Source organism: Martes martes (assembly GCF_963455335.1).
Source record: "Martes martes genome assembly, chromosome: 2".
NCBI classification, from domain to species: domain Eukaryota; kingdom Metazoa; phylum Chordata; class Mammalia; order Carnivora; family Mustelidae; genus Martes; species Martes martes.
Window position 1 is genome coordinate 55,490,334 of NC_137889.1, and position 144,179 is coordinate 55,634,512.

Genomic DNA, 144,179 nt, shown 5'->3' on the forward strand with positions numbered 1-144,179 from the left:
AGAACTCCAAGTCTGTGTTCAACACAGCACCAAATTTGCAAACAAACCATTCCAACACATAAAATACACTGATGACCCTGACAGTGATGATTTTGACACAGCTGAAACAAGGACAGCTAAAGCTGTGTGCCCTTTCAAAGCAATCAAAACTGTTCAGCGTCAAGAGGGAAAAAAAAAAAAAACAGAAATTGTCACAATGCAAATATTTACTCAACTTAAGTATACTCTACTTTAACCAGGTACAAAAATAACTGATCTGAGTTGACTAATGTTGTGTGCATATAAAAGGGTAGGCTGTCTTCAGGAAACACAATGAATTGACAGTGATAACTTACTGCAGAACATCACAAAAAGTGAGATAAAGGGAAAAATAAATAAATAATAGTAAACCAGTTTCCTTAGCAACTAACCAATTGACACAAAAAAGAAAAGGATATGTTCTGTCTGCTTTGAACTGTATGCTGCCACATAATTTGCTTATTATAGATTCTATACAGAGGAGTATCTGATGTAGGCTTTTTTTCATTACCTCCATGTCCAAAAGTCCTAGGATTTTATCAACATGTAAAGGTCATTTAAATAACACTGTTTTTCTATCCTTTACTTAGAACAAAACTATAAGAAACATAAACAAAACCAGAGAATTTCACTGTGTTTTTAATACCATATTGAAATACCTAATCTACCTTTGTTGTCTTTATTATGTGGAATTGCATGAGTATGACAAATGTCACGGTGAAAATATCTAGATTTTCATTTATATGAGAAACATGATGGGAAGGTAATTTTGTGTTAGTGGTAAAAAAAAAAAATATATATATATCTTGGTGACACTGTGATGAGTCAGAATCTGTTTGTAGGTACAGAGTGAGAAGTCTTTCCCTGCTACATGGGGTTGAACAATAGACACTCAGAAGGACATTCAACCCCCAAAGCAGCAGCAAATGACACATATCTGTGGGAAATGCCACATGGAAAAGGACATAAGATCCAGTCAGAAGATCCAGTCAGAAGCAGAGAATGCACATACAGAATAACGTACAAGAAAAGAATTAAAAGATTGGTGCCTTTTGATACTTGGTGAAACACAGAATTCAGAGAAATGCCTTAATTTGTATTTGTTGTTTTGTTTCTCATTGTTGTATGCTTTTTCATTGGTATACTTACCTTTATGAAATAAATACAAATACCAAATACCAAATACGCATGATTTCATATTTCAACCACATTGCATTTAGGTGTCTATCAATAGTTTTTATAAGAAAAATACTTTTTGTTCAACTACTGTTGAAAAATAAAAACTTATTTTTGGCTCAATTAATGTGTATGTAATCTGACACACAATGGAGGTTAAAAGTGCTTCCCCAAACAATACTTTCAATCAAAACCTAGAATCCTCTGGGGCTATTGTTAAAAATGAAGGTTTCTAGAGCCCTCTAAAGCTCTGATTAGGTAAGCTCCTTGGAAACCACTATTTGACATCACCAACTGTTAACTCTAGCATCATACAGAATAGAATATACCAATGCACTTACTGTCAGTGTCCACACATGATTTGGAGTTATATTTTCATTTGTTACTTGTATAGGCCTTTCTGTATCTGTATATAATGCTTGACTATTTAAACCTTTATTTTAATTCAGTTGGTTAACATACAGTGTTATATTAGTTTCAGGTATATGTATAGTGATTCAACACTTCCAAAGGAAAGAAATTTTAATGGTTGTTTTCTGTAAAGCAAAGTCAATCCCAAGGAAAGTGGGTAAAGCAGACTAGTAAGGAAAGCACAGTTTACTAGGTGTAATCATTTATTAAGGTAAAAAATTCTTTCAGGATATAAAAATAAAAGGGATTAGTTTACACTGAATTACTGGATAAATGTCTCAAACTTTTGCCTTGATTTTAGGATTAGAAATTGATAGTTCTACACCTATACTCAATCTATTCCAGGATTCCATCATTATGGAAAGTCGTGGTGGCCTCCTTAACATTCATTTTAAAGATTAGATCTATTCTAATTATCAATATTTTTATTAATATTTATGTGTCTCTGGCATTTGAAAATTTATCGAGGCCAATTTGTGAAAAAAAAAAATTTCATACTCCCATCCTCAAATGCTAAGTTTTATAAATGTATTACGTGCTTTACAAATAATACTATGCTCAAATTTTCAGTGTTTCATTGATCCACGTTTTTCTTTAGCCATGTTTTTGTAATTCTGTCATTGTGCCATGTTAATTCTATACCTTGGTCTTTTTAGACAGAGGGGTCCCCATAAATGTGACTTCTCTATGAAAGCCCTTATAACAAACCCTAACTCATTGGAAAATGTAGTAACTCTACTCTTCACTGTCCTTAATTTGATCACAGGTCCTTTGCATGCCAATAGTTGAATTAAATACTATTATTTAGTTAAGTTGACATCAGTTTTGTGGAAAAAGTATTACCCCTGGAACACAAGACTGCCAATTTAGGCAGTCACCTACCTTTCTGTGTCTCCTTCATCTATAAAACTGGGGTAATTTGACCTCTTGCTTCCTTTGACAGTTTTAAGGGAAAAAGTGGGAAAATAGAAATAAAATTTCTTTTAAAAGATTATTTTGAATAGCACTCATAAATATAAGTATCAGTAAATCTAAGCTTGAATTTAATGCATAACTTGTGCCCTGCTAAACTGCTTACCAACAACTATGGATTTGCTCTTCAGGAAAACTATATCCAGATCTATGGGGGAAAAAAAACACTGGAAATGGGTTAAAGTCTAGTCCTGTTACTCACTGATAGGCCAGTTCCCTTCAGCTTCATTATCAAAGTGGAGGAATTATGGTGATCAGTACACGAAGGAAACTGCTGTGAGGCTCTGAAGCTGTGTTCAGAGATTGAACTTACAAAAAATTCTAAAATAATAGATGAAATCAGAAATTACTAGTCCTGGGGCACCTGGGTGGTTCAGTCTGTTGAGTGTCTGCCTTCAGCTCAGGTCATGATCTCAGGGTCCTGGGATTGAGCCCTGCGTCAGGTTCCCTGCTCAGTGGGGAATCTGCTTCTCCCTCTTTTTCTCCCTGTCGCTCCCCCTGCTTGTTCTCTCTCTCTCTCTCTCTCTCAAATAAATAAATAAAATCTTAAAAAAAAAAAATGACCAGTCCTAAGGAAGAATAAAATATATCATATAAGGTAAGAAAGGGTAAATCGAGAAGATGTAAAAGTAAGGTGTTTCTTCACATATATAAATACACGTACATCCCCCTCCCTCCTAGAGTGAGTGTCATGTAGGAAATTAGTCAAGAGAGCATGGTTATTTGAGCAGAGGGCTCAAGGATGACAGGAAACCTGCCAGAGAAAAACAAGGGGAAGGGGCATTCCTGAAAGAGGAAACAGCCAGTGGAAAACTGTGGGTAGAAAGTAAGTTGGCCTTGCTCCCATGAGACTCAAATTTAAAGGTAGGTGGAGGCCAGCTCACTTGGGACCTTGTGATGGGAAGCCATCGGAACAGTAAGCAGGAGACTGACATAGTTTAAGACTTGAAAGATTACTCAGCCAGTTCTGTGACAATGGACAGTACATAGGTGACAGCAAGGAAGTCCACTGAAGAGGCACCTGTGATGATTCAGGCTGACAATAATGGGGCCTGGGCCAGGGTGGCAGCTTGGAGGGAGTGTGAAGTGGCCGGTTGTGAGATACATTTCGAAGTTGAGCTAATAGGACCTATTTGATGGATTGGCTCAAATGCTCAGTAGACAGTGTGGACTTTGGTGAAAGGCTTTGGGTCCAAATACCCACAGTGCCCTTTGTTATGAGTGTGAATTTCCTAGTGTTCACTTTCCTCACTTGTAAGATAAACATGAGCTAATATCACTGATCTCAAAGGATTGTTGCAAGATAGAAAGAAATAATCCATAACAGCTTTCAGTCTAATAAACGTCCACTGTTCTTATCACCACTACTATAATTCCTACCACTTTCCACAGACAGTTGTATTAAACCTTGGGACTGATCTCCCAGCTACTGGTCTTCCTGTCCTCTGCTCTCTTCAAATTGTTCTTTCTCAGATACAAATTTCACAGCTCTGTCCTGCTGAAAACCTTCAGTAGCTCCCCATTCGGATAGAATCAACGACTGAGAATAGTATATTTGGTACTTGATAATCTGATCCCTTTCTTACCTCTGTCACCACTTCAACCCACTTCTCACCTAACCTTTGGTTCTAAGGAGACATTTACAGTTCTGTCAAGAGGTGACAGGTCTCATTTCCTTCCTGCCTGTGCCTTTTCTTGTGCTTTTCTCTCTTCCTGAAATGACCTTTGCTGAGGTTCTTTTCAGGACTCAACTTGAGTTGTAGCCTCCTTCAGGGAGATTTTCTTACTTGACAATCTGATTCAGAGTCCTCTCTTAAGAAACCCCATAACATCTGATCTAGATTATAAATTCTAAACAAGAAAAACTGCTGTCCGATCAAAGCTGGGTCCAGTGCGGAGCAAAAGTAGATGCTCAATAAATAAATGTTGAGAGAGTTGCACTTTTTATAAAAACCTTAAAACATAAAATGTGTTCTTCTTTCAACAGTCTTCTGAGCAGAGCAGGGAAGACCTCATATGGGACCCAGGATTGCTGAGATTCTCTGCTGTCATAAAAGAATGCTAACCCTACTCACACATCATATATTACATATGCTTGTAAATCAATGGAAAGCTACATGAAGTTAGTTTTCAGAGACTAGCCCACTGGACTGAATAGTATTATACCTACTCTATCAATCTAGATCAGTCAAGAGATGTGTATTTAAACCAGTTCATTTTTGCCCCATCCAATTTATTTTTACTAAAAGGAGCTCCAGTGTAGGGATACCTGGGTGGCTCAGGTCATGATTCTGGGGTCACAGAATCGAGCCCCTCATTGGGCTCCCTGCTCAGTGGAGAGCTTGTTTCTCGCCCTCCCTCTACTGTTTCCCCTACTTGCGCTCTCCAATGCACTGTCAAATAAATAAATAAAATCTTTAAAAAAAAAAAAAAGGAGCTTCAGTGTAATGACATCAACATATATTGTAGATCATTAAAACAGTCCTTAAAACACTATAAGAATACTGTCCCAAAGGTTGTGGAAACACATTTACATAATTGCTACTTTTGGTTGAATGGCAAGAGAAATCCTTACATTGTCATACTTTATCTTGTGAAATTGCTCGCATTTGTGTTCTTATATGGTAATTTGCCTATTAATCAGAATTCCTTAGTCTCCTTTGTCTTAGAGCCAAATCAGTATAGAGGTTATAATAGTATGGGGTTTGTTTTGTTTGCCGAATCCCTAATCTATTGTCCCCACCCTGTTCTATTTGTCTTACCTCAAATCAGGAATTCCAGTATTAACTGGTAACACTAGGGATGCCTGAGTGGCTCCTCTGCCATCAGCTCAGGTCATGATCTCTGCGTCCTGGCCAGGGATGGAGCCCCACCTAGGGCTTCCTGTTCATCAGGGAGTCTGTTTCTCCCTCTCTCCCCCTCCCCCTGCTCCTCTCCACTGCTTGTTTTCTCTCTCTCTCAAATAAATAAATAAACTCTTTTTTTAAAAAATTGGTAACACTAGTTATAATAAAGAGTAACAAATATGCTACAGAACCTCTCCCGCGCACAGAATCTATGGACGCGTGCAGTCCAGGAAAGTTCTCTCAAGCAGGCTGAGTCTACCTCTAGGTGGTCACTCCAGAACCCAGCTAACAGAGACTTTGCCATCTCCAGTACGTGGTTTTCAATGTAACAGACGTCATTTTTACCCCATTCAACAGGGAGAGAAAAAGAACATGGAGGAATATACACAGAACTGGCCAGGCCTGGAAGGGATACCTGCCACGTCCGTTCACACTCTCCGGCTAGAATTCAGGAGCATGGCCTCACTTACCTGCTCTGGAGTCTTGGATATATAATTTCATTATGAGCCCCAAGCAGAATCCAATGGTAACTTGTTAAACCGTTAACAGTATCTTCTATAAACATATTGGCAAGTCCAAACCCTTACTAGACAGAGTAAGATTAAATAGAAACATCCATATGGAAAAATGTTTTTAAGACATTTATAATATAAGCAGGGTATTAGGGAAAAAAAAATTCAAGTTAAATAATGTAGGATATAAAAGTAGTTAAAATTTCAATCTCCCTGAATCTCATATTTTTGTCACATTTAAAGAAAATTAAACACTTAAGAAAGTAAATATTGAGTGTTATTTATTTGGATTAAGTAAATGTAGCTTCATTTTGGAAGAGAAAACATAGCCAAAACTAAACTGCATTTAGTGTATAGTGTTTATATTTTGTGGAACATATATTTTTCAGATTAAGTTTCATTGCTGATTCATGTATACAGAATTTATTGGAGAATGAACATACTATTTTATTAGCTATTCCATCTTGTTATGCTGAATTATAGAACATTTTAGAGAATGAGTCAAATAAAGAAGAAAATGTTTTTCACACAGTGTCAACAGGGAGACAGGGATATCTTATATACCAACATTATATGAGTACCTAGAGTTCTCAAAATCATAAAGACAAAAAGTGGTGGTTGCCAGGGATAAAGAAGAGGGAGAAAAGGTACAGAGTTTGAGCTTTATTTCAACTTCACAAGATGAAAAGAGTTAGGGGCATGGATGGTGTGTGGTTGCACAACAGTGTGAATGTATTTTGTACCACTGAACTGTACACTTAAAAATGGTTAAGATGGTAAACTCGAGTTATGTACATTTTAGCCCAACTGAAAAGAAGAAGGGGAAAAAACCCAAAGGATAACACACAAAGAAGAAAGAAATGGTTAATCTGGCATTTCAAGTATGTGCAAAACTCCTAAATAAATCCTAGCAAAGTGAGCCATGCACCGTACTGAAAGCCTAATGTATTGTGACCAAGAAAGATTTTGCCCTAGAAATCCAAGAAGACTGCAATTTATTAGAAAAACTACTAAGGAATGAGTGTCAGCAGATGAAAGGAGAGCAACCTCTCATCATCTGAATAGATACTGAAATTGCAACTGACAGAATGCAACATTGCTGCTTTTAAAAAATCCTAATCAGGTAGAGAGGGAAAGAAACCTCTTTAAATTGCTGAAGGCATACGTGGCATAAGCCAGCTGGGGCAGCAGCCAGGGAGTCCCTGGCATTATCACCACCAAAGTGTCTCTCTACTGACCTGTCTGGTGCCTGGAGCTTGATCCCTGTGAGGAACCTTAATGTTTACTGTAGGTTCAGTTTAGTAATCGCGTTCTGTTTTAAGAAACAAAAGAGGAAACAATGGCTCCTGAAGATGATTCGGTCTTGTAGTTTCTAGAATTAAACACAATGGCATTTTAAAACTCTGATGGGAATCACATATAATTTCAAGGTCACTGCTTTGTTTGTGACATTCCTTGGGTATTTATTGCAACTAATTTTGAATTGGGAAAACTATGTGCCTTAATTTTACCTATCTTTTTTCCTTCTTCCCCAATAATTATTTAACTGGTCCCCATATTTATAAAAGTATGTGCATTTTCTTGTTCAGTGTACATTTTTCCCCCACACGTGTATGAAACGCAGATGTATAGGCAGGGTGGGTGCTCAGAAAACAGGACATGCATGGGAAAGCAAGAAGCCATACCCTTGAGCTCTACTACCACCTTCTGTACAAGAGAGGTTTCCGGTCGCCAACATGGTGAGCCGCAAGAACCAAAGAAAACATAAAAACTTAAGAATTCTGCCAAAGGGGAGAGCAAAAAGAGTGGAGCAGGTGTGCTGATACAAAGAGAAAGCCTCAGTTAATAATAACACTGTCAAACAGAATACCCTGTCCAAAGGTAACTAGCAAAGATTTCAGTAGGGGTCTGTTGCTTCAAATGTAAAGACAGCAACATAAAACTATAAGAAACATGAAAAATCAAGGAAACATGTCATCACAAAAGAAAATAATAATTTTTCAATAACTGAGCTTGTCTTCCCAGCTGTGCTGGTCATGGCCAGAGAAGTCTTGTTTCTCTCAGGCAGGACTGAGTTCTAAGGCATGACCTCCAAGTTTGAGGGGAGGGAGGTGGAAAAAATGGGAGCAAATAAGGATTTCAAAGGGACACAGCTCCTGCTGACTGCTTCAGAATCCTACATGGAAGCTTTTGGGAATAACCCACTGGAGGATCACTGCACAAGGGCACCCTCAACAACCCCCTCCCCAATGCTAAACCCAACTCCCCACCCCACTCCACCCACCCCCACCTCCCCTCCAGACACTCAGACTTGCTCCCAAGTGCTGTGGTAGACACCTCTGGTAAGGAGAATGCTCTCAGAAAAACAGATCAGGACCAGCAAGGGAAGAACTACAAACTGGTGCTTTAGTGCCACCCTCTGGAAAATAAAAGAAGTTTCCAGCAGCCAGCCTGGTGAGTTGTAATATAGGAAAACATAAAGAATTTAGAATTCTGCCACAAGATGGAGAGAGGAGTGGAGCAGGTGCACCGCACAAATCCTCAACAACCCCAGATAAAGCAACAACAATGAAAAGTGTCACCTCTGAATAAGACTAATAAGGAAATACGTCATCACCAAAAGGAAAATAATAATTCCCAACAACTGCGTTCAAATCATGGAATATTATGACCTAGGTGATGAAGAACTCAAAATAGCTGCTTTGAAAAAACACTAATTCAGAAAGATATCTGTATCCTCATGTTCATACCAACATTGTTTGCAATAGGCATAGACATGTAAACAACCCAGGTGTCCATCAACAGATGAATGGATAAAGAAATTGTGGTACAATGGAACATTATTTGAAAAAATGAAAAATACAATGGAGGCATTATTTAACTATAACACACACACACACATACACAAAGGGGGCACATGGGTGCCTCAGTTGGTTAGGCAGCCTGCTCTTGATTTTGGCTCAGGTCATGATCTCAGGATCCTGGGTCTGCTTGAGGATTTTGTCCCCCTCTCCCTCTGCCCCTCCTCCGGTGTGTGCTGTCTCTCTCTCACTCTCTCAAATAAATAAATCTTTAAAAAAGTAAAATTAAAATTTAAAAATGTGAGGAAATCCTGCCATTTGCAACAACATGGATGAACTTTGAGGGCATTATGCTAAATGAAGAAGAGAGACAGAGAAAGGCAAACACTGTATGATCTGACTTGTATGTGGAATCTAAAAAAACAAGCACACAAAAAACACACCAAACTCAGGCAAAGATATGATTTGTAGTAACCAGAAGCAGGAGGGTAGGAGGGGAGGGAATGGAGGAAGGAGGTCAAAAGATAAAAACTTCCAGTTAGGTAAATTAGTACAAAGGATATAAGATACAGCATGACTATAGTTAATGCTGCTATATTACATACAGGAAAGGTAAGAAAAAAAAATCCTGAGTTCTCATTAAAAGGAAAAAAAATTTTTTTATTTACTTTCTCTTTTTATTGTATCTATATGAGATGATGTATGCTAACTAAACTTGTTGTAATCATCTCACAATATATGTAAGTAAAGCCATTACTCTGTACCCCTTAAATTTATACAATGATGTATATAAATTATATCTCCTCAGGCAAGGGCAACAAAAACAAAAATAAACAAATGAGACTACATCAAACCAAAAAGATTTTGCACAATAAAAAATACCACCAACAAAATAAAAAGACAACCTGCTGAATGGGAGAAGATATTCACAAGTAATATACTAAATAAGGGGTTGACATCCAAAATATATCTTAAAAACATAAAATTCAATATCAAAAAAAAAAATCTTATTGAAAAATGGGAAGATGGCATTTTGTCCAAAGAAGACATACAGATGGCCAACAGACATATGAAAAAGATACTCAATATCACTAACCATCAAAGAAATGCAAACCAAAACCACAGTGAGCTATCACCTCATGCCTGTCAGGATGGTTATTAGCAAAAAGACAAGAAATAACCAGGGTTGACTAAAATGTGGAAAAAAAACTCTCATGCACTGCTGATGGGAATGTAAACTGGTATAGACACTATGAAAACCAAAATAGAGGTTCTTCAAAAAATTTTTAAAAGAACTATCAAACAATCTAGGAATTTCACTTCTGGGTATTTGTCCAAAGAAATGAAAACATGAATTCAAAAAAACATATGCATGCCTATGTTCACTGCAGTATTATTTACAATCACCAAGATGTGGAAGCAACTTAAATGTCCGTCAATAGACAAATGGATAAAGATGTGGTGTGTGTGTGTGTGTGTATGTGTGTGTAAGTAATGTTACTCAGCCATAACAAAGAATGAAATCTTGCTATTTGAGGCAACATAGATAGATCTAAAGGGTATTATGTTAAATGAAATAAGTCAGACAGAGAAAGACAAAATACTATGTGATTTCACCTGTATATGGAATCTAAAAACAAGAAACAAACAAACAAAACAAAACAAAAAAAGACTCATTGATACAGAGAACAAACTGATAGTTACCAGAGGGGAGGTAGTGGAAGAATGGACAAAATAGGTGAAGGGGGTTAAGAGGTATATTCTTCCAGTTATTAAATAAATAAGACAGGGAGATATAATATATAGCATAGAAAATATGGTCAATAATTATAACAACTTTGTATGATGACAGATAAGTTTGCAATATATAAATACCAAATCACTATGTTATGCATCTGAAACTAATACAATATTGTATGTCAGTTATACTTGATTTTTAAAAAAGGATTCAATGAATGAAATGAAGAATGCATAGAGAATGCCTGCAGTAGAGTAGAGCAGATGGAATAATAAATAAGTTAGAGGATAGGAATTTTGAAATAACACAGTTGGAAGAACCAAAACAAAAGAATTTTAAAAAGCAAAACAAGCCTGAAGGATCTATGGCATTCAAACAAAAAGATGTTAGAATAAACTGGATTCCAGAGGTGTCTGGGTAGTTCAGCCAGTTGGGCATCTGACTCTTGGTGTCAACTCAGGTCATGAACTTGGGGCCCTGGGATAGAGCCACCTGCCAGGCTCTGTGCTCAGCAGGGAGTCTGCCTGAGATTCTCTCTCTCCCTCTCTGCTACTCTCTCTCTCCAAAATAAATAAATCTTTAACAAAGAAAGGAAAAGAAAAGAAAAGAAAAGAAAAGTAAAGTATCTCGATCCCAGAAAGAGAAAGAGGAATTCTGGGACAGAAAGTTTATTTAAAAATGTAATAGTTGATTAATCTCCCAAACCAAGGGAGAGACTTGGACATTCAAGTTTGCAAAGCTAATAAATTATTATCTGTGCCTATTATCTCAATGTGAAAAGATGTTCTCCAAGAAACTTTATAACCAAACTATTGAAAATCAAAAATAAAGAAAGAATCATAAAGAAATTCAGAGGAAAAAAGTGCATAACTCACAAAGGAACCACTATTAGTCTGTCAGGGACTACCCCAGTGGAAACCCTACAGGCCAGGAGAGTGTAATAATATACCCAAAGTGCTGGAAGATTGTAACTGGCATCCAAGAATCGTCAATGGCAAATTCTGCTTCAGATATGAAGGAAAAGTAAAGACATTCCCAGATAAACAAAAATGAGGAAGCTGATCACCACTAGATCACCACTCATCACCACTTCACACAAATAAAATAAACTGAGTCCTTCAAGCTCAAATAAAAAGATGCTAGTCAACAACATGAAAACAGATGAAAGTATACAACAAACTGGTAAAAGAGAAAAATATATTGTCAAGTTCAGAAAACATTAGGTCTATAATAAGATAGTGAGTTAACCACTTAACTATAGTATAAAGGTTAAAGGGGAAAAGAAGTACTAAAAGTAACTCTAGTGACTTTAATTGGTTAACAAATGCACAATATAAAATGACGTAAATTGGGACATCATAAATGTAAAACGTAGGAGTAAAAGTAGAGAGCTTTTGTCAGCTATTGAAGGTAAGTTGCTATAAGCATAAAATGGTCACCCTGCTAAGCCACACCCAGATTCTTGACCCACAGAAACCATAAGGTAATAAATGTTATTTTAAGCCACTATATTTTGGGGTATTTTGTTATGCAATTAATACGTAATACATTGTCCTTGTGACATTTCTATATAGTCATTCTATTTCATAAAATGTTGATTAGCTATTTTATTCTATCATGTGAATTATTCTCATAAAATAGAAATTATCCAAAGAAGATGTAGTAGATAGATAGATAGATAGATAGATAGATATAGATATAGATATAGATATATGTACACAATGGAATACTATGCAGCCATCAAAAGAAATGAAATCTTGCCATTTGCAATGACATGAATGGAACTAAAGAGTATTATGCTGAACGAAATAAGTCAATCAGAGAAAGGCAATTATCATATGATCTCTCTGATATGAGGAATTTGAGAGGCAGGGCAGGGGGTTGTGGAGGTTAGGGAAGGAAAAAATGAAGCAAGATGGGATCAGGAGGGAGACAAACCATAAGAGACTTAATCTCACAAAACAAACAGGCGGGTGGGGGATAGGGAGGGGGTGATTGGGTTACAGACATTGGGGAGAGTATGTGCTACGGTGAGTGCTGTGAAATGTGTAAGCCTGATGATTCACAGACCTGTACCCCTGGGGCAAATAATACATTATATGTTAATAAAAATAATTTTTAAAAAACAGAAATTATCCATTCCTTGAAATTTGTACATAAATTCTAGCTTGAATGTGCAAAGACAGAACTTTGACTACTTGCAATTTTATTTTATTAGCCAACTTTGTTGACAACTGTATTTCTCTGAAAGTGTCCATTTAATTCAGATATTTGATATAGGAAGTTTGTAGTATCATGTTATAATCTTTACATTCTTCCCTACCTGTTATTTCAATGGAAAAGAAATAAACCAAACTTAAAGTAGTGAACTTTAAGTGGTAGAATAATGCATTATATTTATTATTATCTTAATATTTTTATGGGTTTTCCAATTTTTAAATAAAAAGACTATTGAGGAATCAAAATTTGAAAAGAATGAAAATATAACAGAGTTTATAAGCATCTATGGGTGTATATGTGAACATGTACTTGTTTATATAGAGAGAAAAGTTATTAGTGACTTAGCACAAGTATTTTCAGTAGAAAAATGAAGGAAAATGTCAGAAACCTCTAAAGTAGGAAGTGAATGGAAAGAATTGGGTTTAAACAGAGCATATACTACTATTTTCCTGAGAGGAAGGTGAAAAAGGTAGAGTCTTACACAAGAAGTAAACTAAAGATAAGAAAAGTAATTTTATATTTTGTTTTTAAAGTACAAGAACTTGAGGCTATTTATAGGCCAAAGATAAGGAAACATTTAATTTAGGAAGATTGCAAAAACAAGAAGAAAAGGAAATAATTGACGCATTAAGGACTGCGAAGCTTTCAATACTACTGAGTACAGGGAGGGAAGGTAGACAATAAACACTTGATTATAAATTATTTATTGAGTATTTTGTGCCTTTCTGGAGAGCTATGTCCAATAAAACCCAGTAATTTTCCTAGTCCTAATTTACTATCTCATGGTAAATTAACTCCTTTCTCCTTCTGCTGTGACAGTTTGTACTTTGATAACTTGATAGCTATCTGATTTTTCTTCTCCGTGTTCTTCTAAGGAAAGGCATTTCTCAATGTGCTTTTTCCCCCCACCCTGAGGCACTAAACAATGTGGTGGTAAGCTACCTTTCAACATTCACCTGATGCACACCAACCCACCCCCAGAACACAGTGAACTTCTTCCTATCCTTTCTTTGATGTCCCTGATTGCCGGCCCATGGATCACACAATGTTCTTGGGCCTCCTGGGCAGCCTTTCAAGCCCACCTTCTGGCTCCAGATTTACCTGGATGGGAAATAAATATTTATAGAAAATGTCAAAGTATCACTGAAAATTCTGCCCTCAGTGTCCCATAAGGGAACTTGATGATGTGTGTTCATAAATTTGATTTCTTTGCAATGTAAGCTATACTTCCAAAGCTTTTCCTCATGATCAAGAAGGCAAGAATTCCAAGACACATAAGAAAAATCAGTAACTTCTGAATTTATAATCAGAGATACTAAAGACTCCTGGTCAGAAAAGTTCAAGTAAATGGAACAGTCCTCAATAACCAGCACACACCCCCAACAACCCTAAAATCCCACTGTGAGTTTTTAGGGTTAGGGGAGATGCTTATTCCCAACTACTACTGTCCCAGCAATTTCAGAGGAGAAAAAACATGAACCCAGACTTAGGGAAAGTCATCCCCAGAGCTTTCAGCAACCCCACTGGCTTGGACTAAGACTTTGGAGGTTTATGTCTTTCAAAATCTACAGTAATAGCACCACGTGCCTCCACCAATCTCATATCTTGAGTCAGCTCAAGAAGTCATTTTCGAAGTCTCAATAGCTAGGGAGGACCTTCTCCAATAATGAAACTATGTGTCCCATTCTCCTCCTGTTAGTGAGGAAATAAATTGAATACTTTAACTCTGGAAATGCCTTAACCTTTACAGTTCTGCCAGGACCAATAAGACAATTATTTTTCACAGACTCTCTTCTTCCTTCACTATGGTTCTCCTCCTCTGTAAGTGCTGTGCATCCTATTGTCTTTGCCTACGCCCAATCAACCACTTGACAAATGTACTTTGAATGACTGATAGTCATCACTTCTCGGCCTTTTGGCTAAGATCAAGTGAATGACTGATAGTCATGTCCATTACATGCTATTTCCTGATATGAAGGCTCACTGGAACACAGAAATGTTCTTGTTACTCAAAGGGTCAATAATCATACAACAACTCATCTCCTGAGTCCTAAATACACAAAGACATTCTCTTTATCCAAGCTACTGATTCTCTCCAGTTATTCAACCATGTGGGTCTTGCATTCCATCCTTGGAGTCCTTGCTTTGCTGTCCATAGTTCCTCAAGGTAAGACAGAAATCTTTCATTCCAGAGATATGAAAATATAAATGAAAGAGAATACAAGGTCTTCCAAGAGTTTATAAATAGATTAGGTGCAGATTAATGAGGAATGTGAGAGGAGTGAGTTGTTCCTCAGAGTTCATGCTCAGGACAAATTCTTAAGGTGGTCCCCTTCAGTGATTTCACTTATTTTGAACTCTAACTTGAGGACCGTTGTTTGATCCAAAGATGGTGAGAGGATGTTCACAGAACACAGGAAACTTGGGCAATTGAAACAATGGGAAGTAAGTGGTGATTAGAATGGCCAAGGGTGAAAAGGAGGCTTCCCCATCATAATCTGTGATTCACAGAACTCTGATCACCAATTTCAGTAAGGACATCAGTGGAAATGACTTTGTGTATGATGGGAACTAAGATTTCATCTTAACACTATCCAAATGACCAATTTTATAGGCATATTATTGAATGATCAATCTAACCATCTCAAGTTAATTTTTAAATCCACCAATACTATATAATAAAAATATATTCATTATTGGATTTATGACAGGAATTTATATTATTATCTATTGATTTACCTCTCTTTTCTGATGCACCCATTACCTTAGAGTACATTTTAATAGCTGGCAATTTAAGATTCCCCTCTTTGTTCTTATTTTTTTATGTATTTTTTTTAAAGATTTTATTTATTTATTTGACAGACAGAGATCACAAGTAGGCAGAGAGGCAGGCAGAGAGAGAGGAGGAAGCAGGCTCCCCACTAAGCAGAGAGCCCGATGCGGGGCTCGATTCTAGGACCCTGGGATCATGACCTGAACCGAAGGCAGAGGCTTTATTTAACCCACTGAGCCACCCAGGCGCCCCTATTTTTTTATGTATTTTTGATGAGATAAAATTCACTCTTTTAAAGTATACCATTTCAGTGGTTTCCTATATATTCATAAAGTTGTGCAACCATCACTACTATCTAATTTCAGAACATTTCATCAACTCCATAAAGAAACTCTGTGTTCATTAGTAGTCATCCCCAATTCTCCCCTCCCTTCAGACCCTGGCAGTCTCTAATCTACTTTCTGTCTCTACCAATTTACCTATTCTGGTTATTTAATATAATCAAACAATATGTGACCCTTAGAGTCTGTTTTCTTTTACTTGGCATATTTTTCAAAGTTCATCCATGTTGTAGCATGCATCAGTGCTCAATTTCTTTCAACTGAGGAATGGTATTCTATTGAATGGATATACTACCTTTTACTCATCTATCCCTCAGTTAATGGACACTTAAATAGTTTCTACTTTGGAGCTATTATGGATGGTGTGCTATGAACATTTATATCCAGGTTTTTTTGTGGACATATTTTCAATTCTTTTGAGTATAAAACTTGGAATAGAATTGCTGTGTTATACAACAACTATGTTCAGGGGCACCTGCATGGCTCAGTTGATTAAGCATCTGACTATTGATTTTGGCACAGGTCATGATCTCGGGGTCCTGGGATCAAGCCACAAATCAGGCTCCTCACTCAGTGGAAAATCTCCTTGTCTTCCTTACCCTTTGCTCACTCTCTCAAATAAATAAATAAGTTTTTTTTTTTAAATGTACTTTTGGGGTGCCTGGGTGGCTCAGTGGGTTAAAGCCTCTGCCTTCAGCTCAGGTCCTGATCCCAGGCTCCTGGGATCGAGCCCTGCATGGGGCTCTCTGTTCAGCTGGGAGCCTGCTTCCCCCTCTCTCTCTCTGCCTGCCTCTCTGCCTACTTGTGATCTCTGTCTGTCAAATAAATAAATAAAATCTTTTTTAAAAAAGTACATTTAACTTTCTGAGTAAGTGTCAAACAATTTTCCACAGTTGTATGTTTCATCTTATAATCCTACCAGCTGTGCATGAAGGTCCAATTTCTCTACATCTTCACCAACATTTGCTATTGTCTGTCTTTGTTATTATCATTATCCTAGTTGCTGTAGCAATATCTCATTGTAGTTTTAATTTGCATTTAATTTGCAACTTAATGATGCTGATCATCTTTTCGTGTTTTATTGGCCATTTTTATATCTTCTTTGTAGAAATGTCTATTCAAATCCTTTATTCATTTTTTAATTAGGTTGTCTTTTATTATTCAGTTGCCATTTCTTTATTATTCTGGATGGGAAACCTTCATCAGACATAGGTTTGCAAATATTCTCTCCCGTTCTGTGAGGGTTCTTTTTTTTTTAATATTTTACTGTAAATGTTTGCTGTACCAGTGAGTATGTTTTCAGGTTCAAGCTACAAACAACTCAGATTCAACTGACTTAAACAATAAAAAATATACATATTATTGCACATATGAAGTCCAAAGGTCAGAGAGTTCTGAACTGGTTAATCCAACAGATCAACCATACCATCAAATGTTGGAAGAAAGTCAGATTTATTCTTGACTAGCTTTTCCTATGGTCACAAGATACCTGTCACTGCTTTGGACATCATATCCAGATCCACCAAATTACACCAGAATAAACAGAGTACATTTCTTCTTATATTGACAAGGAATATTTTCTCAGAAGTTCCCCAGAAATGAATTGCATATCCACCCTCGAACTAATCACTGGCAGAGAAATAGAGAACACTATCATTGGCTTAAGCTAATACAGATTTTTGCCTAAGATAACTAGAAGAATGGTAGACAACCAAACATTAGTATTCTGGCTACAAGAACACATATTAGGATTCTGGCTCCAAAGCACATATATCTATACACTGTTGTTTAGTTTTGTCACCTTGCTTTAAAATTCATGTAAGTGAAATGATATAGTATGTACATTTTGTATCTGGCTTACTATATGCCATACAACATGCATGAAATTCAACTATGTTATTGTATACAGCTGTAGTTCATTAGTTTTAATTCCTCTATAGTGTTCCATCATAGTAATATGCCACAGTACATTTATTCATTTTACCATTGAACATTTAGATTGTTTCTAAGATTTGGCTGCTATAAATACTGTTATTGCTGTAAATTTTTGCTAAATGATTCTTGTTGTATATGTGAACACATATTTATCATGTATATGCCCAGGCATTAAAGTTTTTTTATAGAACATGTATATCTTCAACTTTAGGAAATAATGCCAAAGTTTCCCAAGCTGTTGAATGAATTTACACTATCTTCAGTTGTGAAGAACTGCTCTTTTTGGTCCACATCCCCACTAACAGTTTAAATAATCAAGGTGTTAATTTATAGCCATTTCAGCAGATGTATGGTAGTAACCAAATGTACTTCACATTCAAATTCCTATATTAGTAGTAAGATTGAAGATATTTTCATTTGTTTTCTTGGCCACTTTAATATCAATTCCCAAATATCTTTTAATTATTTTGTCCATTATCCCATTGGGTTGTTATTTTCTCAGCAATCTGTAGGGTTTTAATATAAATTCTGCATGCAAATGCTTTGTTACATGTCTTAAAACCATCTTCTGCCCAATGGCTTGCCTTCTTACCTCCCTTATGATAGCATTTTATAAAAAGAAATTTTTAATGTCAACAGTCCAATTCATCAAACTTTGTTTTAATTTGGGCTTTTTGTGTTCCTTTCTCACCTAAAGGTCATAAAGATATTCTCTGAATATTTTCTTCAAAATGCTTTCTGTATCTTCCAAAAGTTTTATTATTTTGCCTGTCAAATTTAGATTGTAAATCTCTACCTGGTATTGATTTTCATGAAATTGGGGACAAATTTATCCTTAAATTTGTTTTTACCATATAATATGGCTAATTGACCCAACAACCTTTCTTGAAAAAAAAAAAAAACTTTTCTCAATGATTTACAGTGCTCTTTTGTCATAAATCTAGTGTATATCCTAGGCTAACTACTCTGTTCCGTTGTTCACTTTGTCTCTCTTGACACAAATAATATACTATTCTAATTAATGAGAATTTATGATGTCTTCATATATGGTAGAGAAGATGTCTACATTTTCTTTTTTTCAAGGACTATCTTGAATATTCTTGTCCCTTTGAACTTCCATATACATTTTAGAATAATCTATTCAAGTACACATACATGCATATTTAGTGAGAATTTTCATTAAGACTGTAGTGAATCTAGAGATCAATTTAGGGAGAGCTGACATATTTACAAAATTAAATCTTTCTACAACTTTGTAATATTTTGAAATCAGGAAATGGGATCTCTCCAGCTTTGTTTTTATTTCCCAAAGTTGTTTTGGCTGTTCAAAGTCTTTTGTGGTTCCATATAAGGAAAAATAATTGACACAGAGTTAAAAAAAAAAAAAAGAAAGAAAGAAAGAAAGAAAGAAAAGAAAAGAAAAAAAAATCAATGTAACGAAAAGCTGGTTCTTTGCAAATATAAACAAAATGGGTAACCCCTTAGCCAGACTCATCAAGAAAAAAAGAGAAAGGATACAAATAAATAAACTCAGAAATAAAAATGAGATTTAACAACTCTCATCATAGAAATACAAAGGATTATAAGGGAATACTATGAAAAAATACATGCCAACAAATTGGAGAACCTGGAAGAAACTGATAATAAATTCCTTAAAGAATATAATCTTTAATAAAGTAGCAGAAAGAGAAATTAAGAAAACAACCTCATTTGCAATTACATCAAGAAGAATAAAATATCTGGAAATAAACTTAACCAAGGAGGTGAAAGATCTGTGTTCTGAAAACTATAAAACATTGATGAAATAAATTAAAGACTACACAAACAAATGTAAAGATATCCCATGCTTATGGATTGGAAGAATTAATATTGTTAAAATGTCCATACTACCCAAGGCAATCTGCAGATTCAATGGAATCCCTATCAAAATACCAATAGCATTTCACAGAACTAATCCTAAAATGTATGGAACCACCAAAAAACCCAAATAGCCAAAACAATCTTGAGAAAGAAAAATAAAGCTAGAATTATCACAGTTCTGGATTTCAAGATATACTACAAAACTGTAGTAATCAAAACAGTATGGTACTGGCACAAAATAGACACATAGATCAATGGAACAGAATAGAGAGCCTGAAATAAACCCACACTTATGTGGTCCGTTAATTTATGACAAAAAAAGACATGAATACACAATAGGGAAGAGACAGTCTCTTCAATAAATGCTGCTAAGAAAACTAGACAACTACATACAAAAGAATGAAACTACCACTTGCTAACACCACACACAAAAATAAACTCAAAACAGATTAAGGACCTAACTGTGAGACCTAAAACCACAAAAATCCTACAAAGGAACACATGCAGTAATATCTTTTACATGAGTCATAGCAACATGTTTCTAGATTTGTTTCTTAAAGCAAAGGAAACAAAAGCAAAAATAAATTATTGGAACTACATCAAAATAAAAAGCTTTTGCAAAGTAAAGAAAGCTATCAATAAAATAAAAAGGCAACCTACTGAATAGGAGAAGATATTTGCAAATGATATATCCGATAAAGAATTAATTTGCAAAATATATAAAGAACCTATACAACTCAACACCAAAAAAATAAATAATCCAATCAAAAATGGGCAGAGGGCTTGAATAGACATTTTTCCAAAGAAGACATAAAAATGGCCAACAGACACATGAATAGATGCTCCATAGCACTAATCATCAGGGAAATGCAAATCAAGACCACAATGAAATATCACCTTATGATATCTGTCAGAATGATTAAAATCAAAAAGAGAAGAAATAACAAATATTGACAAGGATATGGAGAAAAAGAAACCCTCATACGTTATTGGTAGAAATGAAAATTGGTACAGCCACTGTGGAAAACAGTATGTAGGGTCCTCCAAAAATTAAAAATAGAATTACTAAATGATCTAATAATTCTACTACTGGGTATTTATCCAAAGAAAATGAAAACACTAATTTGAAAACATATATGCACCCCTTTGTGTATTGCAGCATTACTTACAACAGCCAAGATATGGAAGCAACCTAAGGGTCCATCAATAGATGAATGGACAGAGAAAATGTCATATACACACACATAAAACACACACACAGACACACACACATGGAATATTACATAGCTATAAAAAAAGGATGAGATCTTGCCATTTGCAACAACATGGATGGACCTAGAGGTTATTATGCCTAGTGGAATAAGTCAGCCTGAAAAAGATAAATATCATTATTTCATTCATATGTAGAATCTAAAAAATAAAACAAATGAATAAACAAACAAAAAGTAAAATCAGTTCTATAAATACAAAGAACAAACTGATGGTTGCCAGAGAGAAGCGGAACGGGAGGATAGACAAAAATGGGTGAAGAGAAGTGGGAGATACAGGTTTCAAGTTGTGGAAAGAATAAGCATGATAATAAAAGACACAGTGTAGGGAACAGTGAATGATATTGTAATAGCATTGGTAACAGATTGGTAACAGATGGTAGCTACACTGTGGTAAGCATTACGTAATGTATACAGATGCCGCATCACTATGCTGTACACCTGAAACATGTAGCATTGTGTGTCCACTATCCCCAAAACAATTAAAAAAAAAAAAGAAAACAGAAACACTTCAAGTAAACAAGCTCACTTTATAACCAAGGAACTAAAAAGAAAAACAAACTAAGGCCAAAGTCAGCCGAAGCAAGGAAATAACAAAGATTAAAGTGGAAATAAATGAAATAGATACCAGGAGAAAATAGAAAAGGTCAGTGAAATGAAGAGCTCTTTTTCTGAAAATGTAAAATATACAGTCCTTTACCTAGACTATCTAAAGGGGAAAAAGAGAGGGGTTTCAAATGAATAAAATAAAAAATGAAAAAGAAGACATTACAACTGATACCATAAAAATTCTTGGATCATAAGAGATTACCATGAACAATTATATGCCAATAAATTGGAGAACCAAGAAAAAAATGGATAAATATCTAGAAACATACAACCTACAAAGACTGAATCAGGAAGAAATAGAAAATCTGAACAGATCATTAATAAATAAAAGATTGAATCAATAATTAAAATCCTTCTTACACAAAGAACCCCAAGACCAAACAGTTTCACTGGTGAGTTCTACTAAATACTTTAAGAAAAATTAACACCAATTTTCCCCAAATGTCAAAAAAATTGAAGAGGAGGGAACACTCTGAAGCTCATTTTATCTGGCCAGAATTTATGCTGACATGAAAGCCAGACAACAAACACTACAAAAAATAGTAAAACCACGGACCAATATTTATGATAAATATAGATGAAAAATTGTCAACAAAATATTAGCAAACTGAATTAAACAACATATTAAAAGTATGATACACCATGATCAACTGGGATTTAACCCTAAAATGCAAATATAGTTCAGCATATCCAAGTGTAATACACTAAATTAATACAATAAAAGAAAAAATCATATGATAGTCTCAATAGATGAGGAAAAATCAATTGACAAAGTACAACGTATATTAATGATTTTTAAAAATCCTCAAAAAATTTGGTATCATAGGAACATACCTCAAAATAATATAGAATGCATATGACAAAACCACGACAAACCATATTCAACTATAAATGTTCGAAAACTTTTCCTCGAAGATCAGGAAAAAGAGTTTACACTCTCACCACGCTTATTCAACATAGTTTTGGAGGGATGCCTGGGTGGCTCAGTTGGTTAGGCAGCTGCCTTCGGCTCGGGTCATGATCCCAGGGTCCTGGGATTGAGTCCCACATCAGGCTCCTTGCTCGGCAGGGAGCCTGCTTCTCTCACTGCCTCTGCCTGCCTCTCTGCCTACTTGTGTGTACTCTCTCTCTCTCTCTGGCAAAAAAAAAAAAAAAAAAAAAAAAAACATAGTTTTGGAAATCCTAACTAAAGCAATTAGGAAAAACTAAGAAATAAAAGGCATCCAAATTAGAACAGATTAAGTGAAAATGTCTTTATTTGCAGATGATGTAATCATACAAAGCAAAACATTACTTAGCTAGAAAACTGTTGGAATTAATCAACAAATTCAGTAAAGATTCAAGATATAAAATCAACATGTAGAAATCAGTTTCATCTCTACATACTAACAACTAAATATCAGAAGAAATAAAGAAGATTAATTATCTCACTCACTATACCATTAAAAAAACAAGAAAATGTAAGTTGGTTTCAAAATGATGGCAGAGGAAGATCCTGAATTCACTCCATATCAAGGCTACAACAACCATATATAGACTAATTTCCTCTGAAAAAGACCAGGAAACTAGATGAACACAGCATCTACAGCAAAGGACAAAAAGGACAGCATGAGGATGAGTAGGAGAGGCAGAGACACCATCTTGCCAAGTAAGCCCCACATCAGGTGTGGTGATCCACATTTGAAGGAAATCTCAAAAATACGGAAATTTTCCCTGAGGAGTAAGGGATGTGTTCTCCACATCAGGCACCACAACCCTTAGATGCTTCACAAACCCTCTATATAATGGGATTTGAAAAACAATGGGGATTATTTTCAGGAAAACCACAGAACTGTAGGAAATAAGAACCCACTCGTAAAGGGCCTGATGACAGACTCACTCTGGGACGCAGTGCAAAAACACCAATTTGAAAAGAGCCTAGACCATATGTGAAGAAAACCTACTTGTTAATCTTGAAATACCTGCCAGAAAAGCAGGCAACCATTGGGACTTTTCCAGGGATGGAGACAATAGCCAATGCTATATTTGTGACCTCATTCTAACTTGCTAAGGATGGCACTGATAGGTGACATTTTGAAACTCTCTCTAACCTTTTAGAGACAATGGGCATGCCCAGCTGAGAATGCTATCAGTTCCTCAGAACAATTGTGCATCACTGTTGGGTCAGGCAACAGCTCAGCCAGTGCCTATGTCCCAGCAGAGCCTTGTGTCACAGTCAGGCCAACCCCCACATTGCATCCATGTGTATCAGCTGCACCCACCCTTCCACCACAAATACACCCCAGCATAGCAAACAGATGTGTACAGCACACATAGGAGACCCTCTTGAGCATGAAACTCCCACAGTCAGAGGGGATTGCATTCCAGGGCTCCAGGTGATATATCCTACAAAGACTCTTTCTTTAGGACTGAGAGAGGTACTTAATTTCCCTAATAAATAGAACCAACACAGAATCAGGCAATATGAGAAGACAGAGAAATAAATACATTCCAAATGATAGCACAAAACAGCAAAAAAAAGAACATTAATAAAACAGAGATAAGAAATCTACCTGGTAACATAGATCAATGGAACAGAATAGGGACTCCAGAAATGGACACTCAACTCTATGGTCAACTAATCTTTGACAAATCCAGAAAAAATGTCCAATGGGAAAAAGACAGTCTCTTCAATAAGTAGTGCTGGGAAAATTGGACAGAAGAATAAAACTGAACCATCCCCTTACACCATACACAAAGATAAACTCGAAATGGATGAAAGACCTCAGTGTCAGACAGGAATCCATCAAAATCCTAGAGGAGAACATAGGCAGTAACCTCTTTGATATTAGCCACAGCAACTTCTTTCAAGACATGTCTCCAAAGGCAAGGGAAACAAAAGAAAAAATTAATTTGGGGACTTCATCAAGATAAAAACTTCTGCACAGCAAAGGAAACAGTCAACAAAACTAAGAGGCAACCCACAGAATGGGAGAAGATATTGGCAAATGACATTACAGATGAAGAGCTAATATCCAAGATTTATAGAGAACTGCTCAAACTCAACATTCAAAGAATGTTGTCAATAATGCAGTCCAAAAATGGGCAGAAGACATGAACAAACACTTCTCCAAAGAAGACATCCAAATAGATAACAGACACATGAAAAAATATTCAACATCATTAGCCATCAGGGAAATACAAATCAAAACCACAATGAGATACCACCTTACACCAGTTAGAATGGCAAAAACTAACAAAACAGGAAACAACAAATGTTGGTGGGGATGTGGAGAAAGGAGAACCATCTTACAGTGTTGGTAGGAATGCGAGCTGGTACAGCCACTCTGGAAAACAGTATGGAGGTTCCTCAAGAAGTTAAAGATAGAGCTACCCTAGGACCCAGCAATTCCACTACTAGGAATATTTACCCCAAAGATACAAATGTAGTGAAAAGAAGGGGCACATGCATCCCAGTGTTCATAGCAGCAACGTCCACAATAGCCAAACTGTGGAAACAGCTGAGATGCCCTTCAACAGATGAATGGATAAAGAAAATGAGGTTCATATATACAATGGAATTTTATTCAACCATCAGAAAGGATGACTACCCACCGTTTGCATAGACATAGATGGAACTGGAGGGGATTATGCTAAGTGAAGTAAATAAAGAAGAGAAAGACAATTATCATATGGTTTCACTCATGTGGAACATAAGCAATAGCACAGAGGACCACAGGGGAAGGGAGGGAAATCTGAAAGGGGAGAAATTAGAGAGGAAGATGAACCATGAGAGACTATGGACCCCAGGAAATGAACTGAGAGTCTCAGAAGGGAGCATAACAGGGAGGTGGGTATTAAGGAGGGCACGTGTTGTGATGTGTACTGGGTGTTATACATAACTAATGAATCATTGAACACTACATCAAAAACAATTATGTACTATACAGTGGCTAACTGAACATAATAATAAATAATAAATAAGTAAATAAATAAATAAAAAGAAATCTACCTGGTAAAGATTTGAAAGTAATGGTAGTAATGATGCTCGATGAACTCAAGAAAGGAATGGATGGGGTGCCTGGGTGCCTCAGTGGGTTAAATCCTCTGCCTTTGGCTTAGGTCATGATCTTGGGGTCATGGGATCAAGACCCACATCGGGCTCTCTGCTCAGCAGGGAACCTGCTTCCCCCTCTCTCTCTCTCTGCCTGCTTCTCTGCTTACTTGTGATCTCTGTCAAATAAATAAATAAATAAAATCTTAAAAAAAAAAAAAGGAGAGGAATGGATAAACACAGTGAGATCCTCAACAAAGAGATAAAAAGTATAAGAAAGTTCCAAACAGAAGTTACAGAGATGAAGAATACAATAATTGAACTGAAAAATACACTAAGGTAATCAACAACAGACTGGGTGAAGCTCAAAATCAGATCAATGAGCTAGAAGACAGGTAATAGAACTCATCCAGACAGAGCATGAAAAAGAAAATAAATTAATGAAGAGAGCTTAAGGAACCTTTGGAACATCAAGTGTAATAACATTTGCATTATAAGCGACAAGACAGAGAAGAAAGGGCAAGAAAACTTATTTGAAGAAATAATGGCAGAAAACTTCCTTAATCTGAGGAAAGAAATGAACATACAGACTCCAGAAATTTCCAGATAAGATGAACCCAAAGAGATCCACACCAAGACCCATTATAATTAAAATAGTAAAAGTTGAAGTTAGAAAAAAAGAATCATAAAAACAGCAACAACTTATTATATACAAAGGAAACCTCATAAGGCTATTCCCAAACATTTCAGCAAAAATTTCGTAAACCAGGAGAGAGTGGCACAACTATTCAAAGTGCTGGAGGAAAAAAATTTCAACCAAGAATTCCCTACATGTTAAGATTATAATTGAGAACTGAAAGAAAAATAAAGAATTTCACAGACAAGCAAAAACAAAAAGGGTCCATCACCACTAAACCAGACTTACAAGAAATGTTAAAGGTTCTTCTTCAAGTGGAAAGAGAAAGGCCATAATGAGAAGAAAATTATGAATAGAAAAAATTTCACTGGTAAAAGTAAATATATAATAAAGGTAGTAAATCAATCATTTATAAAGCTAGTATGAATATTAAAAGACAAAAGTAGTAATCAGTAATATCTATAATAATTACTTAAGGGACATACAAAATGAAAAGACATAAAATGTGACATTATATACAAAAACATGGAGAGGAGAGTAAAAATGCAGTTCTTTTAGAATATACTTGAATTTAAGGAACCACCAACTTTAAATAGACTGCTATATACATAGAATGTTATATATGAACCTCATGGTAAACACAAACCAAAAATTTGTAATAGATACAAAAAATAAATGAATAAAGAAAAGGGAAATCAAACATAACACTAAAGAAGTCATTAAGTCACAAACAAAAAGAGCAACAGAAGAAGAAAGGAATGGAAAGCTACAAAACAACCAGAAAGCAATTAATAAAATGACAGTAAGTACATACCTATAATAATTGCTTAAAATGTAAATGGATTAAATGCTCCAATCGAAAGACATAGGATGTCTAAACAGATTTTTAAAAAAAGAAAAAAAAGATCCATCTTTATGCTGCCTAAAAGAGACTCCCTCCAGACTGAAAGATACATACAGACTAAAATGAAGGGTTCAAAAAACTTTCTACAGCAGTCATCCCTGGTCCAGCAAGTGAACAGAATTTTCATTCCAATATTCAAGCATATTTAAAGCTGATTATTGGAAGATTTATTGTCCTTCCTGTAAATATTTGTCAGAATCTGCAATTATTGAAAGAATTTAAACAGTTTGTTAACCTTCAAAGCAAATCATCATGTTAGAGTTGCATGCCTGGGATTTTCTCCTCCTACGTCTTTCATCGCTACCACCTTTCCAAGACAGTGAGAACTTTTTATTCACTCTAAACTTCAGTGTCCATAAACATGGCAAGCATATAATCTCTACTCTATTTGTGAAACAGGTGAATTAAGCATAACATACTTCATCATCAAATACTTGCTAAAAGCCTAAGCTTTTAATTCTTTTACATATAGTAAAGAGAAATAATACCTTAAAAATGTGTTCCATAAATTCACTGCAACAGCTCATATAAATTTCAGCAATTAGTCCACTGAAAAAGTACATATGTAAATTGCATCACGTGGGTTTCTGAAAAGCTCTTTTAAAACATTAGGCTCTTAATTATAATTCCAAATTCAATATAAACAATTCAAAATTGCTATGGAGACTTTCTTCTGGTTTCTGGTTTATCGTGTAAGGAGCTTAGAACCATCACTGCAATTTTCATAGCAAGAAAAAAGCTGAACAAACTGAAAACCAGCAACTCTTCTTAGATCCTCAAAGAAGTGAAGTCACAGGGCAAACCACAACCCCCAAAATTAGAGAGAGAGGTGGATACAGGGAGACTCAAAACTTCCCAGAACACAACCCCAGATGCAACATCCATAAGAATCAATACAAGGGTAACTGACAAATTGTAGGAAGCTCAATACAAATTTGAGAGTTAAAACTCCAGGGATTTAGAAAAAACAAAAACAAAAACACAGAGTTAGGGGTGCTTTCACACTACTGTGAATTTTACCTCTTGGAGCACTAAGAGGTTTTCATAATGATGACTGGGAAGAAAAATCCTTTCATATTTCCAGTGGAAGGAGACAAAAGTATCATTTTGAAATATACTGAGAGAAATCTGTTCTTCTTAATGAAACCCACCCTCAAAAGAAACTACTTCAGCAGAACCTAACCACTTGGGGTTTTACCAGGGTCTCAGTGACCAGGTGAAAGTGAAACACCCAACTCTAACCCGATCTACCCTTCCATGTTGGGGAAGGAAAATAGCCAACTAGTCTCTTCAAGACTTTTTTTGTCTCACCTAAGTGGGGGGAGGGGGGCTGAGAAACAATTTGTGAAGGTCATAGCCCTTTGAGGGGCATAGGCTCACTAAAAGACTGATATCTAACCATAGGACTATAAAATGATTTCTCTGCCCCCACACCAAAATATCACAATAGGGGACTACTACTAAAAGAACTGCATGCCTCAGATCTTATTCAAGAAGTTATCTCAAGGGAAATCCAAAGGCAACTGAGAAATGAAAAAGCAAAAAAATCTTGGGAAATTTTAAATTCTAAAAACATTTCATTGCAAATGGTTTTTCATTTTGTATATTTTTACACAAAACAATCACATCTCTGAGAACAACTTATTAAGAAACACAGCCAGGAACAGTTTTGTCTTTGTTTTTGTTTTATCTTCTGTGAGCACGAGTTTAATTTTATTTTTTCCAGCTTTATTGGGATATAATTGACATATAAGACTGTGTATGTTTAAGGTATACTATATGTCGATTTGGCACACTTATGTGTTACAAAATGATTACCACCATAATGTTAATTAATACCTCCATTACACCATGTAATTATCTTTTTTTTTTTTTTTTGTAATAAGAACATTTAAGAATTGCTCTTTTAGGGGCACCTGGGTGGCTCAGTGGGTTAAAGCCTCTGCCTTCGGCTCAGGTCATGATCCCAGGGTCCTGGGATCGAGCCCCACATTGGGCTCTCTGCTCAGCGGGGAGCCTGCTTCCTCCTCTCTCTCTGCCTGCCTTTCTGCCTACTTCTGATCTCTGTCTGCCAAATAAATAAAAATAAAAATCTTTAAAAAAATTGCTCTTTTAGCAAATTTCAAGTATATAATCCAGTATTATGAACTAGAATTACCACACTGTACATTAGATTACTAGAACTTGTTCATCTTATAACTGGAAGTTTCTTTCTTCATTTCCCTTACCCCCTCAGCCCCTAGTAATCAATATTCTACCTCTGTAAGATCAGCTTTTTCTACCTCTATAAGATCAGCTTTTTCTAGATTACACATATAAATGCTAATATATAGTATTTACCTTTCTCTGAATAATGAAATAAAAAATTTATAAGACAAATTTGAGGGAATGTGTCACTTGAAGAAATGCCTTACAAGACATGATAAAAGAAATTCTTCAGGCATCCCTGGGTTGCACAGTCGGTTGAGTGCCTGACTTACGATCTCAATTTACATCTTGATCTCATGGTCTAGCCCCTCATTGTGCTTTATGCTGGACATGGATCCCACTTAAAAAAACAAAACAACAAAAAAGAAATTCTTCAGTTATATTCAACAGTAAAAAACTGAAAGATTTTCCTGTAAGATCAGGAACAAGGCAAAGATGCCCACCTCTCCCATTTCTATTCCACATTCAACTAGTACTTAGGTAAGTAAAAAAGATAAAATCATCCAAATTTTTTTAAAAAAGATTTATCTTCATGCACAATGAAATGATTTTGTATGTAGAAAACCCTGAGACACCACCAAAAACTATTAGAAGTAATAAAAGAATTCAGTAAGCTATAGATCACAAAATCAGCATACAAAAACCAGTTGCATTTCTACACACTAACAATAAAGTATTCAAAAAAGAAACTTCGAAACCAATCCCATTTACAATAACATCAAAAGAACAAAATACTTAGGAATACAAAGTAACCAAGGAGATGAAGGATTTGAACACTGAAAACTACAAAATATTGATGAAAGAAATTAAGGAAGACACAAATAACTGGAAGGATAACCCAGGTTCATGGGTGGAAAGAATATTGTTAAAGTATGCATACCACTCAAAACAATCTACATGTTCAATAAAATATTTATGAAAATCCCAATGTCATTTTTTTAATTTTTTATTTTTTTTTATTTTAATAAACATATAATGTATTTTTATCCCCAGGAGTACAGGTCTGTGAATCGCTACCAATGTCATATTTTTTGCAGAAATAGAAAAAACAACACTAAAACATTGTTTGAGGAAATATTTAAAACAAAGATTAAAAATTTAAGAATAGAAAAAAGTGTAAGAATGGAAAGAATGAAAGAAGGAAAGAAAGAAGAAAACAAATCCTAAAATTTATATGAAACTACTAACGTCTCTGAATAGTTGAAGCAATTTTGAGGAAGAAGAACAAAGCTAGAGGTATCACTCTTCCTGATTTCAAAATATATTACAAAGCATCCATTCTTGATTTAAAAAAAAAAAAAAAAACTTGAAAGTAGGGATTGAGGGAACATAACTCAACATCATAAAGTCCATATCCAAAGACCCAAAACTAATATCATTCTCAGTGAGTAAAAACAGAGCTTTTCCTCTATGGTCAGGTACAAAACAGGGATGTTCACTCTCACCATTGCTATTTAACATAATATTGGAAATGCTAGCCTCAACAATGAGATAACAAAAAGAAGCAAAAGGCATGCAAATCAGCAAGGAATAAGTCAAACTTTCATATTCACAGATAACATAATACTCTAGAAACCTAAACATAGAAAACCTGACTAGGGGCTCCTGGGTGGCTCAGTGGGTTAAGCGGCCAATTCTTATTCCGGTTCAGGTCATGATCTCAGGGTTGTGAAATAAAGCCCCACTTTGAGCCATGCACTCAATACAGTCTGCTTGAGATTCTCTCTCCCTCTACCCCTCCCATGGTTCTCTCTAAATAAATAGATAGATGAAGATAGAGAGATGATAGATGATAGATGATAGGTTAGATAGATGATAGATTAGATAGATAGATAGATAGATGATAGATTGATTGATTGATTTAAAAAATTCTTTTAAAAAAAAGAAAAGAAAACCTGAATGACTCCACCAAAAAATTGTTAGAACTGATACACAAATTGAGCAAATTCTCATGATATAAAATCAATGTACAGAAATCTGTTGCATTTCTATGCACCAATAATGAAGCAGCAGAAAGGAAAATCAAGGAATTGATCCCATTTATAATTGCACCAGATGCCATAAGAAACCTAGGAATAAACCTAACCAAAGACATAAAAGATCTGTATTCTGAAAACTATAGGACACTAATGAAAGAAATTGAGGTTGACACAATAAAATGGAAAATTTCAGGCAGAAACCTCTTTGACCTCAGCTATAGCAACTTCTTATTAGATATGTATCCAGAGGCAAGGGAAACAAAAGCAAAAATGAACTACTGGGACTTCATCAAAATAAAAAACTTCTGCACAGTGAAGGAAACAATCAATAAAACTAAAACAACCTACAGAATGGAAGAAAATACTTGCAAATGACATATCTGATAAAGGGTTAGTATCCAAAGTCTATAAAAAAAAACTTATCAAACTCAACACCCAAAAAAATAAATAATCCAGTTAAGAAATGGGCAGAAGACATGAGCAGGCAGACACAGATACTGCATGATCTCACTAACATAGGGAATCTGAGAAAGCCAACCTCATTCATAGTAACAGAATAGAATGGTTGTTACCTGAGGCCGGTGCAAAAAAGAAGGAGTCAGTCAAATCGTACAAAGTTTCAGTTACTCAGTTATACAATATAAATGAGTTCTCAAGTTCCACTATACACATAGTACCTATAGTTAACAATACTGTATTGTTTACTTACAACTGGCTAAGAGGATAGATCTTACACTAAGTATTCTTACCATAACAACCACAACCATAATAGTAATAATGGAGGTGGGGGGAAATTTTGGTAGGTGATAATTAATTTATGACCTTAACGGTGGTGATGGTTTTATAGGTGTATACTTGCCCCCAAATGTATCAAGTTGTATATATTAAATATGCACAACTTTTACATTTAAGTTATATCATAATAAAGTAATTAAAAATCAATTAAAGTGTCTATTAAAGTATTATAACTAAACAATGAAAGACATCATACAGATGATGTATAGAACATCGCCAGTATACAACCCCCATTGTATCAATGACTGTAGCCATTGAGCATCAGTAGCTGTTATCATCTCCAAAAGAGAGACAACCAGACATTATGGGCCCTCCCGACAATATGCACACACACAAAACACCAACTATGCGACAGCTGGTTTTTGGAGTCAAACATGAGTCTAATCTTAGAGCCTCTCAATCCAGTTGTCAGTCTGCTGAAATACAGAGGACACAAGAACATGTTGAATTCTCCAAGAGTATGCAATCAGAAAAATATAAACTGGGAAACACTACAGCTTAAACATCTCAAGTTCTTCAACAGAAAAACTGTAAAGAAAGGATTAGGGAAGGACCTATAGATTTAAAGGGAATATTAAAAATTGTAATGAGAAGAAAACCAAACTGTAATGTCTAGGAATGAAACCCAGGTAATAAAACTATTTTTTAAAGAAATGATCACTATAAAACTTAGATTTCAGGGTGCCTGGGCAGCATAGTCAGTTAAGCCTCCAAATCTTGGTTTCTGCTCGGGTCTGGTCTCAGAGTTGTGAGATCGAGCCCCAGGTCAGGCAGCGAGTCTGCTTGAATTTTCTCTCCCTCTGCTCTTCCCCAACCTGTCCTCACTTGCTCTCTCCTTTTCTCACTCTCTCACTCTCTAAAATAAACAAGTAAAACTTAAAAAAAACAAAACTTAGATTTCTTTGGGAGCAAAAGATAGAAGGAAATGCCTATGTGACACAGAGAGAGAAACCAAAGTGAGACATTATGACTTATGGGAGTTTGTGCAATCTTAAAAATGTCCTCAGTGAGGGAGACATGGCTTCGAGCCTAAATGTTCTGGACAGTTAGAACAAGACCCAGCTTCCTCTGTTCCCTTTTCATTCTCAGTTGATGATTTCTTTTTATTTCACCAAGAAAGTAGAAGCACCAAGAGTTAACTTCCTCATTTTCCCATCACCATATGCCTTCACCTAATTTTATCTTACTGTCTTCTCTCCATTCTCCAATTTAAGGTTAACCCCTCCACTTTCAACTAGATTTTTATCCCCACTCACTTTTTAAAGACTTCACTCCTGAGGTCAAACATTGTTTCTTGCATCATGAATTCCCACCCCTAAACAAATTGTCCATTTAACACAGAAATATACCATAATAGGTCTCATCAGAAACTCTCCTCTTGAGCTCACTGCCACACTCATCTACCCTATGGAAAAGACCTTCATTTATCTTTCTTCAGTATCTCTGCTTTTCTCTTCTGCTTACTTTTTTCTGAGCAGGTTCTCTATTGATGTTGTTTTCATTTATTATAAAACACTTTAGACATTAAAAGATACAAATACAAAATATAACCTGATGAGTTTTTTTTTTCTCTTTTCAAAGCCAGGATCTTATTTTTTAAACACACGTGCTCTTTAGAAGTCTACAGCTGCAGAATGAAGTGCAATGCTGATGAACATGCAATTAGATACTGCTCTGACTGGACCATCTGCTGCAAAAGGAAGAAAAATCAACCTATGAAAAAAAAGGATTGGCAGGAAGGCCTGGGTGGCTCAGTCAGTTAAGCGGCTACCTTTGGCTCAGGGCATGGTCCCCAGGTCCCTCTGCCTGGTGCTCCCCCTCCTTGTGCTCACTTGCTCTCTCTCACTCTCTAACAAATAAATAAAATATTTTTTTAAAAAGAAAGAAAGAAAGAAAGAAAGAAAGAAAGAAAGAAAGAAAGAAAGAAAGAAAGGAAGGAAGGAAGAAAGAAAAGGTGAAAAGTCTAACTCCATCTTCTTCAGATTCCAGGAAAAGAAGCTGAAAGTGTTTAAAACTATCTTTTCTACATAAGGGTAATTAATATGATGGATAAATGAAATTCATGGTAATTATATGCTTAAATGGTAAGATTAAAGTAAACATGAATTTTATAAAGGCTTACACTTTTTTCACGTGTGTGCTTTTACATTAACTTCCTTCCTTTATCTCCACCACCATGTTGTTGTTCATCTATAATACTATATCCCAGTTCAATGAAGTACTGTCTGACCTTGGGCAAGTTCTATAGTCTCTCTCTATATCCGTTTCCTTGTCTACAAAATGAGATAACAATAGTACCTATATCATGGTGTTAGGAGAATTATACTAGGATATGTGAAGTTCTTAAGCAGTGCCTGACCCCAGTGTTAGCTCCAAGTTAACTGTAATTTCATGGGACCACAGAATGTGATCTGTTCTCTAGTTTTTTGGAATTTATTGAATCATTCCTTGTGACCTAAGTTAAAATTGATATTTGCTAAAATTCCATGTGGTCTTGAAAATAAGGTTTATTTTCTATTTGTGAGATATATAATCTTATATAAAGAATATGTTTATTCAACACTATTATATTTCAATAATCAAGGACTTCAACACTGGTAGTGAGGACTAAGAAGAAGGAAGAGATTCAGGATGCATTTCAGAAGTAGGGTTGACAGAATTTAGTGGTCATAGGACATAATGAGAAGAAGGTCTGAAAGATGATACTGTGATTTCAAAGCTTGCAAAGAGATGGTTAGCAATACAGCTCACTAAACTAGAGAGGCCAGAAGAGAAAGTAGGTTAGGAGAAGAGGGAAAGTCAATAAGGAGATGTATCAGCATAATGGAGTCAGGCAAGGGATATGGATATCAGATCACTGGGCACATTTGCAAAAGTGTAACTTTATTTTTTTTTATAAATGAACCTAATTCCTATTATGAACCTCATTCCACCTGGTCATAGAACTTTAAACTTGGTGTATACAGAATTGCTTCTTTTCTCTAAATTATTTGTAAGTTCAAGAAGATTAAAGCAGTGATGAGGCATCTGGGAGAGCATTGATTATGTTAACATTACAAAGACAATCATCATTCCTGCTTGGTCTTCAGTCACTAGCCAAAGTATAACTGCTAAGTTACTTCTTGTTCTTAATAGAATTCTTAAACTCTGGGTGAGTTTATGGGATAATTCTGCCACTGAAGCATCCTTCTAGTTTACCATAAATTCCAGTGGGAATATCTATTGCTCCACCACATCCATGGTGATCTCAATCACACAAGGATTCTACTATTACTCTCTTCCCATGCTGGGAGAACCTGTGTGAGGGAAGGGGAACCAATGCCATGAGATGACTCAGACCTATATACCAAAGAAAACCAGTCAATCAATGCTGTGCTATGTATGGTCTTGCCCCCGCCCTGAGCTCCATTCACAAGAGGAAACTCCAGTGCACCAAGCCATCAGACTCTAACCGGAGTTTCTAACCTCCATTACTTCCTCTCATTTCCCTTCCCTCCCACTATATGAAACCCAGGACTGGAGATAAAAATATAGTGATACCCCTCCCCCTACTATCTATACTGTTCATCTTCCTTTACTCCTATTCTATCCCTCTTCCTCTACCTTATTCAAGACTTGGTTTAGGGAAGGAATAAACTCTTAATTCATCTGCACTTTCCAAAATCTATTATAAAATCTGAATCCAATTCCTTCCAGTGCCCTAAAGAATGTACTTTTTTTTTAATTCAATTTAATTAACATGCAGTATATTATTAGGTCCAAGGGTAAAATTTAGTGATTTATCAGTTGCATATAACACCAGTGTTCATTACATCAAGTGTCCTCCTTAATATTAACCCATCATCCAGTTGCCCCATCCCCCTTTCTCCTCCCCCCTCCTCTCCAGCAAACCTTTGTTTGTTTCCACCCCATTTGGGACCATCCCCCTCCTGCTCTGTTCTCACAGGTCTGTGCCACATCTGTAATTTTTTCATGCTTCCAAAATGTACTGAACTGCTGTGCAGATTGCTCACAGCACAACCCTAGGAGGCACCATTCACAGAGGCAATGAGGTGCATTGCACATCAGTACATAACAGCTCAGTGGGCCCCTTCCATATTTCATACACTTTCTTTGTCATGTCAGAGTCCCTCAGAGACTTCCCTGAGTTTGCACCTCTTAGTTCCTTTCTCCGTTTGTGAGAGAGTCTTGCACAGAGATATATTTCTCAATTATAAGGAAAAAAGTTCATTACAACCAGTGTATGTCTCAGTATTTAGAGAGAAGCTTGGGGAATGGTGAGGAGAGGGGAGCCATGGAGTATACAGGCCTTATGTGAAAGGTAACTTCTACTCAGTTCTAGCAGATTCTTGCCATGCAAGGGGTGCCAAAGGAATGTTGCTGATTATACATCTATATAGCTATATATCGGATTTATATATAAGCATAGATATGAGATATATATCAGATTTTATTATATATAAGAAATATATATTTATATTTCATATATGAAATATATATTTATATTTCATATATGAAATATATATTTATATTTCATATATGAAATATAATGGGTATGTATGAAATATAATGGGAAATATATATTTATATTTCATAAATGATGTATGTATTATATATAAATATATATTCATATATGTTATATATATATATGTATGTATATATATATCAGATTTTCTTTACCCATTCATCCATCCACAAACATCCTGCCTCTTTCTATATTTTAGCTATTGTGAACATAGTCTTTTGACATGAGAAGTCTGCTCTTTGTTTCTCTCTTTTAGTGGGAAATGGTACACATTGTTCAGAATATGATAATGATGAATTGTTTTAGACTTTTGAAAACAGGAAAAAAAGAAGATGAAATATGTTTTTTAACATTCTTAAAATCAAAATCTAATAAATTAGTAAGAAATTCCCAAATAAAATCCAGGTGTAAGTAGGCAATTTCTAAGATAGTTTCTAATGATTCCTGGCTCCTGGTATCCATGCTTTTCTGTAATCCTTTCCTGTTGAGCCATTCATTTCTAATGGATCACATAGCATTGACTCTTGACAACATGGGTTTGAACTACATGGCTCCACTTAACACTCAGATTCTTTTTTCAATAAATATATTGGATGGACACCTGGGTGACATGGTCTGTTAAACATTTAACTCTTGGTTACAGTTCAGGTCGTAATCTCGGGGTGGTGAGATCTAGTCCTCATGGGGCTCTGTACTCAGTGGGGACTCTGCTTGGGATTCTCTCCCTCTCCCCTTCTTCATACCCCTCCCCATGCTCTCTCTCAAGTAAAAACAAATCTTAAAAAAATATATGTTGTATATATACAATGGAATATTATTCAGCCATAAAAAAGAAGGAAACCCTGCCATTTGTAACAACATGGGTAAACCTAGAAGATATTATGCTAAGTGAAAAAGCCATATATAGACAAATATTGTATGATCTCACTTATGTGTGATATCTCAAGGAAGTCAAACTCATAGAACTAGAAGACAAAGTGGTAACTGCCAGAATTTAGAAAGTAAAGGAAATGGGGAGATGTTAGCCAAATCAAACTTTCAGTTATAAGATGAATAAGTTCTGATGCTCTAATGTATGGTATGGTGACTCTAATTAATAATATACCATATATTTGAAATTTGCTATGAAAGTAAATCTTACATATTCTCACCACAAAAAAAAAATTAGAACTATTTGAGGTGATGGATGTGTTAATTAGTTTGATTGTGATAATCATTTCACAATGTATATGTACTTCAAATCATCACATCTGACTGCTTAAACATCAGCAATTTTTATTTGTTAATTATACCTAGGGGCACCTGGGTGGCTCAGTCATTAAGCACCTGCCTTCAGGTCAGGTCATGATCCCAGAGTCCTGGGATTGAGCCCCATATCGGGCTTCTTGCTCAGCAGGGAGCCTGCTTCTCCTTCTCCCACTCCCCCTGCTTGTGTTCCCTCTCTCACTGTCTCTCTGTCAAATAAATAAAATCTTTTTAAAATTTTTTAAAAATTATACCTCAATAAACCTGGGGAAGAAAAGTCATAAAGAATGGTTGGGGTAACAGATATGTTCGCTGTCTTGAATGTGATGATGGTTTCATAAAAGTATATGTGTAACAACTCATCTAATGCTTTAATGCTTTAATATTTAAATTTTTATGTCATTTATATCTCAATAGTTTTTTAATAGTGATAGTTATAAAAAATGACCTTGATGGGATATTATGCAGCTTTGAAAAATATCACTTATGAAGAGTCTTAATGAGACAAAAAGTACTTATGGTATACATCATGTTACAAAAGCAGGATATCTGAGTACAAGTGTATGGTTCAGAACTACTCATAGCAAAATATTAAATAACAAACTAGGTACACACAAAATTTTCTTAAGAAATATACTGGTTGCTTCTGAGAGATGGAGCTCAAGTGTTAACTCTTCCTTCTTTGTAATTTTTAATATTTTATAAATTGCCTGAAATTAGCATTTAATTTTTGTAGTAACATAAAAAAAAACAAAAAAGCTTTATTTACTTAACAAAAGAAAAAGTATAGTTCTCAGTTCTCATTAGTACCTTCGGAAAATCCAGGTCGGGGAGCAGTGCGTCTGTCAATAGGAAAAGCTGTCAAACAGGAAAGGGCTGTCAAGTTTTTTCCTCACATAAGCATTGCCAGCTCCTCTGCCTCAGGGAAGATCGGTGTAGCATATCTACCTGGAGCAGGGCATACCCCAGACCTGAAAGGTTTGCATGAGAGGGTGAGCTCAACCTTCCCTTGCTGCCCTCTGACAGCCAGAGTCAGACACTGCCACGAGCCTCCTCAGCCGAGGCTCCCAGCCATGAAGCTGCTCTTTGTCATGCTTGCCTTGTTCTTCTTTTGGGACCCAGTGCTGGCAGGTAAAATGGGAATTTGGGGGGTAGGGGAGTCATTTGTCTAGAAAAGCAATTCCACTAAGCAAACCTATAAATGTCTTAACACCGTGGACCCTTCTATTTTCAAAGTGGAAACAGCATCAACTGGTCTGACGTTAGCAAGACCTGAGCTTGAATTTTGGCTCTCCAATTTGTGTTAGCTGTGCAGCTTTAGGCAAAAGTCTAACCTTCCCTGAATCTTAGTTTCTTCATTCACAAAGTGGCAATAATACTAACCTCAGTCTTGCAAGGATTAAGTGTGATAATATATAGAATAGACTTGTACGCAACACATATGGTACCTGACTCATGAAAGCTATCATTATATCATCACTAGTAATACCCCAACCTCTTTTGGCGCTATTGTTTTGTCCCTAAGTGAGGAACATGTCCAGCCATAATAGTCAAAACCAGCAAATAGTGATAACTCAATTTGTTAAGCTTTCTAATCTGCTGAAATTGCTTATAGTTAATTTATTATTTGTAGATTCCTTAGATACATGGAGAAACATATTTGGAATGGCCTGTTCCAAGAGAATTAATAAGCTTTATGTGCTAAAAGAAATGTCTGATCAGATGAGATAGCAGGTAGAGAGACATGAGAGAGAGCACTGACTGGTCTCATAGTTTAGCTTGCCCATATTCATTAATGACTTTAAAAACTCCTTCTTGAATATTCTCTTCACTCAGGGCTATTAAATCAGCTCAAATTCAGATATTATAGGATCTCATTTAATTTCTCATCCTCCCTCAAGTAATCCGTAGGTAGATGAACCACATTTTGGAGTCATGTGACTCAGTAGGCTAGATTTAAGAATCCACACAATCCAGGCCTCTTGAAGCTATTGATGGGACCAACCCCGCTTTGGTTTATGGCAATGGTTTCATGGCCCCTAGATAGCCAACAAGATAGTCTACAATATGGCCTTTAGTGCCTTATACCTTCCCAAAGTTCATCATTCCATAGGAATTCCTTATCTTATTATGTAGACCACTACACTTCATCTTCTCAGGCTTTCATCTTTTTTTTTTTTTGCATGTTAGGAATGCCTTTCATATTTTCATACTGCCTTGCATTTTTTTAAATTATTAACATATAATGTATTATTTGTTTAAAGGGTATGGGTCTGTGATTCATCAGTCTTACAAAATACACAGTGCTCATCTCAATACATACCCTCCCCAATGTCCATCACCCAGCCACCCCATCCTTTTCACCCCCTCCACTGCAGCAACCCTCAGTTTATTTCCTGAGATTAAGAGTCTCTTACAGTTTGTCTCCTCTCTGGCTTCATCTTGTTTCATTTTTTCCTCTCTTCCCCTATAATCCTCAGCCTTATTTCTCAAATTCCACATATCAGTGAGATTATATGATAATTGTCTTTCTCTAATTGACTTATCTCACTTAGGGTAATACCTTCTAGTTTCATCCACATTGTTGCAAATGTCAAGATTTCATTTTTGATGGCTGCATAATATTCCATCATCGATATACACATCTTCTTTATCCATTCATCTACTGATGGACATCTGGGCTCTTTCCATAGTTTGGCTATTGTAGACATTGCTGCTATAAACATTGGGGTGCAGTTGCCCCTTCAGATCACTACATTTATATATTTGGTATAAATACCCAGTAGTGCAATTGCTGGTCATAGGGTAGCTCTATTTTCAACTTTTTGAGAAACCTCCATTTTCCAAAGTAGCTGCACAAGCTTGCATTACCACCAAGAGCATAGGAGGGCTCCCCCTTCTCCGCATCCTTGCTCAGCTTTCATCCTGCCAGCTAAGTAACCCTGATCCTTTTCTCTCCTTAAAGGATAATTATCTTCCAAAGAATGATAACTTGAACAGGATGTATTGGCTCAAAATTTCTACAGATGACCAAATATTTGACACTCTTTTCCTTTTAAGACCTTCTTACATATGTAAATTTAAAATATTCATATTTTGATAATTCTACAGAATAGCATGTCTATAAAAGTGTAAGTTCAAAATAACTTGGGCCCCAATAAGACATAGTAAATCTTCAGAATAGATTTCATCCTCCTCTAAACTCATAACACCATTCTATGCTGCAAATGCTTCACTGCACTTGTCATCTTTTCTCCTCTTTCACAGGTATCTTGTGTTTCTTCTCTTTTTTTGTCTAGACTGAAAATTCTTAAGGTCTATATCATACTCAAATCTGTACCCCAACGGCACCTAGATTTATGAAAACTGGTTTGGGAATGAATACAGAATTAAATAATGAGCAAATGACTACATGCATAGGTAATCTGATTGTTCCAAGTATATTAACTGACCAGTTTGGGCAAACTTCCAAGTTATTAATTGTCATAGCTCAGACTAACATAACAAAATACTGAAGATTGTGTGGTTTAAATAAAATGATTTCATCACAGTTCCGGAGGCTGGAGAGTCCAAGATCAACTGCAGGCTGATTCAGTCTCTGATGAGAGCTACCTTCCTGGCTTTTAGATAGTCAACCTCTCCACCAGTCCTACTGTATCAAGGCCCCACACTTACAACCTCAATTAACTATAATTACCTCTCAGAGTCCCTCTCCCCAAATAGAGTCACATTGGAGTTTAGAGTTTCAACCTATGAATGGAGGGGGAAAGGGAGGAAAGCTGTATTTATTTTTTTTCAATTACAGAACCAAACATTATAATCAAGTCTCCTTGGAATCCAGTTTGAGAAAAATGGAAGTACCAATTCTATAGTCCAAAAAGACCCATAATGAATAATTTATTCATTCATTTTCTTTCCAGGCTTGAATCCACTGGCAGCAGAAATACACAAAAAATGCTACAGGAATGGTATCTGCAGACTTGAGTGCTATACAAGTGAAATGTTAGTTGCCTACTGTGGGTTTCAGCTGGAATGCTGTGTCAAAGGAAACCCAGACCCCTGACAAGAGAAGTCAGAGAACACCAATGAACTTCAAAGTCTTTGACACCCTCTCCACTGTCTTTCACACAGCGAGGGAATTTGGATTACACTGTGACCCTGTCATGTGTCCACGGCTGTGGGTTCTTAGCATTTTTTAAAAAGCCATCAGAATCTTAGGATTTTGTATTTGAACAGCTGAGCTGCTGCCTTCCTAAAGACAGCTAAGCTTCTCATGAAAACTTAGGATGTATTTTATCACTTCAAAGTGGTATCCATGTTCTTCTCAGTGCTGATTTCTCTCTTTCCTCATATTTACGATGTCTTAAGTATTTATCAAGGCCTCAAGTTACAGAAACATCTTTTTACACTTGGGCTTTACCCTACCATCCCTTCAGCTCCCTGTTTACTGTCTCTTTGGACTGTGCATCTTAGAGAAACAGATCTGCCCTAGCCCCCTGATGACCCTGTATGCTTCTCACATAGACTGCACAGACAAGGCATAACTGCTGGCTGGCCCAAGTCTTGACTGAGTCTGGCCACACAGTTCTTGAAACACAGGGAAAATATCATGTTGTAATGGGCAGTCTTTAGCAGGTTCTCAGCCACCTCCTTTCAGGAAGTGAAAACATGGGACTTTCCATCTCAACCACCTTAGGTTCAGCTACAGTTATCAGACCACTTGGCTATCGTTTATAGCTGACTCCTCAGCAGCACAGTGGCCTAACATCTCTGCTACCCATCATATGGTCCTTTGGTTGGGTTCATCTGTAGTCCTAGGAGCTAACACCATGCTGATCTTGGCTTTGATGTGTATGTAAGTAATAAATTTTCTCAGTTCATTTAGACTCACCATTTTCTTTACTGGTCAACATTATGAAGGTGTGGTAGGCAAACCTACAACTTTTCTTGTGGTGCTTGTTATCCTACTGACTACAGCAATGCTGCTGCATGTCTGCCTAACTTCTAATACCATAAACCTAATACCTAATACCATCAACCCACATACAGATGCATGAGTGTGGAGTTCTGCACATGCAGTTCAGCATGAGGGTGAAGTAGCAAAGGGGGTAGATTCTGGGCGTGGAGCAATTCTCTTTAACCTGAGTGTTGAATCCAGCTTGGACTCTGGCAATTCTGAAAAGGTGGAGCTCAAATAGCTGATTGCTGACCTGGTACATGGCTGAGGAAACAATACCTAGGTCCTGGCTTAAAATGACAGTACCACCTTTGGAAGCAATGAGAAGAGAACAGTAAATGAGAAAGATGAGGGGTTGTGAGAGGTCCTACCCACTCAGATGCTCTTCAGCCTTTGATTAAACCCAGTGTTGTTATCTTTAGGAAGGAATATGTTAAAAACAGTAGAGTGTGTCCTCCCCTCAGAGACCCCAACTCTCCTGTGGAGTCAGTAGGAGATGGTTTAAATGGAATGGCATTAAAGATGGTCTGAAATGGCAGTCATGGTTATTAAGCATCCAAAGTAAGGAATACATCCACACAGGTCCCAGGAAAACTCTCAGACTCTGAAGGAGGCAGGAGAGTCCTCCCATGAATGGCACTGAATCTTACGGAGCTGTGACCTTATAGCATCCAGGGAAGCTTAGGCTTGCTTCTCATTTGACTCTTTCACTTCAGATGTACATTCTCTATACACACAGATAAAATAAAATCTGAAAGCAATTCTGTCTGCTGACTATCTGAAGAGCCTCTTTTTCCAAATGGGTAAAAGGACACTGTTCTCCCATCAGAGAAGTGATCTCCAAAACAACGGAAAAAATCTTGAGTTCTCTCTCCTGAAACAATATAAACTCTCTGGAATCTTGTTAAGTCTTGGACAAACAGAACTTCCCACTACCACAAAAAAATAAAGATGGATGTAGCCCAACACTACACTTTCCTTATCTTATTTTTCATAAACCCAAAACTCTACATCCATATACCATGTCAGGAAATGAATTCTGTTATTAACAATGGTAGCTGCAAACTGCTTTATTCTTTTGATGCAAAGTGTTTATGTAACCAAGCAACCTCTAGCTTTTCTGGGCTCCTGTAAATATGGAACCTGAAAGGAAATTGACTAACTATGGCTAGTCTCTGTACCTGGAGGCATCCAAAAGAATCTTAATCTAAGATCAAAAGCCTTCTTTAAAATAATGTACTTACCAAATATCTCAGTAAAGCAACAAAACGTGAAAGGGTATTTTCACAATTTAGAGCAAACTTCCTTCAGAATTCTTTTTGGATATCACTCCCTGACATCCCACTCATCCAGTGACAAAACTGCACTCTTTAAAAATAATACATGGCTTCCATCAGTAAATGAATGGATAAAGAAGATTTGGTGTGTGTGTATAAAAATGTATATATTATTATATATTATAAATAAGTAGTATATATAATATATATAATGTATATACCATTTCCTATATATAAATATAATAATTACACTATATATGTTATATATGCACTATATATATATGTATATACACACACAACAGACTATTAGTCATAAAAAAGAATAAAATCCTGCCATTTGCGACAACAAGGTTGGCCCTAAAGAGTATTATCCTAACTGAAATAAATCAGACAGAGAAAGAGAAATACCATATTATTTTACTTATATGTGGAATCTAAAAAACAAAACAAATGAACAAACAAACAAAACAGATTCTTAAGTATACAGAACAAACTGGTTGTCAGATGGGAGGTAGATTGGAGGATGGGTGAAATAGAGGAAAGTAATTAAGAGATACAACTTCCAGTTAGGGGCGCCTGGGTGGCTCAGTTGGTTAAGCACCTGCCTTTGGCTTAGGTCATGATCCCTGAAATCAAGTCCCACATTAGGCTTCCTGCTCAGCAGGAAGTCTGCTTCTCCCTCTCCCTCTGCCTGCTGCTCCCCCTGCTTGTGTGCTGTCTCTCTAGCTCTGTCAAATAAATAAATAAAATCTTTAAAAAAGAGAAATATTTCAGTGATAAAATACATAATTTCAGTTACAAAATTTCAGTTATAAAATACATAAGTCGCAGAGATGAAAAATACAATAGCTGTCTCAATAACATTGTAATAATGTTGCAAGATATCTGGTGACTACACTTACCGTGGTGAGCACTGCGCAATGTACAGAATTTTTGAATCAATATGTTGTGCACCTGAAGCTAATATAACATTGTGTGTCAATTACACTTCAATAATAAATAAGAGAAAATAAAATAAAGAAAGAATAAAAGTGACATTTTTATTCTAGAAGCTGGAATAGAGATTCTGAGAAGACTCGAGAGCAAGTAAAAGCTCTGTTTTTAAGGAAATTCATTTTTGCTTATAACTGACTTAAATAAGAAATAGAACTGACCTCTCTCAATTAGCCAAGGAGCTGATGAACTAGAACTGCCTTCAAAGATTCTGAGATCAGGGCAACTACCACAGAGATCAATTTTAATCTGTTCTTCTCCTTTTGCTCAGCTTTTCTGGAGTGACACAAGACAGCGTAGAGAAAGAAAATCTGTTGCTTTTCCTAGTGTTCCGAACGACTCTCTTCAGCAACTGCTCCCTGGGACCATGATCCAGGAAGACAGAGACATCCTCATCTCCTTCCTCTTCTCATATATCATAGGATGGTGGAACAGGCTCCACAGTTTGAATGTGTCCTAAAATCATTTAGAATATAAAAATGATCATGTATGCCTTGCTTAATTGGATCAGAATTCCATAAAGAACAGCATTTCTGATGCTTTCTATTTCAGAACATTTATCATTCAGGTTTGCATTTCAAATCCTATTAGCTTACTTAAATACTGGAAGTCCCCATTTATTTGTATATTTGCTTGAATGTGCAATCCATGCTCTTCTGAGTCAACAACTATGAATTATTTGCTTTACTCCAAAGACTTCATTCTCTTTTTGAGTTTTTTTAAACACCTATTTTGAATTGTCAGGTTTCCTTGTCTTTGGGTTTACTGGACCCAAAGTTACTGAAGAATTATTGTTACCTTTTGTGATGTCACATTTCCTTCATTCTTCATGTTCTTTGGAGTTTTGTGTTGCTGGTCTCACATCTCAAGTAGCAGTGTCCTCCTCCAATCATTATTAGCTTCATTCAGATTGCAGACACTTTTTGTTAGTCTTGCTTATATCTGGGGCTTTCTCTGACCTTGTATGGATAGACCTGCTCCACACTTCAAGTGCCCTGTTGTGGCAAAATTCTTAAGTTTTTATGTCTTCTCTCAAAATTCAACGCACCAGGGTGATTGTTAGAAAACTTGTTTTCCCAAAGGTAGAGCTATGGCCCAACATTGTGATTTCTCCCTTGTCATAGACTTCGGCTTCCCCACTGTGTGCACTCCCACCTGCCAGGGCTCATTCTTGCCACCCCCCTCAGAAGCACACACAATGAGACAGCCGCAGAGTGGGGAAATATGAGTTTGGCACTCAGAATTAGGGGAGTCTACAGGCCCTGTAACTACCACTGTATATGCATTAGAATGACCAAAACTCAGAACATTGACAACAACAATGCTGGCAAGGATGTCGAGTAACAGAACTTTAATTCTTGCTCTAATCAATGCAATTTCAGAATTGCAGAAATTCAGAAATTCAGCCATTTCAGAAGACTGTTTGTGAGCTTCTTTTTTTTTTTTTAAAGATTTTATTTATTTACTTGACGGACAGAGATCACAAGTAGGCAGAGAGGCAGGAAGAGAGAGGGGGAAGCAGGCTCCCTGCTGAGCAGAGAGCCAAATGCGGGGCTCAATCCCAGGACCCTGGGATCATGACCTGAGCCGAAGGCAGCGGCTTTAACCCACTGAGCCACCCAGGTGCCCCTGTTTGTGAGCTTCTTAAAAAGCTAAACATACTTTGATCATATGATCCAGCTATCATACTAATTGGTATTTATCCAAAGAAATTGATAAAACACAAAAACCTGCACAGTCATGTTATTAGCAGCTTTATTGATAATTGCCATAACTTTAAGGTAACTGTAACATCCTTCAGTAAGTGAATGGATAAATGAACTATAGTATCCACAATGGAATATTATTCAGCACTAAAAACAAATGAGCCATCAAGCCATAAAAAGATATGGAGACTTATATTCATATTGCTAAGCAACAAAAGACTGAGATTATTCCCTGCATATTCTCAGATCACAATGCGTTGAAACTGGAGCTCAATCACAAGGAAAAGTTCAGAAGGAACTAAACACCTGGAAGCTAAAGACCACCTTGCTTAAGAATGTTTGGATCAACCAGGAGATCAAAGAAGAACTTAATTCATGGAAACCAATGAGAATGAAGACACTTCAGTCCAAAACCTATGGGATACAGCAAAGGCAGTCCTAAGGGGGGAGATACATAGCCATCCAAGCCTCCCTTAAAAAAATTGAAAAATCCAGAATACACCAGCTGTCTCTACACCTTAAAGAACTGGAGAATCAACAACAAATCAAACCAACTCCACACATAAGAAGGGAAATAATCAAGATTAGAGCAGAGATCAATGAGGTAGAAACCAGAGATAAAGTAGAACGTATCAACGAAACTAGAAGCTGTTTTTTTGAAAGAATCAATAAGATCAATAAACCATTGGCCACACTAATCCAAAAGAAAAGAGAGAAAGCTCAAATTAATAAAATTATGAATGAAAAGGGAGAGATCACAACTAACACCAAGGAAGTAGAAACAATCATCAGAAGTTATTATCAACAGTTATATGCCAATAAGCTAAGCAACCTAGATGAAATGGATGCATTCCTGGAAAACGATAAACTCCCAAAATTGAACCAGGAAGAAACTGACAACCTGAATAGACCAATATCTAGTAACAAGATTGAAGCAGTGATCAAAAACCTCCCAAAAAACAAGAGCCCAGGACCTGATGGATTCCCTGGGGAATTCTACCAAACTTTCAAAGAAGAAATAACACCTATTCTCCTGAAGCTGTTTCAAAAAATTGAAGCAGAAGGAAAACTTCCAGACTCTTTTTAGGAAGCCAGCATTACCCTGATCCCCAAACCATATTGCTAAGTGAAAGAAGCCAATCTAAAAGGGCTACATACTATGTGATTCCACCTATATGATGTTCTGGAAAAAGCAAAACTATGGAGACAATAAAAAGATCAGTGGTTTACACTGGTTTAAAGGGGAGGAAAAGATGAATAGATGGAGCATAGAGGATTTTTAGGTCAATGAAAATACTCTGTATGATACATAATGATGGACACATGTCAATATGTCCAAACCCATGGTATGTACAACTTCCAGAGTAAAGCTTAGGGGCAGCCTGGCTGGCTCAGTCAGTAGAGTGTGCAACCTTGATCTCAGGGTTGTGAATTCAAGGCCTATGTTGAGCATAAAACTTACTTTAAAAAGGGGGGGGCCCTGGGTGGCTCAGTGGGTTAAAGCCTTTGCCTTCGGCTCAGGTCATGATCCCAGGGTCCTGGGATCAAGCCCCGCATCGGGCTCTCTGCTCAGCAGGGAGCCTGCTTCTCCTCCTTCTCTCTCTGCCTGCCTCTCTGCCTGCTTGTGATCTCTGTCAAATAAATAAATAAAATCTTTAAAAAAAAAAAAAAAAAGAATGAAGCTTAATGTAAACCGCAAACTTTGGACAAAATGATGTGTCCATATAGATTAATCGGTTGTAACAAATGTATCTCTCTCGTGCAGGATGTTGATAGTGGGCAGTGAGTAAATGGAAATCTCTGTACTTTCCACTCAATTTTCTGGTGAACCTAAAACTGCTCTAAACAATTACAACCTATTAATATTTCTAAAAAAGAAGGAATGATGCTGATGTATCAGCTGCTAATATATGCTACAACATGGATAAATCTCAAATGCATTATGTTTTGGGGGTTTTTTTAAGATTTTATTTATTTATTTGACAGAGAAAGAGAGACAGCAAGCAAAGGAACACAAGCAGGGGGAGCAGCAGAGGAAGAGAGAGAAGCAGGCTCCCCAAAGAGCAAGGAGCCCAACACTGGGTTTGATCCCAGGACCCCAGGATCATGATCTGAGCCAAAGCAAATGCTTAACCCACTGAGCCACCCAGGCACCCCGTAAAGTGCATTATGTTAAATTTTAAAAGCCATGGGACAAGATAGCGGAGAAGTAGGAGGAGGCACCATTTCAACCTGTCCGCTAAAGTGAGCTGATTACCTACCAAAGAACTCTGATCACCCATGAAATCAGCCTGAGATTAGAATTACACACGTCTGGATCTCTACGGGGGCAGAAGACACCAGTGGGCAGGTAAAGTGGAGTGGGAACGTCAGACTGATATTGGAAGATAAACAAAAGGGGGAGGGAGTCACCAGAAGAGACTCATTGGAAAGTAATACCCCAATACAAGAGTTCCCTGCGCCTGGGGATGAAAATTAACTTGGAGTCTGGTTGAAAGCACTCAAAATGAGCAAAGGATCATAGGGGCAAATTGTGGGGATCGGGGCAGTTAGGGACAGGGGCTTAAGTCCCCGGACCCAGGGCAGCCACCACTGGCGCTGAGCCAGAGAGAGTGCAGCGAAGAAGCCAGGTCTTTGTCCCTGAGCCACCAGTGCCTGAGAGCATCTGGGTGCCTGAGGGTGAGGGAGCCTTACCAGCCAGCAGAACCACAGCCTTTTGCATCTCCACAAGCAAGATGCGGAACAGGAGTCTGAGTTGCGCCCTACACCCTCCCCTGAGAGAGGTGCTTGCAGGCACTATCCAGCATTCTCTCAGACCTGAGCACTCCCAGCCCGGGCCAACAGGAAAATCTCAGTGTGCTATCCCTGCTTGAGACTTCTCTGGTGGTCTGGAGCTGTCCAGACAGCCACAGCTATCGGCTATCAGCTATCGTGGTTTTGGGTACAAGAGGGAATTCCTGTGACCCCAGGGACTGTGACTGGAATGTGCTCTGCCAGGGCAGAGGGGAAATTTCTGTGCTCTGGAGCACACAGGGGACAAGAAACTGAGGTTTCTCTCTGACAGGGAGGTCTGGGTGCAGTTTGCTTTACTCTAAACCTCCAAAAACCATCAAAAGCCGCCAAGGGGAGAGAAAACAAACAAACAAACAAACAAACAAAAAAACCTCCAGAGAACAAAAGCCTGAAAAACCGGTTTACTCAGAGCCCACCCCCTTGATGGGGGCAGGAGGACTTAACTCTAGGAACGTCATTGCCTGAAAACCCACATGACAGGCCCTTCCCCCAGAAAGCCAACCAAAAAAAGAGACAGAAGGACAGTCACCACTACTTCATAGATACAACTTTTATTTTTAAATCATTCCCACTATTCTGGTTCTTTTCATTTTTTTTTTATATATAACGTTCTAACCTATTTACCATCACAATGAGATGTTCAGTACATCAAATTCCATAATAACCTTTTAACCTGACCTTTTTGATACATATACCTGTGTTTTTCTTTTGCTTTTCTATTTTTTAATTCTTATTTTATTTAATTTTTTTTAATATTCAAATAGAGATAAGCTTCAAGGTAATCCCCTTTCCCCAAGTCAATGCTACCCCTATAGGTAAACCAGTTTTAATCCCTCTTTATCTTAGGAAAGTTGAGTCCTTTAACAAACATATCAAGATACATCCAGGAAGAATCAAAATAATCTTCCTCACCCACACTGAGAATTTATAACCATTCTCCCATCTTTTTCTTCAGTCAGTGTCTTTGTGTATTTTTTTTTTTGTCCTGGTAGTATATAAATCTTATACTTGTGGTTCTTTTTGACGAGGTTCTTTTTTTTTTTTTTTTAATTTTCTCTTGTCATCTACTTTTGTCGGTCTTTTTGTTTGTCTGTTTTTGTTTGTATACTTCATAAATCTTACCTTGGGGCCCATTTGGGCTGGGCCTTCTCTTTTATTTTATCTCTCTTTTTTTTCCTGTCTCTCTCTCTCTCTCTTTTTTTTTTTCTTTTTTCTTTTTTCTTTCTTTTTGGTGGGGACTCTTGATTGCTCAGAAGCGTTCCAGGGTGCACCTTGCCTGCACCATGGTCGGTACATTCAGCTACACATCCGTTCAGCCATCTCTCACCAAAATGACTAGGAGGAGGAACGACCAACAGAAGAAAAATTCTGAGACTGGGCCTTCTGCATCAGAGCTATTGGATATGGACATAGACAGTATGTTGGAAAGGGAATTCAGGCTAACAATTATCCAGGCATTAGCTAGATTAGAGAAAGCCATTGATGACAAAATGGAATTGATTAGGGCAGAAGTTAAAGCCACCAGGGATGATGTTCACAATGTTCCCAATGAGTTCCAAACTAATCTAAATTCTCTAAAAGCTAGGGTAACTGAGGCAGAAGAGAATTAGTGATCTGGAGGACAAACAGATAGAGAAAAAGGATCAGGAGAAAGCCTGGAACAGGTGCTGGTGCTACTCTCTGCTACTGCACGTGGCCACCGAAGAAGAATACAACTCTGAAATACCTAAGAATGACTGGAAACAAGATTGAAAATAAAGGTGGAATGTTTTTTGCTGCAATGCTACAAATTAATGCATCTTTAGAAAAATTAGATTTGGGTGACTGTGACCTGGGAATGCAAAGTGTGATAGCATTTGCTACAGTCCTAACCACAAAACCAAACAATTAAGGGAATAAACCTAAACCGACCTATACTGTATGGAGAACAGGAAGAATCCACAGTTCATCTAGGCCACATGTTGAAAGAAAATCACTGCCTTGTTGAACTACACGTGTGTAAGCATAATATAAAAAACTGTGGTATGAAACAGTGTGACGCACTGTATTTGAACAGAAGCCTACGCTACCTTGATGTCAGCTGCAATAAAATAACTTGTGACGGAATGGTGTGTTTGGCTGATATACTGAAAAGCAATACTACCCTGGAAGTACTAGATCTTTCTTTCAACAGAATAGAAAATGCAGGAGCAAAGCATCTCAGTGAAACTCTTGCTTCACACAACAGGAGCCTTAGAGCGTTGTCAGTAGTCAGCAACAACATACAGGGAGAAGGACTGGTTGCACTTTCACAGTCAATGAAAACAAATCCCACACTCTCGAATGTTTACATTTGGGGAAACCAATTTGATGAGGCTACATGTGTGGCTTATTCAGACTTAATTCAAATGGGCCGTCTAAAACCAGACAATACAGATGTGGAGCCATTTGTGGTGGATGGACATGTGTATCTTGCAGAAGTCTCCAATGGCCTTAAAAGGCATTATTACTGGAGACCAACTTATGGAGAAGCTTGCACGAACTCACCTAATGCAGGTTTTACTCTTGTACCAGTAGGTGGACATCTATGAAAAACAAGCTCTGAAATTTTCACATTATTTGTCTTATGTTAATATTTTATTGCCTATTAAATTCTTAAATTAGAACATCTTACCTTTTATACATTTGAAAAAAATGATTATATTAAAATGACTTTGTATAATTGTCAAAAAAAAAAAAAAAAAGAAAGCCTGGAACAAACAGCTTAGAAGCCACGAAAACAGAATTAGGGAAATAAATGACACCATGAAATGTTCCAACGTCAGAATTATTGAGGGGAAGGAGAAAGAAAGAAGACTAGAAGATATAGTTGAACAAATTCTCCATGAAAATTTTCCCAATCTCACGAATGGAACCAGTGTTCATGTACTAGAGGCAGAAAGGTCTTCCCCCAAGATCATAGAATCTAGAGAGACCTTGAGACACCTGATAGTGAAAATGATGAATCATAATTGTAAACAGGAGCTCTTGAAAGCAGCTAGGAGGAAGAGATTCCTTATGTACAGAGGAAAGCCCATCAGAATAACGTCAGACCTGTCCACAGAAACCTGGCAAGCCAGTAAGGGCTGGAAAGACATATTCAGAGCACTAAATGAGAAGAACATGCAGCCAAGAATACTTTATCCAGCAAGACTGACATTCAAAATAGATTGAGAGATAAAGAGCTTCCAAGACCAGCAAGGTTTAAAAGAGTATGCAACCACCAAGCCGACATGGCAAGTAATATTAAGGGGGGTTCTATAAAAGAGGAAAAAAACTAAGAATATCATTGAACAGAAATATATGGAGACAATCTATAGAAACAGGACTTCCCAGGTAACACGATGTCAATAAAAACATATCTCTCAATAATCACTCTCAACGTGAATGGCCTAAATGCGCCTATAAAATGGCACAGTGTTGCAGATTGGATAAAATGACAGGACCCATCAATATGTTGTCTACAAGAGGCCCATTTTGAACCTAAGGATACATCCAGACTGAAAGTGAAGGGATGGAGAAGCATCTTTCACACCAATGGGCCTCAAAAGAAGACTGGGGTAGCAATTCTTATATTGGATAAATTAGATTTTAAACTAAAGATTATAGTCAGAAATAAAGAAGGACACTACATCATTCTTAAAGGGTCTATGCACAATTATAAATATTTATGCCCCCAATAGGGGAGCAGCCATCTACATTAAACAACTGTTAATCAAGATAAAGAGTCATATTGATAGGAATACATTAATAGTAGGGAATCTTAACACACCACTCTCAGTAATAGACACATCATCCAAGCAGAAAATCAATAAAGAAACAAGAGCATTGAATGACACATTGGACCAGATGGACCTCATAGATATATACAGAACATTCCACCCTAAAACAACAGAATATTCATCCTTCTCAAGTGCACGTGGAACTTTCTCCAAAATAGACCACATATTGGGTCACAAATCAGGGCTCAACCAATACCAAAAGACTGAAATTATTCCCTGCATAGTCTCAGACCACATGCTTTGAAACTGGAACTCAACCACAAGAAAAAGTTTGGAAGGAATTCAAACACCTGGTAGCTAAAGACCACCTTGCTTAAGAATGTTTGGATCAACCAGGAAATCAAAGAAGAACTTAATCAACTCATGGAAACCAATGAGAATGAATACACATCAACCCAAAACCTATGAGATATGACAAAGGCAGTCCTAAGGGGGAAATACATAGCCATCCAAGCCTCCCTCAAAAAAATGGAAAAATCCAAAATACACCAGCTGTCTCTACACCTTAAAGAACTAGAGAATCAACAACAAATTAAGCCAACCCCACACACAAAAAGGGAAATAATCAAGATTAGAGAAGAGATCAATGAGATACAAACTAGAGATACAGTAGAACACATCAACAAAACTAGAAGCTGGTTTTTTGAAAGAATCAATAAGACTGATAAACCATGGGCCAAACTAATCTAAAAGAAAAGAGAGAGAACCCGAATTCAAAAAATTATGAATGAAGACGGAGAGATCATGCCTAACACCAAGGAAATAGAAACAATCATCAGAAATTATTATCAACAGTTATATACCAATAAGATAAGCAACCTAGATGAAATGGATGCATTCCTAGAAAACTATAAACTTCCAAAAATGAATCAGGAAGAAATTGACAACCTGAATAGATCAATATCTAGTAATGAGATTGAAGCAGTGATCAAAAACCTCCAAAAAACAAGAGCCCAGGACCTGATGGATTCCCTGGGGAATTCTACCAAACATTCAAAGAAGAAAAAATACCTATTCTCCTGAAGCTATTTCAAAAAAGAAACAGAAGGAAAACTTCCAGACTCTTTTTATGAAGCCAGCATTACCCTGAACCCCAAACCAGGCAAAGACCCCACCAAAAAGGAAAATTTCAGACCAATATCCCTGATGAATATGGATGCTAAGATTCTCAACAAGTTTCTAGCTAATAGGATCCAACAATGCATTAAAAAGATTATCCACCATGACCAGGTGGGATTTATCCATGGGATACAAGGGTGGTTCAACATTTGCAAATCAATCAATGTGATAGAACAAATCAATAAGAGAAGAGAGAAGAACCACATGGTCCTCTCAATTGATGCAGAAAAAGCATTTGACAAGATACAGCATTGTTCCTGATTAAAATGCTTCAAAGTATACTGATAGAGGGAACATTCCTGAACTTCATAAAACCTATCTATGAAAAACCCACAGCGAATATCATCCTCCATGGGAAAAAGCTGACAGCCTTCCCTTTGAGATCAGGAACATGACAAGGATGCCCACTCTCACCACTCTTGTTCAACATGGTACTAAAAGTCCTAGCAACTGCAATCAGACAACAAAGAGAAATAAAATGTATCCAAATTGGCAATGAAGAAGTCAAACTCTCTCTCCTCACAGATGACATGATACTTTGTATGGAAAACCCAAAAGACTCCACCCCCAAACTACCAGAACTCATACAGCAATTCAGTAATGTGGCAGAATACAAAATCAATGTACAGAAATCAGTTGCTTTCTCATACACTAACAGTGAAAATATAGAATGGGAAATTAGATAATCGATTCCATTTACTATAGCACCAAGAACCATAAAATACCTGGGAATAAACCTAACCAAAGAGGTAAAGGATCTGTATTTGAGGAACTACAGAACACTTATGAAAGAAATTGGAGAAAACACAAAAAGATGGAAAACAATTTCATGTTCATGGATCAGAAAAATAAACATTGTTAAAAGGTCTATACTTCCTAGAGCAATCTATACTTTCAATGCCATCACGATCAAAATTCGACCAGTATTTTTCAAAGAGATGGAACAAACAATCCTAAAATTTGTATGAAACCAGAAGAGACCCCGAATTGCTAAGGGAATGTGAAAAAAAAAAAAAAAACTAGGGCCATCATGTTGCCTGATAAGCTTTACTACAAAGCTATGATCACCAAGACAGCATGGTACTGACACAAAAACAGACACATAGACCAGTGGAACAGAGTAAAGAGCCCGGATATGGACCCTCAACTCTATGGTCAAATAATCTTCGACAAAGCAGGAAAAAATATACAGTGGAAAAAAGACAGTCTCTTCAATAAATATTGCTGGGAAAATTGGACAGCTATGTGTAAAAGAATGAAATTCGACCATTCTCTTATACCATACACAAAGATAAACTCGAAATGGATAAAAGACCTCAACATGAGGCAGGAATCTATCAAAATCCTAGAGGAGAACATAGGCAATAACCTCTTCGACATCAGCCACAGCAACTTCTTTCAAGATATGTCTCCAAAGGCAAAGGAAACAAAAGTGAAAATGAACTTTTGAGACTTCATCAAGATCAAAGCTTCTGCACAGCAAAGGAAACAGTCAACAAAACAAAGAGGCAACCCACGGAATGGGAAAAGATATTCACAAATAACACTACAGACAAAGGGTTGATACCCAAGATCTATAGAGAACTTCTCAAACTGAACACACACAAAACAGAGAATCACATCAAAAAATGGGCAGAACACATAAACAGACACTTCTCCAAAGAAGACATACAAATGGCTAACAGACACATGAAAAAATGTTCATCATCATTAGCCATCAGGGAGATTCAAATCAAAACCACATTGAGATACCACCTTACACCAGTTAGAATGGCCAAAATTAACAAAACAGGAAACAACAAGTGTTGGATAGGATGCAGAAAAAGGGGAACCCTCTTACACTGTTGGTGGGAATGCAAGTTGGTGCAGCCACTTTGGAGAACAGTGTGGAGATTCCTTAAGAAATTAAAAATAGAGCTTCCCTATGACCCTGCAATTGCACTACTGGGTATTTACCCCAAAGATACAGATGTAGTGAAAAGAAGGGCCACCTCTACTCCAATGTTCATAGCAGCAATGGTCACAGTCACCAAACTGTGGAAAGAACCAAGATGCCCTTCAGCAGATGAATGGATAAAGATATGGTCCATATATACAATGGAGTATTATACCTCCATCAGAAAGGAGGAATACCCAATTTTTGTATCAACATGAACGGGACTGGAGGAGATTATGCTGAGGGAAATAAGTCAAGCAGAGATAGTCAATTATCATATGGTTTCACTTACTTGTGGAGCATAAGGAATAACATGGAGGAAATTGGGAGATGGAGAGAAGAAGTGAATTGGGGGAAACTGGAGGGGGAGACAAACCATGAGAGACTGTGGACTCTGAGAAACAAACTGAGGGTTTTGGAGGGGAGGAGGTGGAGGGTTGGGTGAGCCCGGTGGTGGGTATTAAGGAGGGCACGTATTGCATGGAGCACTGGGTGAGGTGCATAAACAAAGAATTTTGGAACACACATACAAAAAAAATTTGATTTAATTTAAAAAAATAAGTAACAAAAGAAGAAGAAGAAGAGTAATTATGAAGACCCTGAAGCAGGAATCAGTGTGGCATATGTAAGAAAACAAACCACTGTGGCCAAATTACAGAGTAAGGGGATGACAGAGAAGAGGGTCTCAGGGAGATGGGCAAGGGATACCACCAAGTTTGTGATTCTGTTTTACAGCAGCCCTGGGAAACCAATTCACCAACTTAAACTACCTCTAGAGGCCTCTTAGCATCTCTCTAAAGTTTGCTTGTCATTGTAACTGCCCCTAGAGAGTTGAGCAAGGACACTGGTATGGACCTGCTTGCCTTTGTCTTTGTGTTGAGATGAACCTTGAACTCCCCACTAAATTAAATATCATACTCACTGCTGGGTTAGGAAAATGGCAGTGACTTTTTCACTAGATACTGTGACTGATTAAAGAGATAAAAGATATTAAAGACTTTGTACAGTAAAAGGTCAGGTCACAGTCCTGAAAAAGGATGAGCTAAAGAGGAATCATAGTTGTCGTAAGGAAATAATAAAAGCAGGAGCTGATGCTAATGAGATGTTGTGTACTAACCACACTGAAGCGATGACTTGTTTGTGTGTGGTTTAACAGAATTTGTAGGAATAGGTTAGGCAGTGAGAATAGATATTATGAGAATAGCCCGTGCTGGTTGAGAGAAGTGAACAGACCTCATGAATGTGCAAATATCCCATTAAGTCTATAAGTCCTTGGCAGCAATATCTTTTAACTGTCCTCAAAGGTAAAATGCTACTGTGTCAGTGTGAGTAGTAGGTACGTAAGTAACAATAACTTGAAATGCATGAAATTATAGCCAAAAATGTTTAGGCAGATGAAGCCTTGAAAGAAAAAAAAAAAAAGCAATTTCTTTCATTTTGTTACCAAACATAGTAAATATTGCCCAAGAAGAGCTAAAAAGTACATTTTTATTGTTCACATAGAAATGAAAGGAATTTTTGGGGCACCTGGGTGGCTCAGAGGGTTAAGCCTCTGCCTTCAGTGCATGTCATGATCTCAGTGTCCTGGGATCGAGGCCAGGATAGGGCTCTGCTCAGCAGGGATCCTGCTTCCCCCTCTCTCTCTGCCTGCCTTTCTATCTACTTGTAATTTCTCTGTCAAATAAATAAATAAAATCTTTAAAAAAAAAGAAATTAAAGGAACTTTTTTAGAAACATCATTAGTATATAACTATGGGGTTTTGGCAAAAAGAAAAATAAATATAATTGAATACCAAACATTTCCTTGATACTATACAAATCAATTATATAACAATATGCACTGAGTCCAAATATTCATAAATTTCATATGCATTCATTTTCTGCTCTATGACTATGAAACACACTGAGCTATAAATACTTAAAATAATTAACCAACCGCTATAATTAAGAAACACTGAATATCATAAAACCAGAAGTCATAAGTGTAATAAAGAAAGCTCGACCCCTACCTATGTTGTAATGTTTAGTGCAGTATCATAAATCTTTCTCTTCTTTCAGCAGAAACTGGGGCAAAGTGAGTCCTTCAGCTACTTGTACAGGTGCCTCATCTTCCCATTCAAAAATGAGACCATTCATTGTGTACTCAACTAGGCAAAACATAATAAAAATATTTATAGCAAAAAGGGCATTCAAAGAAATCAATTTTTTTTAAAAGCTGGTATATTTCACATAGGGCAGGAGGACCAGCATCATCTTAACTCAAAAGATTGAGTTATGCATTGCACAATTCCATCTCACCAAAGTCTACTGAAGTCTATTCACATAGAATACTCATCAAATAATGTAAGAAAATGTAGTAGGTTAATAAAAAGCATAACATGGCATATAGAAACTTCAAAGGACAGGCATATACATTCTTTCCTCAGAATGGGCAGCTCCTGAATTAGTTCAACAATTCATTTTGGTTCTACTCCATTAGATATCCCCTCACCCTCTCTCAAATCATTCAGGGCTCTTTCAACAAAAAGTGAAATTGTCACTGGTTAGGAAAAGACCTAAACTACAATATCTGTGGGGGAAAACACCAAGGCTTTTATCTTTCTTGGTTTCATCATTAACTGTTTTAGTTTATGGCATCTGCTTTTATGTTCCATATCCTAAAATGAACAAAATGATATTTTAAATAGAAATGTCAGCTATTAAGAGGAAATCAGAGTACAAAGAAAAAACTATGTGGAACCATTTGTGGAGGAGGAAACTCTTACACATACTATCAGTGAATTCAGGATAGAACTAGCCAACATAATTTGTAATAAAAAGTCAGCATCTTTTAGTAAATGGAAAATTCATGTTTATACAGGAGAGGTATGTAAGAAAAGCAGGATTCCATCTTTTTTTTTTCCCTCCTCTGAATGAGAAGCTATTGAAATGTACACCCAAAGGCTGCTAGAGGGGAGACAAAAGTGAATGGTACTTGAGGGGGAAGACTATTGTTACAACGTACAACTACCCTGGAGGTAGAGAGAGAGGATATAGGACTGGCTTTTGACCTAAGTCAAATGGGCCAATTAAGGAAGCAGAAGCTCTAGACTCATGAAGAAACAAACAAAGGAAATTGTCCCAAACATGTTATCCTGGAGGCAACTTTGTGTACTAGGAAAGAGGCTGTTTAGTGTCTAGAAACAGCTGGTGTAGAGCAGATATGGCTGGACAGCGCTATGTGTAGGGAAGGCATGATATGTGAAATTTCGTCCCAATTTAGACAGACCAATAGAGAAACTTCATTTTGCTTTTATAGTCTAAGGTTTTCTTAGTGTCTTCTGTGAAATGAAATGAGCTCTCTGAGATTCCCTCAAAGACAAGCTTTAGTCTCTAATGCTAGTTATAGGCGGTATATTTAGGTCCTTGCACTAAATAATCATCCACAGTAAGTGATTTAGGTATGGGAAACTCTTAATCACACTAGGCTACTTCCTTACGGTCCCTAAAATAGTTGTTTGAAACCAGAAAGAAGGTAGTGAGTTGGCATGTGTAGGGGGTCATTCTTTTGTTCTGAGTAATTTACTTGAACAGTCAAAAAAATAACTAAAAAGAACTAAATAACTAAATAGAATATATTTAATTAATTAATAATTAGTAATTAGTAACTAATTATAATAATTTATTAATAAATAACTAAAAAGAGACTGTGGACTATAAGGGCCTATTTAGCCAGAGTGATGCCATCTGGTTAAATAATGACTTTGTTGTTTATACAGTAAAACTTAAACTGTCCCTGCCCCCCCGCCCCCAGGGGACTTACTTAAAACTAATCCCAGAAACTAGTCCCAGGTAACAAAGCCCAAATACAAGGGTGGGTCCAGCCAAGTGGAGGCATTCAATGGGTGGGGGCGGGGGGTGGCATACTGTCTCCTAGCTACCAAGGAGTATGGGCCCCACCCTTTGGGTGTCTTTTGGGAGCCCATTCTGACCAAGATGATAGGCTAGTTCAAATATCTACTATAGGGTACACTGTAATTCAATTGGTCACTTATGTGTGACCTAGCAGGACTGTGCAGCTTTCCCTGTGTTACAATCTCATTGGCCACCTGTGCGTGGCCAGGCCCAACCACATGGCCTTTGCCCTTAAAATCTAGTCTATAAGGCAAAGGGTCATCACCTCTTTGCAAGAGACGTCCCTGGCCATTCAGTTTGATTCTTGATGCTTGGCGTGAAATAAAGCTTTGCTTGACCTTCGCTTTGTATCAGTCTTGCTCCTTTGACCATGGATCCATTATTGGGGGACCCAACATGGACTCTGAGAAACAAACTGAGGGTTTTGGAGGGGAGGGCGGTGGGGGATGAGATGAGCCTGGTGGTGGGTATTATGGAGGGCATGTATTGCATGGAGTACTGGATGTGGTGCATAAACAATGAATTCCGGAACACTGAAAAGAAATAAAATAAAAAAGAAGAAACAAAACAGATGAACATAGAGGAAGGGAAGGAAAAATAAAGTAAGATAAAAAAAGAAAAGGAGGCAAACCATAAGAGACTCTTAAGAGAACAAACAGGGTTTTGGAGGGGAGGTGGGTGAGGGGTGGGGTAAATAGCTGATGGGCATTAAGGAGAGCACTTGTGATGACCACCGGGTGTTATATGCAAATGATGAATCACTACATGCTACTCCTGAAACTAATAATACACTATATGTTAACTAAACTGAATTTAAAATAAAAATAAATAAGTGCCTTTATATATATGTAATAAATAAATAAATAAATAAATAAAATGGGGAAAAAAGGAATATTCAAATATTCCCCAATATAATATTATATAGCATTAAGAATGAATAAACTATAATTTCATCAACAGTATCAATTAATGTCATAAAATGATGTAAATTAGGAGAAGCCAAGGGCGCCTGAGTGGCTCAATGGGTTAAAGCCTCTGCCTTCGGCTCAGGTCATGATCCCAGAGTCCTGGAATCAAGCCCTGCATTGAGCTCCCTGCTCAAACGGGGAGTCTGCTTCCCCCTCTCTCTCTGCCTGCCTCTCTGCCTACTTGTGATCTCTGTCTGTCAAATAAATAAATTAAAAAATAAAAAATCTTTAGAAGAATCCAGACACAAAGGAGTACCTACTATATGATTCCACTTATATAAAGTTCAAAAATAGGTGCCAGGGTTTATGGTATTAGAAGCCAGGCTAGGGATTAACCTTTGTGGAACAGTGACCAGTAGTGACCAAGATGTTGTAATATTCTCTTTTCCATCTGGATGCAGATTACGTGGGTGCATTAAATTTGTGAAATTATTAATTGATGATCAGAGTATGATCAGTATACTTCTCTGGTTGTATCATACACTTGAAAAAAAGTTTTTAGGGCATGTTTAGTAAGGAATAAATTAATGAAAAGAAAAATCATGCAGACAAAGAATTTAACCATGAGATTATTTCCATAGAAGAGACACTAAATTGCTTCTAAATAAGAAGAAACAATGCAGACATAGAAACACAGGCTAAACCATCATTTTAATGGGTTAGTACAACTGAGAAAGATCTGGGTCCCCAGAGTAAATTATCAGGAGCCCCAGATACTCAGATACCTATTTTCCAATTTCTACAGGTAAATACTTTTTGTCAATGCAGCACAGATATGCACCACTACAAAAAATATTATATTCTTCTTTTTTTCCACATGATTTCCTGCAAACTCTTTTGGTTCACCAGCATGTAGAAAAGACTCTTCTTAAATACATATTTGTTCTATTTCTAACTGTCAACAGAAACAAGGGTCAATGCACAGTGTTCTGCAGGGTTGTGATACCATGGATAAATCATAATGAATCAGATTATATTTTATTACTTTTTAATGGTAAATTGGATGAGATCAAAACATCCCAGTCATGTTATGGCTGAGTGCCTGCTTTTCAGTGGCTCTTACTTTCCAAAGCACCTATTTATTATAAGTCATCGGTTCCCATGGTCCCCTCTTACGTGAATACTAATCAACTATATGCAGGTACCAGGGCCCAGCACATTCAGCTTGGGACTCTTTGTCATGGAAAGAACATTAGAGTAGTCCCAGGGATCTGCAGAGGCCCTATACCAGGGAGCATGCCAGAATCTGTTAAATAGTACCAAAGCAGTTTGAGATCATCAAAGTATCAGCTTGAAGAAGAAAAGATCACTGACCTGGAATTAGAAAAGCCCCTGCTTCTAGCCCTGCATCCTAAGAGCATTCTGTGTGATTTTTAGCCAAGTACCTTATTACCTGCCTTGGCTTTGCCACTGGGTACTTGAAAGCATGACATGAGATAATGAGTGTGAAATGGTGTGCAATACCTGAAACCCATTCCTAAATCTTTTGCTAGTGTTTTCTCCAACCCTAAGACCAGGGCACCTCTGGAAGCTAAGGTGTGGAAAGGGTTAGTAGGAAGGTCTCTCCACTCAGCAGGTTCATGGAACCATCTGTTGCGCCTTTGCAGTATGAGAATAATCCATGCAGTATGACCAAAGTCCACAGGCACGCAAACTTGCCTGCCATGTGCCCGTTAGTCCTGAGGCACCCTTCTGGGCACAGAGAAGTCCAGCAGCAATACAGTACACCATGTCCTCCCACCCAGGACAGCAGCAGTCTCAACACAATCCTTATCTGGGTATGTCTTTTGAGTACTTCACACTTGACCTTTAAGTGATACCTTTTGAATATGAAGGTCTGGGCAGCTTTCTGCAGACCCCAGCAAACTACGAGCAAAACAGTGTTTGAGAACCTCCACTTCAGTGATTTCAGTAGACCTTCTTCATATTACCAAGTTGCTAGTTTCTGTGCAGAGGGTGTAAATTCAGACCCCTCCCACGGATGTTCCCAAGGATCCCATCATGCTGTAAGTTAAAACTTCGGAGCAACCAGCTTGGTTTGTTAATTCTGCTCAGTATCAAATCTGCTTAGGTTTCTCAGTGTGAGAAAAGTATTTCAGGTAACGGACTTAAGAGTGCAAATTCTAAGAGTCCTGAAGGAATGGTCTCCCTCCCACTACCAAATCCTACCTGTCTTCTAAAGGTCTTGTGCTTTTTCTCTGCCCCACTTCTGCCAATATCATAGGTCCAACTTGCCCCTCAAACTTCACAGACTCCCCAGACCAAAATCCAGAACCATCTTCTTCACTGGAGAGAATGACCTTTGCTATGTGTCCTTTAAGAGTGTCTTCTCTCCATTTTCTGGAATAGCCCAAAGTGTCCATCTCTGTCCACATGCCTTCCTGTTTCAGCTTCCTTCATCCAAGTCCTGCTTTCCTCTCATTCCCTCTCCTTCCAGTGTTTGTAACTGCACAGGGAGACTATTTCATTTTACCTGGTGAAACACAGGAAAGCAAGACAAGGACCACAAGGACCATGAGTAAGCTCTTCATAGCTAAACCAATCAGGAAAGAGACAACTGGAAGGTAAGAGAGAGTCACTCTATATGTAGCTCTCTAGACATGGGGACCTGCATGGCTAGTGAACCTTTCAGGAACAAGAACATCTGCTTGCTCCACTGAGCAGTCCAAAAAACTAAAGGTCTAGCTTAGAACATAACATCTCACCATCTACTTCCTTAGTGCCTCTTACATGCTGGCAACGGAACTCATACTGTGTGAACAGTCCTAGTCTAGCCCTGGTAGGATGCTGTGTGAGTATCTTTGTATCTTCACTGTATCTTCACTTCATCCATTTAACAAGCACCTGTAATGTGTAGAGAACTGTAAGGCTGCAAAACAAAATGTTTTGCAAGACAAAATGTTTTGCAAAACAAAATGAAAACAAAATGTTTTCAGAGGTTGTTTTTAATCTCTCTCTCTTTCTCTCTCTCTCTCACACACACACAAGTAGCTATGATTTTCCCATTTTAAAAGCAAATACCATGTGTTTCAGGTAGAATAAATGACTTTCCCCAGTTGACACAGATTGCATATGGCAACAACATAATTTTTCCTGACTCCTGCCTACAGAAGAATTAAAGTATTGCCCAGCCCACTTCTAGTGTAACATAATCTATTTAGGGAATATAAGAGCTTCTCAGAGAGCATGGGCAAATCCCTCTAACACCACCAACATGAATCTAGAGAGTACACTGCATGCTACGGCTCCCAGTGAGCACACCCTTTGTCCTGGGCAACGTGAGATACGCAACGTGAGATTTTAATAGAATTCCTGCTTTAAGATACTGAAGGTCAAGGGTGCTTGACAGTTCACAAAGCATTTTAAGCTTTACAAAAGCTCTATCTGATATTATACAAAGAGTACAGAACCCAGAATCAGAAATTCGAGTTCTGGTCTTGACTCAGATTGATGAGCTTCTAATAAGGCACCTGCTTTACCTCTTCAAATGGCAGTTTTCTCACCTGTAAAATAGATCTTACACTATTGGTGCTACCTATCCCGAAAGCTTCTTAAAAGGTCGGACAAGGCAATTCTTGTGAAAAGTCCCTTATAAAATGTACATTTCTGGTACTGTTAGATCCATATAACAGAAGAAGACATTTGAAACTGGAGATAGTAGAGATAGTACTCCTCCAACTAGTGAGCAGAAGAGCCAGAACAAGAACCAAGTTTTCCATTACTCTCATGGTTTTTCACCATATTGTGTGTGTGTGTGTGTGTGTGTGTGTGTGTGTGTGTGTATCACTTCACTTCACTTCAAAAAGTTTGTGATGTGACTAAGATCATAGATCTGTGGAAGAGTCCTAAAAGAATTACAAAGCAAAAAATCAATAAGTACAGAAAGAGTAGAAAACAGGAGTTCAGAAACCCCACAGGGGAATGATCAAGCGAGCATAAGGCTACTAAAGGACACTCTCCCAAGGATCACCTTCTAACCTGGAGCATTAGCTACAGCTAGACCTACATTCTCTCATACCATCTTCCCGTTACCTCCTCTTATCCAACCAACCTACCCACCATCTAACTTCACTCTTTCCACAGTGCCCTCCAGAATCTCAGTTCCTTCTACTTTACATCTTTTCCCCCAACATACCTGTCCACCTTTGGGTCCCAGTGAAATGCTGGGCTCTCCTCTGAGGACACTACTTCCTAGTAGCCTTGGTGATGGGAGGCATTTCATCTGCTGAGGCTCCACATACCATGAGACAGGCAAGCAGCATTTCACAATCTCCTAAGATCCCCATGTTCTTTCCAGAACAATAACAGGCATGCCCCTGACACTTCCTTTCCCTCACCCCACCCACACCAAATCTTACCAATTCTATTCTGACACACAGCTCACACCCAACCATTTCACTCCATCTCCACTACCGCCATCAATTCAAGGCACCACCATGATTAAACTAATGAAACTAATTAAATCTTCCTAACTGGTCTCCCATATTATTTTTACATATTTACTATTCATCATTCCTGCAGTAGCCAGAATAACCTTTATAAAGGGTCATGAAATTGGGTCATGCATTTGCCATGCATAAAACCTTTTATTGGCTTCCAGTTGGGCTAAAATAGAAAGCGCTTACATGGAGGAAAAGGTCCACCCTGATCTGGACCCTAGTTGCCTCTCCCAGCCCAACTCCTTTCATTTATCCACTTCCTCACTATCTTCCAAGCTAAAGGAGTGCGCTTTTTTCAAATATGTCTACCTAATACTTTTCATGCATGTTATTCATACATCCTAGAAATATGCATCAGCTTCTCCTCCTACCAATCTTCACCCAGCATTTATTCATTTAAAGGGATGGCCTCAACCTCTTCCACAGCATGAACTTCCTTCTACTTGACTACAAGCTCAGTAAGAGCATGGACCATGTATATCACATATACATGACATTACATCCACCAAACCCAATTTTTTTTTCCTAGGGTGCTGTATTAGTTTCCCAGGACTGCCACAACAAATTATTGTGAACTGTGTGGCTTAAACAACAGAAATGTATTGTCTCACAGTTCTGGAGGCTAGATGTCTGAAATCAAGACGCATGCAGGATTGGTTCCTTCTGAGGACCCTGACAGAAGCATCTGTTCCAGGCTCCTCTCCTAACTTCAGGTAGCCTCAGACATTCCATGCTGTGTGAATGGATAGTATAGATAGTGTAGATAGTGTTCTCTGTGTCTTCACATTGTCTTCCCATTGTATGTGTCTATGCCTGTGTCCAGTTTTGCCCTTCTTCCTTCTTAGAAGGATATAGTCATACTGGATTAGGGTCCACCCCAATGACCTCATCTTGACTTGATCATCTGCTGAGACCCTACTTCCAAATAAGGTCATTCATAGGTAGAATAGAGGCTGGAATTTCAACGTCTTTTGGAGGAACAGTTCAATCCATAATAAGTCAACCTTCCATCTTTCTGGGTAATATCTATGACCCAAGTGATATCATATCAAATAATTTTTTTGAACACTAATTCTCATTTTTCTTCCAACACACTTCACAGATGAAAAGTCCTCCAGGGCACCTGGGTGGCTCAGTGGGTTAAGCCTCTGCCTTCAGCTCAGGTCATGATCTCAGGGTCCTGGGATCGAGTCCCACATCGGGCTCTCTGCTCAGCAGGGAGCCTGCTTCCTCCCCTCTCTCTCTCTGCCTGCCTCTCTGCCTACTTGTGATCTCTCTCTGTCAAATAAATAAATAAAATCTTAAAAAAAAAAAAAAGAAAGAAAAGTCCTCCATAAAACTGCTTCTACTCCTGGATTTCTGAAAGCCGTTGGAGAACATCACACAATCCTGCAGTCAGGTCGAGTTTAGAAATTAGGTCATTCCTTTTATGTATCCTAGTCAAACTTATATGTTAATTGCTCTCACCACCCACCACAGGCCATCCTACCCTCAGCAGATGATTTTTCTTTGTATTTCAGAAAAAAATAGATGTCAGAGGGTTTAAATCACCAAACTTTACACTCTTTTCCTACCCAACTCACCCAACAAGCGAGCATCTACCCATAAATGCATATGTACTTTTCCTCTTTTCTTTCCACTTCCAAGGAATAAGTATTGATTCTCTTCCCCAAATCTTATCCTCCCCTCCATGCTGTTAGCACACTCTCGCCCATCTCTTAATGTATATTGCTTTGTAATTAATACCCTCTTAAAAAAATAAATATGTTTATTGTAAAATATACAACACATTTACAAAAACACAAAACAAATTTGGTGTTTCACAAGTTATTTTAAATTAACCCCACAATAAACACCACCAAGATCATAAAACAGAACTTTGCAGCCACCCCAAAAACCACTTCCATACTCCCATCCCAATCATAATCCCCCCAAGTTACTATTTTTTAAAAGACTTTTATTTGTCAGAGCAAGCAAGCACAGTAGGAGAAGCATCAGGCAGAGGGAGGAGCAGGCTCCCTGCTAAGCAAGGAGCCTGATGAGAGACTTGATCCCAGGACCCAGGGATCATGACCTGAGCTCATGAGTTCTCATGACCTGAGCTGAAGGCAGATGCTTAACTGACTGAGCTACCTAGGCATCCCTCCCAAGTTACCATGACTCTGATTTCACCAAATTTTTTAATAGTTTTTTCAGCCAATTATGTCTCCATGCAAGCTAAAATTTCATATTGCCCATTTTTTTAAATTTAATTTGGGGGGAGTATCTTTTTATCTATATGTTCCCCCTCCTAATTTCTTAAAATTTATCAGTTGACAAGCTTTGGACATTTAACCTGCAGAGTCACCCACAACCTGGATTTTGCTGATTGTACACTCACTCATGGTACAGTTTTACTTGTATGTCTGCCCTAATATTTTCTGAAAATTGGCAGCTAGTTCCTGAGGTTTCATCAGATTCAGGTTTATTCAGTTTAGCAGGACTATAGGTTTTCTTGTGTGTTTTCATCAGAAGGCTCATAATACCTTGTCCCTCTTTTTGTGCTTTCAGTAACCATTGCTACCCAAAGCCTAGATCCATTCATTCATCAAGAGCTGCAAAAGGGTGGTATTCTTTTTTTTTCTTTAATTTATTTTCAGTGTTCCAGAATTCATTGAAAAGGGTGGTATTCTAATTCTCAATGGTATTTTTACAGAAATAGAAAAAACAATCCTAAAATGTGTATGAAACTGCAAAAGACATCCAATAGCCAAAGGAATGCTGAAAAAGCACAAAGCTAGAAGCATGTCACTTAGTGATTTCAAACTCTTACAAAGCTATAGTAATCAAAACAGCATGGTACTGGTATAAAAACAGACACATGGACCAATGGAACAGGTTCAAAAGCCCAGAAATAAACCCAGACATATATGTTCAACTAATATTTGACAAGGAAGTCAAAACATTAAATTGAGAAAGGACAGTCTCCATTATATGTTAATAAAAAATAAATAAATTTTAAAAAAGAGAGAGAAAGGACAGTCTCTTCATTAAATAGTAGTGGGGGAAAATGTACATTCACATGTAAAAGAATGAAACTAGACCCTTGTGCCAATGACACAAAATTAACAGGAAATGGATTAAAGACTTAAATATAAGACCTGGAACCATAAAACTCCTAGAAAAAAAAAATAATTAAAGAGCTTCTTCACACAGGTCTTGTCAATGATTTTTTGGCTATGACACCTAAATCACAAGCAAAAAAAAATAAATGAATAAAATTAAAAAACATGTGGAACTACTTCAAACTAAAAAGTTTCTGAAAACTAAATAATAAATATTTAGATCCTGGGTGCCTTCAACAGCAAGACGTGAGTTCCCTGGCCCACCAGCCCAGGTCCGGGTGCCCGCATCTCCACTGCCCATGGAGCAGAGCACCTGGCACCCACACGAAAGCAGTGGGGAGTCCCACTCAGCAGTCAGAGCTGACTCCACTTGAGACTCACCTGGTGGCTGTCCTGCCTCTTCCCCTGTCCTCCCCTGCTTTGGAGTTCTAGCTTCTCCCTGCACAATGCTTTACTCCCCAAAACCCATCTCCAGTTCCTGTGACCTCAGCACCCCCGCTTCATACTCATCTGCCACTACCATTTCTTGGGGCTTCTGGTCCCTTTGGGCCTCATTTGCCTCAAGGTCCCATCTCTTTGTGCCTCAGCACCCCATTCTCTCCAGACTTTGCAACTCAGGACTTGTGTGTCTCAGGGTTCCCCTCTGCTCACAGCATCCTTCACCCTGCTGCCTCTTTGCTTTCTCGTCTCTCCCTGGGTTTCCCACCTCCTCAGGGTCCATTTTCCACCTCTATCTCAGGTGGCTTTATCCCAATTCCTCCCTGCCTGGACACCTCCTGGCTACCCACGCCCCTGCTTCCTGCCACCTTTCTTAGTGGTCCATTGTTCCCCCATGGGAGGCAGTGCTGGTTACAGGCAGTCTGTGAGGGAGGGCTGGAGCCAGACCCAAAGGCTGGCCCTCTCAGGAAGCACAGTAGGTCTAGGGTGGGTCTCTGGCTGAGGGCAATGGGTGGGAGCACAAAGAACCCCTGAAGGGTTGCCCTGCCATCTCTGCAAGTGTGATTCTGTACATTTCGGTGTTAGCAATAAAACACAATGCACAAAACAAAAAAGAAATAAGAGCCACATTTCCTCAACTTCTGTATTAACTTCAACATGCCTGGAATTGAGACATCATGCCTCAATTTCCTCAACTTCTGTATTTACTTCAAATGCCTGGAATTGAGGCATCATGCCAGTTCTTCCCACATCCCCACTTTCTCCTCCTTTATAAATTAAAATCAGGGGCACCTGGGAGGCTTAGTGTGCGAAGCATCCGAGTCTTGATTTCAGTTCAGGTCATGATCTCAGGACCAAAAGATCGGCCCCAGATGGGGCTCCACACTCAGGCAAGAGTCTCTTTGTCCCTCTCCCTGTGCCAGCCACCCTCTTCCTCTCTCAAATAAATAAATAAAATCTGAAATAAATAAATAAATAAATAAATAAATAAATAAATTGAAAAGCATACCCAAAAGCACTTATCCTGAATCTTGCTCTGATGCAACAGCTTAAGATGTAAAATCTCCTAGGCAACAGAATGTCAATTGAAACTTGTTTTGGGAAAGTGTCTTCAGTTTAAGGCGAAATGGTTTGGGTCCCATTGATATGTTTCAAATTCAAATATATACACAAGGTTGCAAGATTAATGGCAATTTTCCACCCTGTCATCTAATAGTAAAACTTACAATTCTTAGTGACAAAGAGAAAATCCTGAAGGCAACTCAGGACAAGAAGTCTGTAACATACAATGGTAGAAATATTAGATTGGCAGCAGACCTATCCACAGAGGCCTGGCAGGCCAGAAAGGATTGGCATTGATATATTCAGAGCACTAAAAGAGAAAAATATGCAGCCAAGAATACTATATCCAGCTAGGCTGCCATTGAAAATAGGAGGAAAGATAAAAAGCTTACAGGACAAATAAAAATTAAAGGAATTTGCAAACACCAAACCAGCCCTAAAGGGAATATTGAAAGGGGTCCTCTAAGCAAAGAGAGAGCCTAAAAGTAGTAGACCAGAAAGGAACAGAAACAATATACAGTAACAGTCACCTTGCAGGCAATACAATGACACTAAATTCATATCTTTCAGTAGTTACCCTGAATGTAAATGTTCTAAATGTTCCAACCAAAAGACACAGGTTATCAGAATGGATAAAAAAACAAGACCCATTGAGGGTGGCTCAGTGAGTTAAAGTCTCTGCCTTTGGCTCAGGTCATGATCCAAGGTCCTAGGATCGAGCCCCACATTGCGCTCTCTGCTCAGCAGGGAGCCTGCTTCCCTTTCTCTCTCTGTCTGCCTCTCCATACTTGTGATCTCTGTCTGTCAAGTAAATAAATAAATAAATAATCTTTAAAAAAGAAAAAAACAAGACCCATCAATATGCTGTCTACAAGAAACTCATTTTAGACCCAAAGACACCTCCAGCTTTAAAGTGGAGGGGGGTGGAAAACAATTTACCATGCTAATGAACATCAAAAGAAAGTTAGGGTGGCAATCCTTATATCAGATAAATTAGATTTTAAGCCAAAGACTATAATAAGAGATGAGGAAGGACACTATATCATACTTAAAGGGCCTGTCCAACTAGAAGATCTAAAAATTTTAAATATCTATGCCCCTAACATGGGAGCAGCCAATTATATAAACCAATTAATAACAAAATCAAAGAAACACCTTGACAGTAATACAATAATAGTAGGGGACTTTAACACCCCCTCACTGAAATGGACAGATCATCCAAGCAAAGATCAACAAGGAAATAAAGGCTTTAAATGACACACTGGACCAGATGGACATCACAGATATATTCAGGACATTTCATCCCAAAGCAACAGAATACACATTCTTCTCTAGTGCACATGGAACATTCTCCAGAATAGATTACATCCCAGGTCACAAATCAGGTCTCAACCAGTACCAAAAGATTGGGATCATTCCCTGCATATTTTCAGACCACAATGCTCTGAAGCTAGAACTCAATCACGAGAGGAAATTTGGAAAGAACCCAAATGCATGGAGGCTAAAGAGCATACTTCTAAAGAATGAATGGGTCAACCAGGAAATTAAAGAAGAATTGAAAAAATTCATGGAAACGAATGAAAATGAAAACACAACTGTTCAAAATCTGTGGGACACAGCAAAGGCAGTCCTGAGAGGAACGTATATAGAGATACAAGACTTTCTCAAGAAACAACAAAGGTCTCAAATACACAAGCTAACCCTACACCTAAAGGAGTTTGAGAAAGAAGAGCAAATAAAGCCTAAACCCAGCAGAAGAAGAGAAATCATAAAGACCAGAGCAGAAATCAATGAAATAGAAACCAAAAGAACAGTAGAACAAATCAACAAAATTAGGAGATTGTTCTTTGAAAGAATTAGTAGGATTGATAAGCGCCTGACCAGACTTATCAAAAAGAAAAGAGAAAGGACCCAAATTAACAAAATCATGAATGAAAGGGAGAAATCACAACCAACACCAAAGAAATACAAACAATTATAGGAACATATAATGAGCAACGATACGCTAGCAAATTTGACAATCTGGAAGAAATGGATGCATTCTTAGAGATGTATAAACTACCAAAATTGAACCAGGAAGAAATAAAAAACCTAAGCAGACCCATAACCAGTAAGGAGATTGAAGTAGTCATCAAAAATCTCCCAAGAAACAAGAGCCCAGGGTCAAACATCTTCCCAGGGGAATTCTACCAAACATTTAAAGCAGAATTAATACCTATTCTCCTGAAACTGTTCCAAAAAATAGAAATGGAAGGAAAACTTCCAAACTCATTCTATGAGGCCAGCATTAACTTGATCCCAAAACCAGACAAAGACACCATCAAAAAGGAGAATTACAGACCTATACCCTTGATGAACACGGATGCAAAAATTCTCACCACAGTACTAGCCAATAGGATCCAACAGTACATTAAAAGGATTATTCACCACAACCAAGTGGGATTTATTGCTGGGCTGCAAGGTTGGTTCAACATCAGCAAATCCATCAATGTGATACAATACATTAATAAAAGAAAGAACGAGAACCATATGATACTCTCAATAGATGCTGAAAAAGCATTTGACAAAGTACAGCATCCCTTCCTGATCAAAACTCTTCAAAGTGTAGGGATAGAGGGTACATACCTCAATATCAACAAAGCCATCTATGAAAAATCCACAGTGAATATCATTCTCAATAGGGAAAAACTGAGAGCTTTTCCGCTAAGGTCAGGAACATGGCAGAGATGTCCACTATCACCACTGCTATTCAACATAGTACTAGAAGTCCTAGCCTCAGCAATCAGACAACAAAAAGAAATATAAGGCATCTGAACTTGCAAAGAAGCAGCCTAACTCTCACTCTTTGCAGATGATATGATACTTTGTGTGGAAAACCCAAAATACTCCACTCCAAAACTGCTAGAACTTATACAGGAATTCAGTAAAGTGTCAGGATATAAAGTCAATGCTCAGAAATCAGTCGCATTTCTACACACCAACAAGAAGACAGAAGAAAGAGAAATTAAGGAGACAATCCCATTTACAATTGCACCCAAAACCATGAGATACCTAGGAATAAACTAACCAAAGAGATAAAGAATCTGTACTTTGAAAACTATAAAGTACTCATGAAAGAAATCGAGGAAGACACAAAGAAATGGAAAAACGTTCCATGCTCATGGATTGGAAGAAAAAAATATTGTGAAAATGTCTATGCTACCTGAAGCAATCTGCACATTTAATGCAATCCCTATCAAAATCCCATTCATTTTTTTCCAAAGAAATGGAACAAATAATCCTAAAATTTATATGGAACCAGAAAAGACCCCGAATAGCCAAAGGAATGTTGAAAAAGAAAGCCAAAGTTGGTGGCATCACAATTCCACACTTCAAGCTCTATTACAAAGCTGTAATCATCAAGACAGCATGGTACTGGCACAAAAACAGACATGTAGATCAATGCAACACAATAGAGAACCCAGAAATGGACCCTCAACTCTATGGTCAACTAATCTTTGACAAAGGAGGAAGGAATGTCTAATGGGAAAAAGACAGTCTCTTCAACAAATGGTGCTGGTAGGGTGCCTGGGTGGCTCAGTGGGTTAAACCTCTGCCTTTGGCTCAGGTCACAATCCCGGGGTCCTGGGATCAAGCCCCACATCAGGCTCTCTACTCAGATGGAGCCTGCTTCCTCCTCTCTCTCTCTCTGCCTGCCTCTCTGCCTGCTTGTGATCTCTGTCTGCTAAATAAATAAAATCTTTTAAAAAATCATAAGAAAAATACATTTATTTAAAAAAATGATGTTGGTAAAATTGGAGAGCCACATGTGAAAAAATGAAACTGGACCATTTCCTTACACCACACACAAAAATAGACTCAAAGTGGATGAAAGACCTCAGTGTGAGACAGGAATCCATCAAAATCCTTGAGGAAAACACAGGCAGCAACCTCTTCGACCTCAGCCACAGCAACTTTTTCCTAGAAACATTGCCAAAGACAAGGGAAGCAAGGGCAGAAATGAATTACTGGGACTTCATCAAGATCAAAAGCTTTTGCACAGCAAAGGAAACAGTCAACAAAACCAAAAGACAACTAAAAGAATGGGAGAAGATATTTGCAAACGACATATCAGATAAAGGGCTAGTATCCAAGATCTATAAAGAATTTATCAAACTGAACACCCAAATAACAAATAATCCAATCAAGAAATGGGCAGAGGACATGAACAGACATTTCTAAAAAGAAGACATTCAGATGGCCAACAGACACATGAAAGAGTGCTCCACATCACTCGGCATCAGAGAAATACAAATCAAAACCACCAGTCAGGGGGTACATGGGTGCCTCAGTGGGTAAGCTTCTGCCTTCGGCTCTGGTTATGATCTCAGGGTCCTGGGATCGAGCCCCGCATCGGGCTCTCTGCTCAGCGGGGAGCCTGCTTCCCCCCAACCCTGGCTGCCTCTCTGCCTACTTCTGATTTCTCTCTCTCTGTGTCAAATAAATAAACAAAATCTTAAAAAAAAAAAAATACCCACCTGTCAGAATGGCTAAAAATTAACAAATCAGGAAATGACAGATGTTGATGAGGATGTGGAGAAAGGGGAACCCTCCTACACTGTTGGTGGTAATACAAGACGATGCAGCCACTCTGGAAAACAGGATGGATGTTCCTCAAAAAGTGGAAAATAGAGCTACCCTACGACCCAGCAATTGCACTACTGGGTATTTACCCTAAAGATACAAATGTAGAGATCCGAAGGGGCATGCGCACCCAAATGTTAATAGCATTTATAGCCAATGTTTATATAATGTTTATAGCCAAACTTTGGAAAGAACCCTTGATTTCCATCAACAGATGAATGGATAAAGAAGAGTATATATATAAAGAGAATATACATATATACACACACACAAATGTGTATATATATATATACACACATATATGTATGTGTGTATATATACATATGTATATGTGTATGTATATATGTATATATACATACATGTATACATATATGTATATGTGTGTATATATACATACACACACACATACACACACACAATGGAATACTATGCAGCCATCAAAAGAAATGAAATCTTCCCATTTACAACAATGTAGATGGAACTGGAGGGTATTATGCTGAGCAAAATAAATTAATCAGAGAAAGACAATTATCATATAAGCTCTCTGATATGAGGAATTTGAGAGGCAAGGTGGGGGCTTGTGGGGGTAGGGAAGGGAAAAATGAAACAAGATGGGATTGGGAGGGAGACAAACCATAAGAGACTGTTAATTTCACATAACAAACTGAGGGTTGCTGGGGGGCGAGGGGGAGGGATAGGATGGCTGGGTTATGGACATTGGGGAGGGTATGGGCTATGGTGAGTGCGGTGAAATGTGTAAGCCTGATGATTCACAGACCTGTACCCCTGGTGCAAATAATACATTGTATGTTAATAAAAATAATTTTTTTAAAAAAGAAGTAACAACTGTGACAGAGGTCACAAATTAACTTGCTCATTTGAGTGAAAAAATAAAATCAGATCTTTTTTCTGAAGGAAAGTAAGGCTAATTAAACTGATTCATTTGATTACTTTCTTTTTTTAATTTAAATTCAATTGCCAACATATAGTACATTATTAGTTCCAGATATTGTGTTCAATGATTTGATTAGTCTCTATGGTGGATATTCTCCATGGATTAAATGAGCTAAAGCTGAAGTTCTGAGTTTCAATGAAATGCATTTAAATCACATGATAAGCTAAAAGCAGCTATCAAAAAATCATATTGTCAAACATATATAGAAGTTAACAGTATTTTAATTTCCCAACTCTTTATGAAAACAGAGGGTTAAATGGGATGACTCTAAGTAATTCAAAGCCTTTTTGGTAAACTTAGAAATTAAGAAAGCAATGACTCTATGGCCTGAGTAACAAATTTGTTCATAAGTCAGTTGTTTATAATTCTTTCATTCCAGCAAAATTGAGTAGAGACATAATTACTTGTCAACTGATACAGCATTTTTAAAAATTTTAGATCACTAATAATTTTTTGGCACATAACTCAGAATTCAAAGAATTGGAAGACAGTGCTATCACAAGACTCCTATATCCATTCATTCATTTTTTCAAGCAAGTTTTTTTAATGAACTTCATCTAAAAACAGGAATGGAACTCATTGTAAAATCTTACTCTAGTAATAAGAAATATTTATCTAAAGATATGTGAACCAATTGAAAAAAAATTCATCCATCTTATTGGATATATATTTCCAATCAAGTTTTACTTTTAAATTTAATTACCTGTCAAAATCAATTTTATATTTATATTATTTTCAGTCGAATACAAACAATAATGATAATGACTACTTGGTCCAGAAAACATTTCTAACACTAGAGCCAGACACGAGAAAGATAAAACATTTCTGCTTTAGCTCACCTTTCCTTTTCATAGGCCAGTTTCTGAAAAGAACTGTGTCCATTTCCTCTTTATTTTTTCACTTCCCACTTACTACCATCTGTTCTTTGCCATCATCACAAAACAAAACAAAACAAAACAAAAGTCACCAATATCCTCTTTCTACCAACTTCAATAAATATTTTCCCTAACCTCATAGCCGTATTTACCAATATTAATTATCCTTTCTACCTACTTTATCTTGATCTTTGATTACTGAACCCACACTTATTGTTTTTCTCCTGCCTCTCAACAGTCTTCCTTAGATCCCACTGCAGACCCCTCTGCTGCTGCTTGTCCTTTAACTGTTAGAATTCCTCAAAGTTGTCTTCAAGGCCTTGATTCTAATTTCACTCAAGAGAATTTCCACCCTCATCTTTTGGCCCACAACTTCCAAAGTCATACCACATAGCCCAGTGTCTTTCCTGATCGTCAGCCGGGCCCATCCGCTCCCTGCCTTTTGTGCATGGTGAAGAGTCTGGGCATTAAACAGGTTATGCTGAGTGTAAGACTTGCCCCAAAATAATGTTTGTGTCCCAAATAAAACCACTTTATCCTTCTGTACTTTCAGGTATTTTTATTTTATTATTTAGAGAGATATTATTTTTTAATTAACATATAATGTATTATTTGCCCCAGGGGTACAGGTCTGTGAATCATCAGGCTTACACATTTCACAGCACTCACCACAGCACATACCCTCCCCAATGTCCATAACCCAGCCAAACTATCCCTCCCTCTCACCCCCTAGCAACCCTCAGTTTGTTTCGTGAGATTAAGAGTTTGGGGAAGGATTATTAAAGGATTACATAAGATGATGTTGTTGAGGCAAAACTGCTGGCCCCATGGTCAGTGTCCTTAACATTAGCTATTATGATAACCATGGTTTGTATGAAGTCCAAAACAGAACTAACTTCTCCCTGTTGAAAACTGTTGCTTCCCCTGCCTCCAATCAATGAATGAACCATTATTCATCCACTCAATTACCCATGCTGGAAACTTGAGCACTGTTCCCAAGTTTGCCCCTTTTAAGTCAAAACCCAAGCCCTTAAATGTCTCTGGACATTGTCCACTTGGGTTTTTTTATTTCCACTGTGCCCTACCCTAGCCCAAGCCATGATATCTGCTTCCTGGATTACTGCAGCAGATTCTAACAAGTTTTCTTAGCTCCGCCCTTGACCTCCACAGCACATTCTCCAGCCACAGTGATCCCTTTAATACATCCGAATACTTTGCTTCTTGGTCCAAAGCCTTCAGTTGTGTCCTACTGTCTATGTGACAGAGCAAAATTCCTTCTTTAGAATGATGAGCAAGAGCTCTACCTGACCTCCCTTCACCTTCTCTTACCCAAATACTCCATACCTTCTTCCTTCTCTGAGTTTACACATACAATGCCTCTGGGTGCAAGTGGTTTTCTCCCTACCCTTACAATCATCATTTTGCTTGTCCAAAGTTTACCTTAAAACTCAAATTTGAGTAGCAGGTTGGTGATGCTTTTTTAAAACTCTCCTGCCCCTTCCAGACTCTATCACTCATATGGTTAGACAATGATCCTTTATATTCCTGAAGCAGTCATATAAACCTCAAACAATGTACTTACCCATCATATTTTAATTTATTCTGTCCCTATCAGCCTGATAGCTCTGAACCATTCCTTACCCATGATAAAAAGCTCAAGAAATAGTTGAAAAATGAATAGGTAGAAACTTTTTGTGCATTTTTTCAACTTCCTTATATATCTAAAATATTCTAAAGATTGATACTGGTAAAAAAAATTAATTAAAAAAAAAACTTTTTTCTTGGACTGCTTGGCTGCCTCAGTCCCTAGAGCATGTGACTCTTGACCTCAGGGTTGTAAGTTTGAGCTCCATGCTGGGCATGGAACCTACTTTAAAAAAAATTGTTGGATCTTTACATATTACATTACATGCATTTAGAAAGAGACAGAGCAATACTGATTCCATGACTATAATGAACTTATTATCTAGTAAGGGAGATAAAATAAATAGAAATCATTCCTCCAGGGTTATATGAAGTCATAGACTTTAGGAGGTGTAATGTGGTAGTCTGTATGGGACCTGGAATGACAAAGAGGCCAACAGGAAGGGAAGACAGAAGGCAGTAAGGTGAAAATTTTCCATACTGTTAGCTAGATTGTTGAGGTAACTAAGAATTGAAATACAAACCAGACTCGGGGAGGAGTCAAGATGGCGGAGCAGTAGCAGGCTGAGACGACATCGGGTAGCAGGAGATCAGCTAGACAGCTTATCTAACCATTGTGAACACCTACAAATCCAACGGGAAATCAAAGAGAAGAAGAGCAACAATTCTAGAAACAGAAAATTGATCACTTTCTGAAAGGTAGGACCTGCGGAGAAGTGAATCCAAAGCGACAGGAAGATAGACCCCAGGGGGAGGGGCCGGCTCCTGGGAAGCAGCGGAGCAATGGAGCACAAAATCGGGACTTTTAAAAGTCGGCTCCACTGGGAGACATCGCTCCAGAGGCTAAACCGGGGGGAAACCCAGGCGGGGTCAGCATAACCCCAGGTCCCACGGGGTCACAGAAGGACTGAGGGTGTCTGAGTGCCGCAGAGCTTGCAGGTATTAGAGCGGGGAAGCCGGCTACAGCGACAAAGCCGAGGAGTGAGCTCTCAGCCCGGGGTTACCTTGTGCCAGTCGCAGGCTGGGTCGGCTCGGAGTGCGGCCGGAGGCCGCAGAGACAAAAGCAACCCGGCGCTTTTCTCCAGCTCCAGCAATTGACTGCTTTCCTCAAGGTGCGACCGCAGGCCAGGGAGGCGGGGCGGTTGGGCGCTTTGCTCTGAGAGCGCACTGAGGAGCGGAACCCCAAGCTCTCGGCTCCTCTGGGCCGAGAGATTGGGAGGCCGCCATCTTCATTCCCGTCCTCCGGAACTCTACGGAAAGCGCTCAGGGAACCAAAGCTCCCGAAAGCAAACCCGAGAGGATTACTTAGCCCGGCCCCTGGCAAGGGCGGTGCAATTCCACCTGCGGCAAAGACACTTGAGAATCACTACAACAGGCCCCTCCTCCAGAAGATCAACAAGAAACCCAGCCAAAACCAACTTCACTCACCAAGAACAGCAGAATTCCACAGCAGGAGAAAGCAAATCTTACCTGGACAAAATGACAAGGTGGAAAAACTCACCTCAAAAAAAAGAACAAGAGGCCGTACCGAAGGCTGGAGACCTAACCAATACGGACATTGGTAACATGACAGATCTAGAGTTCAGAATGACGATTCTTAAGGTTCTAGCCAGGCTCGAAAAAGGCATAGAAGATATTAGAGAAACCCTCTCCGGAGAGATAAAAGCCCTTTCTGGAGAAATAAAAGAACTAAAATCTAACCAAGTTGAAATCAAAAAAGCTATTCATGAGGTGCAATCAAAAATGGAAGCTCTCACTGCTAGGATAAATGAGGCAGAAGAAAGAATTAGTGACATAGAAGACCAAATGACAGAGAATAAAGAAGCTGAGCAAAAGAGAGACAAACAAATACTGGACCACGAGGAGAGAATTCGAGAGATAAGCGACACCATAAGACGACACAACATTAGAATAATTGGGATTCCAGAAGAAGAAGAAAGAGAGAGGGGAGCAGAAGGTATATTGGAGACAATTATTGGAGAGAATTTCCCTAATATGGCAAAGGGAACAAACATCAAAATCCAGGAGATGCTAAGAACGCCCCTCAAAATCAATAAAAATAGGTCCACACCTCGTCACCTGATAGTAAAATTTACAAGTCTTAGCGACAAAGAGAAAATCCTGAAAGCAGCCCGGGAAAAGAAGTCTGTAACATACAAGGGTAAAAACATTAGATTGGCAGCAGACCTATCCACAGAGACCTGGCAGGCCAGAAAGAACTGGCATGATATATTCAGAGCACTAAATGAGAAGAACATGCAGCCAAGAATACTATATCCGGCTAGGCTATCATTGAAAATAGAAGGAGAGATAAGGAGCTTCCAGGACAAACAAAAGCTGAAAGAATTTGCAAACACCAAACCAGCTCTACAGGAAATATTGAAAGGGGTCCTCTAAGCAAAGAGAGACCCTAAAAGTAGTAGATCAGAAAGAAACAGAGACAATATACAGTAACAGTCACCTTACAGGCAATACAATGGCACTAAATTCATATCTCTCAATAGTTACCCTGAATGTTAATGGGCTCAATGCCCCAATCAAAAGACACAGGGTATCAGAATGGGTAAAAAAAACAAAACCCATCAATATGCTGCCTACAAGAAACTCATTTTAGACCCGAAGACACCTCCAGATTTAAAGTGAGGGGGTGGAAAACAATGTACCATGCTAATGGACATCAGAAGAAAGCTGGGGTGGCAATCCTTATATCAGATAAATTAGATTTTAAGCCAAAGACTATAATAAGAGATGAGGAAGGACACTATATCATACTTAAAGGGCCTGTCCAACTAGAAGATCTAAAAATTTTAAATATCTATGCCCCTAACATGGGAGCAGCCAATTATATAAACCAATTAATAACAAAATCAAAGAAACACCTTGACAGTAATACAATAATAGTAGGGGACTTTAACACCCCCTCACTGAAATGGACAGATCATCTAAGCAAAAGATCAATAAGGAAATAAAGGCCTTAAATGACACACTGGACCAGATGGACATCACAGATATATTCAGAACATTCCATCCCAAAGCAACAGAATATACATTCTTCTCTAGTGCACATGGAACATTCTCCAGAATAGACCACATCCTGGGTCATAAATCAGGTCTCAATCGGTACCAAAAGATTGAGATCATTCCCTGCATATTTTCAGACCACAATGCTCTGAAGCTAGAACTCAATCACAAGAGGAAATTTGGAAAGAACGCAAATACATGGAGACTAAACAGCATCCTTCTAAAAAATGAATGGGTCAACCAGGAAATTAAAGAAGAATTGAAAAAATTCATGGAAACAAATGATAATGAAAACACAACGGTTCAAAATCTGTGGGACACAACAAAGGCAGTCCTGAGAGGAAAATACATAGTGGTGCAAGCCTTTCTCAAGAAACAAGAAAGGTCTCAAATACACAACCTAACCCTACACCTAAAGGAGCTGGAGAGAGAACAACAAAGAAAGCCTAAACCCAGCAGGAGAAGAGAAATCATAAAGATCAGAGCAGAAATCAATGAAATAGAAACTAAAAAAACAATAGAACAAATCAACAAAACTAGGAGCTGGTTCTTTGAAAGAATTAATAAGATTGATAAGCCCCTGGCCAGACTTATCAAAAAGAAAAGAGAAAGGACGCAAATAAATAAAATCATGAATGAAAGAGGAGAGATCACAACCAACACCAAAGAAATACAAACAATTATAAGAACATACTACGAGCAACTGTATGCCAACAAATTTGACAATCTGGAAGAAATGGATACATTTCTAGAGACGTATAAACTACCACAACTGAACCAGGAAGAAATAGATAACCTGAACAGACCCATAACCAGTAAGGAGATTGAAACAGTCATCAAAAATCTCCAAACAAACAAAAGTCCAGGACCAGACGGTTTCCCAGGGGAATTCTACCAAACATTTAAAGAAGAATTAATTCCTGTTCTCCTGAAACTGTTCCAAAAAATAGAAATGGAAGGAAAACTTCCAAACTCATTCTATGAGGCCAGCATCACCTTGATCCCCAAACCAGACAAGGATCCCACCAAAAAAGAGAATTACAGACCAATATCTTTGATGAACACAGATGCGAAAATTCTCACCAAAATACTGGCCAATAGGATCCAACAGTACATTAAAAGGATTATTCACCACGACCAAGTGGGATTTATTCCAGGGCTGCAAGGTTGGTTCAACATCTGCAAATCCATCAATGTGATACAATACATTAATAAAAAAAAGAGTAAGAACCATATGATACTCTCAATAGATGCTGAAAAAGCATTTGACAAAGTGCAGCATCCCTTCCTGATTAAAACTCTTCAAAGTGTAGGGATAGAAGGCACATACCTCAATATTATCAAAGCCATCTATGAAAAACCCACCGCAAATATCATTCTCAATGGAGAAAAACTGAAAGCTTTTCCGCTAAGGTCAGGAACACGGCAGGGATGTCTGTTATCACCACTGCTGTTCAACATAGTACTAGAAGTCCTAGCCTCAGCAATCAGACAACAAAAAGAAATTAAAGGCATCCAAATTGGCAAAGAAGAAGTCAAACTATCACTCTTTGCAAATGATATGATACTATATGTGGAAAACCCAAAAGGCTCCACTCCAAAACTGCTAGAACTTATACAGGAATTCAGTAAAGTGTCAGGATATAAAGTCAATGCACAGAAATCAGTCGCATTTCTTTACACTAACAACAGGACAGAAGAAAGAGAAATTGAGGAGTCAGTCCCATTTACAATCGCACCCAAAACCATTAGATACCTAGGAATAAATCTAACCAAAGAGGCAAAGAATCTATACTCAGAAAACTATAAAGTACTCATGAAAGAAATTGAGGAAGACACAAAGAAATGGAAAAATATTCCATGCTCATGGATTGGAAGAACAAATATTGTGAAAATGTCTATTCTACCTAAAGCAATCTACACATTTAATGCAATCCCTATCAAAATCCCATCCATTTTTTTTAAAGAAATAGAACAAATAATCCTAAAATTCATATGGAACCAGAAAAGACCTTGAATAGCCAAAGGAATATTGAAAAAGAAAGCCAGAGTTGGTGGCATCACAATTCCAGACTTCAAGCTCTATTACAAAGCTGTCATCATCAAGACAGTATGGTACTGGCACAAAAACAGACATATAGACCAATGGAACAGAATAGAGAGCCCAGAAATAGACCCTCCACTCTATGGTCAACTAATCTTCGACAAAGCAGGAAAGAATATCCAATAGAAAAAAGACAGCCTCTTCAACAAATGGTGCTGGGAAAATTGGACAGCCACATGCAGAAAAATGAAATTGGACCATTTCCTTACACCACACATGAAAATAGACTCAAAATGGATGAAGGACCTCAATGTGAGAAAGGAATCTATCAAAATCCTTGAGGAGAATGCAGGCAGCAACCTCTTGGACCTCAACCGCAGCAACGTCTTCCTAGGAACATCGCCAAAGGCAACAGAAGCAAGGGCAAAAATGAACTATTGGGATTTCATCAAGATCAAAAGCTTTTGCACAGCAAAGGAAACAGTGAACAAAACCAAAAGACAACTGACAGAATGGGAGAAGATATTTGCAAACGACATATCAGATAAAGGGCTAGTATCCAAAATCTATAAAGAGCTTATCAAACTCAATACCCAAAGAACAAATAATCCAGTCAAGAAATGGGCAGAGGACATGAACAGACATTTCTGCAAAGAAGACATCCAGATGGCCAACAGACACATGAAAAAATGCTCCACATCACTCGGCATCAGGGAAATACAAATCAAAACCACAATGAGATACCACTTCACACCAGTCAGAATGGCTAAAATTAACAAGTCAAGAAATGACAGATGCTGGTGAGGATGTGGAGAGAGGGGAACCCTCATATCCCTTGCATATCCCACTGCTGGTGGGAATGCAAGCTGGTGCAACCACTCTGGAAAACAGTGTGGAGGTTCCTCAAAAAACTGAAAATAGAGCTACCCTACGACCCAGCAATTGCACTACTGGGTATATATCCTAAAGATACAAACGTGGTGCTCCGAAGGGGCATGTGCACCCGAATGTTTATAGCAGCAATGTCCACAATAGCCAAACTGTGGAAAGAGCCTAGATGTCCATCAACAGATGAATGGATAAAGAAGATGTGGTATATATACACAATGGAATACTATGCAGCCATCAAAAGACATGAAATCTTGCCATTTGCGACAACGTGGATGGAACTAGAGGGTATCATGCTTAGCGAAATAAGTCAATCGGAGAAAGACAACTATCATATGATCTCTTTGATATGAGGACGTGGAGATGCAAGGCAGGGGGGGTTGGGGGGAGGTAGGAAAAGAAAAAATGAAAAGATGGGATTGGGAGGGAGACAAACCATAAAAGACTCAATCTCAAGAAACAGACTGAGGGTTGCGGAGGGGGTGGGGGGACGGGAGAGGGTGGTGGGGAAATGGACATTGGGGAGGGTATGGGCTATGATGAGTGCTGTGAAATGTGTAAACCTGGTGATTCACAGACCTGTACCCCTGGGGATAAAAATACATTATATGTTTATTAAAATTAATAAATTTTAAAAAAGCAAAAAAAAAAAAAAAGAAATACAAACCAGACTGACAAAACATACCCTGACTCACAAAGCACATAAGTGAGAGTGAACTCAACAAGATGGGAGAATTGGAGCTCCCCTGCCGCAATCATCCCACAGCAACAATTTGGCAGGCAGCCAGTCACAGAGAAAAGTACCTTTGTGGGAGCTCTGGGATCCAAGTGGTAGACTGTGAAACCCCAGTAGAGCCCTAGACTAGGGAGGGCTATATTTGTGAAAACAGGCCCATGTCTCACTGACTGCAGTCCCAACTACAGACCTGGAAATGACCCCGTACTCCTGGGATCTCAGCTACAGCTCCATCTGACTTTGGTCCTGCCACCAAAACCATTACCAAGGGGCCCTGCAGGCATCATGCATACCCATGCCCCAAGTTACCAGTCCACTGACCTCAATCCCAACTGTGAAACCTGAAGTGACTCATGACTCACCACCAGTCCCTCTTGGCCACAAGTCCCACCTTCACAGGCACCCATCCATGTCCCAAGGTGAGCTTCCCAATGTCAATCCAACTATAGATCCTGAAACAAGTTATGGCACTGTAACTCAGCTCCAGCCTCCCACAGAAGTGGGCTGGGAACCCTTCTGCTAGCCCACTAGGAACCCACCAGGGGACACATTCATCTGTGCCCTGGGAGATAGGCTCATGAATCACTCTGACTGTGGATTTTAAAGGGGCCCTATAAGCCAGATCCAGTCACTCTCAGACATTGTCCAAAAGTGATCCTGCCTACACAGGGACCCAGAGGGAGACACACCCATATGTGTCCCAAGTAGCCAGGCCTAACAACATCAGTCTGACTGCAGATCCAGAAGCAGCCATGTGACCAGGTTCCAGAACCATTTGTCCACAACAAATTCTTCCCATGCAGTGACCCACTCAGTGACCTACCAGGAGCTCCCCTCAGGAACCATAAGGGAGCCACACCATCTGTATACTTGATAACATCCCACCACCTGTGGACCTTGAAGTTGACCCTTGGATCAGCACAAGCCCACTGATTAAATTTCTGCAGGCAGACCTGTCCATCCAGGGACCAGACATAATCCATGTCCATCTAAGCACCAGGTAACAGGCCTGCCAACTATGCATCTCACTTTATACCCAAAAGCAACCATGTAAACTGGTTCCAACTCTGCTTGGTGCTCAACTTTGACCCTGAAGACAATACCACCACCATGAGGCTCCAAATGAGAAAATCTTTATCCACCAAAAACGGTCTATAAAGACTTGAAGAGATATTTGCTCCTTCAAAGGCACAAATACAAATGCAAGTCTACATGGATCACAAAGAATCAGGTCACCACCAAAGATAGTAACACAGCTTTAGTAACCATCCCCAAGGAAATGGAGGTATACAAATTGCCTTACAAAAAATTCAAAGTAATCATCTTGAAAAAGCTCAATGAGATGAAAAAAAAAAAAAAAAAACCCTCATACAACTAAATGAAAACAGAAAAAACAATGCATGAACAAATTCAGAAGTTTAATACAGAAATAGAAACCATAAAAGAGCACCATTAAGTGGTCATAAGTTGCTCTTCTGCAAAGACAAACAAAATGAAAATAAGGTTGATGGGAAGTAAACAGTTTCTAAGAAGAAAAAGAAAGAAATAGAAATCATAAAAAGAACCAAACAGAACTCTTGGACCTGAAATGCAAAATTCAATAAAGAGATTCAAAAGGAGACTCAACCATGCAAAAGAAAGAATGAGTGAACTCGAACACAGGTCATTTGAAATTAGTTAGAGAAATAAAAAGAAAGAAATGAAAAACAATGAATAAACATATGGGACATATGAAGCACTATTAAGGGAACAAATATATGAATTATGAAGGTCTCAGAAGAAGAGAAAGAGAAAGGGGTAAAAAGTTTATCTAAAGAAATAAAGGCTAAAAATTTCACAAATCTTGAAAGGGATATGAAAATTCAGCTGGTTGAGGCTTATAATGCTCAAAAAAAAATCAATCTAAAGAAAATTACCCCAACATCTGTAATCAAATTTTCAAAAGTCAAAGACAAGGAGAGAATTTTTTAAGCAGCAAGAGAAAAATGACTTGTGACTTACAAGGGAATTCCCATAAGACTTTCACCAGATTCACACCAAAAACCTTCTAGGCCAAGAGGTAGTGGAATAACATATTCAAAGGGCAGAAAGAAAACAAAAACATCTAACCAATATTATAATCAGCAAAGCTTCCTTTTAGAAATGAAGAAGACATCACCAAACAAAGTCTGAGGGAGTCTATCACCACTAGATCTGCCTTCCAAAATATGCTAAAAGGTTTTTTTAAGTAAGCAAAAGATCTTTAAGTAATAATATGATCAAACAACCCAACTTTACACCTCAAGGGGTTAGAAAAAGAATAACAAAGTAAACCCAAAGCCAGCAGAAGGAAGGACATTATAAATATTAAAATAGTAGTAGAGACTATAAAAACAAAGAAAAAATAACAAAACTAAGAGTTGGTCTTTTGAAAAGATAAACAAAATTGACCATTACCTAGAATAATCAAGAAAAAAGCAAAGAACTCAAGTAAAATTATAAGTGACGGGCGCCTAGGTGGCTCAGTGGGTTAAAGCCTCTGCCTTCGGCTCAGGTCATGATCTCAGGGTCCTGGGATCGAGCCCCACATCAGGCTCTCTGCTCAGCATGGGACCTGTTTCCTCCTCTCTGTCTCTCTCTGCCTGCCTCTCTGCCTACTTGTGATCTCTGTCTGTCAAATAAATAAATAAAGCCTTTAAAAATAAATAAATAAAATTATAAGTGAAAGAGGAAACATCACAACTGATGCCACAGAAATACAAAGAATAATAAAAGACTGCTATGAAATCACAAAGCATGCTCAGCTCAGCCTGGGAAGAGATCATCCACATCCCACAGCACCCTACAATAAAGACATTTTGGGTATCATGAGGAGCTTTCCTGACTTTAAGGGTGATAAGATATATCACCAGGGAAGTGCACTCCATCCACCAGATAAGTCTCAACATTAATATTATTTCAACTTTGGTAAACACATATTAGGACATAAACCAAGGGAAATCAATGTAAGATGTGTGGACCTCAAGCTCATATTAATTGGAAACACTATTCTCTGGATGAACCCTCACCAGTGTAATTCTCAGCACAATACTCCAGCTGTGTATACACTCCAGCAGGGCATGAGAGGCTCCCACCGAATCACCCTTGCTGCAACCAAGCTGACACAGAATATTCCAAACCCGGAGGAGGAGTTAAGATGGTGGAAAAGTAGGGGGACCTTAAGTTTGTCTCATCCCTTGAATACAGCTAGATAGTGGTCAGATCGTTCTGAACACCTGCGAAATCAATCAGAGATTTGAGCAAACAAATGCTGCAAGTCTACAAGTAGAAAAGTGACCACAGTTTGGAAGGTAGGAGTTTCAGAAGCTTGAATCTGGTGTGGTAGAACTTAGGGTGTGGCAGAGAGAAGATAGCCTGCTTTAGGAGGCTACTGCAAAGCATTATAAGCAGCAGAGCGTAGAATTGGAACTTTTAGAAGTCTGCTGCAGTGGGGGTCATGCCTGGCTTAAAGGTGCTTAGGTGGTAAAGTGGGTGGAATCCCAGTTGCACATCTGGGGTCTTTCAGGAGGCACGAAGAACGGGTGGTGCCTGAGTGCAGCAGAGCTCTCGGGCATTGGAGCAAGGAAGCCAGATGAGAATCAGCGAGTCTAGGTGCCTGCTTTCTGCTTGGTGTTACCATAAACTGTGAACCACTGCATGTTTGTGAGACAGCTTTCCTGTGATGGGTCCAGCAAAGGCAGAAGCTTGGGGAGATTTCCCCAACCCCACCCACAATAACAATGCCAGTCCACACTGCTCCAAAAATTTGGAGTTTTGAAACTAAGTCACGTGTCCAAGATTAGGGGGAAAAAAAAAAAGTTCTGTCAGAGGCTGGGTGAACACAGAGTTCTGAGAGAAACCAGGGACACAAGAGTGATTGATTACTTTTCTGTGAGGGCTCAACGAGGAACTGGAGGGTGCAAATTTTTAGCTCTGGGGCTAGAGATCTGGGTTCTGCCATATTCCTCCCGCCCACCAGTCCTGAAAGCCCTCAGGGAGCAAAACAGCGCCACCTAGTGAAGTCCAGAGCTGCTTACACCAAGCCCGGCTTCCTTGTACCCTGGAGAAGCATTGCCATTAGGCAAGTCTACCTGAGAATCAGTTTAACAGACCCCTCCCCCAGAAGACCAGCACAAACAACTCCTTCACATCAAGTTTACTGATCATAGAGGGCTGCAAAGCTTCACCTCTAGGGGGAAACAGTATGTAGCATTCTTTGTATTTTTATTCTTTACTCTTTCTGTATTATTTTTTTCAATTATTTTATTTTTTCAAATTTTTTGTTATTTTTATTTTGTATTTTTATATATACTTTACATTTTTTTCTTTCCTTTCATTTTATTTTACATACATTTTTTTTTTCTTATTTGGGTTTCTGGTTTCTTTTAACAAGCAAACCAAAACATATCCAGGATCTAGTCTTTTTTTAGTTTTGTTGTTGTTGTTATTGTTTTTGTTGCTTTTCTTTTTCTATTCTGGACAAAATAACAAGATGGAGAAATTCACCCCAAAAGAGAGAATGGGAGGTAGTACTCCCAGCCAGGGATTTAATCAATACAAATGTAAGTTAACATGTCTGAACTAGAATTTAAACAATGATTATACAGATACTAGCTGAGCTTGGAAAAAGCATAGAAGACACTAAAGAATCCCTTTACTGCAGAGACAAAAGAACTAAAATCTAGCCAGGCACAAATTGCAAGTGCTATTACTGAGATGCAGTCCTAAGTGGAGGCCATTAAAATGAGGAGATATCAAACAGAAAAGCAAATCAGTAGTATAGAAGATAAAATGGTAGAAAATAAGAAAGCTGAAAAGAAGAGGGAAAGAAAACTATTAGATCATAATGGTAAACTTAGGGAACTCAGCAAAGCAAAATAATATCCATATTATAGGGGTCCCAGAAGATGAAGAACAAGGAAAAAGAGGCAAAAGGTTTATTCGAGCAAATTATAGCTGAAGTTCCCTAATCTGGGGAAGGAAATAGACATTTGAGTCCAAGAGGCACAGAGAACTTACCTCAAAATCAACAAAAACATGTCAACACTTAAACATATAATGAAACTTGAGAATTACAAAGCTAAAGAGAAAATCCTGAAAGCAGCTCAGAATAAGAGGTCTTAACCTATGAGGGTAGACACATAAGGCTGGCAGCAGACCTGTCCACAGAGACCTGGCAGGTCAGAAAGGACTGGAATGATATATTTGACATGCTAACTGGGAAAAATATGCAGCCAAGAATACGTTATCCAGTAAGGCTGTCATTCAGAATAGGAGAGATAGTTTCCTAGACAAACACACACTAAAGGAATTTAGTTTACTAAGCCATGCAAGAAATTTTAAAGGGGACCCTCTGAGTGGAGAGAGAGACAAAAAGTAACAAAGACCAGAAAGGAATGAGACAATCTACAGGAACAGGGCCTTTATAGGTAACACAATGTCACTAAATTCATACCTTTCAATAATTATTCCAAAAGTAAATGGACTAAATGTTCCAATCAAAAGACATAAGGTATCAGAATGGATTTAAAAAACAAGACCCATCAATATGCTGCTTACTAGAGACTCATTTTAGACCCAAAGACACCTCCAGATTGAAAGTGAGGGGATAGAGAACAATTTATCATGCTAATGGACATCAAAAGAAAGTTAGAGTAGCCATTCTAACATCGGTCAAACTAGATTTTAAACCAAAGAACATACATAGGAGATGAGGAAGGACACTATACTATAATAAAGATTAAAAAATAAAAAAAAAATTTTTAAAAGCTGTAATCATCAAGACAGTTTGGTACTGGCACAAAAACAGACACATAGACCCATGGAACACAGTAGAGAGCCCAGATATGGACCCAGATATATGACCCTCTACAGTCAACTAATCTTCATCAAAGCAGAAAAAGAATATCCAATGGAAAAAAGACAGTCTCTTCAACAAATGGTTTTGGGAAAACTGGACCACCACATGCAGAAGAATGAAGCCATTTTCTTACACTATACACAAAATAAACTCAAAATGAATGAAAGACCTAAGTGTGAGACAGGAATCCATCAAAATCTTAGAAGAGAACACAGGCAGCAACCTGTTTGACCTCGGCCACAACTTCTTGCTAAACATATCTCCAAGTGCAAGGGAAACAAAAACAAAAGCAAGTTATTGGGACTTTATCAAGATCAAAAGCTTTTGCATAGCAAAGGAAACAGTCAACAAAACCAAAATACAACTGACAGAATGGGAGAAGATATTTGCAAATGACATATCAGATAAAGGGCTAGTATACAAAATCTATAAAGAACTTATGTAACTGAACACCCAAAGAAAAATAATCCAATCAAGAAATGGGTAGAAGACATGAGCAAACATTTCTCCAAAGAAAACATACAAATGGCCAACAGACACATGAACAAATGCTCAACATCACTCAGGGAAATACAAATCAGAACCACAATGACATACCACCTAAAACCAGTCATATTGGCTAAAATTAACAAGTCAGGAAACAACAAATGTTGGTAAGGATGCAGAGAAAGGGAACCCTTTTACCCTGCTGGTAGGAATGCAAGCTGGTGCAGCCACTCTGGAAAACAGTGTGGAGGCTTCTCAAAAAGTTAAAAATAAAGCTACCTTATGACACAGGAATTGCACTACTAGGTTTTTACCCCAAAGATACAAATGTAGTGATCAGAAGGGGCACATGCAACCCAATGTTTATAACAGCAATGTCCTTGATAGCCAAACTATAGAAAGAGCCCAGATGTCCATCAACCAATGAATGGATAAAGAAGAGGTGGTATGTGTATGTACATTATTCAGCCATCAAAAAATGAAATCTTACAATGATGTGGATAGAAGTGAAGGGTATTATGCTAAGCAAAATAAGTCAGTCAGAGAAAGATAATTATATGATTTCACTCGTATGTGGAATTTAAGAAACAAATCAGAGGAGCATAGAGGAGGGGAGGGAAAAATAAAACAAGATGAAATCAGAGTGGGAGATAAACCATAAGAGACTCTTAACTATAGGAAACAAACTGGGGATTGCTGGAGGGGAGGTGGATGGGTGAATGGGATAACTGGGTGATGGGCATTAAAGTAATATGATGTGATGGGCATGATATAATGAGCACTGGGTGTTATATACAACTGATGAATCACTGAACTCTATCTCTGAAACTAATAATTTACTCTATATTAATTAATTGAATTAAAATTAAATTTTTTAAAAAATGAAATCTTGCCATGTACAATAATGTGAGTGGAAGTAGAGGGTATTATGCTAAATGAAATAAGTCAGTCAGAGAAAGGTGAATACCATATGATTTCAACTCATACGTGGAATTTAAGAAACAAAACAGATGAACATGGGGAAGACAAGGAAAAATGAAATAAGATGAAAACAGAGAGGGAGGCAAACCATGAAAGACTCTTAACTATAGGAAACAAACTGAGGGTTGCTGGAGAGGAGGAGGGTGGGGAGACAGGGTAATTGGGTTATTGGCATTAAGGAGGGCACATGATGTAATGAGCACTGTGTGTTATATGCCACTGATGAATCACTAAATTCTACCTCTAAAACTAATAATACACTGTATGTTGACTAAATTGAATTTAAATTTTAAAAAATTTTTAAAGAGTATTTCAAACCCATGGTGACCTTTTCACTGCAAATTAACATATTGTGATAGTTGTTTCATAGATAAATCTTATGAGCCTGTTTTATGTGAATCTGACCCTGGGGGATGGATATACTTTTGGAAACTGGAAAACCAAGAAATCGACATTAGATTATGGTAAATCCACTGGATTAATGACAACCCCAGAGTTAGACCACTCTTCTTCAGATAGTAACATTACCTCTTCCTTCAACCTCTACATAACTTTGCTTGTGTATCATTTTCTTATTAATAATTCTATACAGAGCACTACCTGCTTGAGTGATGTTTCGGTGTAAGAGGTAAGCCGAAAGAGGTGTTACCTAAAGAGCGGACTGTCCCAGGTTAAAGCCTTCTAACTTCCTTACCTCTAACCTTGCCCCTTAAATCCCCTGCACAGGGCTGCTGGATGATCTATCCAAAAGGCATATCAAACCATATCATTTCCTTGCACTCCCTTCAGTAGTGCTTCTATAACATATTGAGTCTACACTGATTAAAATTTCATTCATGGTCTTTCATAACTTGGCTCTTCCTCCCTCTCCAGCTCCATGTTAACCACACCCACATTTTTGCAATATTTAAATATGTGTTTATATCTGCACACACCATATTCTTCTATACCTTTGTGCCCCGATCCTGTGAATCTGCTGAGTTTTCCTGGAGCCCACTTTCTTGCAGTTCCTGGTTAAATCCCACTTATCCTTAAAGATTCTACTCCAAAAAAGAAAAAAAAAAAAATTCTGCTCCAAGGTATCATCTCCTCCAGGAATCCTCTGTTTCCCCCAAAGTTCAAATTTTTCCTTGTTTCCATAACATCCTGTACATCAAACTACTGTAGCTTTTATCTCATTATATTAAAATTATAGTCTTATGACCTGTATAACTGTGAGGACAAAAATCCGACCTCTACTGGAAGTCCCTGGAATACCTCACTGGGTCTGGCATAAAGTAGTAGTGCCACAAATGTTGACCACGCTGAACTGAACCGAATTTCCCCTTTTCTGCTCTCTGGAGCCCTCTATTTCCATGCTGGAAATAGATGGACGAACTGGATTTCTCCTTCACACTCACAGTGATGGCCCTTGCTTGTTTCCCCATACTGGGTTTGTGCCTCGCTTCTTACAGATATGAGTGAGAAAAAGAAAGGTGGGCTGAGGATTTGCTCACAGTTATAAGTAAGGCTGAATATTTGTCACATGCCAGATTCTGGACCAGTGTTGCTGAAGTGCCTTTCTCCACAGTGCTTTACAGAAACCCACGGAGATAAGGACAATCCAGTTTGTTACAATGATGCCAAGAAATTTGAGGAGGAAGAGACTTAATTGTTCAGGGGGTTTTGTAGACAATCTGGCAGAGACTAAGGAAGAATTCAAACTACCACTGTGGACTTCTGGGCACTAACTAGTACCAGTGGCATAAAAGCCTCTGATTGAAAGCAAGCTCTGAAGTTTTTCTTCCTTGTGTGTGGCCAGGGACCAGTTCCAAGCCAACATCTCCTCACAGAATGTCCTAAGACTCCAAGCATAATCAAATTTTGCTGAAGGTAATAAATGGATTCACTTGATCACACAGCTCCTTCCAGGCAGATGTGTCTCTTGATCACTTAGAACAACCAGGTCTCATTTCCCTCTCTGAACATCTGCAAGTGCAGAGAGTGATTTCTTTCCTATCCTCATGTTGAAGGAGCTGTTATATGTAACCAGCTACATTCTTCCTGCTTGGTTTGGAAGTTGGGTATGGTCTGAAGTCATCTCTCAGAGCCTGTAGAGTCTCAGAGAGACTGAAACTATAATCTTACCCTCACTCTCTACCCTGCTCCAATATACAATTAGGGAAACACAGTGACAGGGTAAAGTGTTCTGGACCATGCTCTAAAAGATCCAAAATTTAAGTCCAGTTTTGCCAGTCACAGAGGCGTTGTTGTGCTCAGGCCCTTCATTGCTCTGCTCTGAAGTCCCCAGTTGTTAAGGAGCAGGAGGCAATGTACTCTCACCCTCTAACATCAGTGGGTTCCCCCATCAGGTCTATAGGGATGATCCAGTTAAATGAAGGCCAATTAATGGCCATTAATGGCACAGTGAGTTGTTTTCAACATTAAATCCTAAAAATAGAACACCACGGTTGGTTAAAATGCTGTCTGAAGACTACTCAGCACAACACTCCTTCTAAATGGTTCTTGCTAGACTATAGGATGGTTGGGAATCTGGAACAGGGGTATGAAGTGCCTAATGGGAGGGTCAAAGCAGGAGCTGTCAATTGATATGCAAACATTTCAACATTTTAGTAACCTAGTACATACTGGCTGAATATCCATATCCAAACCTTATCTGAAATTTCACCAAAGGAAAAGTGATATGTCTGCTAGAACCATCAGGTTCTTGGTAATTCTATCAGGATTTGGGAAGTACGGGCCAAAGGGGCATTGGGAGAGGGGGAAATTGGCAGAGGGGCCCACCCCTCTGCCAGTCAGACTGAAGAAAAACAATAGTAAATTAGGGAAGCACCAACATGCCTGAGTCTCTCCTGTTCTTTTCCTGTCCTCCTCTTCACACACTTCTTTTGACTTATAGGAGTATACCAATATGGTCAAGCCCCTTCTCTTTTCATGATAAAGAGGAAAAAGCAGAACTAACAATTAGCAAGAGCCCATGGTCCTTTTTTTTTTAATTTGTCATTTCTCCATATGATAATCTTATAACAAGGTACATTTATTTTTATTTTACAAATAAATAAATCTAAGTGCAGAGAAATTAGGTAATTTATCTAATAACACATAACTCACAAGTAGCAGAGCCTAGATGCCCATTCAAATCTAACAGAAGCCAAGATTTATGTTCTTTCCACTGTATCATATGGCCTCCTTCAATGGAACATTGTTAGAAAAGTTATGGCATTTACAAAAAAGACCATCCTATCTCATTTATTTCCATTTGGATCGCCTCATTTAAGTGTCTGAGCATGGAATTTATACAGAGTGAATATCCTTTGAGCTTTTCTACTAAATGAAACTTGGTTTCCACATGTCTCCGCTCCTGGAAGTCAAGCACTGGTATAGCACAGCCTTCACAATTCTGGTGCAAAGTTTATGACTTCTTTTTTATTTTACCTTTTTCATCCCATATTTGTCTTGAAAATCTTCTCTTTTTCTTGGGTATGCTGAAGACCCTGACAGATATTTCTAATAGAAGGTCAACCTGTGTGGCCGACAATAATAGTAATTAATGGATAAGAATGTTAAATTTGGAGTCAGGTCACTTTGGTTCAAATCACAGCTCTTTTGATTGCATCTCCTCTCCCCAAGCATCAATTTCCTCAACTTTAAATTATGGATTAAAATATACTTACCATATATAAATACAGCAAGAGGAAAACTAGAATGAACACTAGGACTATTGCATTAGAATTGAAAATAATATAAATAAAAAGTGGTGTGTGTGTATGGTGTGTGTTTATGTTTTATATGTGTGAGATATATATATATATATTTCTTAGCTCAGTCCACAGAGAGGGTCTGGACAAAGAGCACTCTAATAATAATGAGCACATCTAGAACCCAGATCTTGGCTTCTAAATACCAGTCTCCACCAAGCAAAAGGAGAGAATCTTAAATAGTTGGCTGATTACAAATCTAGGACGGGAAAGAACAAGATAAGATAAACCTGGGAACAACGTGTTGTGCCAGAAAGTAATAAAATGCTCAAAAAAATAATAGAGACATGTCAAAAGGAAACAGGGACTAGCTGAACTGGGAAAATGTAAACATCAAAATAAATAGTGATAAAAATAGATTAAGCCCCATTGAGTAAAATAGCAATTCATGATACATACATATGGAAAGGACAATGCCTTTCTCACAGTAGAATTCCAATAAATGTAGACAATATAATAGAACTTTTAATATCACCATTTAGTAACCATTCTATAATCATTCATGCAAAAAAAAAAAAAATCAATGGATGTGCAAGCTAGTGAGTAAAAGTGGAATAAGAACAGTATTTTACATTGCCCCAAAATGCATTTAACATTTCTCCACCCACAAAATACTTATTAACAATGAAAAAGGAAAAAGTAACTTTAGAATGGAGAACCTGCAAGACACAACAAAATTAATGCCACTAGAGATGGGAAAAATCACCTGACAATAAGAACACAATTTCATTTCTATGATATTCTGAAAAAAAGGGGGTGGTTGGTTGGGGAGAATGCATCATCATGATCCAATCATGAAGAAAATTCAAACAAACTCAAATTGAGAGATGTTCTACAAAATGACCAATACTCTTCAAAAAATACCAGGCCCATGAAAATCAAGGAACAGTTGAAGAACTATTTCAGATTAAAAGAGATAAAGTAACATGAAACCAATGCAATGCATGGTCTTATACTTTCTTCTGCTACAAATGACATTATTTAGGCAGCTGAAGAATCTTGAACAGGGGCTCTGAGTGAAGAATAAATAAACACTCTTTCTACTATTCTTGAAGTTCTTCTTTAAGTTAGAAATTATCTCAAAATTAAAAGTTTATAAAATGACCCACCTCAGAGGACTAGGAAGATTAAAGGAGCACCTGTATAAAAACACTTAGCACAGTGCCAAATGCACGGTAACCCCCAACAATGGCAGCAAGAAAGAAAAGGAATGTTAAGTTCCAATTCCAGAACACATACTAAATTTAAATGAATAAGTATGTTTTGAACTCCATTCATAGCACTACACTGAAACTAGAGAGCACCTACTTAAGTGGAAGACTAGACCTAACCCTATCTAAGTTTACACACTGCTTAAGAAAATAGGACTTACAGGAGATTGCAGAATAGTACCAAAATGAAAGGCAATATTTAATTAAATGGGAGAATAACTGTAACAATATAGTTTCTACAGGCCAACAAGGCAGAAAACTGACTTATGTCTTCTCTAGTATGTGCCAGGAAATCACTACTCATTTTATAAGCTTTCTCTCCTTGTATCTCCTTAAAGATTACATCCTTTGATTTGTTTAGATGAAGACATTGAGGTCAGGGAAGTATGACAATAAATTATAAATTCCACTTGAGAACCTATGGCTTGAAAATGCAATAGAATGATTCAAAAGAGATTGTTTTCACAAATTCAAGATTTCTGGTTGGCAGTTTGACAGATTTGCTATACCCAGTGACCTTTTGTTGATGGTCATTTCTTAAATTGATTAAAAAAGGAAATGTAAATTTAGTGAATTCAAAAGATTTAGTCACAAAAAAGGAACTGTAACTGGACCCTGAACTATAGGAAGGTTCTTGGTGGGAAGAAGCACACATAAAGATGCAATAGAAAAGTTCTACTGTGTCCCTGGGGAACTAAGTTGCTTGTCTAAAAGTAAGGGTGTATCTTGGGAGCACTGAAAGGCATGACATAAAAGAATACAATCAGGAATGCCTTTCAACAAAATTCACTTAGCTTTTATTTTGTACCATACTAGGAAAGTAGTAAGAGGTCCCTGCTCCTCTGGGAAGTCTTTGTAAAGAATACTACTAACAACATTGATACCAGCATCAATGATGGATGACTTTTTACCAAGATTTTAGTTAAAGCCCACTAAGACTCCAAGTGGTAGAAAACACAGTGTATTACAAAGAGTACTTAAATAGAAATCTCCACTTCTGGAATATGGTGAACCAATTATTCTGAAATATTCTCTACCAACAGACAAAAAAAATTAGATGCTACATTAATTACACAAATAATATTAAAATGCATATTACCTTCACAGAAAGAAAATAATGGAAATTACCACGGAGCAATAAAAACAAAAATAAAATAAGGAAGAATGAATAAATTGGATCTAGAGTGACAAATAAACACAGAAGCTGAGATTGCCTTGGTGCCAAATGCTGATGTCAGGAACCAACAGCTTTGAGTACTAACACCAGTTGAGGAAGGACAGGAGACTAAGCTTTGGGTCTGAGCAAAGTGGAGGAACTGATGTTAAAACCCTTGATAGAGTTGGAACACCCAGAGTTTATACCCTCAGGGAAAGTTTAGGACAGAGGTGTTAGGGGGGATCCATCTAGCAAAAGCAGCCAATAAGATATTTGTCTATCTCTTCCATTTTCCCTCAAGAATTTGCAGCCAAAGGCCTGATATTCAGCCAACATCCACCTGATTGCTAGAATGCTGAAATGCTTCCATGTAGGTTGACAATTAGCTACTGCTTTCATCTTCCCATTAGGCACTTTATGCCCCTGTTCCAGATCTCCACCTTTCCTAATGTGGCATAAATCATTTAGAAGTAGCATTCTTACTGCTAAGTTGTTTTCAGCACAGAAAGTGCTTCCTTTATACCAAGCTTTAACCAACCATGATATTTTACCTTTAGGATTTACAGTTGAAAACAACTCACTTACATCATTGATGGTCACTTGTTGGTTTCTGTAAAATTGTATCTTCTTAACCAATTTGATGTCTAATCCTTTGTAACCAGATTGATCTTTCCTGGGAGGTGACATCAACAAGATGATGGAATAGGAATCTCCAGACCCCCTGCCCCCACAGAGACTCTGACCCCACAATAATACACAAACCAGTTCCCCTTGTGGTAAATCCCGAAACCAGTTAAAAGCCTCCTGCAACCCAGGTGAGCATGAAAATAGCTGCATCAAACCTGCTGGAAAATTTGTAACACTCACTCAACATTGTCCCTTCCCACAGTCTAGCACGGCACAATCCGGGGAAAACTCCCAGATCCTGGCTTCTCCCTGATGAAGGAAAGAGAAAACTGAAATATACATCCAATGTTCAAACTTTGTTTGGGGGGCTACCCGAGGAACCAGCTTTTGTCTTGTCTGAATCTAAGCACTGAAAGGAAAAGGTGCCAGGTTGGGAGCCACTGAGAACAAAGGCCATGATTTGGAGCACTCATTCAACACAGTCCCTCTTCCCAACTCAGCACTGGATAAGTGAGAGAAAATTCCCAACTCCCAATTTCATGGTGGGTAGGAAAAGATTTGGAGCATGCATCCGATGTTCTGACCTTTCAGGGGGATGCCTGAAGGACTGGCTTCTGTCTTATTTTTCTCAGATCACTGAAAGGGACCCACATATTCCAGATAGCTAGGTGTTACTGAGAACAAGAGAGCTACGAGTCTTGATGCTGGTCCAGGAGACTCAAGGTAAAGCAGACAGAGGCCAGTACGGCTCAGCAACCTCTTCCTCAATGGGGGAAGAATGGTGGAACATGCATCCAACATTCTGACTTCACATGGGAGTTGTTTTTGTCTTACCTGACACAGAAAGTTAATAGAATCTGGCATCCTCTAGAAGCCTGGAGGCTTCTGAAAACAGAGAGCTGGGCAATTTGTGGTAGCCCCAAAGAATCTGCAGTGCTATAGATAAAAACCACAGGGACCAAAAAATGTAAAGCTCCTGAAAAAAGATGCCAGCGAGTACCTTTAACTGTAAATCTGACTGTGCAGGTCAACAGAAGATGTATCCATAGAAAAGGATCAGGAGTCCCAAGAATCTCTAGCAAGGCTGTTTGAAAAGATATTTTCCTGTATAAAGCTGGTCCAGGTAGTCTGGAAGAAGTGGTCATTTTTCAAACATGCAGACCTGAAACAAAGTTACAAACTACATGAAGAAATAGGAAAACATGATTCAATCAAAGAAACAAAACAAATCTCCAGAAAACAGCCCTAATGAAATAGAGGCATATAACTTATCCCACAAAGAATACAAACTACCATAAAGATGGACAGTGAGTACCATAAAGATGGACAGTGAGTACAGGGAACAGTCCATTAACAAAATGAGACTATGAACAAAGATATAGAAAATATGTCAAAAGAACAAAACTGGGGTCACCTGGGTGGCTCAGTCATTAAACATCTGTCTTTAGCTTAGGTCATGATCCCAGGGTCCTGGGTTCGAGCCCCATATCAGGCACCCTGCTCAGCAGGAAGCCTACTTCTGCATCTTCCACTCCCCCTGCTTGTGTTTCCTCTCTTGCTGTGTCTCCCCCTGTCAAATAAATAAATAAAATCTTTTAAAAGAAAAAAAAGGAACAAAGTGAAATTTTAGACCTGAAGAACAAAACAACTGAATAGAAAAATTCAATAGAGAAGTTAGAAAGGAGACTGGATCAAGAATTAGAAAGAATCAGCAAATGTGAGAATAGGTCATTTGAAATTATCCAGTCAGAAGATCAAAAATAAAAATCAATGAGAAAGGAAGAAAGGAAAGGAGGAAGGGAGAGGAAGATGAAAGAAAGAAAGAGAAAGAAATGACAGGAAGGAGGAAGGGAGGGAGGAAGGAAGGGAAAAAACAGAAAGAAAGAAAGAAGAGAGAAAAAGAGAGGAAGGAAGGAAGAGAGGAAGGGAGAAAGAAAGAGAGGGAGGGAGTGAGGGAGGGAAAGAAAGGAAGGAAGGAAGGTAGGAAGGAAGGAAGAAATAAAGACAAAGGAAGGAAGGAGAGAAAGAGAGGAAGGAGGGAAGAAAAAAAGAAAGGGAGGGAGGGAGGAAGGGAGAAAGGAAAGAAGGAAGGAAAGAAAGAAAGAAAAGTAAAGGAATTATATGACACCATAAAGCCAAACAATATAAGCATTATTGGAGTCTCAGACAAACAGGGAAAGAAAGAAACAGATTGCTTATTTGAAGAAACAATGGCTAAAACTTTCCAAATCTGAGGAAAATAAATGAATTTCCAGATTATTGGAGCCTAATGGAACCCAAGAAGGAAGAATCCAAAGTCCAACCAAGACATATTATAATCATGTTGTCATAAGTCAACAATAAAGAATTTCAAAAGCAGCAAGAGAAGAGATTTGTCACATATAAAGGAGCCCCCATAAGAACATCACCAAATTTCTCCACAGAAACTTTTAAAGCCAGAAGAAAATGAGATAATATATTCAAACTGCTGAAAGAAGCTGGGGAAATGGTTGATGAAGTAGAAGGATTCTGAGCCCACCTTCTCCCACAGACACCAAGGCAACACCCACGTGTAATGCACCTCACTCTGAAAACAACTGGAAGACTGGTAAAGCTAAAGACATAGAGAGAAAGCCACATCAAGGAGAGTACTGGGGCACCTGCCTGGCTCAGTTGTTGAGGCTCTGTCTTTGGCTCAGGCATGATCTCAAGGTACTGGAATGGAGCCTCACGCTGGGCTGCCTGCTCAGTGGGGAACCTGCTTTTCTCTCTCTCTCTCTCTCTCTCTGCCTCTCCCCTGCTTGTGTACTTTCTCTCTCTCTGTCAAATAAATAAATCTTTTTAAAAAAGAAGAGCACCTGGGTGACTCAATCAGTTAAGCCTCTGCCTTCAGCTCAGGTCATGGTCCCAGGGTCCTGGGATCCAACCCTGTGTCAGGCTCCCTGCTAGGTGGGGGGCCTGCTTCTTCCTCTCACTCTGTCTGCAGTTCCCCTTGCTTGTGCTGTCTCTCTCTCTCTCTCTCTCTCTCTCTCTCTCCTCTGTAAAATAAACAAATAAAGTCTTTAAAAAAAAGAAGGAGGAGAAGGAGGAGGCAGGGATAGGAAGGGCAGAGAGGCGGTTGAGAACCCAGTCCCCCACACAGTGACCTAGAATCAGGATAATACCACAGGCATGAGGAGTGGGGAGATCAACCCACAGAGGCAGGCCCAGCCCTGGAGATCTGCACCAGGAAGACAAGCTCCCATAACATTTCCCTTTGAAAATCTTTGAGGCTTAACTCTGGAAGAACCGAAGGACTGTAGGAAACCATCTCTACTCTTGAAAGGCCAGCAAACTGTATCATTCAGCGTGATACTTAGCATTGAAGCAATATTTTTCTAAAGGGCCTGGGTATATGTGAAGGAGATTTATTGACCAATTTCAGGACATATGCCAAAGGGGCAGGAATCTGCAGGAGCTTTCCCTGGGAACTGAAGTGGTGGTGAGTCCTCATTTAGTTAGCTGCAGGAGCCAGTTCTGACACTTTCCATCTACGTTGCTAGCACCACTTGCCCCATCCAACCCGCTCACCCCAACAGGCTCCCCTCCAAAGAAGTTCCCACTGCATGACCTCTGGTATCTCTCCAGAGAGACTCCTGCCATTAGGGGACATACAATGTGATATAATAAACATAAAACATGGAAGAAGTAAAAATGTAGTGCTTTCACAATGTGTTCAAACTTAAGTGACCATCAATTCAGTATTGATTGTTACATAGGTAGAATATTATATATGGACCTCATGGTAATCACAAACCAAAAACATATATTAGATACATAAAAACTAAAATATAACACTAAAAAAAATTCAAAAATTACAAGGGAAGAGAGAAAGAGAAGAATAAAGGAGCAGAGAAGAACTACAAAAACAATCAGAAGACAATTAACAAAATGGCAATAAGTACATATCTATCAATAATTATTTTAACATAAACCAAATGCTCTAATCAAAATACATAGGGTGGATGAATAGTTAAAACAAAACAAAACAAGAACCAATGCATGCTCCCTACAAGAGCCTCCGTTCAAATCTCAAGACACACACAGACTAAAAGTGAAGGAATGGAAAAAGATACTTCATGCAAATGGAAACAGAAAGACATTTAGGATAACAATAATTATATAAGACAAAATAGGCTTTAAAATAAAGACTGTAATAAGAGACAAAGAAGAGTATCACATAATGATAAAGGAATCAATCCAACAAAGATGATAAAACAATTGTAAATATCTATGCACTCAACACAATAGCACCTAAATACATAAAGCAAATATTACCAGCCATGAAGGGAGAACTTGAAAGCAACACAATAATAGTAGGGGACTTTAACACCCTATTTACATCAGTAGATAGATAATCCAGACAGAAAATCAATAAGGAAACAATGGTTTTGAACAACACATTAGACAAGATGGACTTAACAGATATATAGAGAATGTTCCATCTAAAAACCTCAAAAATACATTCTTTTCAAGTGCACATGGAACATTCTCTAGGACACATCATATGTTGGGCCACAAAACAAGTCTCAATAAATTTAGGATTCAAATCATATCAATATCTTTTCTTTCTTTTTTTTTAAGAGATTTTATCTTATGCTTTTTTATTTTTTAAGTGAACTCTATGCCACACATAGGTCTTGAACTCATGACCCTGAGATCAAGAGTTGCATGCTCTCCAACTGAACCAGCCAGGTGCCCCTCAGGTATCTTTTCTGATCACAACTGTGTAAACTAGAAATCCTCTACAAGGAGAAAAAAACTGGAGAAAAAAACACATGTAGGCTAAACAAGATGCTACTAAACAACAAAAGTCAACAAAGAATTTCAAGAGGAATCAAAAAATACATGGAGAGGGGCACCTGGGTGGCTCAATGGGTTAAAGCCTCTGCCTTGGGCTCCGGTCATGATCCCAGGGTCCTGGGATCAAGCCCCGCATTGGGCTCTCTGCTCAGCGGGGAGCCTGCTTCCCCCTCTCTCTCTGCCTGCCTCTCTACCTACTTGTGATTTCTGTCTGTCAAATAAATAAACAAAATCTTTAAAAAAAAATACATGGAGACAAATGAAAATGGAAACACAACAGTTCAAAATCTTTGAGATGCAGCAAAAGCAGTTCTAAGAGGGAATTACAGCAATACGGGCTTAACTCAAGAAACAAAACAAAACAAAACCCTCAAATAAACGATCTAACCTTACACCTAAAGGAACTAAAAAAAAAGAACAAAGCCCAAAGTTAGTGGAAGGAAGGAAATAATAAAGATCAGAACAGAAATAAATGATACAGAAACTAAAAACAAAACAAAACAATAAAAAAAAAGAAAAGAAAAAACACAGCAGCAATAGAAAAGACGAAGGAAACTAAGAACTGGTTCTTTGAAAAGATAAAGAAAATTTATAAGGCTTTAGCCACACTCATGGTGGGGGGGGAGGAGAGAAGACTGAAATAAATAAGAAATGAAGGAAAAGAGGTTACAAATGAATGAATGAGCATTGGGTGTGGGCCATGCCCTTGGCTTTAGGGAGGTTGTGTCTTCACATGTCCCCCTCCACTAGCAAGGTAGAGAAGAGCACAAAAGAAGGCACACTCCAACACTTCCATCCCAAGACAAATCTCAACAAACCCCTGCCCCTGCAGCACTCTTTAATAGGACCAATTGAATCACCATCACATAAAATCCTCTTAATCTGCTGCCTTTGCACTGGTTCCTGAGACATGTGAGTCCATGCACTAGCCTCTCAAAAGAAGTATCTCAGATCCCATAGTCTACCAGGCTTCCTGGATGTAAACCCCCTTGGTTTTCAAAGACAGACATTTTGAGGGTATGGGTGCAGGTCTCAAGGACTGGATGCCCAGTGTGGGGCACAAATCCCTCACTTCTCAGGGAAAGGCTTCAGGAGTGAGGTCCTTCCCTATTGTGTGTCACAGAGCCAGAGATAGGGTTTTGTGAGACTGTGTCTCTGCCTCTCCTGCCCAATCTAGATGTGGTCCTTTTATCCCTTGTGAAGATATACCAAGTTACAGCTAGTTTTCAGTTCTTTTTCAACGGGAATTATCCTATATGTTATTGTAGATTTGATGCGTCTATAGAAGGAGGTGAGTTCAGGATCTTTCTAGCTGCCATCTTGAACCACTGCGTAATTTACAAGTTATTCTTCTTTTTCCTAGAAAATAAAACACAGTAGTTTTACAATTCATTCAATGGCAGCTGGTAATCATCAAATTAGCAATGGTTATCTTCAGAAGTTGTTACACTAGCTGTGCCATCATTTCTTGAGGATGAGCAAATACCTAGAGTCACAGACATTTCCCATATAAGATCCATCATATAAATCAGATTTGATTTATCACCAGAATTTATAAAACCAGACCTAGGGAAAGAACTAGGTCTGGGGGCACATGCATGGTCTTAATATAGTGAAGGTTGAGCCTGCCCTGGTTATTAAAAAATCAGAATACAAGAATAGTCACAGTATAAATTATTATTAGTAAACAAACCAATAGGGAAAAAAAGGACAAATGACTTAACTAGACTGTTATCAAAAGAGAAAATCCAAATAACTAATAAACATATGAAAAGATACCCCAACTTAGTTGTGATCAGGGAAATTGAATTAATCCACCATGAGGGACCACTAGATAGCCATCAAGTTGTCTAAAGTGTAAGGTCTGACAGTACCAAGTAGTGCTAAGGATGTGGAATAACCAAAATCCTTATACATTGCTGATGGATGTACAAGTTAGTAAAAAGCACTTTAGTAAACAAGTTGGCATTTAGGATAAATTGATGTTATGCATGCCCTGTGACTTAGCAATTTCACTCCAAGTTATCTCTCCTCCAAAAAGCAAGCCTGGGTGCACAGAATGTAAGTAACAAAAATGTCCACAGCAGCACTCTTTATAACCCATGGAAACAACTCAAATACTTGTCAGCAGTCATAAATACATTAAGTAGCCAATATACTGAGGTAAACACTAATGCTGCACAAGAAACACAGACAAATCTTAAAAACATAATAAAGAAGGAAGCCAGCCACAAATAATACTTTTGTGCTGCCATTTATAAATAGGTCAAAAAGAAGCAAATTAAACCACCCTGTCTGGGGCGCCAGGGTGTCTCAGTCAGTTAAGCCTCTGCCTTGGCTCAGTCGTGATCTCAGGGTCCTGGGATCGAGCCCCACTTCAGGCTCCCCGGTCAGCAGGGAGTCTGCTTCTCCCTCTGCCCTTCCGCCCACTTCTGCACTCTCTCTTTCCCTCTCTTTCTAATGAATAGATAAAATCTTGAAAAAAAAAAAAAACCCTATTTAGTGATGCTTACTGAAGGGAAAACCACAAAACAAAGCAAGAAAGTGATGATTATCCAAGTCAGAGCACCAGTGCCTTGTGAAGGTACATAGTGAGCTGTGGTCACTTAAAGGTTCCCTGGGACATTCTGTGATGCTAGAAAAGGTATGTTTTCTTGATCTAAGTGCTGGCTACAGTGTTTGCTATATATTCCATCACTAAGCTATGGATGTGATTTGCTTATTTTTCCTTATGTGTATTAAATTTCATCATTTAACAGTGGTCTGTTTTTAAAATTTAAAAATAAGATCAATGCGTGAACATAAACTTTTACATAGAGAAAAAAATGCAGTGAAGTCATTCACTCAGGAACTGTGTGACTAGTGAATGAGACAGCTGGGAAAGAGGTTTGCTCCTTCAATAGGTTAATTTATTAATATAGCATAAATTGTGTAGTCATTGTGTTTGGTTTTGTCTTTTTTTTTTTTTTTTTTTTTGAAGTCAGACATGATACGGAGAGCACAAAAATTCTAGGAAACTAAAAAGGGAAGAAAGGACCAACAGGGCAAACAATAAAGCTGTTTGTGTTTCCCTGGCACTTTTCCCCAACAAGACCTCAGGCAGGAGGTGGGAACACCCAGCACAGTTAGGAAAAGCTCCTGCCCAGAGGTTGGGATGGTGATTTAATCAGGACAGGCACAGGTGGAGAGGAAAGGGTCCATCCTGCGCACATGCTAATCTCCAAATGCATCGTAGATTTGCTTTTCCAGAAACAGATACAGGAGGGGTTCAGAAGTATTTGGAAAATGTTAGGTCCATTCTTTCCATATTCCCAAGTGCACAATTTATCAACTTAAAATACATGGAGAAGAACAGAGTCTGAACTGAGAATCAAAAGAGCTGAATATTTTATGCCAGCACAGCTCACCACTTGCTTCTTTTCTTGTGCAAGTCCGTTCACCCATTCACCCATTCAAACCCTGTGGCCTCCATCTCTGAAAGAATGAGAAGGTACCACTAAGTCTGTGCTGTGTCTTGGCAGCAGATGGTCAGGCTATGGCCTGTACTCCATGGCAGGAATTGTATGCCCTGTGCAAGGTCTCCTGGGAGTCTTCCATGGAGACATGCAAGGGAACCCTCAGCCCCGATCTAGTATTAAACTACTTATTCCTAGTCCACTAGTACCCCTCCTCTTCCCCACTCCATACTCTCAGCAACACACATTGTTGGAATCCAGAATAAAACTTGCCCGGCTATTTTATGCATTCGCTAAGAGATCTTTTGGAGAGAGTGTGCAAAAAAAAGAAAGAAACACAGCTATAATGGTGGAATTTAATAATGAATAAGGAGGAGGAGGAAAAAGAGAAGGAGGAGCAGGTGGTGGTCTTAAGTGATGGGGGGCGGGGGGGAGGAAGAGAAGGAAATAAATAACCTAATTTCTACCAGAATGAGTGCAACGCACTTTGTAATTTGTCATCATCAGAAAACCCTTTTATAATGCCCTTTTGAGAAGAGGAAGTTGAAGTTCAGAGATGCTAAATCATTTATCTAAGGGTATATGGTTGCAAAATGGAGTAAAACCAATAAAATTATGCTCCATTGCCACTTTACAAACCAATCCTACAGTCATGGGCTACTTGGGTACAAACCTTCCTCAAAGGGCAAGAATATAACTAAAGTCTCTTGAACTTCTGGTCCTCCACCCACCACTCCAGGGAAGACAGACCTAATGACTCTTCCCCAGAGCTATGTCTCTATAGCTCCAGAAAAGTGGTATCCTGCTCTACTCTGAACACTGGGCATCCAACTTTGAACACCGTGCTGATCTGGCTCTTCCTGTGAAAGACCAAAAGAGAGTTCCAACCCACCCATTCCAAGATGAGTACCTTTCCCAGAACCAAATACTAGGCAACATTTCATACTAGTCATTTAGAAAATGAAGCCCCATAGTGAATTTTTTGGGATGACAGATTCCCTGTACCATCTGCCTCTAGCCAGGTGAAAAAATCTGCTGCCCAAAGAGAAGGCTACCCTTCTCTACTGTGGATGAGCCCCTACCTAACTCTTGGGCAGACCAACAGTTGACACCTTGAGAACCTTTGTTTCTTGAAATATGGCAAGTTCTTGTTCACATCCTTTCTGATCTTAAATTAAGCCCACGTTTGTAACATCACTTGTCTGGTCTCCTGTGTTCTCCGTGGGACTCCAAAGGAAAGGAGAAACAAAGTAGAAAGAAAGTAGGCACTTTTCTTGCCATTTTTCTATCATATATGTGAATTATAGGGTAAATATTTGGGCCTGGGCATGAAGATGCCTGGTCTCTGCGCCTGTTTGGCCTTGACTGAGTTCCTTCTCTTCCCAGAATTTGTAGAAGTAGCACAGACAGGCCCAGGAACTCTTCTTCCTCTAACCCTGAGGCAGCCTGTCTCCCCTGAGTGCCCTTCCAAGTAGAATGAGGCCAGTGTCCAGCCCACCCAACCTTGTCCAGCTCTAAAAAGGAATCTCCCAAGCGGCCACCCCCAGGAAGTTCTAGCTCTATGCCCTCTCAAGCGATGAGGCACTTCCTCTCTGGATTACTCTTCCTTCTGTTGATCTCACTGCCCTCAGGTAAGATGGCAGGTACAGTCTGACCATGAAAGTGGGGGTCTTCTGAGGACACAGGCACTTAAAATCCCTTATGGACATAAGACCAGCAGGGGGACACCAACAGCAGATGGCGCAGCAGGCTAGGGAGGGGATGTGAGTTAATGGTCTTCAGTCCCTGCCCTGCTCATCAGTTGCTACATCCTGAAGGTCTACCCAAGCTGAGAGAGACGATCCCATTTCGTGACACACACATCACAGTTCAGCTATCCAAATTCCTATTTCCCTAACTTTCTTTGATTAGGCTTAGACGTGGTGGCCCTTACTGAGATAGGGTAAGAGGTGAGAGGACAGAATACAGAAGGTCCGTCGCAAATAATAAGCCACCCACCAGGTAGAGAGGGCAGGTCTAGGATTTCTCCCGATCCTGTAAAGCCTGATTTTTTTTTCCATGTTCTTTTTTTTCCTTCAGGGAATGGATTGTTTGGAAATGATGGAAAAGAAACTCGTCCGTGCACGGCAATTAAAGGCAGGGGCTTCTTTGGTTGCAGAGTGGGATGGACATAGGTAGCAATCTTTCACAACATATTGTCTTGTTGTGTAAAAATGAAGAAAAATATCCCCCCTCAGGCCAATAAGCCATGACCCTCACCTCATGGGTCCAATTAAAAGGATATATGAATGGCTGAAAGGACAAAATCCCCACTCTGTGTGTAAAGATCGTCACCAAGCCGTGGGTAGCAAATGAGGGGCAGATTCTCATCAACTTACTGGCAATACTCCAGAGGTATTTTGTGAAAGGGGCACTGGGACAAAATGTATCTCCTTTTCTTTTTTCTGCCTTCCCAACCCCAATCACCAATTCCTGTTTCGGACTTAAATTCAGTTGATGAAGACATGGCCTCAGGCCCAAGGAGATGATGTGTGTTGAGCTCAATCACCATCGCTTACTCTGCACCAGTCACACATTCAAGTGGTTCACAGATATTAAATCACTTCATCCTCACCACAAAAGCTTTTTTTTTTTTTTGCTCCAATTTTGCAGATGAAGGAACTTTTCCAAGGTCACACAATCAGTAAGAGTTAGTTAGTAGTGGGTTTGAGCCCAGATGGTCTTGATCCAGTGTCTTTCCTATTAATCTATACCACTTCCAGTTATAAGTAGAGGAAAAGAGCTGGAAGTATTCATTGTCGTTTGTAGTGATTGTGGGTTGTGGTCCAACAAGGAGTCAAGAATCCAACCAGACCATGGAACAGCAGGCCCCTCAAAACTCTTCCTAGGGCTTAAAGCTGTAATGCTTCTGGTCGTTACACTGCATTCGTGACTCTGACTCAGCGACTCTGATGTTTCAAGATCAAGGTGGCCCTAAAATTCCACACACCAGCCATTGCTGCTTTTGCCACTCCGGTGGAAGCAATGAGCCCCACATACCCACACCAAAGCTTCCAGCTGTCTGCAGAGCAGCGTTGTTCCAGCAGCGCTTCCTCACTGCCCCTCCAGTTCCCCTGCCCAGGGTCAGATGTAACCGAGCTTTGTCAAGACCCTTGCCATGAGCAGCTCAGGAGGAAGAACAACAGCTGAGTGTCAGGGTTTCCCTCTCCCAAGGGTGTGTCTGAAGGAAAAACATCTGAACGGTGCACTGGAATGCTAAGCAGGGCTTCATTCTTTCTGAAAGTACTGCCTTCTGAGACTCATCCACTTTAATCCTCAGCATTCCAACCAAAAAGAAAAAGCAGAAATTTTCAGTAGTCCACAGAGCTGGCCTCCTCGGCCATCTGTATCTTAGCTAGTCCTTCTGGTTACGTCTAGAGAGGTTCTGTGGTGTTGAGCTACTTGTATTTGCTTATTAAACTACCGCCTAACCAAAAGAAAAGGAGAGGTGCATGCAAGAGCTCGCAAAGTAATATAAATGCAAGGAAATTAACAGGAAATACAAAGGGAAAACTGGGTGAAGGGAAAAGGTAAATATTCTTTCACAGGTTTCAAAAGGGTCCACAACCCAAAATAAAGGCTAAAGATCTCCACCCTTTTCTTGTGGTTCCAAAACCAGATCACACCAGCCTGAGGTGAGATAACTGCTTTACCTTAGACAGTGGGATGCCAGAAGAGACACACGACACCGCCTTTGATGTTCTTCAGAGCAGCTTAGATGAGACTGGAACATTCAGTTATTCTTGCTAAAATCCCACATACGAAATAAATCAGCATCCTGATTTATCCCACATAACAGCCATTTTGTACTCACCTCATGGCTCCATGGGTATAACCTTCGAGGGAGTGGCCACCTGCTCTGAGGAAGCCAAAAATATTCATCTTTGTTCTCCACATCACGGGGCAGCCATGGGGAAAGCCCATGAGTTAGGCTTAGCAAATCAGATGCCTGACCCAGGCGCTGAACTTGAGTAAACAATATCACTCCATCAGTGTGCCATGGGAAACTGGCTCATCCTAGCGCCCAGACGGCTTCAGGACCTTGCTCCAGCAGAGTGACCCTTCAGGGTCCTTTGTTTATAGCCATATTCCGAGCCTTTTCTATGAGATTTAGATATCTCTCTGGTGCATTCCCCTTAGACTCAAAAATGCCCAGAGTTGACGTATGTTACTAGAAATCAAGAAATCTGAAGGATACAGAGAACTTCCATTGGTATCTTATCATAAAATCATTTCACATTAAATAAGGTAATGTGTGGAATTACCCCAGCACTCCTGCCCCTGAACGCTACCCACACATTGTGAAACCACGACAGCAGGGGTAGTAGGACTCAAAACAGGAATCCATCTACACATGCACAGGGAAAGCCGATCTCAGGAACAATCAGACCTCCCCCCCAATACCACCCTCTACTCTAAAATTCTTTTTCCAGAATCAAACTTGGAGGTTTTAAGTTTTGGCCATGTTTCAGGTCTGGGTCTGCCATAAAAATTATTACAAACTGGGGGACTTAAAATTCCAGCAACTTATTTTCTCACAGTTCTAGAAGTCCAAAATCAAGGTATTGGCAGGGCCATATTCTTTCTCAAGGTTCTAAAGAAAAAGCCTTTTCTGTCTCTTCCAAACTTCTGATGGTTATTGGCAATCCTTGGCTCTCTTTGGCTTAGTGCAACATCACTTCAATTTCTGTCTCTATCCTCATACGTTCTTGTCCCTCATCTATGTGTGCCTCTGTATCTTTACATGGCCTTCTATAATGACACCAGTCATTGGATATAAGGCTGGCCCTAACCAGAATGACATTATCTCAACTAAATATGTCTACAAAGACCTTACTTCCAAATAAGGGCATGTTTCAAAGTTCCAGGTGGACAGAATTTGGGGGCAACAGTAGTTGACCCAGTATACTCTATAAAGGGGAATTCGCATTTTCTTTGGAGCAGAGAGAATCCCTTCTTTATTCACATTCTTTTTACACACAATGAGGACAGCTAAGACCAAAAGAGGATTTGCAAGTAAACCAATCTTTTCTAAGAAAACCAACATTTTTCTACTTCCTGAACGTTGCTCAGGCTTCCCCTGGAGAAGACACAAAGAAGGATAAGGTGGTCCTTAGCCTCAAATGCTCAGAGATTATTTAGAGAGAGAGAAGCATAACTAATCACAACGTGAGCTGACAGAGCTTATAGTAATCCATGACGTGAATGGCAGGTTTTCCTATAACGCATGAAACTTGTATTCCCCAGCTTTATCTGGGTATAAATTGACAATTTCAGGTTGTATATATTTCAGGTATACAACTTGATGATTTCGTATGCATTATGAAACAAGCTAGTGCACATATCTATCATGTCACATACTTTGTGTGTGTGTGTTTGTGTGTGTGTGTGTGTGTGTGTGATGAGAACACTTAGATCCACCCTCTTAGCAAATCCCAAGTGTATAATACCGTATTGTTGACACATGAAGCTTTGAAATCAAAGTGGAAGTCAGCTATAGGGCATATTGCAAATCTGGTATGCTTTATGTGGAAGCATAGAGAAAATTCTAGAAAAACTAGCTCATGCAGAGACAATAATCCAGCCAGAATGAAAGTTGAAATTACATCATCAATTCTGTCCTCCCACTTGGGCTGTCTCTTCAGAAATCATATATTTTTTTTAAAAAGGTGTAATTAGATAACAATGACAGCAAAATCCCAATCCTGTGTGCCGAGTTGGCATCAAAGGGATCCAAATCTTGAGCCACAACAACTCTTCCTGAAAGCCGGTTTCTGTACCCTTAGTGCCCACGGGGCAGAAGCAGCTCCAACTCTACAGTAAGCCCAACTTGAGACTCTGCTTGCCAGCCCAACCCACAGAACTTTCTCTCCTTGGCCTTCATTCCCAGCTTGGCCACCGTGAGCTTTCCCGTCTTTTCCCTCACCATCCCATTCCCAATTTTGCATCTCAAGAGCACCACAAGTCACACTGGGAAAAAGTGTTCTTGGTGGAGTGGGCAAGAGGAGGTGAAAGAGGGGAAAGGGGGCAGGGGAAGAGGCTTGCATTGAACAGTGCCTCCATGATGTCCTCCTGAGACCCGGTTCATGCTCTCCACCTGCCCAAGGGATGGAAAGTCATGGGCAGGGCCTGAGATGAGCAGTGAGGTCATGGAGCCAGCACTCACACAGAACCGGTCTTGTTGTTGTCAATGCCACTACATCCACCAACACAGGGACTGTGCCAGACCCTAAGAAAGGAAGAATTCTGTTAACAAGACTAGCCGGCCACTCCCTACCCATAGGTGCTCAGAGTTCCAGCAGAAGAGCACAGACCTCTAACACGGACCCCAGACCCATGTTGGGGTGATGGGGATCACAGCTCCATCCTCCATGATAAAAGCCCATTTTTGCTGGGCACGTGCGCAGACATCCAAGCAGACAGAATTGAGTGAGCGTGACATGGCTGAGGGGATCACAAGCAGACACCTGGGGTTCAGGAAGAGATTGTTGGAAGGTTCAGAAGTGCATTCCCTGCGTTCTTGGACGTCCAGAGTAACCACAGAGCAGGAGTGAGCTCCGCTGGTCAGATCCAGGTGGGTTCTCCTACCCACAAAATCAGATAGTAGCCTCTGATCCCCAAGCCCTGTCTACAAGCCACCAGCAGAGAGGTCTGACTCCATAAGACAGGAAGTACTTTTGAATCAAACTGTTGGAATAGGAGTGCCTTCTGCATATGTTAGGGAGGTGAGCCATTTTTCCTTCAAAGTACAAAACCTCCAAGCTCAACTTACAGATCCCAGGCATGGGCTTCTAAGGACAGGAGCAACTGTACCATCACAGAGCAGGTGCGGGTAACAGTTCCTGAGGTTCCTCCCCCCCCCAAAATAAATACTCAAGTGTTGCGTATGTCACAAGCACCGCCAGCCCTAGTGTCTGGAGTTACAACAGGCAATGCTCATGACCACGTGCCAAAGTGGCGATGCCTTGACTATTCCAGACCTCAGGTTGCCTCTGGCTTTCTTCTTAAACCAGACTCCACTCACGACCAGTGGGAAATACAGGCAGCGACTGATGGCCAGACCTGGAGCCTCACATTTCTGGTCCCATTCCAGCTCTGCTTTAATTCATTTTAAAACACAATATTCCAGGCCAGTGCTGGCCAGCAGAGAGAAACCTGGAGGCTCATCTCATCGATCCTAGATTCCCAAATCCCACGAATGCCATCTGAAGCCCAATTCACTTTGCAAGAGTCAAATCACGGACTATAACATGAATAATATAAATTTTCTGTCCACAAAAGCCACCTACTCTTTTTCTTGGCTGTTGTCATTAGTCATTGATCTTTATCCTCCCAGAATGGATACTTGTGTCACTTTTTTTTTTTTAAATCTAAGGACACAACATCCCATTTTTTCCACTTTGACTTCGTGTTGTTAGATTTGTCCTCTCATGCCAACCTGTTGAGCTCTTTCAGGATCCAGATTCCTTCAACCTAGGACGAGTCAAGAAATCCATTGTGGGGATGGACGAGATGGGCAGCACCATGGACGAGCCCACCACTCCCCCAGGAAGACCAGGGAGCTACTGGCCAAGCTTAGAGAACATCTGCACCCCGTGGCCCCACTCCTGAGATCCTTACATTTGGCTGTACACGTAAATTCAGGGCTATAATAAACTATGAGGCAGATGATGCTGGTATTTGGAACCTCATATCCTTCTCTTTGCTGCCAACTTCTTTCTCTTTACTAGCCCACCTACTAATCCACTCTAGGCAAAGCTCATCCCAAAGTGCCCAAAGCAAGTTAACTCCATAAAGAGAATCGTAACCGTAAGTTAGCAAACATGTTCTATAAAGGGCCAGAGAGCAAATTATTGAGTGGCAGCAACTCCATTCTGTCCTTGCGTCATGAAAACAGCTACATTTCAATAAAGTTTTATTTATAAAACTTTATAAATGAAATTTTAAAATGTATAATTTTGAAATTTATTTGTAATTTATAAATTTTTAAATGTATACATTTAAAATTTCTAATTAAAAACACACAGTGGGTGGGATTTGGCCCACAGGCTCAGGTTTGCCTGCTCTTGCTCTCATAGAATGTTTCAGTTGTCTTGGCCCACCGTGGAGCTCTGGGTGAGCACCACACTAAATGCCAAGGGTGCACAGAAGCCCGGGCCAGGATCTCTGCCCTCAAGAGGTTCACAATCTACCTGCGTTTCTGAAAGATGAATAAGTATACAAATGACAACATTCAGTGGTGTCCATTAATAGCACCACTGTTCTTTCATTCATTCCTCAGACATTTGTTGTGCAACTACTATGTGGTAACCACATGGAAGTGGAGAGGAATGAGCCCCAAACACTGCCCTCGGGGAGCTCCTGCTCCAGCCCCCTGCAAGGCTCCTGGGACTTCTCTTCAGCGAATATCAGAGGCAGGTCTACATGCGTAGACCAACGGATAAAAGACCAGAGCAAGAAGTGTGGTACCTGAGTCATCCCCCATACGCCTCCCTTCTTCATCCTACCAAGGTGACTTTGGACTATGTATTGACCTCCTTTAATCTCAGCTTCTCCTCCCTATCTGAGGTAACAATACTATCCCGAATGATTCTTATGACACTTAAAAGACACATTTGTAAAGCACAGGGCCTGACTCATATTAGATGCTTAATAAATGACAGTTTTATTCATTCAAAAAAAATATTCCTTTCAAACACAACTCTTGACCATTCTATGCAATTCTGAGTTATATATATTTCAGGGCAAAAATGAAGCATCCCAGAAAGCAAAAATTATCCATTTCTCCGTTTGCATTTTTTTAATTCACTTATGCATCTAACGAATAGGTTAATTCATGGCTGCTATACGAACAGGCTCCCAAAAAGGGGGTGGGGATGGGAGGAAACGTAATCTCTGCTCTCTTTAAATTTATAACATAGTAGAAGTAATAAACCAAAAGTAAATAAATACACAAATCAATAATCACAAAATGATAACTTCTTTGAAGGAAGGGTGCAGGGATACACTAATGTCTATGGATATGTGTGTACATATTTACATATGTGTGTATATGTATGTGTGTGTGCATCTGTACTACACAGCCTCTGTAACCACACCCAGATCAAAATGTAGGATATTTTCATCACCCCCAGAAGATTCCTTCATGCCCCTTCTCAGTCAGTAACCCCACCAGATGTAACCACGATTCTAAATTCTATAACCATCCATTAGTTTTGTCTGTGATTGAACCTGAGGTTCAGAGAATCATACTATATGCAGTTTTAGGAACCTAACTACTTTCTTTCAGCCTAAGGCTTATGAAATTCATCCATTATGTTACATGTAACAGTTGTTCATTCTTTTTTATCACTGTATATGAACGACAAATTATTTGTCTATTCTCCTGTTGATGGGCATTTGGTTGTTTCCACTTTTTGGTTAATATTGATTTCTTAGTAAAGACAGTTTCCAAACTGGCTATACCAGTGTACCGCCCGTCAGCAATGTGTGAGAGTCCGGGTGGCCCTTCTTCATAAATAACACTTAGCATTGTCGGTATTTTCAACTTCTACCATTCTGCCGGATGTGTAGTGGTCTCTCGTTTCATTTAATTTGCATTTCTCTAAGAAACACAATATAAGCATCTTCTCACATGCTTGCTGGCCATCTGGAGAGCCTCAATTGTGAAGCGCCTGTTCAAACCTTCTGCCAATTTTTCATTGGGCTGTGTGTCATTTTATTGCTGATTTGTAGGACTTTGAATACATTTGAGTTTACAAATACATCGGTGGTAATGAAACGAAGGTCGGTTTTAACATCAAACTTCCACAGGGCCCCCTAGTGGCTCAGTTGGTTACGCATCCAACTCTTGATTTTGGCTCTGGTGGTGATCTCAGGGTCATGAGATAGATCCTGGAGCTGGATTCCACGCTGGGCATGGAGATTGCTTAATATTCTCTCTCTATCTGCCTTTCCCTCTTCCTCTACCCCTCCCCATTTGTGTTCTTTCTCTCTCTCAAAAAAATAATTATAATAACAATAATTCATAAATCAAAAATAAAATAAAATCAAGCTTCCACAGCTCTGGTGACATAATGAAGCCATAAGCCTATCACTAAGTTAGTGACGGAGCCCAGACAAGGACGTGGGTCTCTTGACAGCTATCCCACACTTTTCCTACTCTCCCACACGTTGTGATGTGTGTATACTCACATTTGACATGGGAACGAGGAGAGGGCAGGTAAGAACAAGTAAGTGCCACAAAATGCTTATCTTCCCAAACAGTGAACTGCTGTGTTGTGACCCTGTGCCAGGTCCTGGAGGATTGCCTTAGCCTTTATTATATCTCATAATTATTCAATGAATAAATAACCTTGACCTCTCTTAGAGACCAAGTTTAAATCGATTACAAGGGAGAAAGAAATCAATCCAGACAAAGGCTAAACAACTCTCATTTAAAATCCACTCGTTCCTACTGTTTCTGTGTGTCAGACACTAAAAGCCAGCTCTTCTGTCCCTTTTCGCTTTGTTTCTTGGGGCAGGCAGCGCCCGAAGCTTCTCTTATGGAGTATGACTCTTTCCTGCCACCAGATGGCAGGCTCGGTCTATCTTGCTCCTAGACAGCCTTCCACTTGCGCAGTCTGCAAAGAGCACCAGTGGACAGTGCCCCAGTGTCTGCTCCAAAGGCATGCTTGACCATCCGTTACCTGCTGCCACTGGAATTGCTCATGGTCAGAGCACTGCCGGGCACAGAGTCAATATTCAATTGAAAAACAAAGTAAATTAATAAAGGCAGAGCCCTCTCTGCTGTGATTTCTCCTCAACACTGTCCGTTCTCCAGACTGCTCTCTAACCTGAATTACGGAGCATGACAGTTTACAGAAAAAAGGTTGTGGCCTTAGCCCCACAGCAAATGGAAGTCAACAGCCACATGAAAATTCAAGCCAAGGAGCACAGCAATGAGTATCCTAACCCTGGATGGGAGGAGGGGTCCCAGAACTGGGTGAAGCTATACCAAAGGGACCTTGCAACCCTGCTGGGACTGACCCAAGGAAGGTAGCCCCACCGGTGGTCCAGTAGGGCAGCACACAGAAGGATCTGCTGCTCAAGGCAACTCATTTATCTGAAAATATATGCACATCAATGCCTGGATCTGGAAAGGTCCTCAGAAATCGTCTCTACAGATGAGAAAACTGACACCCTGAGAGGGGAAGGGACTTGCCCAAAATCCCACTACTGCAGAGGCCAGAAACCAGGAAAGGCACCAGGTCTTCATGCTCCACACCACGTGTATTAAGGGAAGGGATTAAGCCAAAACGGTGGGCCACAGTTAATTTTTTTTTAATCGTTTTCAACCTCCTTATTTTGCAAAATGGATACACAACTTGTATAGGACCAGAAAGAAAAAAAGAAGAGAAAAAGGACCGAAATTAAATGCAATCTGATGATGGTACAAAGGGGACTTAAGTCATTGAATCACTTCCAGGAGCCTTTGGAAGCTCTCCGATCTACCTCTCTCACACCGGTCCACACTGTACGAAACAGAACCTGCACGTGAGCATGACAATGGGGGACGGAAGGCCAAACTTCTAGAGCTCCAGGGGCTACTGGCTACAGTTCCTATTTTCACCACCAGAGGGGGCTACCTGCCTATATTTTTCTTCCCCGGCTCTAGCTGTCAGAAAAATTTTCCACTGTTCTCCCATCCTGTGGCTCTTTCCCCGGCCAAGAGGAGCACTCTTCCCAGTTTTCCATTTATAGGAGGCAATTTTCAACAACGTTTGGAAGAGTGAGACAGAAACCTGGAAAAAATGTGAATTTGGCTATAAATCTGACATCATACAGCAGATGAAACTGTACATAGTTTGGGAGTAGGGGAGGGTAGAACAGGAAAAGGAACATATTTACCCAGTTTTGTAAAGGAGCTCAATCTCTGTTTAAGAGATGGAAATATTAGAAAAGATAAGTTGCTAAGTTATATCCATTGGAGGTGAAAGATTTTTTTAAGAATTTATCTATTTGAGCCAGAAAGCGTGCCAGCCCATGAAAGTAGGGGAATGGGGGAGGGGCAGAAGGGGAGGGAGAAGCGGGCTCCCCTTCTGAGCCTGGAGCCCCAGGGGGTGCTCCATCCCAGTACCCCGAGACCATGACCTGAGCTGAAGGTAGACATTCAACCCCACTGAGCAGCTCAGGCACCCGGAGGTTTTTTTAATTGTACATAAAATGTATATAAAAGGAAAGAAACTAATGTGGAAAACAAGGGGCAGGCAAAACAAATATAATGGGGAATCTGTGAATTGAGCAGCCCTGAAAAGTCACAGACCTGGACCTAACTTACTAGCCAATGTGTCACTTACTAGAGGAATGATAATGGGAAAAGCTCTCAACTTCAGTTACTTCTCTGTAAATGAGAAAATAATAATCACACAAGAGGCCAGAAATCAGGTGATGTGGTTGGCACAATGTCTGACACATCACCTGAGTTTAAGAGATGTTGGGCACATTTGAATCTATTAGTTAACAGTAAGAGTCAAGGGCAGGTATCAGGTCTGTACCCAGATTCTGTTCGACAAGAGGTCAGAAGACACTTATTCCAAGGTATGTGGTGAGTGTTTTCTTCCATAATATTTGTAACCTCCAAAACAATCCAGTCTTTTTAAAAAAAAAGTTATCTTTTTTTTAAGTCTGCCAGTACCAACAACTAACTAGAAGATACAATGAAAGAGAAGACCCAACGAAAGATAAGACCCTATAATAGCAAAAAAAAAAAAAAATTAAAATACAAACTTAAGAAATGGACAAATACATGAAGGTACAATTGACGTTGAGCAAGAGGGGGAGTGGTGAGGGGGAGGTAGGGGTGTCCTCTCCCATGGCAGTCAAAAATCCCAGTAGAGTTTTTGACTTCCCAAAAACTTAACTGCTAATAGCCTACTGTTGACCTAAAGCCCTACTAATTACATAAATGGTTGATTAACACACATCTTGTATGTTGTATGTACCATGTACTATATTCTTACAATAAAGTAAGCTAGAGGAAAGAAGATATTATTAAGAAAATGATAAGGAGAATGCATTCACAGTTCTGTATTATCACAACAAAATCGACAGATAGGTGGATTTGAACAAGCATGGTTCAAATCTGTGTTGTTCGAAGGTTGACTGGACTTTAAATCTTTGTTGAAGGACCCACAAGACTTGAACAAATGGGAAGATTCGCCATGTTCTTAGATGAGAAGGTTTTATATGATGAACATGGCAACTCTCCCTAAGTTAACCTACACATTGAATGTGACCTTTCTAAAAATATCAAAAAGTTAGGAATCAGACAAGTTAATTTTAAATCTCATAGGAAAACATTTGGAAGTAAGAATCTCATCAGAAATTCTGAAGATGAAGAGTATGGACAAGTAGCTTTTCTGGGTGTTGAACACTATTACTTGGTCTCAGTAATTAAAGCAGTGTGATCATGGCACATGACCAGACAGATCACTGAAGATATAGACCCAATTAAAATGAGCATTTAGAAATGATGAAGAAGCCATCTAATGAAAGATTATTCAACGGTGTGGGGAAAACTAAAGATCCATCAAAAAATTTGTAAGGTTGGGGGCGCCTGCGTGGCTCAGTGTGTTAAAGCCTCTGCCTTGGGCTCAGGTCATGATCCCAGGGTCCTGGGATCGAGCCCCACATCAGACTGTCTGCTCAGCAGGGAGCCTGCTTCCTCCTCTCTCTCTGCCTGTCTCTCTGCCTACTTGTGATCTCTGTCTGTTAAATAAATAAATAAAATCCTATAAAAAAAATTTAGAAGGTTGGATCCTTATTTCACACACCACACTAGGATAAATTCCAAATAGATCAAACTTTTTAAGATCATCAGAGGAACCCATAACAGTACTAAAGAATGCATATAACCCGTATACCTGTAACAAAGCTCCAGTATTACAATGGACTGAATGTTTTTGTGTCCCCAAAATTTATATGCTGAAAACCTAACCCCCAAGGTGACAGTATCTGGAGGTGGGGCCTCTGGAGGTGAACAGTTCATAAGGGTGGAGCCCTTGTGAAGGGATCAGTGCCTTTATAAATGTCAGGATAATGCTTGCTTCTCTCCCTTCTGCCATGTGAGGTTACAACCAGAAGACAGCTCTCTACAAACCAGGAAGCTGTCTCTTACCAGACGCCGCATCTGCCCTTCTGCCAGCATCCTGACCCTGAACTTGCCAGTCTCCAGGACTGTGAGAAATAAATGTTGTTTAAGCAGGCGGGTCTCTAGAATCTCGTTATAGCAGCCCAAACGAAGACAGACACTTTTTTAAAAATAATAAATGGACTGCACGAATTAACAGTTTCTGCATGTAGAAGTCAAAACACCTTAGTGTTATGAACTGGCAACATGATCAGGAAACATCATAGATATGAAATTTTTAGAAGCTGGAGTAAAACTTCCAATTAAAATCTTTGAAATGTTTAATGAGACCTTTGAAATGACTTCTCTGAATATATATTTTTCATATCCGTTTTTATATTTCAAACAGTCCCAGACATTTCCAGATAGGCTATTAGTGGTGAGATCCTCATATTTTTTAAAAAGTCATCAACTACAAGAAACCCTGTTCACACCAGTGGGTGATAAAAATCAACTTAAACCACGTTTGCAATTCCTCAAAGATTTGCAATGATCAAAATTTTACGTGAAGGCTCTAACAGCCCTTCTTTTCTCTAGTCGACCAATACAACATTCAACTCATCTGTAACAGTGAGAATAGATTCTGAACCCATATGAAACATGCCAAAATCACAATGCTCTGACTTGTTGAACATGTATTTCAAAATAATGAGGAAGCTCTATTGTGAGAAGAGTTACCATCCCCGGCAGGGATGCCACTTAGAGAGCGAGTCAGCAGCAACTGGAGAAAAGCAGCTAGAAAAGGTGGACACAGATCCAGATCCATTTCCCTGCCAGCAACTCTTGCCTTGCCCTCCCACCCCCCTTTCCAGCCCTCCTTGGCAAGACACCCAGCGCTTGGGAGGAACACGACCTCCTCCAGTGGCCCATGGGCCCTCGGCTATAAAGGACAGGTGAGGGTCTGCAGCAGCCTGGGTGGATGTCAGGGGAAGAGTCCCTCTCCTGCGGTGCTCTGCACAGGAACCCAGAGCAGCCGGCCCCCAAATCAGAGCCGTCCACAGAGGCCACGGGACCTGCTCTCTGGGCAGCTCCTGCCCCACGTTGCCCTGAGGAAGTCATGGGCAGCAAGGAGGCACCTGGTTGGGCTCCCACTGTCCCCAGGCTCAGCCCAGGCCCAAAGGGATCACCCACACATCATGGCATCCCCGTGGGCTGGTGTCTTAGGCCGTCCCAGCTACTGTTAACAAAATACCACGGACTGGGGAGCGGAATTATTGCTCCAAGTTCTGGAGGTTGGGAAGTCCGAAATCAAGGAGATGGTAGATCAGGCTTGTTTGCGCTTTCTTTACGTTTCCCCCTACTTCCAACTCCTTCACTTTGTACATTCACTTGTCGCATCCTACTCCTTGGGCAAGGAGGAGGTTTTCATTTGCCTGGCCAAGAAGCCCTAGATGGACGTTCAACACAGTCCAAGAGACTTAGCCAGTGCTGGGCTCAGTTTCCCTTTTGCTTCTCGATGCACAGACTGCCGCGACGCCAACCACGCTTCCTCTGCTGTTTGCTTCCACTTCCCAGGGCTCCACCTGCTCTTACCGACCTGCCATCAAGAGCTTGTCTCCAGCCCTTCCCTTCCCTAAGAGACCTGTGTTTAACTTTGCCAGGGGTCCCAGGGCCCTGGGGCTCAGACAGCCCTTCTGATCTGCACTACCCTGATGCCCAGTCCATCTGGTCTTACACCCATGGGTGCCCTCACCTAGAGCAGGCTCACACTTCTATCCCCCCTCTGATCTTACCTTGCAAAACTCTCTGCTGTTTAATTTGCGTGGAAAGGGGTGACTTCTGGCGCAATTCCTCCAGGACTGCCCCTTCCTTCTAGGAGAGCAGGTGGGATTGGTCCAGACCCACCAGCAGCTGCCACGCCCCTTGCCCTGCTTTCCCCCCACGATCACGCTGCGGTTCCTGTTCAGGGACACTATCTCTACAGAAACTGGGTTTCAAAAAATTAAAAAATTATATAGAAAATGGACACCGGTGTGAATCCACCCATCTCATAATGCCAACTCCAGATTGGCCTTCTGGATACAAACCAATTCTGTCCCCTCTAGGGAAGAACTTTGCCATTTGTGTCAAAACTATTGCCTATCTCTGGCCTTGGAAATTTTCTTCACTCAAAAGCACTGGGCTGAGGCACTTGGGTGGCTCAGTCAGTCAAGCAGCTGCCTTCGGCTGGGGTTATGATCCCAGAGTCCTGGATGGAGCCCCAGGTCTGTCTCCCAGCTCAGCAGGGGAATCTAATTTGTCTGTCTCCCTCTGCCCCTCCCCGCTGCTTATGAGTGCCCCCCCTCAAATAAATAAATTTTAAAAAGAAAAAAGAAAAGAATGTACATAGTTCACTCCCAAGAGTGAACTATGACATAAAGTAGGAACTCTGGGTGATAATGACTTCTCAGTGTGGGCATCAATTGTAACATGTATCAGGCTGCTGGGGGAATGTGGTGATCACCGAGGAGGCTGTGAGTGTGGGGCAGAGCACCTGGAACTCTCTGCACCTTCCGTTCAATTTTGCTGTTCACACGAAAAGCTCTAAAATTTTTTTTAGAAAAAGAGGAAAAGTGAACTATCACTACTTACCACAATATGAAAGTAGAGGGAGTCTCTGTGACAATGATGGGGATGGGAACCAGACAAGAAAGGGAAGTGCTTCAAGTCTCCATTTACATGAATTTCAAGGACACACAAAACAGGATGAGGTCTTAGTGGCAGTGGGGTGGGCGATGGCAGGGAAGGAGCACAGAGTCAGGTCTATGTCTAGACCTGGGCATCGTCTACAAGGGTATATCCCTTAGGAAAAGTGCAGCCATCTGTACACATAAGATTTGTTCCCTCCGGGCGCCTGGGTGGCTCAGTGGGTTAAGCCTCTGCCTTCGGCTCAGGTCATGATCTCAGGGTCCTGGGATCGAGCCCCACATCAGGCTCTCTGCTAAGCAGGGAGCCTGCTTCTCCCTCTCTCTCTGCCTGCCTCTCTGCCCACTTGTGATATCTCTCTGTCAAATAAATAAAATCTTCTAAAAAAATAAAAATATTTGTTCCCTCTCTGCTAAACTTTAGTTTTAAGAAAAGCATGTGACACTAGCAAGCGTTCCCACATCTCCCTTCAGAAAAATGAGTGAAGCCCAGGCTCTGCTGAGGTCCAGAGAGAAATCCTGCAAAGACAGTGACAAATAACAGTAGTGCCTGTAGAGCAGGCAAAGAGTTTACAGCTTGGAATGATCCGTAGGTCACTTTTTTCTTCTGCAGAATGGCATCTGGTCAAAAGGAGTGCTCCCATCAGATCACAGACTAAATCATTCATGGTATCAGCCGGACGAAATTTGTGAGAGACTCACAAATTCCCCCATCTCTGACATTTCGACCAAACTCTCATTTTCTCTTCCGGATTTGCTAACAATGCACAGACACTCCTCACCAGTTCCCTGCCCTCCCAGGAGCCCATTCCCACCCACAACCACCCCCCCACCCCCTGCCCCACAATGGGCACTCCCAGATAAGACCCAGGCTTTCCAACCTGTGGCGCCAGCCTGGAAAAGTCAGACAGAGCGCGGGCCCGTGGCCCCTCCACCCGCTCCCCTCAGCCCTTCCCTTCCCTGGCACCAAAACAGATGACTTCATCTTCGGGACCCAGCTCCTATCTGCTACTCAGCCTCCCTGGGACCGGAGGGGGAAGGGAGCCTGGAGGCAGAGGACAGCAGGAGCTCTGGTTACTTTGGCACAGGCTGGAGCTCTGTGCAGTGTCAGCCGCAGCCTCCAAATGGGAAGAGCCCTGACCTCCTTCTGGGGGTTCCTGCAGCCTGGCCAGCCATGCCCCCGCAAAGGGCCCCCTCTCCCGACGGGCCTCCATCCACCCTCTTCTGTGCTACACTTGGGTACAAGGCAGCTGTAACTGGCAGCCACCACTTAGCCAGGCACAGAAGGGCAGAAGGAGTTCCCCTTTGTCCCCTGATATGAAGGTTCCGTTCCTGGTCCTGAGTCCCCATGCCGAGGCGGACCATTTATTTTTGGCCCAGCTCAGTGTGTGATGAATGCTGCTCTGGAATTGAAGTCCCGGTCACTGTCCAGTGTCAGTGTATCCTCTCCTGCCCCAGGTCCTGCGACCCCATGGAGAGACCCACAGGGAACTCAGGGGAGACCGGCCAGGCCCCAGGGAAATGACTGTGTCCTGCCCGGTCATGGCATCGCCCTGGTGGTATCACTCCCCAGTCTGGTCCAGTACTTCAGGGATACTGGTTCCTTCCCCTGCCAGGGTGAGCCTCATGTCACCCACAGAGGACCAGTTCGGGAGCTGGGCTACTGGCCTCCCACAGCCACGTGATCTTAAGCAAAGTAAATTAGCACTCTGACCACAGCTGCCTCATCTGTAAAATGGGGATAGAAATGCTACTCTCCCAGACCACAGTTGTAACCATCAAATTGATTAATAAATTAGTACTTTATGCACGGCACAAGTAAACACTCAATAAAAGGGGTGGGGGAGCTGTTACTAGAGTCTGTCTGGTGTCCGTGGTCTCGTATGGCTGTCAGCTTCTGCCTTCCTCCCTCTGCCCCATACAGCCTGTGCCATCTTTTGGGTGTGCAGATGGGGACTCTATGGCTCCCCCGTTAGGGAGCCCCTGGTCTCCCTCTTGCTGGATCACAGGACAGATGTGGGCCTCATGCTCCCCTGGACTCCATCCTCTCCTTCCAGGCCAGGACACACTGTGGTTTCTTTTCTTTCTTTCTTTCTTTCTTTCTTTCTTTCTTTATTTATTTGACAGACAGAGATCACAAGTAGGCAGAGAGGCAGACAGAGGGAAAGGGGGAAGCAGGCTCCCCACTGAGCAGAAAGCCCAACGTGGGGCTCGATCCCAGGACCCTGGGATCATGACCCGAGCCGAAGGCAGAGGCTTAACCCACTGAGCCACCCAGGTGCCCCCACACTGTGGTTTCTGATATCTCGACCACCTCTTGATTTCAGAAATTGCTAGATGGAGAAGTGGGCTTGATCAGGGAGACGTTTGTCAAACATCAGGGGATAATTGCTTCCTACCTCTTCCCCACCAGGAGGGAGGGGGCTAATAGGTGTGGACCGTGCTGTCCTGGCAGCCCCCAGCTAGCTGCTGTCCTCCAGGCCCTCTCTCTCGCTTTCCGTTCACTTCCTATGCTTTTCTGGAAGCACCAGCTCAGTTTACTCTCTGGAACCTTCTTACAACCCCTGAGTGTCCCTTCTGGGCCAGGAGTCATGTCCAGGTTAAAGCCACACGTCCCTCCTAGAGGCTGGAAGTGGGGCAGGTGGGCAGGGGGCAGGAAGGTCCCAGGACAGTATCCCCTCCCAGATTTCACATTGTTACCCTCCCTTAATTAGCTCTAATAGTTTCCTGCATTTTTATGAGGTTTTCATCTTTCCACTTCCTGACTCTAACAGACCTTATCTCCCCCCCCCCCCACAGCTCCATCTGGACCTTCTGGTTCTGTGTCCATCTGGCTGCTCTAAGACGGGAGGCTTGATCCTTCCTTTAGGGACAGCAGGTCAGGGCCACCTGGGACTGGCCTCGAGAGGCCCGACAGCCCACCTGTTGGGATGGTAACGGTGCAGAGCCTCCTGCTAATCCCTTCGAGGGTCTGCCACGTGCTGGGCACTGTGCGAGCACTGGGAACACCCAGGCACTTCAACTTCCCTCCCCTCCAAGACAGTAAGACCCTCCCGGATCACAATCTTCAGGGATATACCATTTTCTTATTATAATAATGAGTATCATCGAGAGTGCTGGTCAACAGGAAGTGTCGCTTTGCTGGGAGCCATGAAAACTGAAACGATATTTTATGGGCCGTTTGGACTCCAAGGCTCAAAACGCTTTAAAACCAGGACCCCGGAACATTCCAGCTGTTCTCCTTGAACCTCGCCTCATATCTAGCCCCAGCCTCTTCTTGATCCAACTCCAAATCCTGGGCTCCTGACTTCGGCTCCCTCCTGCTGTTGGCTCCATAGTTGGCATTCGGTTTTCCCAGCGTTTGATATTTAACCCTAAATTCCTTCACAGAATTCTGCCTCGGACCCACCTCTCTGAATCTCCACAATGTGGATAGGTTCCTGTGGGACACTCCCAAGTTGCAGTCCCTCACATCGGAGCCCAATGGCCCACTTACGTGACTGTGACTGTGGTTAGGATGTTGATGTTCAGTAAGAAAGGAAAAAAGTTGAGGGTTTGGGGTCTCAACATTACTGGAGAGCAAAAGACTCAAACTGTTTCAGTGGAAAATTCTAGTAGCTTCATCAACCAGTGCTGGAAATATTAGGCCTGTATACACACCCCCAAACCCTAAACCCGCCTTCCAGACAAGTTCGCCCTCAAGTCCACCCTTAATGTCTCTTTTCCTCTTTTTAACCACATGGCACCCAGATGCTCACATTGGGGGCATAAATGTGACTTGCTCTGCTTCCCTCACCCTAAGGATGCACATAGGGTCATAAGCCCCATGAGAATGACCTGGAAAGCGTCCGGCTTCCTCTACCCAGAAGGTACTGTCATGTGGCACCAGCTTGCCAAGCTCCCACTGACATGGTCCATGCCTGGGCTCAGAGTTCTCAAGTCCAGAGACCTGGCTTCCTCGCTTCCTGGCTGCGCAACCTGGGCTGAGTCATTGAACCTTGGTAGGCTCCATTTCCTCCCTTGTTAGGGATACGAGAAGCCCTGCTCCACTTCCCTCCCACATCGTGAGGACCAGCAGAGGCCACTGGTATGAGACACCTTTACACTCCGTACAGCCCGACAAGGCTGCCAGCTACCCAAACAGTCTCAGGGGATCTGTCAGCCTCTCCTTCCCAGCCCTGAATGTGAGGGCATGAAGAAGTCTATTGTCCAGTCTGAGGCCAGTATGGTGCTGCCACCATCTTGAAGGAGCATCCTGCCCCTCTTCCCCCCAATCACTGCTGGTCTCCTATGTGCCCTTTCTCATGCCTTTACATGACATATAGAAGAAGGGACTCAAAACGAGTCCCAGGAGCAGCCTAGACCAGCAGCACCAAAACCATAAATGTCAGACACAACAGAGAGGGACACAGGAACGTACTATATTAACTTCAGGACTCCCAATGGGGAGACATTGTCTAGAATTATAATTACAATGCCAAAGGGATCTGGGACACGCCACGAGGGGTCCTTCCAGGGGCAGAAATGGGAACTTACTATTTTTGTATTCCTTAGGACTAGCTGAGTACCCGTCGCTTATTAATCTATGGCAGAAGGATGTCACAGTGTAAACCTGAGAGGTGTGGAACAGGAGGGGACACTGGCAGGAGAGAGAAGCCTTGTTATCGGGGCATCCCACCCAGAGCGCCTGGGTAGGAAAGGAGGAAGGAGGTTTACAAACTTGGTGTACATCCACCACAAGCTCGGCCACATCACCGTCCTCCCTTCCAGGCCACAGTGATTATGTGAGCCCCTGTGGTTACACCAATTACTCTGATTTGCTAACCCCATCCCCCATGATTCTGCCCACCAGCGTATCCCCAGGAATTCTGCAATCATGGGCTTGACCCCTCTTCCTAGGTCATTGTCACCGTCTACCCTTCCAATCAGCCCAGAGCTGTTCCCCCATCCCTGTCCTGGGCTCGGCTGTAGGCATCGCCATGGGGGCTGAGGCTTCTCAAGAGGGGCGGGGGAGGGTTGTGGAGAAGCTGTCAGGCTGGGTTTTATTGTCCAGATCTGGGAGGCCACTTATCTGGGACACCCACACCGGGAAGTGAGATAGTCCGGCAGCACTTTTCCCACCAATATTCTTATCTTGACTGGAAAGAAGACTGTTTGTATGTGAAGACATGTGTTTTTGCAAACTCCCGTGTATGTCTTTTAGTGTTTTTCCCTCCATGACTTCAGACCATATGGATTATGTTTGTGTAATTTTATGACTTGAGTACAAAGTAGGAGTCTTGGAAGCACGTCTGTATTTGCTATGTTAGAGAAGGAGATGCCCCAAAGGAAGACGAGAGGTGGGAGATACTAGAGGAGTAAAATGACAGCAGGGGAAAACATTTAAGAGATTTAAAACAACCTATTTTGGTTAAAGACTGAAAAAAATAAATGGGTATTTTCACACATTAATTAGGTAGCTTGTATAGTGGTGTAGCCCTTTCGGAGAGCAATCTCCCAATGTTAAAATGTTGAAATGTTAAGTTTGTCTTCTAGTCACTGGTAAGTCTGATTTCTGTATCTATGCAAGGGAAATAGGTGCATATGTACACAAAGAGATGTACAAAAATGTTCATTGCTGAATGATTGGAGTAGCAAAAATTATAAACAACCTGAACGTCAGTTGACAGGGGAGTCATTAAAGATATTATGGTTGGTATGTCAACACTCTGGAATGCTAAGTATCAGAAAGAACAAGAAAAATCTTCATACTAAAAGATTCCCCCAAATATTAAGTTTAACAAAAGAACAAATCGCAGAATTTACATGAGTTATACTATATAAAGAACAAAAAAAAGAAATATATCTATTTCTAAAAAGAGAGACAGAGATATCTATCTCATCTATATCCTTATATATATATTTACATATCCACTATATGTTTATCATACCATAACCATTATTCATATTCATATATGCTCATATATATCCATATATGTTAGAAAGAGAGAATGGAAGGAAAGAGAGAAAGGTCTGGAAGGTGAACACAGCACTTGACCACAGTGGTTCTTCTAAAGACAGTTGGGATTAAAGGCAGGGAAATGATCTGCTTTATGTCATTATCTGAATTCTCCTATAATGGAAGGCTGTTTCCATACAATTTGTGTGATGATAAATACTTTTTAATTTTTTTAAAGAAATTAGCTACACCAGATTCCACCTGCCGTAGCCCCTATGATCTAAACAAAAACAGGGAAGAAAATAAACATCTTGCTTTCTGTGGCAAACTTGTGATTCCACCTGGTTCTCATCCTCCTGGTGAGGTGGAGGAAGGAGCAGGAACAGGAGGAACAAGCCAGAGGAGAGGCAGCTCAGTCACCACACACCCTGGTCTACCAAGTGGACGCTGTGGAGGAGGAAGTTATTTTCACCTGTGTTGTTCTGGAAAGTAGCTACCACTGCAGAGAACCCAGGGAAGGTGGGTGAACGTTTTTTCCATGGAGTCAGAAAATGGTTCAATGTGGGCCAGTCTTCCCCCCCCCCTTTATTTTATCGATACAGAAACTGAAGCCGGAGAGTTAGAGCACACATCCCTGCAATGTTAGGATTATTTCTCCTCCTATCTCTGGGCTGTGGGGCAGATGAGGGGAATTCAATCTGTAGGCAACTGTTTAGATGTTCCCTCCCACGCCCAAGTGAAGGCAAAGCTCTCAAACAAGCACACTCACGGATACTGCTAATGCAATCCAAAATCTCATGACCTGGGGAGATGGGAGCCAGGGAGCCATGGACAGAAGGGTGAAGACTAAAATTCTCAGGCTCTACTCACCTGCTCCCCAAATTTCTTTGCCCAAGATGGAACCTCTACACACGAGGGAGGTGCCAAGGCAAAGCAAAAGGAGGAAAGAAGAATCATCCCAATTTCTCCCCGCTCAGGTCCAAAGCAGTTTTCTTAAGTTATGGTCAGCTGGGTACAAAATTCTGGGTCACTGGTCATTTTCCTTCAGCACCTAATTCCATGGTCTTCTAGCTTTTGTAGCCACTGAAAAGTCTGCTCTCGGTCTAATTGCCATACATTGGTACGTTACTCCATATTTTCTCTCTGGTTTCTTTAGAAATTGTTCTCCTTATCTTTGATGTTTTACAGTGTGTCTTGAATGAACTATTTTTAATCCTGTTTAGAACTGTGTTTATGGAGTCTACAAATATTTGTCTTTCATTAATTCTGGAAAATTCTTAGATATTATCCCTTCAAACAGTGCCCCTTCAAATGAAGCATCCTTTATATTTCCTCCTTTTGTCTTAGTTTGAATTCCCTGACAGCAGAGCATGAGTGAAGAACTTAAGTGCAAGTTGTAGATCCCAGTGACCAGCATTAGTGAACTATGGAAAGTAAAATAGGTCTTGCCATTTGCAACGATGTGGATGGAACTAGATGGTATTATGCTGAGCGAAATAAGTCAGTCAGAAAGACAAATATCACATGATCTCACTGATACGAGGAATTTGAGAAACAAGACAGAGGATCATAGGGGAAGAGAGGGAAAAAATGAAACAAGAAGAAACCAGAGAGAGAGACAAACCGTAAGAGACTCTTAATCTCAGGAAAAAAATGAGGGTTGCTGGAGTGGAGGAGGGTGCAAGAGATGGGGTGTCCGGGTGATGGACATTGGGGAGGGTATGTGCTACGCTGAGTGCTGTGAATTGTGTAAGACTGATGAATCACAGACCTGTACCCCTGAAAAAAATAATACATTATATGTTAATTTTTTTTAAATAAAATTAAGTAAATTTAAAAAATAAAAGTGCTCAACAAAAATTTTTTTTAAAAAGGAAAGTAAAATAGGAAATTCAATAAAGTTTGCCAAGTGGAGCTGATTATCACTGCGACTAACTAGGCCTCTCAATCCTGCAGAGACTTCTTCGCAGAACTTTACAGTGTATGTCTCAGAGTGTTTCAATTGAATTGAGACATTTATTTACTTATTTCTATCCTCCATTAGTTGAGGGCGCATGGAGTGAGCCATGGCAATGGCACTAAGTCAGGTGGGTCAAAAGGATTAGCACAAGGCACTACCAATATCAACTTCCGATTTATGGTGAAACTTCTCATTCCATCTTGCCCGTCTCATAACCTCATTCTTGGGTTCTCCATCTGTTTTGGGGTCTAGGCTTCATTGATGGCAGTTTTTGCAGATCTATATTCTCATTTGCTAATCTTCTCTTTAGCCGTATCTAAACTACTATTCTTTTGTGCAACAGGGTGTTATGTTCTTATGGTTTCTCATTCCTTCATCTCTAACATATCTGTTTATTTTCTTTCAGATTGCTTCATTGTCTCAACTCTTAGGGTCCTAATCCTGCTGCTCATCATGTCTGCTGACTCTCTTGTCTGCCTCTCATCTTGTCTGCTGACAAGCTCTTTTCCTATGTTTGGTAATTTATTACTATGAACCCATCTTCAGTGGACACAGACCCCCCTCCACCCCACCTCGATACTCTACTGTGGAAACCACATACACATTACACATACAGAGGATTGCTCCTCCACGTGGTATTTTTTTTTAAGATTTTTATTTATTTATTTGACAGACAGAGATCACAAGTAGGCAGAGAAACAGGCTGAAAGAGAGGGTGAAGCAGGCTCCCTGCTGAGCAGAGAGCCCAACAAGGGGCTCAATCCCAGGACCTGAGATCATGACCTGAACCAAAGGCAGCGGCTTAACCCACTGAGCCACCCAGGTGCCCCCTCCACGGAGTATTTTATTGGATTCTGCCAAACACTCCAGGGCATCAAAAACTTGGGACCAATTTTATTTTATTATGGTAAAATATACATGACATAAAATTTACCATTTTAACCACTTTTAAGTGTACAGTTTAGTGGCATTAAGTACATTCAACTTTGCTATGCAACCATCACCTCCATCCATCTCCAGAACTTCTTCGTACTAAACAGAAACTCTACACCCATTACACCTTAACTCCCAGCTCTCTCCTCCCTCAGTCCCTGATAACGTCCATTCTATGAATTCGGCCATGTCTCCACGAATTTGACTATTCTTGGTACCTCATGTAAGTGGAATCATACAATATCTGTCCTTTTGCGACTGGCTTATTTCACAGCCTAATGTCTTCAAGTTTCATCCATGTTGTAGCATGTATCCAAATGTCATTCCTTGTACACCTAAAATGAATGCAATGTTATATGTCAATTATATCACAATTTTGAAAATGAAAAAAAGAAACGCATTCCTTCTTAAGGCCGAAAAATATTCTATTTCATGTATGTGCCATATTTTGTATATCCATTCATCCGTGGACATTTGGGTTGTTTTTGACCAATTTTAAAGAGAATTTCTCAGCTGGAGTTTTAGGTTATCCTGGGAGATGTTTTCCACCTAGGGCCCCAGGCTTACAAAGTCTCCCTCACCAGTGGGGAGGGGTTATCTAGCCCCCTTGCACTGAGCATGTAGCTTTTCAAGGGCCCTGACTTAATGCAGGGATCTCAAGTCCAACTTCCCTTCTTTACAGGCCCAAGGCCTGCCTCATCATATGTCCCTATGAGAGTGTAAAACCAAGCCTCTAACCAAAAGGACCCATTTCCTTCTTAGAACCCAGCCCGTCCAGACTCCAGAGCCCATGGTATCAGCTTTCATACTAACTGCCCTCATTTTCAATTCCCTCTTCATCCCCACAACCCTAGGATTGCCCCTTTCTTACTTTGAAGAATGGTTTTCCCCCTTGGTTTATCTCAGAATCAAGTGAAGACATATTTTTTTTAAAAATCCCAGTACACCACCCAGACCAGTAACACTCAAATCTCTAGTAACCAAAAACAAGTTTATTTAAATAAAAATATATTATGTAAATAATCATATACGAGGTACCTGGATATGTAAAAAATTATCAAGGTAAGTAAACCTGACTGGTCAGCATAGGGTGAGCCCTGCTTTAGCCCTGCTGCCGTTGTTAGGCAGATTTCGGGTTATGGTCCTAATTAGGTTAATTTCCTAACAAGAAGTTGTGGTCTGTGATCATTCCAAGGTTGTAACCTTAATCTGGAAATAATACTGGTTGTCAATTTCAACTATCAGCCTCCTACTTGGGATCTTCCCTGAAAAGCCTAGATTCAGTGCCATTGACATTCTGATCTCCCAGGACACATCTTATGGGGAATAAACCATTTTTCAGCAATAGCAAAAAGTGAGTCTGTCCAGTATCATGCCAGCAAGTGCACATGTCATTTCATCTTGTCACCTCTGCCGAAGAGCACCATTCCTCTTTAGCCCATATGTGAATCTTTGGATGTTACTCAGTTACTTGCATTGACTCCAGTAAACCTATTAATGATGATTATTGTAGCCTGCAAGTATGAATAACTTATGCTACAAATAACTGTTGCCTGATTACCAGGGATGAGAACCTGAACCCCAAGTTTTACATTCTTATTTTTTATTGTCCTTACATAAATATAATTATACAATGTATAATGAACATATAATTTATAGTATATAACTAACATATAGAATAATAAACATATACTATATAATGAATATTACACAATAAATACAATCATTATTACCATCATTATGAATTATTTTAAACAGAGAGATAGGTGCAGAAAATCAGACTCCAATATTAGCACCTCCAAGATTTAATAGGTGTGAATACTTATTCATATTGGCTTCAGATCTCTTTAAGAGAAAAAGACAATCATTACAGACAGAGCTAAAACCTTTACCATGCACTCCATCCTACTGTCCCCAGAGGTAACTACTAACTTGAAGTTATATTTATCATTTGCAAGTATATTTCATACTTTTTCTACATGCATATGGAACTGCATACATTTAAAATGTTTAGGTAAATTTCATCGTATTGAAACAAAAGGGTGACCGATTACCCCGGGCATGGGCCACATGTGCACATTCCAGTAGATGTCACCAGCGTTCCAGTCAGGGAGGGATACTGGATTTGGGGGTTGGATCTGTTGCTGTTGTTTTGGTGTTTTGTTTTGTTTTGTTTTTCTGCTCTCAGTGACAGGTTTGGGATTTCCTTCTGTGGAAAGTCTAGCTCTCATCTGCAGTTTGTCTACATGCAGGATATTGGAGTTTTCTTTTGCAAAACTGAAGAGCTTTCTGGTAAGCAGTGATATTTCAGAGGATTGCTTTCAGTCCTCTCCCTAGAGGGAAGTCTCCTAAAAGCGGGGTGTGGTCAAAGGCATGAGCAGGGAGGGGGGATCTGCCTTCTAGTCCTAGCACCTCAACTAAGCAATTGTGCCAACCTCCCGGGGTCTCAGCTCCCCCCCCCCAATAGAATACAGAAGTTGGACTCCTTCAGAGACAGCAAATCCTAGCCTCTCACATGCTGACACTGGTGCTTTGATAGCTGCTCCCAGGGGACTGCTCTGGGCAGAAAAAGAAAGGTTCCACAATCTACAAGCAACAGAGGAGAGCTGGCAGTGTGTATGCCCCATGTTTGCCAACCTTGGAGAACAATCTCCAAATGGAAGTCCCTCCCCATCCCCTCCTCCACCCCAGGGCTAAATCTGCCTCCTACCCTCCCCAAGTGGCTGGGTAGGAGCTCCCAGAGATTGGCAGGCCTGGGGCCCTGACCATCATCCTGCCTGGGTGACACACTGATTTCAATTTATTTTCTTTTTAAGTGGGCGTGGCTTGTTTTAAGTCCCAGGAAGTCTTAATGGCCACCGGTCACTAAATCATAGGTGGGCAATTCAGGGTCAAAGAGCACAGAGGTTGAGAAACTGGACTAGGATAAGGCTTTGGCTTTTCCTGAGAACATGGGGCAGATTAACCCTGGATGTCCCAGATCCACGGCAGAGCCCTGAATGCAAACATCTCTTATTTCCCCGCTCACTAAAATATGCTAACAGATACTATAAATTAGATGACATCAGAAAGAGTCCAGGGAAGGAAGTGCTACCAGTTTGATATTTTTCCAGGAGTTAAGAGTGGCCAGTGTCCCCCCATTAGAAATCTGTTTGTCCTAACAACTCAGGTCTGGAGGCCGGGACGTGGACCAACAGTGTGGGCCAGGAGCCCCTGGAGGCCTGGGTCCCTCTCTGGCAGGCTCCAGGGGGCACAGAGCAGGCTCCCAGTCAATGTTCCTCCCACTGGCCCCTCCCTGACCTGCCCTCTCCCCGGCCTCAAGGGGGGGAGGCCCAAAGAGGCCGTGGGAGTTTGGCTACCATTATCCGGCCCTTATCTGAGCCCACTTAGTTCAATGACTAGGAGCCGACCTGAGGGTCACGCCTGTCTCCAGAGAGCCAGTGCTATCTTGGTGACCTGTGGAAACCTTGGCATGAGCTCATGTTTTCTGACGAAAGAGAGGACCCCTGCCATATCACAGCCCTGTGCCCCCACCCCCAGCGTCTGGCATAAGCCCGGTGAAGGCTCCACCATTACTCACTGAAATAGCAACACTGATAACTCCTGCAGACAGAAATACATTGATGAATTCCCATTCAGAAAAGCACCTCCTCCCTCTCTCCCTCCCCTCTGCCTTCATGTGGTGCTGTTAGAATGGACACTCAGGCACACAGACAAGGCCTGTCTCAGACCCAGCCTCAAAACTGTCACTACCCCCATCACCCCCACCGTGCAGATATGGTGTCACCATGAATCCCTAGAGAAGTCTGTATCCTAGGATTCATGCTAAAACCTACTTTCTCTTCGTTTCAGGAAAATGCTGTGAAGACAGCAACTTTGTTCCAATCATCCATATGTTGAGCATCTGACACCCCCTGACGGACAGTTGGCTGCTCAGTGTAAATGGGCTCAGTTGAATTGGTTGCGTAGACTTGACAGAATTCAGGCCTAGGAAGCAGGTCACCCAGTTGCCGGCCCAGACTCGACTCCCCAGGGGACCTTGGGCATGTTAGTGCTCCCTCTCTGGTCCACATAGAGTAACTTTATACAGTCTTAAAATCTTTGTCTGTTAACAGGAGCATTTAGTGCATTTATATTTAATATAATTACTGACATATTTAAGTCTACCACTTTGGAATAACCAAAGTGATATTTTGTCCTGGCTGCCCTACACTGGCTTTTCCTCTCTCTTCTTGACATCACTTAACTTGACTAATTCCATCATGCTTTTTTCCCTTTCTGCTACCTTGGAAGTCATAAGCCCTATTTTTATCATAATAACCCCAGAAACCATAATATGTAAAGTTAACTTCTTATTGAAGTCTAAGGTTGAATAAATGTTTAGCCTATTCCCAGACAATATAATGACCTACAGTGTTTTAATTCCATTTACCCCTTCAGCTATTGCTATATATATCAGTCTTTCTGTTTTTTCTTTTAAATCCCACAAATTATTATTACTGTTGTTTCATACCATGTATGGTACAAAATTTAAATTTACCCATACATTTACTCATTTTCACTGATCTCTATTCCTGTATCTCAGTCTTGCCATCTGGGATTGTTTTACTGTCTACTTGGAGCACATCCTATATAATTCCTTTACATGGCTACTAATATTGTAAAAGTCCTCTGGTTTTACCTGAAAATAAAGATACCTGTTTATTTTGCTCTTATGCCTTAAAAAAAAAAAAAGTTCACTATAGAATTCTAGATTAACAGTTATTTTCTTTCAGCACATTGAAAATATTTGATTACCTTCTAAATTCCATTATTATTGGTGTTGTCATCCCCCCTCCAGCTACTTTTGATTCTTTCCTTTGTCTTTGGTTTTCTGCAGTTTTACTAAGATATGGCTAGTGTTTCTTTATTCCCCTAGGGATTTATTCTATTACACTTGAACTTATGGATTGAGTTCTTTCATAAATTCTGGAAAAAATCTGTAGCTATTATTTCTCAAGTATAGACTTTATTCTATTCTCTCATCTCCTCTAGGATCCTAACTAAACATATGTTAGACTCTCTTACTCTACCTTCTATATCTCTTATCCTTTCTTCTCCATTTTCTATTGCTTTTGTCTCTCTGTGTTGCAATCCAAGAGATCTTTTTCTGGCTAATTTCCTATTCACTAATTCTCTCTTTACTTGTGTCTCACCTGCTATTAAAGCCAGCCAGCCATTGAACTTTTTAAGTTTTGGTTAGTGCACATTTTATTTCTAAAAGTTTTACTTGGTTTCTTTCAAGACCTCTTATGTCACTTTGGAGAGTTACCTGCATATATTTTCAAGCTTCCCTTTTATGTCTTTAAGCATACTAACTATATTTTTGGTAGGGATAGGCTTAAATTAATCAGACAGAGAGGGGCTCTCTTTCTACTTATTCCAATAATCAAAGTACTTGTAGATCTACTTCTATTGTCTGTTCTTTCTGCTTGTTCTTCTCATGGTAACTTTTTTCTTTTGGTGCCAGGTTATCTTTTATTGTGAGCTACTCATCATACTTGAAAAAATATTTATGGTAATGATATCAGATCTAGTATAAAGATACTTTTCTCCAAAGAGGATTTTGCTGCCTCTATGAGATGCGTAGGGGCGATGCACCTCTAGAGCTGCCTGCATGGAATCCCAGATCTGCTACTTCACTGCTATGGCCTTAGGTGGTTTGTTGACCCTCTCTTGGCCCCCATTTACCCATCTGGGCTACCTGTCAAGGGTTTTCGTGGAGATAAGATGATTTCATGTATGTACAGAGTTTAGAACAGTATCAGCACATACTAAGTATTCAATAAATAGAAGCCACTATTATTAAATAAACAATTCAAATAAAGTACTGGGTACTTCCTTCCTAAGTGTCTAATTATAATTATTAATCATGCCTCAGTTGACTCACCTGCAAAGCAGGAATAACAATATCTACCTCAAAATGTACAAGAAAATGCTGAAGGAAATGCTACATGCAAGCTAGTCAATTTCATTTTAATGCCCCCTTTTTTTAAATATTTTATTTATTTATTTGACACAGAGAGATCACAAGTAGGCAGAGAGGCAGGCAGAGAGAGAGAGGGGGGAAGCAGGCTCCCCGCTGAGCAGAAAGCCCAATGCGGGACTCGATCCCAAGACCCTGAGATCATGACCTGAGCCAAAGGCAGAGGCTTAACCCACTGAGCCACCCAGGTGCCCCTAATGCCCCATTTTATAAACATCTTTTATCCCTTCCCCAAGTGACGATGAGACTGGAAAGATGAGGGCAGTTATAAAACCAGAGAACCTGTCACAAATGGGGCCCAGGAGCTGGAGGAGCAATGGGGGACAGGAGCTGAGTCCACTGCTTTCCAACACCGCCTCCTGACAGCCACCAGCCAGCTCTATCACACAAACCCCTTCAACAGGGATCTTTCAAGGGCAGATGTGGAAAGAGTGCTTTTTACAAGTCCCCTGAAGGGGCCAGAAGCTTTGACCACAGAGCTGCTAGAGGCCAGAGAAAGCACCTGGTCCAAACCCAGCAGCCCCGTGCATTATGGAAGGTACCAGCTGACACACACCCTGGGTCCTCTCTGCACCAGCTGTATCAATATTTGTCACTGGGAGAAGGCTGTACAGTGGGACAGGATGCTGTGAGAAGGCACAGACAGATCCCAGAAAAACCTGAGACTTGACTCAGATCTGGTGCTGCCTTTAGAGGCAAGTCAAGTGGCCTCTCTGGGCCTCAGTTTCTCCATCTGTAATGAGTATACTGTCCTTGCTCTGCCTACCTCCCAAATGGAGTGGACCTCATACTAGATGATAACCTTGAACTCTTTGTATCTAAAGCATTTACAAACAGGGGTCAGGCACTCCCCCATCTCCCCTATCCACCCAACCCCCGCAGACACAGGCAGTAGGCACTGCCTTCCTTGGCCTCCAGAGCCTGCATGAAAAATCATGGCCAAATCCAAGTCCTGCCCCCATGTTCACCCCAGCATGTGTGCCCTCTCCTGGCACTCTCCTTCACCATTAGAGGTCCCCTTGGACGTACTAAATATCTAGTGAGCATATTCCAGGGTTCACTTTCTACCCATTCGTTCACTGAACTAACAGTCCAAACAGCTATTGCACATGTCCAGCCCGTGCTGGCTCTGGGGACACAGAATAAGAATGGCCTCTGACACCAAGGGAAACAAATGAGGTCATTGAAGCTGGGACTGATCAAGGAAAGAAAACAAAAAATTTGGGGCCTCTGGAGGGGGAGTACATACCCACGCAGCCTTGCTGGCCAGGACAGGCTGCCCAGAGGAGGAAGGCCTGAACAGAGTGTTCTATGAGTAGGTGGTGCCTGGACACAAGAGGGTGGGAAGGGTATGCCCAGAGGAACAGCCTGTGCAAAGGGAAATGGGGAAGAGGCAGCCCTGGGGTGGGGAGGTGGCATCTACATGTCCTTGAAAGGGGGGAGGCACAACTCTTCCCCCCAGAAGGACCACATCCATGTCCAAGGACTGCTCAGAGCAGTAGCAGCAAAGCTAGAAGCCACCAGCTGAAAATCTGAGACCCAAACTCCATGTTAGGTCAAAACTTCAGGACCTATCCCTAAAAATAAGGTTCTTTTTTTTTTTTTTTTTTCCCTCTTACCATCAGAATACCTGTACGTGTTCCCCTGGGCTGAGACCAGGTCAAGTCTCCAGTTTCTGAGTCTTTCCTTCCTCAGGCCCTAACCTTTTCCCCTCAGCCCAGAGTGGAGGCCACAGCTCCACACCCCCGCCACCACTGCCCCCTCTCAGCTCTGTGTCTGCAGCCACATCCTAAACGCTGGTGTCCCTGAGGACAAGCAGACATATGGGGACACCATGGGGAGATCAAGGGTGCTGACCGGGAGAGGAAAACAGGAAGGTCGAGGTGATAAGGGGAGCGTCTTGAAGGAACTGGGAAAAACTTTTAGGAACAACAGGTTTGGGAAAATCCTGGCTTAAAGAGTAGTAGTCCCTGGTCATCAGGATATCAGAGCTGGCCAAGAAATACCCTTTGGCACAGCAGGAAAGGGAGATGCATCTGTGTGCTGTTGGGAGTAGCTCCTCAAAGAGGCTGGCCCATTCGTTCATTCATTCAATAGAACATTTATGGAGGACCTACTTCTGTTATGTTTTGCACAAACACAAATCTGACAGGTCCCCACAAGCTGAGGTGCCTGGGGAGCAGCTACATTTACTTTTCCTGAACATGCCAGGCACATTCCTGCCACAGGGCCTTTGCACTTACCTTTTCCTCTGCCTAGAATACTCTTCCACAGAGATTCACATCAGCCCTTTCCCCATCTTTCTCTGGTCTTTAGTAAAATGTCACCTTCTCCATGATGCCTTCCTTGACCATCCTGTTGAAAGTTGCAGTGACATTCCCCACCCCAGGAAAAAGTCCCTATCCTTATTCTCCCAGGCCTGCCCTGAATATTTGTAGAGCCTGAAGCAAGAGCAAAAGTGCTGGTCCCCAAAATATGACCTGTCCCCTTTCTCCTCCCACTCCCCATTTTTGACCCAATACCTCAAGGAGCTTCACATATACATGTCCCTCAGGCATGGAGGGACATTCCACTCTTCAAGGTCAGACCCATGGCAAATCCATGCAAGCCTGGGACATGGACTTGGTGTCATTTGAGCAGAAATTTTGAGGTCCTAAGTAACCAGGTGATCTAGAAAGGGGGTTTAGGCTCCCAGGGGCAGATCCCCTTGGCCTTCATTACCCTGAAAGAGGGCCCGGGCAGGCCTCTAGATTGTGGAGCTTAAGGTAGGGGTCCCGCTTGCCCAGGCCTAAGGATGGGATTGTCCGTTTCCAAATTTATTTTCCTTCCTCTGATATACTATCTATTTTACTTATTTAACTTGTTGTCTCATTCCCTTCAGAAAACTGCAAGCCCCGGGAAAGGCCAGGATCTGTTTTGATTACTACTATTCTCTGTACATTGTGGGTCACATAGTTGGTGCTCAGTAAAAATCTGCTGAATAAATAATGGATTTGGGGGCTTCAACATGCCAGAATAGAAGGCAGGCTGGGGGATCCCTTATCTTTGTAAAGCTTCGTTGCCCTCTGGAGGTCTTCTGGCACCAAGGGTGATACGGTGCATGGTGCCAAACTCCTTCTTTTCAAACCAATAAACCCTAGAGAGGAAACTATGAATTTCATTTTTTAGTAGATAGTAAAAAGATACAGTGGTATATTTTAGTTATATGCTTGATACTTATTTCACAACTCAGTGAATATGTAGTATGACAAAAACTCTCTTTGAAATAATGCAGCTCATCTGAGTCCCCCTCTCCACGAGGCCTTGACCTTGGCCCCATCCTGTCTTCAGGATTTAGCAAAAATCCTGCTAAGTCAGTTTACAAGAGTTCCCTACCCTTGATATCTGATCATCCTGAATACCTACCTGATCAAGTGCTTCACACAGCATCCCTGATGCCTAAGTCTTCAGTAAGAATCCGGGGACATCATTTCAGCAAGAATGCCCCATCTAATGTTTCTTCTTCTTAGTAATTTCCATCTACTGACCGCACCCTACTCCTCGGCTATGAATTCCCTCTTGTTCTGGTTGTATTGGAAGTGTAATCCCAGTTCCGTCCCCTCCTGCCAGAGTCCTGACCCCTACTCCAATACACTGAACCGAATCTTTCTTACCATTTTAACAAGTGTCAGAATAATTTCCCCTTAACAGTTAGGAATATAAAAATCTATCAGAAGGGTCCCCAGCCTCAGAGATTTCTGGTCAAGTGGGGAAGTCAGATGCATAAACCAAATTCAAAACAGTATGTACTGATATAAAAGTATGGTCACTAGGTCATCAACACCCAGATAAGAGGGCAGTTACTATTCCCCAGGCCAGTCAGAGTCCTGTAGGGAAGAGGAACGTGGGATGGGCTTTGAAGGGTGCATAGTAGTTCCTGCTTTCTCCACGCTCAATGAACTAGTTGCAGAAACATCGCTTTTGCACATTAAAAGATGTCTAACAAAAATGATCTTATATCTGTAAAATGCATGTGTTTGCAGACAAAAAATTTATAAGTCTAGAGGGTTATATTAATTCAAATGAGTTTTAAATTAATAGTAATTATGTAGGAAAATGGATGATTCCTTTTCTTCAAACCTTTTTTGTGTAAAACAGCAACTATATTTCCCTTCTGGTTAGAAGACATTAAGATAGGGGTGCCTGGGTGGCTCAGTGGGTTAAAGCCTCTGCCTTTGGCTCAGGTCATGATCCCAGGGTCCTGGGATCAAGCCCCAAATGGGGCTCTCTGCTTAGCAGGGAGCCTGCTTCCCCCTCTCTCTCTGCCTGCCTCTCTGCCTACTTGTGATCTCTGTCAAATATAAATAAAATCTTTAAAAAAAAAAAGAAGAAGAAGAAGAAGAAGAAGAAGAAGAAGAAGACATTAAGATAATGGACAGACACATCCACAACTCAACCTGTGCTTTTGGTCTTGGAGCTCTGGGAACAGACTGTCTCTGGATGCCCTGGGAGGCTTGTAGGAAGCCCGAGCTTGTAGGAATGTGCCAGTTTCAGGCAGAGTGCGAGGGGTTGTTGCCTTCCAGACCAAGGAAATGAAACACCAGTGGTGTGGAGGTGGGAAATCATGGGGATCCCGTGTGACCACCGCGAGCCCATCTTCCCCCGGGGGGGAGGGAGAGCGGGGAGAATAGTGGCAGTGAGGCTGGAAGAATAGGCTGGGGTCTGGAATTGCAGGCGGGGTCTTTTGTCCTCTAACCTCCAGGCTCAGGGGGCTCCAGGGCAGGGCCAGGAGGGCGCAAGCCAATCACTGAGGCTCTGTTTTTAATGGTGAGAAGACGCGGCACAGCTGCATCAGAATCCCAAGTCTCTTGACGCCACGCTTGGGTCATTCGGCACCGAGACACCAGGGTGGCCAACACTAAGGAGTTTAAAGATAAAGGGGAAGGACGAAGTTGCGGAGAGGGAGGAGGGAGGAGGGAGGAATTCCCAGCGAGACCTGAGGGGAGAGAGGAGATGGAAACCTGTGGGCACCACGCAGTCTGTGAACGTGCTGTGGACCC

The 144,179-nt window shown here is 39.9% G+C and overlaps 2 protein-coding genes across 2 annotated transcripts; both read left to right on the forward strand.

Moving 5' to 3' along the window:
- Nucleotides 1-38,879: 38,879 nt before the first annotated feature.
- DEFB134 (defensin beta 134) lies at nucleotides 38,880-41,869 on the forward strand (the record flags this gene model as incomplete). The annotated part of the gene is made up of 2 exons (XM_080797134.1): nucleotides 38,880-38,937; nucleotides 41,727-41,869. 2 exons carry the CDS (start codon nucleotides 38,880-38,882, stop codon nucleotides 41,867-41,869), a joined length of 201 nt encoding a protein of 66 aa, XP_080653260.1.
- A 6,201-nt stretch (nucleotides 41,870-48,070) lies between these two features.
- On the forward strand, nucleotides 48,071-115,101 carry LOC308338263 (leucine-rich repeat-containing protein 34-like; the record flags this gene model as incomplete). Its single annotated transcript, XM_080796302.1, has 6 exons — nucleotides 48,071-48,085; nucleotides 51,238-51,366; nucleotides 51,464-52,084; nucleotides 63,085-63,255; nucleotides 113,774-113,919; nucleotides 114,909-115,101. The coding sequence occupies 6 exons, from the start codon at nucleotides 48,071-48,073 to the stop codon at nucleotides 115,099-115,101; spliced, it is 1,275 nt and encodes a 424-aa protein (XP_080652428.1).
- Nucleotides 115,102-144,179: the final 29,078 nt, after the last annotated feature.